The following is a 144,179-nucleotide window of genomic DNA, read 5'->3' on the forward strand; positions in this document are numbered from 1 at the left end:
TGGACCGCGTTGCTAGAAGGACGATATATGCATCTGGGGGGAGAAGTTAGGAGATTTTCTGAATTTAGTTACCCCTACTTTACAACAGTTTCCAACCTATGTGATGAATCCCTATATGGTGGACTTACAAATATTCTATTTGATTTCCTTACTAACGCCAGAGTGGTAGGATGCCGAAAATGATCTTCGCATTTTGGGACACTATGATGATTTTGTAACTTTTATTACCCATCTAAGCGAGGTAGAGGCATACCTAAACCCTGTGGGGGAAACGACAAACTAGAGTTGTGAAGAGGAACCTGAAGAATGAGATCTTATGCCACCTCCAGGATCAGAAAACGAGGAAGAGTAACTTTATCCTAAGGAACAAATTTTATTGTTTGAGGATGTAGACTTGTGGATATGTATGAAAGAAACAAGATAGTGTTTAGGCATGTGCCAATAAAGCGGTACACTAGAAGTGGCTACGTACATATGTAATAGTGAAAGTTTTCTACAAGTTGTATTTGTTACCATATTAGAAGAACTAACCATGGAGGCTCTATGGTGAAAAAACAAAAAGTAAATGATAGCTTGAAGAACATAAAGGATTTGAAGGATGAGTGGGATGAGTAGGTTAGAAAATGGTACAAGTAAATACTTAAAATTAAGGTTCATTAGAATTACTAAATGGTTGCAGGTGGTGAGAGACTATCTTTCTGATTTAATGTTTCACAGAGATTTGGAATTTGGGAATTTTCCCGAGTTAAGTATTGACGTGATGAAGATTTAGTAGGTACCTAGCTCATGAAATCCTTGTGCAGGGTTTTAGATGTGGGTATGTGGGATTTGTTGTATTAGTGGTTAGCTAGATCCGCATGAGTCAGGAAAGTCGAGAATTTATGAACTTTGAGTTTCCATCTTATTAATTGGTTGTGATTATTTCAGGATCATTTTACTACAAAAGTGTGCATGTGGAACTCATAATTTTAGAGTGTGATTACTTGTAGATGATAAGCGCTCGTCGAACCCGGAACTTTGGGCGCAGGAATAACACCCAAGAAGAGGAGATGCCAAACCACCATGACGAAATGATAGAAACATCCCCAGAGAATCCACCACCTGAAAGGAACCAAAGTGGAAGTAACCGTATGGACCAGATGGAACGAGTCCTAGGGAGTATGGTCACACTTATGCAGGGGACACGAATGACAGGTCAGGTTATTCCCCAAAACTCTTATGCTAGTGATGGTTCCAACGGTTAAACCCGCTCATATTTTGAGGAAAGGCATGAGCTGACCCCTGTGAGAGTGAGTATTGGTTGGAACAGATCAAAAAGATATTTGATTTCATTAGGTGCAAGGAAGTGGAGAAGTTTGGTTGTGCTACCTTCATGCTCCGAGATGAGGCTGACCAGTGGTGGAAAACCATGCAAAGGACCCTACAAGATCCTGAAGGGCAAGGTATGCCTAGTATTACATGGGTGCAATTTAATGAACTTTTTAATACTAAGTATTTTCCCCTGTGCAAGAAAATGAAAAAGGGTTAGGAATTTATGAACCTAAAACAGGCTGGGAACATGAATGTTGCCCAGTATGAAGACCATTTTACTCGGTTGATTAAGTATATGCCCATTTACAATTTGGATGAGGAGGCAAAGGCTCAGAAATTTCTTAGTGGATTGAAGTTGGAAATTCAGCTGGCGTTAAGCTCTTTGGGGGCCCGCACATATGCAGAGCTGGTTTCACAAGCCCTAACTATGGAAAGCAACCTCCACCGAATGAACACCCTGAGGACGGAATTTCGGGAGCATAAGGACAAGAAATTGGAGAAAAAACATGATCTTAGGGTTTGAAAAGAAAATTTCAAAAATAGGGAGAATGTCCTAGATGTCAAAAATTTCATTCGAGAAAACCTTGTGATCGAGGGAATAAAAAATGTTATACCTATGGAGGAAATGACCACATGTCTCAAGATTGCCCCAAAGGACCCATGTGTTTTAATTGCCAGCGGACGGGCCATCTCTCTAAGGAATGCCCGCAAAAAAGAGGAGTCAATCAATCTCAGACAAGCCAAGGAGGCCAAGTGTATCATCTGACGGGAGAATATGCCAACAAAAGCCCAACGGTTGTACAAGGTACATCGATTTCCCCTTAATGTGAGAGTTAGTCAACCCCAGGTTTGCCTATTCACATGCAGGTGTCAACCTGAATCTCGGCAGAATAAGGGATGCCAAATAGTAAGTTGGGTAGTTGTGAGTTAAGGAATATTGTTAATTAATGTGTGTTAGTATGGTTTGTTATTTTAAGGAATGTAATTGGGAATTAAAAGAAAGGTGTGGCAAGGTTGCTCTAGATTATGTTACAGATTATTATGAGTATCTAGTAATGACATTTGGGATTAACTCACTATAACCCTTGTGAGTTAATGATTGAGGTGTTCGAATCATACTTAGATTAGTTTGTGGTTGTATTCGTGGACCGATATTTGACTTGTTCTCCTCGAGAGAATTCGAGCATGAGAAAGTGTCAGTACCAGGAGTGTGACTATTGCATCGTGTGCTAAGTGGGCTTGGGAATTTGGAGGTTTGGAAAGGGAGTGATGGAATGGTAAATTGCATACATGGGTCGGGGTAGGTCGTAACCATGGGTGGTATGTTTTCCCCAATGTAGGCATATGATGTGTTGTGAACTTGCTTAGGAAATGTGTTTTCCAATAATAGCAAGCAATGGGATTGCAGTTCCCATACTTAGCCTTTAGGGAAGGGAAATTTTATTCTGGTTACCAACCTGACCTTTGGTTTGGTATGCAAATTGTTGTACACCCCAGAAATTGTGAGCAATTGGCTCTAATTTGATTATCCTGAACTTTGCCCTTGTTGATGTGGATATTGATGCAATAGTGAGCGTGCTATGGCAGCGCTATGTGAAAAGTTTGAATCTTCATGATTGCTTGAGGTGCCTATTCTTTCTAAGGGATTCGAATGCAGGGCAACGACGGTGGATAGAGTTTTTGAAGGACTGTGGTTGTGTGATCCAGTACCATCCCGGGAAGATGAACGTGGTGGCTAACGAGCCTACTCTAATAGCCTGTTCTGGGTGAATGTGGTGGCTAATGTGGGAATGAGCCTGTTCTATTAACCCGAGAGTGGGGACTGGTGGAGGCTTTTTAGCCTGTGACATTGGATGTCATACTTAATGGAACATCTATTTACGTCGCTACCCTGACAATTCACTCTCATCTGATGAACAGACCTGGCAAGCTATTCTAGAAGACTCGAAGGTATGGTCATGAGTTAACAATTGGGAAAGGGTCGAAAACCTTGATACCGATTTTTTGATGAAACATTTCAATTTCTGAGTTAAAAATATGTGCCTTAGGCCAAGAGTTGAGTCAAACCATATTGATCGGGGCATGCCAAGAAAGTGTTTAGGAGACACTATGATTTTGAGGAATTTGCTTGGGAAAGTAGATAGTAAGTGAGTTATGAAGAAAAATTTCGAGGACAAAATTCTTTTAAGAGGGGGAGGATATAATACCCCAGAACTTGATATAAAGCTTGAATGTTGTAATGGAAATTATAGTAGCAAAATGAATGGTATTTTGATTCAGAGCATTAATGTAATAAAGAGAATGATTACAATGATGAGTCCTTATCCTAAAAGACATGACTTGGAGAAATAAGATTGGATTTGGGAACTTTACCCTAAAGTCTTATGAAAGAATGATTGTAATCATGAATTTTACCCCAAAAGTCTTAAGGTGGCTTAGCATAGAAGACTAAGATTGGCCTGGAAAAGAAGAGATAATGGCCATGATGGGTTATAATTCTAGAAGTCATGTGAAGGTGAGATTTGGAGGCTTGGGATTGGAAGGAAATGGAAACTTGAATTGGAAGATAAAATCAAAGGGAAAATTCAAGGATTGTAATGATGGCTTGGGAAGAAAATGGGGTGACTTAAGGGCTAAGGGATATCTTGAGATTTGGGGACTTGAGAGACTATATAAAGGGGAAGGGGAGAGACCCACGTGAAGCTAAAACATAGCAAGAGAACAAGTGCAACATGGAGAAGAGAGAAATCAAAGAAAGCAAAGAAGAGGAAGGGTAAAGATACCTCATCGGAAAGCAGCAAAAATAGTGAGAAAATCCAAGAGGTAAGTTGATTCTCTTTCCATAGGGTCGTAGAGTACGAAAATGGGAGTCCGTAGGTTCAAACGGAGAGCGAATCAGAGCAAAAATGAGCAAAGTTATAACATTTTTAATTTTAGGTTGCAAAATCCATAACAGGGAAGGAGGCGACGCGTGGCCACTCTTCCGGAGGCGCGTGAGGGCGCATCCGGCCTCCATTTAACCTGAAATTTTCACCATAATTATTCTATTTTAATTATCTACAACACAATGTAAAAATATTTAAGGTTTCGTTCACTAAAATACGTGATTTCTGCAGAAACAACCCCTAGTGCTCGAAACCGAGATGTGAACAGTGCTATCGAAGGGAAAACGACCAAGGTGAGTGATTCCTGCATGTTTTGTGAACTTTGAGCATTTCTTGCTTCACTTGTGTGTGGATGTTGGCTTTCATATCATGCCTTTGTGGCTTACATGTCATATTTTCCTTAGCTATGCATATTCCTTCTACTTTGTCATATATCATGTTCGTGATTGGTGACTGTGGCTAGTTGTTGGGCCATCATGGAAGAACTACTGCTCTTACGATGAGCCAAGAGGTGACTATGATGACCACGAGGGTGATTGCAACACCCTGGAATTGCTACCACAGGGGTGGATTTTATAATGGCATTATTGCATTTGCACGCACATATATTTCCTTTTCAGATTCCCTCGCTTAGATGTAATATCTAACTTGGGTTGATGCCCCTGAAACGTTCACATTCCAGGTATATCAAAAGTACCAGGTGTTTCAGGTTCTAGATCAAAGCGTGGGAAAGGAGGTGGAGCTTCGCTAGCTTTTGGATTTTTGTTTCATTATGTACCCTTGTAACCTAAGTAATATATTGTGAATAGCAGCTAGGGTACTCAGGGTTGTAAGAGGTATGTGTATGTGGGTGTCTTCCATCTGTACCTACAATGATGTGTTGAGTCATTTTTTTGGAATGTTTGAATTCATGAGCATTTCTTGTACTTGGAAATGAAATCTAGTGGAAACCCACTTTATTTAGCTTTGGTTAAGCTTGCAGGTTCGATCCAATGCTTCCGTTGGTAAGGGTTTCCATAACGCCCGTAGGTGATATCTTCTTATATTTTACGTTGTTTTGTATTTGGAAAAGTGGGGTGTTACACCCATTATCCTTGGAAGACCATTTTTAGCTACAGGCAGAAATTTGATTGATGTTCAAAAATGAGAACTTACCATAAGAGTTCAAGACCAAGAAGTCACATTTAATGTCTTTAAAGCTATGAAATCTCCTAATGATGTTGATTATTGTTTTAGGTTGGATGCTTTGGATACTTTGATGCTTGCTTCCCCCATTCTTGAAGAAGATGATCCACTCCAAGTTGCCATGACAAATTTGGAGGCTTTTGATGATGAAATTGAGGAGTGCTGCAAGTTCCTTGATGTTACACAAAAAATCCCTGCTAAGAAGACAAAAATTGATCCTTTGCCATGTAAAAATTCAAATTTTTCTACTTTCTCCCATGAGCAATGTATGAATGTAAGTCAAGCTATTCCTACTTTAGATTTGAAATCTTTGCCTTCTCATCTCAGATATGTTTTTTAAGGTGAATCTTCTACATTTTCAGTTATTATATCTACTGATTTGAATGAGGAACAAGTAGAGAAATTGGTTTGAATCCTTAGAGAGCATATAAAGGCTATAGGTTGGGATTTATCTTTTATTAACAGAATTAGCCCTTCAATTTGTATGCATAAGATTAATTTGGAGGAAAATAATAAACAAATGTTGATGCACAAAGACGACTAAACCCTATCAAGAAAGAAGTGGTAAAGAAAGAGATAATTAAATGGTTAGACAAAGACATAATTTACTATATTTCTGATAGTTCATGGACTAGTCATGTTCAATGTGTTCCTAAGAAGGGAGAGATAACTACTGTGCAAAATGAAAACAATTTGCATGGAATATAAGAAACTTAATAGGGCCACAAGGAAATATCATTTTTCTCTGCCTTTCATTGATCAAATGTTGGATATATTAGCCGGTCATGAGTTTTATTGTTTCCTAGATGGTTATTCTAGTTATAATCAGATTTCTATTGCCCATGAGGACTAAGAAAAAACCACTTTTACTTGCCCTTATGCTACTTTCCAACGATACATGACGGCCATATTTTCTGACATGATTGAAAAGTTCATTGAGATGTCTATGGATGATTTTTCATTGTTTGGTGACTCGTTTGATTTATGCTTGGCTAACTTAAAACTTGTTTTGCAGAGATGTGAAAACACTAACCTTGTACTAAATTGGGAAAAATGTCACTTTATGGTTAGAGAGGAAGGGTGTGGTTCTTGGCTATAAAATTTCTCCAATAGGCATTAAAGTTGATCATGCTAAAATTGACACAATTTCCAAGTTACCACCACCTAAATATGTTAAAGAAGTTAGGAGTTTTCTATACTGCACAAGTTTTTATAGGAGATTCATCAAAGATTTTTCTAAGATCTCTAAACCCTTGTGCAACTTGCTTGAAAAAGATACACCATTTGTTTTTGATAATGCATGCATGAATGCATTTCTAGTTCTTAAAGAAAAATTAACTTTTGCACCTATTATTGCTACTCCTAATTGGAACTTACCTTTTGAATTGATGTTTGATGCTAGTGATCAAGCCATAGGTACATTGTTAGGTCATCGGAAAGGTAAATTGTTTCATACCATCTATTATGCTAGTAATGATGTTCTACCCTTGTGTTTAGTTTTGATGATGAAAAACAATATCGTGTTTTATCCCCAAGTCATGAGTCAAGTTTATGGTTTTCAACAAAAATCAATTTCAAATACTTTGTTAAAATGAAAACCAAATTATTTATATTCTTATACATGGAGATGTGAATAAACATGTATTATGATAAAATCTCCTAAAATGTTTTTCGAATTAGCTTTGAAGTCGTTGGTCAATATAGAGCTAAAATTGTTCTAAGTTTTTCATATTTTGAAACATGCATGAAAGGTTTTGGCTTGAAACTTAATCGTATGAAAAATCCTTTAGTTCATGCATCATGTCTTGAAACTCATTTTGATATCGTTTCAATATTTTTCTAAGTCTGGAAGACTAGCACCTTATAAGGAGACATATATGAAAATGTTTCCTTTTTAGAAAACTAACTCCTGGTAATTCAATAGCTAACATTCATTAGTGATAAAATGATTTTTAACGAATTTTTCAAGAAATAGAAAGTGTATATCTTGGAGGTGGTAAAATCGCAAAATCCTAATTTCCTACTAAAATCCAAATTCTACTTTTTTATTCTTATGGATTTTGATTTTTTAGATATTTTTATTGAATCCAAATGGGGGGTACTTTCTTATTTACATTTATGTATTAAAGTAAATGGAAGGTAAAATATAAATTAAACAAAATGTAAATATGTGGTGATGTTTTGTATTAATCAAGTGTGCTTCTACATGTTATCTGTTAAGTTTCCAGATTTTCTAAGAAGATAGTCGACTATGTTGTTTAGTGCTGTCGACTATACATAAGGATAGTCGACTATGCTTGTTCAGTCTGTCGACTATTTTTGCGTCTGTTGACTATTGTGAAAGGATAGTCGACTATGCTATTTCATCTGTCGACTATGTTTGTTCATGAATTTCAAAATTTTCTTTGTAATTTTTGATCTGTCGACTATGTAAAAGGATCTGTCGACTATGAGATTTTTGTGTTATAAGATAATCGACTATGCTTTTCTGTCTGTCGACTATGGCTAGTTTTATTTGATAAAATAGTCGACTAACCTATTTGATCTGTTGACTATGTGTTTCACAAAAAATTACAACGGCTAGTTTTTCAATCTCCAACGGCTAGTTTCTCATTCTCCAACGGTCACAAACGGCTTCATTTCTCTTCAATCTTGTGGGAAGCTTATATATACATATCAAGGAGATCAAGAGAAGGCTAATGGACGGGAATGAATTAATTTGAGCTTACTGTTACTCTCATTTATATTTACAGTGATTGTGCTTCAATTTTTTTCTCTCTTCAAGGCTTTGATTTTAACTTGTATTAATTCATTCAAGCCTTGTTTTTATTGTGAGAGAACTTGTAACTAAGAGTGCCAACTCTTAGCATCTTGTTTACATTTGTATCACTCTTATTTTCCCAGCTTTGTGCTAGAAGACTTACTCGTTAAAGCAAGTGGTTGTAATTCATAGCTAGGTGCTAGAGGGCTTGCTTGTATAAGTAAGAGGTTGTAATTCCTAGTCTTGGACTAGAGGACCTACTTGGTTTAAGTAGGGGGTTTTAGTGGATGGTTTGAAAAATCCTTAGTGAGGAGCTAAGGTAGTGGATTAGGATTGGTTAAGCCGAACCACTATAAATCCTTGTGTTTTCTTATGCTTGTGTTCTTTGATATATTTATCTTTCCAAGCATTTGTTTATTCCTCACTCGGTTCTCATATTTATCTTTGTTCATTTGTCATTTTTATGGTTTACGTTTTAAAACTCGAAAACCTCAATCTGTATCAAAAAGTTTTTATTTTAAGTTCTATCAATTAAATTTTTAAAATAACCAATTCACCCCCCCTCTTGGTGTGTGCCATAGCACCTACCCGTTCTAACAAGTAAAACTCTTAATGATGCTCAATTGAATTATGCTACTACTGAGGATGAGTTACTAGCCATTGTTTTTGGCTTTGAAAAATTTAGATCATACTTGATTTGTGGAATTCCCACCCAGATAGCCCAGCCAAGCCAAAGAACCAGAGTGAGAGCCACGAGGGATAGAGAAAATAGAAAAGAAACTACCATGACCTGCCATGCATGCTCAACTAGGATCACCTGAACTCATACTGAAGAAATAACAGCAAAAGCATAACTCTCATCCTAGGCATGCATATAAAAGATGATAGGTCACAAGGTTACATGGTATATACATATACACATACAAAACCGTGCCAAGTACTTAAAAGCCAAACATCCATGGCACAAAATCAGAAGATATACACCGAACCAGGATCTACTAGGACTGCCCTATACACCACCTATCGAGATAGCTCAAAGACTGCTAGCCTCGGCCCCACACTTAGCCTTGCCCTTACTTGGAATCAAGAGAAGTAAGAGTGAGTCACAAGACTAAACAAGCATATAAGAAATGAAAGGGTAACAAGAGTAAGTAAGCTAGAGATTACTCGCACCCAAGTGTAAAACTCATGTAAAGCATGACAACCAACCATACATCACATGCCCATGAATCACATGACAAATATACAAAAATGCTGCATAATAAAATATGCACATACTGATCCTTGAGGCCCACATAAGACACACTGCACCCAAGTCCCAATCACAAAACCTGTCACTACCCTGAATGGCAGAATAAATAACTCACTGAGCCAAAGCTCTCTCAAGCCGACATGATATGAACCCGGAGTGGCATGCTAACACGTCTGTAATCACATCACAAGATAACTGACAATAAAATTTGGCACGCTAGTTGCATCTGTAAACCCATCACAACACACCCACACAGCGTCGTTAACCATGCAATGCACAAATATAATGTAGTGGCATAATGAGCATAAACATTAATACATAGCCCCCATAAAACCATGCATCAAGCCTTGGTCGCCCATATAGGAAATCACATATAATGCAATGCTTGTGTCTAAATATAATGCAGAGGCATATAAATCATAGACAGTGATACATAACCCCCATAAAACCATGCATCAAGCCCTGCTCGCCCCACTAGGAAGACACATCTAATGCAATATACTCGTGGCCAAGAACACCAATCACATGAAACCCCCAAATGCATATTCCCAAGCCCTTGCATGCATTTGAACTGACAATATACTGAAAATAAAAGAAAACACATGCAAATACTCTCGGCCACAACAACGTCTAACAAGAACCTATCCGCGGCAACCTAGCTTCATTCCAACAACAACAGAAGGGAGAACCGAGCCCTTCAAAGCTCACAAGAAAAGACTCACCATCTGACAAGGATCCAACCAACAGGGAGATAACCAACAAATGATAAGCCTATAATCCTCAAATAACTAGTCTAAAATCCTTGAAATATACCCTTTGGAATCTCAAAGTGAGAGAATCCTCCAATAAGTCCTCGAATAATAAGCTTATCCGAAACTCCAACTACAATAGTGAGTAATTTAACATCACAGTAAGAAAATAACCCAACTCGGTAAAGAAATAAACCAAGCCTATAATCCTCCAATAACCAGCCTATAATCCTCAAATAAAACCCCAACTACAACCATAACGATTCAAGATCAATGTAAGGAAATAATAATAAGGAAATAACCAAATGACAATAAGGAAGATAAACTGTATAACCAAAATAGAGAAAATTGGCAATAGACAAGCTTATAATCCTCAAATAAAAACTAACACTAACTCACAGTGAGTGAATCCTCTAATAAATCCTCAAATAATAAGCTTATCAGACCACTCCAACTACAATCGTCTAGTAAATCAACACAACCGTAAGGAAATATACAGAATAAGAATGTGGCAGTATTTCTCTCGAACTAAACATCGGGCGTTATAGAAATAAGTGGGTAAGAAGCTTGCTAATGGAAAAGAAAGGTAAGAAGAAGGTAGGATGCTTGCCTAAAACGAGAATGAAGCCAACTTTAGAAGCTAAACCCAACCTCTTTTTCTTCTTCTTTCTCTTCTTCTTCTTCCTCACTTCTCTTGGCTAACTCTTTGCCAATTTTCTTCTCTCAACATTCCCTTTGATATATAGGCAAAGGCAAGAGACAAATGGTAATGGGTGCAAATACATGGCATGAAAGGAGAATAAATTCCCGACATGTCTCCTGAAAAAAAGCTTCTGAATCAAAAAATATAGCCTAGGAATTCGGTCTCAGAAAGACCCATCTGGATGCTATAGTAGATAATTCGAATGAGAGGAATTAAATGAAAACGGACATTTTAGATAGATTTGTAATATCTTTGTATTTTGGGAATAACTCCCTCGTCTAAGCTTAGATTGAGGTAAGATGATATGGAGTGAAAAGAGAAAGATTTGCAACATTAATGTTTTAAGGTTTTTGAGATTCAGACTTCATAAAGGTCAAAATTGGGCTGAAAGGTGGTAACCACAATGTTGAAACATGGGCCATCCGAAAAACTATGCTCCTATCCGAATGCACCATACCCTATCTGGATGGATCACTGTAGCATCCAAATGGCACTCACAAAATCTCAAAGAGATAATCCAAATAAGCCTCTAGTCATCTGGATAACCTTCCCAATCTAGCCTATCCAAATGCTACACCATCTATCCAAATGCAAGACTCAAAATTTCAAGGGCAGATTTGAATATGACTCACCTCATTCGAATACAAGACTCAAGACTTCCATTAGGTATCCGAATAACCTCATATGCTATCTGAATAAGGCCCAAAACTCACAGACCCGAATGCCTAAGCCTTAAACACCATCACCAAATACCCAAATCACAAAATATATACATACCTAGGCACCTAGACACCAACATACTTAGAGATTAACCACCAAAACAACAAGCTACCCATTTAGGCTAACCAACTCAATCCTCAAAGTATGATACAACATTAAATAATTAAATTCAGGTCATTACATGATTGGTTCTAAATTTGTTATTTTTACTGATCACTCTACAATCAAATATCTTCTTTCTAAACGGGATGCCAAGCTAAGACTTATTAGGTGGGTGTTGTTGTTGTAGAAATTCGATTTGGAAATCAAAGATAAAAAGGGTGTTGAGAACGGTGTTCTAAAACACGTTAGGCACTAGACTAGAGCCTAGGCAAAGCCTAGAAAAATTACTTAAATAAAATTTATACTATCCCAAATGCACATAGTATTGGAAATAAAATATTTCAAAAGGCATATATTATGTCTAATTATTTACACATGGCCAAAGAAGACTTCAAAGCCTTTTCAAAGCTTATCCAATATCCAAGATTTAATGTTTTCTTGGAGTTCGAATGAGAGAGAGAGAGAGAGAGCTAGAGACATCAAAGGAAGAGCAGTGAGTAAAGCGTGAGAGCCCCTATTTTCTCCTTCTTCTAGTCTTCGTCCGTCCAGCAAAATCGTTCTGTATATATGTATATATATTAATAGAAGGTGTGAAGCGGAGATAAGCCGCTAAGAAGAAGATGAAGGAGAAAGAGGTTGCTTCCATAACACACTCTCATGCCTTATCCACATTTGTTCGGATTAGACCGAGTCCTCCTCTGGCCATTCGAGACTTCGCCACTTTCAATAGCATCATCTACTACTTTTGAGTGAAGAAGCTAGGTTTTCTCCTTTAAAATTAGGCAACCCAAGCAGCTAACCTAGGTGGCTAGGTGCCCCCTAGGTTTCCTAGGCAACAATGTATTCGCGGTAGCTAGAGGTCGCCTAATGCCTCAACTGCGCCTAGTCGGCCTCCTAGGCCACGTTTTAGAACATTGGATGAGAATATTGTAGCTGACCACCTAAGTAGATTAGAAAAGCATGGCAGTAATGCGTAAGCACATGATATGATTAGAAAAGAGTTTCCCAATGAAAATTTACTTAGCTATTGAAACTTCTTCAATTGGTTGGTATGCTAAGTTTGTTAGCTTTATTGTAAGTAAAGTCCTTCCTCCTTCTTTGAATTCTTATCAAAAGAAGAAATTCTTACACAAAGTGAAGTATTACATTTGGGATGAACCTTACTTGTTCAGAATTTGTAATGATCAAATGCTTAAGAGATGTGTGCCTAGTGAAGAATATAATGTATTTATGATGCATTGTCATGCCTCTGATTATGGCAGTCACTTTCAAGGAATAAGATTGCTGCAAAAGTCTTGCAGTTAGGCTTTTCTTGGCCTACTCTTTTCAAGGATGACTTTAACTTTGTTAAAAATTGTGATAGATGTCAGAGAACGGGTAACATATCTAGCAACCATTAGATGCCACTTAACATAATGCTTGAAATTGAACTTTTTGATGTCTGGGCTATAGATTTCATTAGACCATTTGTTTCTTCATTTGGTAATAAATACATCTTGTTTGTTGTGGCCTATGTTTCCAAATGGGTAGAAGTAATGGCATTGCCTAAGAATTATGCTAGAGTGGTGGGTAGATTTTTGAAAAAGCACATCTTTACTAGGTTTGGCACTCCTTGGGCAATTATTAGTGATGGAGGTTGACAATTTTAAAACAAACAATTTGAGGCTTTGCTTTCCAAATATGGGGTTACACATAAAGTTGCTACTACGTACTTATCATCCCTGTAACACCCCACTTTCTAGAGCGTGTTATAATTTGGGACTATTTTGGGATAATAAATTTTTTCTATTCAAAATTACTGCTAAACCATATCATTCCTCATATCCATCCCAAAATTTCCATTCATTTATCTCGAAAGAGAATCATCATAAATATGAAATGCGGAAGCTAGAATCAAATCTTAACTTTAACATTAACCAATAATAAGGTTATACATCATCATTCCTTAAAATGTTCAGAATTCAAAGTAGAAGAACTTAAATACATAGGGTACATAACATACATTCAATACATCATGCACTTTGCTAAGTGCCTCATTCATCCTCGTTTTTACTACAATCTACATATGAAACATTTGAATATTCTAGGGGCGAAGCCTAAGTTAGATGATGAATCATTTAAGTAAGGGTACAATAATCATATTTCATGCATGGATGCAATATGCAAAATATCCTTTTCCTTTTCATTTTGGTTTGAGTTGACCGCAGCTTAATGCTACTCCCCATTTGTTACGGCTTCCTACAACATGCCGAGGTGTATGGGTGCACCATTGGAAGAGCAGCGGTGTCGGCCCGTACTCTCAAACCCTTATGCAATGCATGATCAACAATATCATTGTGAACATATGCACATTTCATCATAACATGTAAATAAAATCTACATGACATATTCACATCAAGACATGACAACATGATAAAACCATTTACAAAAAATTGGGTTTAGGATCGAACCACTTACCTCAAATGTATCTCAAAATATCTTAATTCTTGTGCCAGACTTCTAACATACCCAATTCAGAACTTGAACATACCCTGGCCATCATATTTATTCAAGAATATCAATATTCCATTTTTCCTAATTTCCTCATAATTTTCCTTTATTTCTTCCTATTTTCCTCAATAATTTCATTTTTCCTAATTTCTCTTGTTCTTTCTTCCTTCTCTCAAAACCAACCCTAATTCTCCTCGCCAAGGAGAATCTCCCTCTTTTCAGGACAAGACCCTGACATTAATGCAATATGAAACAACATTTAATGCTCTCATACTGAATTTATGTTACATTCCTTTTAATATACCTTTGATTTCTTGGAGATTACAAGTATTAATATTGTTGTTGCCAAAATACAACAATCTATTTTTTTTTTTAGTGGGAGAGTACAATTGGTGTGCGTGATTGATCATGGGAGTCTCATTTAGACCTAGTGAGCATTTTGAGAGTCTTGTCACCACTGTGCGCTAAGAGTCTTACCACCAACGTGCGTTCAGAGTCTTAGTGATCACGTGGGTCTTGATGATCATGTGGGTCTTAGTGATCACGTGCATCTCAATGATATAGTGGCCCTTGGTGATTTGTTGGCCCTTGGTGATCTGGTTGATCTCGATGATCTGGTGGGTCTCAATGATTTGGTGGCCCTTGGTGACTGAGTGGCCTTGATGACCGAGTGGCCTCTGATGAATGAGTGACCTTGATAACTGAGTGGCCTCTGATGAATGAGTGACCTTGATAACCGAGTGTCCTTGATGACCAAGTGGCCTCTGATGAATGAGTGGCCTTGATGACCGAGTGGGCTATAAGACGAGAACACTATTAGGGGCGCAAGTGGGGGTCCCTGCCCAAACCCTTCGATGCCTAAGTTAGTTCCCGAGAGCAAAAGTGTAAAAATGTACTGAGAATGCCCAAGAGCGCGTACCTTGTATCAGAGGCATGGCCTCTTATTTATAGAGGAGAGAGAAGGGAGACGTGCAGCAATAGCGATGAGAGTCTCGCAGCCCATTCCATAGATTTCGCGGCCCATCTGAGAGTCTCGAAGCCCATCAGCAGAGGCACAAATGATACCCACTAGGTCATGATCGAGTGGGTCGCGAAAAGATGAGAGATTTGGTCTAACCCACTTGATCATGATCATGTGGGGGCCCACTTGGTCATAACCATGTGGGGGCCCACTCGGTCATGACCAAGTGGGTCTTTTCCCACTTGGCTTCGGCACCTTCATTTTTCCTTACTCTTGGTTCAGTCTTGAGTGGTTCCCATGCCTCAAATTCAAGCCACGTTTCCACCTTAATTCAACACGCATCACTCAAAAATCAAAACACGAAAGTTGTATATAATTCTCTTATATTTCCATGTGACTTTGAATCACCTCAATCGGAGCTCGAACGAGGGAGTTACGCCCAAAAAACCAAAGCACTATCACACTCACTCGGTCATCCTCATATTTGAGTTTAAAAATTCGGGGTATTACATCCTCCCCCGCTTAAAAGAATTTCATCCTCAAAATTTCTCTTCACAGCTCACTCAGAATCTTTTTCCCCAAGAAAATTCCTCAAGCAATCATAGAAACCTCGACCTTTTCACATAGAGCTACCAAAGCTCACTACTACATTAGCATTTGCGTTAGCAAGGGCAGAATTCAGGATAATCAAATCAGAGCCAACTGCACACAATTTTAGGGTGTACAATAATCTGCATACCAAATCGAAGGATAAGTCAGTAACCAGAATAAAATTTTCCTTTCCCTTAAGGCCATGTATGGGAACTGCAATCCCATTGCTTGCTATTACGGGAAAACATATTTCCTAAGCAAGCTCACAACATGTCACATGCCCACATCGGGGAAAACATTCCATTCATAGTTACGACCTACCCCGACCCATGTATGCAATTTACCATTCCATCACCCCCTTTCCAAACCTCTGAATTCCCAAGCCCACTTAGCACACGATGCAGTAGTCACGCTCCTGGTACCGACACTTTCTCATGCTCGAATTCTCTCGAGCAGAACAAGTAAGATATCGGTCCACAAATACAACCACAAACTAATCTAAGTATGATTCAAACACCTCAATCATTAACTCACAAGGGTTACGGTGCATTAATCCCAAATGTCTTTACTAGATACTCATAATAATCCATAACATAATCTAGAGCAACCTTGCCACACCTTCATTTTAATTCTCAATTACATTCCTTAAAATCACATACCCAAAGTTACAATTAACACACATTAACTAATAATATTCCTCAACTCACAACTACCCAACTTACCATTTGGCATTCCCTACTTTACCAAAATGCAGGTTGACACGTGCATGTGAATAGGCAGACCTGAGGTTGACTAACTCTCACATTAAGGGGAAATCGATGTACCTTATACAACCGTTGTGCTTGTGTTGGCATCTTCTCCCGTCAGATGATACACCCGGCCTCGTCATGGTTCTTGGCCTCCCTGGTTTGTCAAAGATTGATTGAATCCTCTTCTTTACGGGCATTCCTTAGAGAGATGGCCCGTCTACTAGCAATTAAAGCACACGGGTCCTTTGGGTCAATCTCGAGATATGTGGTCATTTCCTCCACAGGTATAACATTTTTTATTCCCTCGATCACAAGGTTTTTTCGGATGACATTTTTTACATTTGGGACAGTTCTCTTTGCGTTTGAAATTTTCTCCTCGAACCCCAAGATCATATCTTTTCCCAAGTTTCTTATCCTCAGGCTCCCAAAATTCCGTCCTCAGGGCATTCATTCGATGGAGGTTGCTTTCCACCGTCAGGGCTTGTAGGACCACTTTTGCATATATGCGGGCCCCCAAAGAACTTAACGCCAGCTGAATTTTCAACTTCAGTCCACTAAGAAATTTTTGAGCCTTTGCCTCCTAATCCAAATTGTAAATGGGCATGTACTTGATCAGCCAAGTAAAATGGTCTTCATACTGGGCAACAGTCATGTCCCCAGCCTGTTTTAGGTTCATAAATTCCCGCCCCTTTTCCATTTTCTTGCACAAGGGAAAATACTTAGTATTAAAAAGTTCCTTAAATTGCACCCATGTAATATTAGGCGTACCTTGCCCTTCAGGATCTTATAGGGTCCTTTGCATGGTTTTCCACCACTGGTCGCCCTCATCTCGAAGCATGAATGTAACACAACCAACCTTTTCCCCTTCCTCGCACCTAATGAAATCAAATATCTTTTCGATCTGTTCTAACCAATACTCACTCTCACAGGGGTCGGCTCCTGCCTTTCCTCGAAATATGGGCGTGTTTAACCGTTGGAACCTGTCACTAACGTTAGAGTTTTGGGGAATAACCTAACCTGTCATTCGTGTCCCCTGCATAAGTGTGACCATACTCCCTAGGACTCGTTCCATCTGGTCCATGCGGTTACTTCCTCTTTGGTCCCTTTCGGGTGGTGGATTCTTTGGGGATGTTTCCATTCTTTCATCATGGTGGTCTGACATCTCCTCTTCTTGGGTGTTGTTCCTGCACCCAAAGTTCCGAGTTCGACGAGTGTTTACCATCTGCATATAATCATACTCTAAATTATGAGTTTAACATGCACACTTTTGTAGTAAAACGATCCTGAAATAATCATAACCAATGAATAAGATGGAAAATCAAAGTTCATAAATTCTCGACTTTCTTGACTCACGCGGACCTAGCTGACAACAAATCCCACATACCCACATCTAGAACCCTGCACAAGGATTTCATGAACTAGGTACCTACTAGATCTTTATCGTGTTAATACTTAACTCAGAAAATTTTCAAATTCCTGCGAGGCAATTAATCAAAAAGATGACTTTTCGCCACCAGCAACCATTTAGTAATTCTAACAAACCTCAATTTAAATATTTACTTGCACCATTCTCTAACTTACTCATCCCACTCACCCATCAAGTTCTCTATGTTCTTCAAGTTGTCATCTACTTTTTTTTTTGTCACCATAAAGCCTTCATGGTTAGTTCTTCTAATATGGTAGCAAATACAACTCATAGGGAATTTTCACTATTACATATGAACGTAGCCATTCTTGACGCACTACTTTATTTATACTTTCCTAAACACTATCTTGTTTCCTTTGTACACATCCATAAATTTACATCCTCAAACAACAAAATTTGTTCCTTAGGACAAAGTTACTCTTCCTCGGTTTCTGATCTTGGAGGTGGCATAAGATCTCGTAACTTGGGTTCCTCTTCACAACTCTGGTTTATCGCTTCCCCCACAGGGTCTAGGTATGCCTCTACATCGCGTAGGTGGGTAATAAAAGTTATAAAATCATCATAGGGTCCCAAAATGCGAAGATCATTTTCGGCATCCTACCACTCTGGAGTTACTAAGGAAATCAAATAGAATATTTGTAAGTCCACCATATAAGGATTCATCACATAGGTTGGAAACTATTGTAAAGTAGGGGTAACTAAATTCAGAAATTCTCCTAACTTCTCCCCTGGATGCATATATCATCCTTCTAGCAACGCAGTCCATCCTCCCATGATGGCACGCTGAAATTGGTTTTCTTCTATCCAAGGATCCATTCCTGTCACAGGCCAAAATATCTTCCAAGATTAGTCAAAACTCAAAATAACTCATATCACTATTGCATCTTCAAAGTTAATTAACTCAAACCCAAACCAAACTATTTATTCTAGCTTTGATACCAACTGTAACGCCCCACTTTTCCAAATACGCAATAACTTAAAATATAATTAAGATATCACCTACGGGCGTTATGGAAACCCTTACCAACGAAAGCATTAGATCGAACCTGCAAGCATAACCAAAGCTAAATAAGGGGGTTTCCACTAGATTTCATTTTCAAGTACAAGAAATACTCTTGACTTCCAATATTCTAAAAATGACTCAACACATCATTCTAGGAACAGATGTAGGACACCCACATACACACACCTCCTATAATCCTGAGTACCCTAGCTTCTATTCACAATACATTACTTAGGTTAAAAGGGTACATAATGAAACCAAAATCCCAAAGCTAGCGAAGCTCCACCTCCTTGCCCACGTTTTCATCTGGAACCTGAAACACTTGATACTTCTGATAAAGCTAGGACGCTGAATGTCCCAGGGGTATGAAACACCCAAGTTAGATAGTTACATCTAAGTGAGTGAATCAGGAAAGGAAATATATGTGCATGCAAATGCAATAATGCTATTATGAAATCCACCCCTGTGGTAGCAATGCCAGGGTGTTGCAATCACCCCCGCAGTCATCATAGTCACCCTTGGCTCACCGTAAGAGCACGAGTTCTTCCATGATGGCCCAATAACTAGCCACAGTCACCGCAACAAACATGATATATGACAAAGCAGAAGGAATATGCATAGCCAAGGGAAAATAAGACGTGTAAGCCACAAAGGCATGTTATGCAAGCCAACATCCACACACAAGTGAAGCAACAAATGCTCAAAGTGTCACAAAACATGCAGGAATCACTCACCTTGTTGGTTTGGGCTTGTCGGTGCACTGTTCCCAGTGTTCAAGAATGGTTTTCTGCAAATATCATAAGTTTCGTAAACCAACTCAACATATTTTTATATAGGGTTGTAGGTAACTAAAAAAGGGTTCACTTTGCAAACTCGTAGGCAAAGAGGGGGGTCTCATGCGCCCTCACGCACTGCCGGAAGGTGGCTAATGTGCTCACATGCGCAGCCCCTTGCCAGCGCGTGAGCTGCACGCGCCTTCCTTAAAAATCGCACAGCTTCCCCTCTTCTTGATATTTCGGCCATAACTTTCTCGTTTTAACTCCAATTTGACCCCCGTTTTTTCCTACCTGCTCCTCTTTCATCTCTCTACTAGATTATGGAAAGAAATCAAACTTACCTTGTAGTTTTACAGACGTTTGGAACACTTTACGGTAGAGACTCAAACTTTCTGATAAGCCTCATTTCTTCTCTATTTTTCTCCCCCTATTTTTGGCAAAACCTTCCCTTTATTTTTGTAGCATTTCCCCTCTCCAAAATCCCTTTCTTTCCCATCTTAAAGAATGTCTAAAATAAATAACCCCAAAGCCCTTATTTATAGGAAACTCCGGCGAATCAAATCGCGCCACATGTCGCGAAGTGATAAGGTTCATCATTTCTCCCATGTGCATCCAACCAAAATGTTCCATGTGTCCCACTTAGAGGCTAAGCAACTTGGAGGCTAAGCAAAAAGCTTTGGATTTGGACTTTATCCAAAACTATATTTAATTTGAGTTTGAAATCCAAGATATTTTTAAAGTTTCAAGAAACGACGCTTTGGCCCGAACTTTTCACCAAATTGCGCTTAGACCCTTGCAACTTGGTCCCCAGGCTATTTTTAAATTACACTTTTTGGTCCCTGAAAAATGGATAAATTACACTTAACACCCCAAGATTTTTGATAAATTACACTTTTACCCGACTTCAATATTTACAATTTTGCCACTGGTTCAGAAATTGAACCTTTGTCTCAAGGCTTCTATAATCCTTTGAAATGACCTATTTCCTCAAGTATTAGAACCTAATAACCTTAGGTATCACCTCATATTTGAGTTTAAAAATTCAGGGTATTACAATTAGCTTAGCTTTTCTTCACGCCGTGTGAAGAATAGAGAGGCCAAGAGATAGCAGAGGCTTGCTAGAGTCTTCAGGATCACTCTAGAGTTCGATCAGAGAGTTCTATCATGCAAGTATTCTTCCTGTAATTCCTTCCATTATAGGTTCTTTTGAGTTATTTCCAGATTATCCAGTATCATTGTTCAGTTTTCAGTTTATATCAACCAGTAGATATGTATGTGTATATATATATGCGTTACAGTGAGTTTCTTAGCAGTTCTTGCATGATTAAATAGCGATTCAATCAAGTATAATCCTTGAATCATCCCTAAAGTTGTTTCATATCAGTTGGGACTTGTTTTCCCAAGATTTAATTCAGAATGGTGTAGTTTTGTTAAGATTGTTCAAAAACAGAGTCTTTGTGAGCATTCGTTTTTGGGTTTAAGAGTTGTAGATATCCGAATGTGAGCCTTCATATCCGGATGAGTTTTTCAAGTATGTGAGTGATCTTCGAATGGGCCAGAGGCTATCCGGATATATCAAAAAGATTTATGTGAGTGACATCCGGATGGGTTGCTGAGATATCTGAATGTCTCAGTTGTTCTTTGTGAGTGGTATCCGGATAGCTCTTGTTCAAATCTGGATGGCCAGTGATATTCGGATGCTTTGTTTTCATATCCGGATGTGTCCAGCAGTGCTTGTGAGTAGTATCCAGATGCCTTGAGTTGTATCCAGATGTGCCTAGTTGTTGTAAGTGATATCCAGATGTTTCGTGTTGTATCCGAATGAGTCTAAGACTTTCTATGAGTAATATCCAAATACCTTGTATCGTATCCAGATGTATCTAAAGTTCTTCGAGTATGATATCCGGATGGTTTGTTTATACATCCGGATAGGTCAAGATAATATCCGGATGTCTAGCTTGATATCTGGATGCCTCCCTCAAAATTTGAAATTCGTATTCAAATAGTCTCTTGTGGCATCCGAATGCCTCAATGAGATATCCGGATGGCCAGAATCATATCCGGATGTCCTAGTCCTTATCCGAATAGCTCGTTCTTTGTGCTTCCAGTGTACTTGATGACTAGTATCATATCTGGATGTCCTAGTTTCTATCTGAATATATTCCATCATATCCGAATAGCTCGTTCTTTGTGCTTCCAGTGTATCCGGATGACTAGTATCATATCTAGATGTCCTAGTTTCTATCCGAATATATTCCATCATATTCAAGTAACTTCTTATTTGAGCATCAATGTATCTGGATGAGCCTCCTTCATATCCAGATGTCTTTCATCATATCCGGATATCCTTCCTGATACCCGGATGGCTTTTTCATAAATCTAATTGAACTTCCATAATAGTTTAATTCAAGTTTTAATTAAGTTTAATTATTCAATAACTTCCAGTAATGAGTTTATATGTCTTAATATAAAAAGTTAATCATGCCCATACCATAAATCATACTTCATAGAATCTTTGTATTCCAATATATAGATGAAGATCATATCATGTTCAGCATTATTTTATTATGACATGATCAGCATTATTTTGTGAGATTATGTGCATACATTTTGGTATGAGCATTGAGCACAACTTTATATTGAGCATTACATATCGTGTGCTAGCATTTATGTGAGCATTGCATTGCATTATGTGCGCCAGGCGGCTTGTCCGCGAGGATCCCATCAGTTTCAGTTTCAGCTCAGTTTATGAGTTGCTCGTCTGGTGGCCACTAGGGGGCTAAGGGCATATTGCCCACAGTATGTGTTTACAGTTTTTATGTATGCAGGATTCAGATCAGACAGGTATGTATTATCAGATTACGTAGGCCTATGAGCCAAAGTTGCATACCTGCATTTAGTTTACAGTTTATATGCATTACATTTTATGAATGCAAACAGATAGTGATTATACAGTACAAGTTCAGTGAGTTATTTATCAATATCGATAAGCTTCAATTCAGCTTTAGTTATTCTTTCCAGCTTATTACTTGCTGAGCTTTGTAGCTCACCTTGTACTCTTCACCCCTCCAGGTTCTAACGGGAGAGTACCAGATATGGGGCCTAACAGCGGTGGTCTATAGTGTGTGTACGTGGAGTCGCAAAAGATAAAAGATGTCTGAGAGTCTATTGAGTTTTATAGTGTTTTCTCAGTTTAGATCTATTTTATATTTCAGTTGAGGGTTTGTCCCTTAGATAGAGTTTATGGTTTTCAATCTGTATTGACTCAGAGTTTTATTCCAGTTGACTGAGATGTTCAGCTATGGTATCATATTCCAGTTTTTTCCCGTAGCACCTCTTCTCGGGCAGTTCTAAGAGAGGGGGTGCTACAATAATATTATGCACTTCAATAAAATTTAGTTTTTAATTAAAAGATTTACAATATCAAAATATTTTCCAAGCATAAACACTATTTTAACACCAAGGAAAAATATTTTAGAAAAATAGTTGAAAAAGAGTCAACAATTTTTTAATAGTGTTGACAATTTTAAGCCATAGTTGAAAAAGAGCCGACCATTTTTAAGGGTCAATCATCTCAAGGCTTAAGTGAAAATTAGTTGAAAATGAGTCAACCATTTTTAGGCTTAGGTGAATGAGTTATGCAAAAATTGTCGACCGTTCTTTGAACTGTCGACTAGTAATTTTCCACTTTTTGTACTTTTCGTTTAAGTTCAAAAAGAGTTTATTGTTCTTATATAATGTGTAACGCCCTACTTTTCCAAATACAAAACAACGTGAAATATAAGAAGATATCGCCTATGAGCGTTATGGAAACCCTTACCAACGGAAGCATTGGATCGAACCTGCAAGCTTAAACAAAGCTAAATAAAGCGGGTCTCCACTAGATTTCATTTCCAAGTACAAAAAATGCTCATGACTTCCAACATTCCAGAAAAATACCTCAACACATCATAGTGGATACAATTGTAGAACACCCCCACACACCCTTTTACAACCCTAAGTACCCTAGCTGCTATTCACAATATATTACTTAGGTTATAAGGGTACATAATGAAACAAAAATCCAAAAGCTAGTGAAGCTCCACCTCCTTGCCCATGCTTTGATCTTGCAACCTAAAACGCTTGATACTTTTGACAAAATTGGGACGATGAATGTCCCAGGGGTATGAAACACCCGAGTTAGATAATTACATCTAAGTGAGTGGTAAGAAAGAAACTATGCATGCAAGAGCAATATGCAGTTATGCCAGGAAACAAGCAGAAATAAGTATAAACCTTCCAAGACCATATCAAAATAAAACCTCCCCGAGTCACCATCATCCCTTCCAGCACTTGTGTCAAACCTCACAGCCTCACCTCCAGGCTAAGCCCCAACTCTAGGCATGTGGTCGTGGTCCAATCCCTCAGTCCCACCTCTAGGCACGGCCTCACCTCTAGGCATGGGATTACAAGCCACTACTATGCCCGCCAGCACTTGTGTGAAACATCTCAGCCCCACCTGTAGGCACGGGATCGTGGTCTAACCCCTCAGCCTCACCTCTAGGCACGGCCCCACCTCTGGGCACGGGATTACCACCCCGATCCTCGTGATGTTCCCAACAAGCAGCCAACAAGTTCCCGATCCACCAATAGCAACTATCACCAAACAATATGTTGAAGACAAAGTAGAAGGAATATGTACAAACTAAGGAATATCAAGTAGGCACGGCCTCACCTGTAGGCACGGTGCACAAACCAAGGAAAATATGATATGCAATCCACAAGCTACGAACAAGAGTAGTCATGTTTAATTCCATCGACGTACCACAACAACAAACTCCGTGATGCAACCAAAATAGGAAAGAAATGCTCAAAAGTAAAGAAACATGAGATGTAAGCAACAACCATCCACAAGTGGAAACCAAGAGTGATTAATAGGAATAAGAATCACTCACAAATTAAACTAAGAATGATCTAGAGGAAGCATGCATGAGAACCACTCACCTTGATCGTTTTCCCTTTGATAGCACAGTTTACAGCCCAGTTTCGTGCACTAGGGGTTGTTTCTGCAGAAATTATGGATTTAAGTAAACCAAACCTTGAATATTTTTATACAGGGTTGTAGGTAATTAAAATAGGAGAACAACAGTGAAAATTTCAGGCCAATCGGAGGCCGGATGAGCCCTCACGGGCCCCCGGAAGGGTGGCCACGCGCTGCCCCTTCTCTATTTTGCAACCCAAAATTAAAACGGCCATATCTTGCTCATTTTAACTCCGATTTGCTCTCTGTTTGAACCTACGAACTCCCCTTTCAATGTAATACGATCCTAAAGAAGGAAAAGTGGCTTACCTTTTAGGATTCTTCCCCGTTTTTGGTGTTTTCCAATCTGGTCTCCCTACTTAGCTTCTTTACTTTCTTCCTTTGGATTCCTCTTGCTTTTCTCTTCTATTTCCTTCTACGTGATCCACTTCTCTACCCCATTTATAGCCTTTTTAACTCCAAGCACTTGGTGGCACTTATCTCTTTTGGTTGGCCATTTTCTTCCTAGCCATGATTACTATCTTTGAAAAAACTCACCTTTGATTTCATTCTTCTCTTGGAAGCCTTTTCTCTCCCAATCCACTCCTTCCATTTGTCCCTTATGTACCTACCCATTCAACCCATCTTATCCTTACTTTTAGAAGGCCAATAGCATGCTTCCAACTCCATTTACTTTTGAATTAAGAGATCATGTTATCTTATCTTAAGACTTTTGTGTACAACCCTCCAATACCATTTTTCCACCTTAAGGCTTCTTCAATAAGCCTTCATTATGTCAATAAGTCTTCCAACGAAAGTTTACCAACTCAAGCTTTTCAAATAAGCTTTCATTTTGCACTTAAGTCCTCAAAGCCATTTCCATTTGCATACAAATCCAAAACTTTCATTAAAACACTTTATTGCATCATCCAACTTTTACATAAAATTTTGGGGTATTACATAATGTCGACGTTCTCTCAAAACTGTAAACTTGTTAAAATAGTCAATTGCTCTTATATAACTATCAACCAATGCTTTAAAATAGCCAACCGTTTGCCCAAGCTGAAAAAGGGTTTTAGTTTTCTCAATGAAACTGTCAACCGTTTCTTCACTTACATGTTTAACGGCTAGTTTTTCCAAGCTTTAAATGTCTCAAATGGCTCCAAATAACAACTAGTTAATTCAAGCTCAGGAGAAGCCTATAAATACCAGCCTAAGTATGCACTAGAGAGTCTAATAAATGGAAATGAAGTGATTGGAGCTTACAAGAATTATTCATCTTCTCACTAGTGTTTGTACTTTCATTTTTTCTCAACCAAGGCTAGATATCTTTTGTAATTTCTTATTAAAGCCTTGTTGATCATCTTAGAGAGATTGTTATAACTGAGAGTGTTAACTCTCAGATTAATCTTGTTGTAATCCTAAAGATTGTGCTAGAAGGCCTACTTTGGTATAAGTAGGAGGTTATATATGCCTAACAATTATGCTAGATGGCCTATTTGATAAAGTAGGAGGTTATAGTGGATTTTGAAATCTCTAGTGGGGAGTTAAAGTAGTGGAGTAGGTTGAGTTGAGCTGAACCACTCTAAATCTTTGTCTCTTGCATTCTTTGCTATTTTTTTTCCCACTTTCTAGCTTACAATTCATTGTTTTGTTATTTATCTTTGAAAACCTCCAAAAAAATTTAAAATTTATAAACATCCAATTCAACCCCCCCTCCCCCTAGGGTGTGAGATGCCATTGATTACATAAAGCTAACAAAAATGTTTTATCTAATCATCTACATGGAAAAAAACTGTTATTGCAAAGTTGTCTCTATAACGTGAAGTGCTAAAGGGTTATATATATATATGCACATCAAAGCATGAAAAGAAACGATGAGAAGAAAAACAAGAAAAGACCTAAAAAGAACAATAGCCTAATTGATCCTCATCCTTCCTATTCACATAGAGAGTTCTTCATTTTTTATTCATTTGTGTATTTGTGAGAAAATCTAAAGTGTCCTCCTATTTATGTTAAGCCTATTTTTTTAGGACCCCTACTGCTGAGAGTTTTTCTCTCCATTTGTATTTCATTTCCTATCTCATAAGGTTATTACTTCACATTAAAAAATCATTGTATGTGGGTTATTGCGTCAGCACTTTAAAAAGTATTGTAAGAGTTCATGCTTGAATCTGTGAAAAACACAAAGAAAATTAGTGCTTGAGCCTATCGAAAAAGCAAAAGATCACTAAAAAGTGACTGTGTAGAAGATAGTGCTTACCTCTTCAAAAATAACTCTGGTAGTAGATTTGAAAATTCTTGGTGGGGAGTTAAGGTAGTGAACGTAGACAAGTTGTTGAACAACTATAAATATGGTATCTTCTTTATTTGTTGTTTTCATTTTTATTCATCTTTACTACATACTTTAATCTCGTAATATTTTGTGAAGCTCATTTCACCACTTTCTCAAACTTGAATTCTCGATTGTTTATAATCGAGATTTTCACTTACATATTTTACTCACTACATACATAACTTACACTACCATTGAAAGGAAAAGAAAATATTTTCAAAAACCCAATTCACCCCCCCCCCCCCCGCGCACGGGTTGTCTTATTACTTGGGCCAACAAGTAGATCACTTTTAAGCATGTTATGTAGATTGCAAACAAGGTAAGAGAAAACCTTGCCTTCAAAGAAATTTTCCTTATTTTTACCTGCGTCTAAGTCATTTTGGTCCATCGTTGTTTTATTTTATGCACAAGATACTTAGGCTAATACATCTATCAATAGATAAAATAACACATTAATCAATTGAATATGTTGAAGTTTTGCATTGAGTACATTCTAGAATATCAAAAAGAATCAGAAGAAACCAGCAATTTGTAATAACCCCAGAGATCCAATACAACGAATAGTAATAATTCCACCGTTGTTTTTTTTCTTCTTCTTTATACATACCAAAATAGTTATTGTCATGTACATATCATTAGGTTATCCCAAAAGGGAATACAACCAATGACATAGTACAACCCAACCAGCCAACAAATTCCCCAAAACCTTTTATTCGAGTGAGCTCTGTACACATCTAACCCAATAGATCATCCCTTGCTAGGACCCCTCTCATTCTTCGCTTTACCTGTAACTAGAATGATGTGAAGAGAAAGAATGAGCTGTAAGGCCCAGTAAGTATAATACAATGAAATAGAGCATAAGATATTAAGCAATAACAAGAAATATATGGTAGGATCATGGCATAGAGTAATACAAGTAGAATTGTAACATGGAATATCATGGTCGCAACCATAACCGAGATCTGTACAATCTACACAAGTAATAAACTCCTACCATAGCATGAACAAGGCGCACTCTGGTAACCTCACTATTATATAGTTTCTAGAACCCATCTAATGCTCTAAGCACAGTACCCATTATCTTGCGGTATCGTACATTCATGTCGCAAGGCAGCCCACCCTGATCCTATAAATCCAATTTACTCTGCAACACTAGCACTCGCCTATGATGCCACAATCTTACGCATCATAAGATAAGGTTGTTGTGGGACTCAAACCCACAATACTCCATTACCAATTGTGGAATAATATCCACCTACACCCTAGTCCATACTAAGCGATATTACGAGTCGTAGCTCCCATGGCCAGGTACTAGCCGTCGGGATAACAACAACAGTCGAGCATAAGCCCACTAGCATGATAGCCATGGTCGAGCATAAACCCGCTGGCATGATAACCACAATCGGGCATAAGCCCACAGGCATGATAGCCACAGTCGAGCATAAACCCACTGACATGATAACCACAGTCGGGCATAAGCCCACTAGCATGATACCCACGGTTGGGCATAAACCCTCCAGCATGATAACCACAGTCAGACATAAGCCCACTGGCTTGTTAACCACGGTCAGGCATAAGCCCACCGGCATGATAACCATGTTATAGTTCATATGGATAACTCCCATACACAAATATATTCTCACATGCCTAAGTTATGTTCTCATCACATTACAATCTCTATGGCCACCTGCCATATCGCAACCTTCATAAATGAACGCATATATTTATGTTCATACCCTTTCCTTCCTAATCATAAGCTCACACACATCAATCTCAATGGTTGCACTAAGAATTAGATAGCAATGTTGATTGGTCAGAGAATATAAGCAAGATAACACTAAAGTCTTGCATAAGCTACACCTTAACTAAGAAAGCATCATTCCTTAAGAAAGATAGGGTGAATCAAACCCTATTTAAGCTTTCAACAAGATTCAACATGAATCTAATAATACCAAAAGGTTTACAATACAAGGAAATGGGATGAATCATGATTTCATCCCTAAAAAGGATGGACAAAACAAAGGACATTATATAGACACAATTTCCAATTTCTCAATTTCATATAAGCATTTCAAAGGAACCTCATGGTTTCAATACTTTTATAAATGACCCAAATATTATACCAAATCAAATCCCTTTGATTCTATTTTATAACGCTTCAAACAATTCCTAAATCGGATATCTAGACAAAAAGTTATGGCCAAAACCGTACGACTACGCAAAGTAGTCTGAACCCTTTAGTCCACTATTAAAAAATTTAGTCGACCAATGAGAAGATTAGTCGACTGTTGAAAGGATTAGTCGATTGGGTCGAGACCTGATCTTCTGGGGGTCAGCTAACCCACTTATTAGTCGACTATTGACCAAAATAGTTGACTAATGAAAGCAGAAACGCACATAAATGATCAAGAACACCCCAAAAGCATCCCAAATCATCCCATACTCCATCAACACTCAAATCACATCATTTTCCTCATCTCGTAGGGTGCAAAGACCTCTATTTCAAAACCCAAAGGAAACTAATGGGATTAATTTGAGAAAATGAGGATTTTTACAAAACTTTTGACATAGGAGGCTATACAACAATCCTTTGAGAAAACCATGAGATTTTCATAACTAAATCCTCTATACATCAAGTCTAATGAGTTAAATGAAGAAAAGAAGAGAGGAACTTTCCTTATTAATCTTTTCCCCCATGGTCTTGCTTGAAGTATCCACCACAAGAGCTATACTTTGCTCTACACCCCAAAATAGAGAAAATAAGCAAAAATGAGGAAGATGAAGCCACCCACAACTTGAATCTTACCTTTTGATGCACCAAGAATCAAGTCTGATGAAGAAAAGTTGAAGAAGCCAAAGCCCTAGCTCCTCTTCCTTCCTCTCTTGTGGCTCCCTTCTTTCCTTTTCTTAATTTTTCCCTTCTCACACATATGCATATATACATATATATTTCACATTTCCTAAATTGCCCCTCTTCATTACCCAGAATGACATGCATCTCCCCCACATTTATAAATTCTCATTTCTAATATTATATAATAAAATTCAAACCAAATACAATTTAATCCATAATAAGATTTCCTTAAATTATTTACACACGTACCTTTTATACTTGTGAATCCCATTACCTCTCAAATCACCTCTTTAACCTTTTAGTATTTCCACTACCTTTGACAACCACCTATAATATCACATTTAATTCTTTAAGATTATCATTCAAATAAAATAATTATTCCATGACCACACATTGCACCAGTACCCGAAAATGGGTTGTTACACAATTAGTTAGATTGGTGATATAACTGAAAATGAGTTAGCTAGGTTAGTTCTAAATAAAGTCGATTATGTAAGGGTAGAATAGACTTTGTGTTGGTTTTGAAATGCCCTTGTAATTTCTGCCCCAACTCTCTATAAATAGATGGATAGGCCGGCTATTATGATCATCATGATCATTCATTTTACTTTTTGAATACGAGAGGATTGTTGTGAGAGGAAAGGCTTGATTAGAAAAAGTTCTTTGTAATCTTAGTGAAGGAGTGTACTCGTGTGATAGAGAGTGGAGAGGGTTTCTTATGTACTGATTCTTGATTGGATTTCTAGTGGACTTGCTCTCGGACCATGGCTGGATGTAGGGTTGTTTCTACAGCCTGAACTAAGATAAATCTTGTCTCTTTCCCTTATTCTCTTACTATTTTATATACTATTTTTCATTTATATTGTTTGCGTTTGATATTGAGAGGGAGTGATTGCGATATTGGCATTGAATTGAGAAGATCCTAGTGCTCCTAATCATAATAGATTGGTATCAGAGCTTGGAACTCATTCAAGATTTGCCGAGAAGCCTAGAAATTGATAGGATTCTTCCCTACCATGGCTTCCGCGGCCTCTCCTACCCAATACGACATTGAAAATTTCAATGGAACTAATGACTTTGGGCTTTGGAGAATTAAAATGAAAGCTTTGTTGGGTGATCTAGGGTTAGATGAAGCCTTAGAAACTGAAAAGAAATTACCTAAAAACATCACTGATGAACAGAAAAAGGAGATCAGTGATCAAAGGAAAGTATTGGATGAGATAAGAAGGTTAGAAAAGAGAGGTGATAGATGGAAAGAAGAGTCATGATTGTGTGCAAGATATACAGCTGTGCAATAACTGTTAATATGGAAAAAAGAGGCGTGATTGTGTGCAGATTTACAACTATATATGCAATAGCTATTAAAAACTGCCTAATTTGGAACATGATCTTTCCTATTCCAGACTTATGAAACTTTATATAGTTTGTAAATAAATATTTTTCCATATGTTGTAAATTTTGTGTAGATGGTAGGTTTCCTTAAAGTATTTTTCCTTTTATGTACTCTTTCTCCTCTATAAGGGGTTCTTCTCGTGTACATCCAATTAGTGTGAATGAATTAAAGTCATTCAGTTCTTTTCATGGTATCAAAGCAAGGTTTTGATCACTAACAGCATTATCCTATTAGCTATTTGTATGATCATAGTCAAAGCTCAACAAACCCCAACTCCAACTAAGGCATAAGCCATAAGCCCTCCAAGTACCTTTCATCTTTTTCCTTCACCCCCAAACCTTTCAACAAACTCTACTAATAATCATCCTCTACAAATTACTAACCACAATTTAAATGGGAGTAATTTTAGAGAGTGGTTTCAGTGATGTTGGTTATCAAAGGAAGAGGCAAAGCAGGATACCTAACCGATGCTATACCTACTCCACCTGCCAATGCAACCACTTATAGCACCTAGGAGGTGGAGAACTCAATTATCATGGCATGTCTGATACACTCTATGGAGCTAAGGATTGGCAGAACGTATTTATTCTACAACACAACAAATGAGATATGGGATTTCGTCCAAGAGATGTATCCAGACTTGGAAAATTCCTCTCAATGCTTTGAGATAAGGTCAACCATTAGAACAACCAAACAATTTAATCTTAGTGTCATAGATTATTTCAATATTTTGGTTGAACTATGGCATGAAATGGACTTATTTTACACTATCAATTGGGAATGTTGAACTGATAGTCCCAAATATAATAAAAGGTTGAAAAGGATTATATATTTGATTTTCTACATGGTCTAAATCATGACTTGGATGAAGTAGGTGGAAGGATTTTAGGTACAAAACCTTTGCCATCACTAAGGGAAGTATTTGCAGAGGTGAGGACAGAAGAAAGTAGACGAAACATGATGCTACATCAACTCAATGACCCTATCCTAAACCACCAAAATTTAGCCCTTACTATTGTCAAACAAGGAGAAATCTTATCAAGGAACTTTAGAAAGCAGAAATAGTGGTGTGATCACTATAGGAGGCCCTATCACACAAAGGAAGATCCATGGCAAACCAGTCAATTAGAAGCCACGCAGCAAAAGAGAAACTACAAGATCAGCCTATATAGCTGAGGCATCCACTGAAACTGGAAACAAGATAGATCTTAACCTCTCAGAAAAGAAGACCCAAGCCCTTTTACATATTGCTAAACCAAGGTATAAACCCTTTAAGTTCGCCTAACCCTTTGCCTACAGCATCCATAGCCTTGCAAGGTAATTCTTACTACTCCCAAATTTTAAGACAGCTTCCTAAGAATGTGTGGGTAGTAGATACGAGTGCATCAGATCATATGTCAAGTGTTGTTGATTTAATGACTGATTATACCCCTTATAGTAACTCTATTGATATTTCTATGGCTGATGGTACAACATCCCCTACCTTGGGAATAGGGACAGTGTGTATTTCCAACCTAAAGCTTAAATTTGTCCTACAAGTGCCAGGATTGAAAGTAAAGCAAGATCGCTACGGGGCAAGCAGCGTAGTTCAAAAATTTTGAACCTTACCCTGATCCCGGCGATTGGATCAACGTCGAAATCAAATCATTCACAAACAAATCAATAAATCTAACCTTTAGATTATCGAGTCGTTCGCGGATTCGAGCCGTCCAAGCGTCCGGCCTCTAACTCGTGATACGCGGCACGCGTCCGTTGGCAAGGAGAGCGGAATAGGAGTGCTAGCTCCTTCTCCTTTGCGCGGCTTGTGTATGGACGGTAAAAGAACACCCACGTTTCAAATCGATGCCAAAAGAAACGGGGAAGAGTGAACGGCAATGCGTTTTTCAACTCTTGAAAAACGACACCAAAAATCACCTCAGTAATGGGCAACCTATAAAAGGATATTTATAATGAAATATCCTAAGGTTTCTAAAACCCTAATGGATTGGGCTAGCCCATTAATTCTAATTTAATTAGAATCATAAGTGGGCTTATTCTAGTCCAACTAGAAATATAATTAAATGGCCCAATCCTTTTATAGGTTAAATAAAATATTATGGCCCAAATCTAATTCAAGCCCAAATATATTTTATTTAATATTTGGCCCAAATCTAATTTGGTCCAAATATAATATTTAATATTTGGCCCAAATCTAATTTAGTCCAAATATAATATTTATTTTAATATTTGGCCCAAATCCAATTTAGTCCAAATATAATATTTAATTTAATATTTGGCCCAAATCTAATTTAGTCCAAATATAATATTTAATTTAATATTTGGCCCAAATCTAATTTAGTCCAAATATTAACTTAAGCCCAAAAATATTTTATTTCCTATTTGCCACTCCAACAAATAGAAAATCATTAAATTAGAAACTCCTTCCTAATTTAATCAAATGCCATTTTTAGGAAACTCTTTCCATTATGACGACTCTTCGTCATATCGACGTCATTACGTCTATTTTTTTCTTTTTCCGTGAGAACCTACGACGGCACAACTTCTTGCCGAAGTGTCCCACTTAACCATACGTCCACTCTCCTAGTTTAAGCCAGGGACCGTGCCTATTGCGTATGACTCATTAGGCTTCCGAATATGTTGGCAATGTGTCGGTACGAACACATAAGACAAGATTGGCCTCTAGCAAGGCGTCATGCCTACCCAATTATTCAGAAGGATTCATAATCCGCAAATAACCTTTCACGAGCATGGTTACCGTGTAATTCGATCCTCTCGTCAATGTATCTTATGTGATCTCAAGTATGGCGATGTGTTGCTTGATAACGATCACATGAGTTTTCTTCGGTCTTTCGAATATCTTCACTTAATAGAAAGTGAATCAATAACTCCTTATTGATCTCTTTCACCATGGCCATGGATTTAAAGTGAATATCCACCAAATGCGCCTTAGATACATCATCCTCTATCAAGGGATAGACGAGTCCCATCTTGGCTATGCACCCATCTCCATAAGCCTCATGATATACCCAACGATCGCCCACGTGCAGCCTTTGTCTAGGCCCATCGAAACGATGTCAAAGCATACCGGTCTTCTTATGAGATGACCGTGACAACCTCAGGTCCAAGGATTAGTTACACCCATCTCGTATGAGAATTCCATCAACATATAACCAAAATGGATTCTCGTGGCGAGTCATGTCCAGTGACACGTACTCCAACATTGGTCACCTATGTACTTGTCTAGGCATCCCCATGCCTATGGGTGTGAGACCCCCATTGCTATCACATAGCAAAAACATAGCACATACAAGTCTTACCGCAATTGTCAATGTCCATTCTTGACATTGCTACGACTTGGGACGTTTAATGATGTCTATAAACTGTGATGCATCATCTCACATCTTTATAGATTATTCACAGTATACATCATATGGACTTCTATCTAGTTTCATTCGGTTATTACAATAATAACAAGAAACTAATAGAATGACTTCTTGTGAATTTGAATAACTCCTTATTCAAATAATAACATGATTACAATTGTCAGTGTACAACATGCCCAATCTGATTGGGTCTAGAGCACCTACACTAACAAGGATTACAATGCAATTTGTTATCTGTAAGTAGAATTACTCAAGATATGAACTGTAGTGTCATATTTTTTCCATCCTACTTTTTATTTCAGGACTAAGCATCAGGGATGATGATTGGCATTGCTAAAAGAAGGAATGATCTTTACTATCTAACTACAGAGTCCTTTGGTTCCTCTCCCAATAAGGTTGTTCTAAATGTCACATCTATAGCCAACATTTTGTTATGGCATAGGCATTTAGGACACCCTAGTTTTTCTTACCTAAAATTCTTGTATCCTCAAATTTTCAGCAATAAAGACCAAGTTTTTTCATGTGAGAATTATACTCTTGCAAAATAGTCTCAATCCCATCATTCTATTCAATCGTATAAGCCTTCTGTGTTAGTGTAGGTGCTCTAAACCCAATCAAATTGGGCATGTTGTACACTGACAATTGTAATCATGTTTATTATTTGAATAAGGAGTTGTTCAAATTCACAAGAAGTCATTCTATTAGTTTCTTCTTATTATTGTAATAACCGAATGAAACTAGATAGAAGTCCATATGATGTATACTGTGATTAATCTGTAAAGATGTGAGATGATGCATCACAGTTTCTAAACATCATTAAATGTCCCAAGTCATAACAATGTCAGGAATGGACATTGACAATTGCGGTAAGACTTCTATGTGCTATGTTTTTGCTATGTGATAGCAACGGGAGTCTCACACCCATAGGCATGGGGATGCCTAGACAAGTACATAGGTGACCAATGTTGGAGAACGTGTCACTGGACATGACTCGCCATGAGAATCCATTTTGGTTATATGTTGATGGAATTCTCATACGAGATGGGTATAACTAATTCTTGGACCTGAGGTTGTCACGGTCATCTCATAAGAAGACCGATATGCTTTGACATCGTTTCAATTGGCCTAGATAAAGGCTGCACATGGGCGATCATTGGGCATATCGTAAGGCTTATGGAGATAGGTGCATAACCAAGATGGGACTCGTCTATCCCTTGATAGAGGATGATGTATCAAGGCGCCTTCGGTGGATATTCACTTTAAATCCATGGCCATGGTGAAAGAGATCAATAAGGAGTTATTGATTTACTTTCTAATTAAGTGAAGATATCCGGAAGACCGAAGAAAAACTCATGTGATCGTTATCAAGCAACACATCGCCATACTTGAGATCACATAAGATACATTGACGAGAGGATCGAATTACACAGTAACCATGCTCGTGAAATGTTATTTGCGGATTATGAATCCTTTTGAATAATTGGGTAGGCATGATGCCTTGCTAGAGGCCAATCTTGTCTTATGTGTTCGTACCAACACATTGCCAACATATTCGGAAGCCTAATGAGTCATACGCAATAGGCACGGTCCTTGGCTTAAACCAGGAGAGTGGAAGTATGGTTAAGTGGGACACTTCGGCAAGAAGTTATGCCGTCGTAGATTCTCACGAAAAAAGAACAAATAGATGTAATGACGTCGATATGACGAGGAGTCGTCATAATGGAAAGAGTTTCCTAAAATGGAAATTAATTAAATTAGAAAGGAGTTTCTAATTTAATAATTTTCTATTTGTTGGAGTGGCAAATAGAAAATAAAATATATTTGGGCTTAAGTTAATATTTGGACTAAATTGGATTTGGGCCAAATATTAAATTAAAAATTATATTTGGACTAAATTGGATTTGGGCCAAATATTAAAATAAATATTATATTTAGAGTAAATTAGATTTGGGCTAAATATTAAATATTAGATTTGGGCTTGAATTAGATTTGGGCCAAAATATTTTATTTAAACCTATAAAATGATTTGGGCCATTTAATTATATTTCTAGTTGGACTAGAATAAGCCCACTTAATATTCTAATTAAATTAGAATTAATGGGCTAGCCCAATCCATTAGGGTTTTAGAAACCCTAGGATATTTCACTATAAATATCCCTTTATGGGTTGCCTAAAATTAAGGGAGTTTTTGGTGTCATTTTTTAAGAGTTGAAAAATGTATTGCCGTTCACTCTTCCTCATTTATTTTGGAATCAATACGAAACAAGGGCGTTCTTTTACCGTCCATACACAAGCCACGCAAAGGAGAAGGAGCTAGCACTCTTATTCCACTCTCCTTGCCAACGGACACGTGCCGCGTATCACGAGTTAGAGTCCGGACGCTTGAACGGCTCAAATCTACGAATGACTCGATAATCTAAAGGTTAGATTTATTTATTTATTTATTTGTGAATGATTTAATTTCGACGTTGATCCAATTGCCGGGATCGGGGTAAGTTGAAAAATTTTGAACTACGCTGTTTACCCCATAGCAATCTTGCTTTACTTTCATTCTGAACCATTTCATTTGATTCATAGTGATATTTGAGGTCCTTCCAAAACCCCAATATCTCACATTCTAGATGGTTTATAACATTCATTGGTGATCATTCTAGAGTTTGTTGGGTATATCTTATGAAGGAAAAATCAAAATCTAGCAACATCTTTAGAAGATTTCATAAATTCATTTTGAATATGTTTCAAACTTCCATTCAAATTCTTTGGACTGATAATGGTAGAGAATATTTCTCTTATGACTTTACTAATGGTAAAGATTACTACCAATGTTCCTCATTTCTATTGGGGGAAAGCTATTCTTACAGTTGCATATCTGATTAATCGTCTCCCTTTCTAAAACTTTGACATTTAAAACTCCTCTTGATACTTTATGTGATCTCTATCCCAATACCCTTTTTCTATCCTCCATTGATCCAAAGTTTTTTGGGTGTATTGTTTATGTTCATAACAATAGTCTCTCTTAAACCAAATTAGATCCCAAAGCCCTCAAGTGCATCTTTGTTGGGTATTCTCCTTCCCAAAAAGGATACAAATGTTATTGTCCTACCAACAGAAAATTCTTTTTATCCATTGATGTCACATTCTATGAGGATGTTCCCCTTTATCCATCTACTAACTTTCTCAAAGAATCTACTGTTCCAAAGTGGAATCTTCGTTTCCTTGATCCTATACTACCCATATGTTCTCAAGGAGGAGCATCCTTAGCATCAACTCTTGATAACATACTGGCATCACCCATGTCCTTAATTCTTTTTCTCCATCTCTTGTTACCTCTAAGCCTGAGAATACTATGTCTATTCTCATTCTCCTAACATTTCAGCACCTAGTAGTCCTCTACGTCTTTATTCCAAAAATCCTAAAGGCCATCCAAAACCTCAACATAGTCAGCTATCATTTCTAGAGGCTAATCCATCAAATGAATGTACTAGTTCATTAAAGGATACCATAGTTGTGTTGATCCAACTTACTCGTATTAATTAAGTTTTGATAATTAACAAAAAGATAATTTTTAATATACAAATTATAGTATTTTGGTGATTAACAAAAAGAGTATTTTTATTAAATATATTAATTATAGCACTGAATTATTTTTGATTAATTTATAAAATATTTTTTTATAGCATATGTATTATCAAAAATATTTTTTAAATATATTTTAGATTAATTTATAAAATATTTTTTCATAGTGTATGTATTTTCAAAAATGTTATTTTCCATTAAAATTATTTTTCAAAGTATTTTTAAAATGTATAAAAAATAATTTTTTGAAATTCGAACAAAAAATCATTTTTTCACTATTGCTATAGTGCCCCTCAACGGTAAAGTGGTTGGTATAGGTACGGTTGGCCAGCCACATTCCACTACTATTAGAAATGTTCTATTAATAGAAGGTTTAAAACATAATATTCTTAGCATTAGTCAATTTTGTGATGATGACTATGAAGTTATTTTTAGACAAAGGCACTGTCTACACTAATGCATGATGGACAAGTGAACGCCTACGCCTTGAGGCAGTTGAAGAAGCATGAAATGAACTACCCCACCCATGACTTGGAATTAGCGGCGGTGGTGTTTTCACTTAAGATTTGGAGGCATTACCTCTATGGAGAGAATGTGGAGATTTATACAGACCATAAAAGCTTAAAGTACCTTTTCTCCCAGAAGGATTTGAACATGAGGTAGCGTAGATGGATGGAGCTTCTGAAGGATTATAATTGTGAAATCTTGTATCATCAGGGGAAGGCCAACATTGTGGCTAATGCTTTGAGTCGCCGAGGAGCCTAGATGGTAGCTATGATGGTTTCAGAGTGGATGCTTCTGAGACAGATGGGTGAGATGTATATCTTTGTACCCGATTAGAGTCCTACAGTGTATTGTTCATACCTGAGGGTACAACCTGACTTGATGGAACATATTAGGGTGCAGCAGTCCCATGATGTGAAGTTGACCCAGATTCTAGCAGATGTGGGAAAGTTTTCCCCAATGGGGTTCAGTCAGAGAGGTGATAAGATGTTGTTATTTCAAGATTGGGTTTGTGTACCTGATGATGCAGGGATTAGGAAACAAATTCTGTCGGAAGCTCACAAGTCCTATTATACGATTCACCCCAGCATGTCAAAGATGTATCAGAATCTACAACAACAATTTTGGTGGGATGGCCTAAAGAGAGATGTGGCAAAGTATGTGTCCCAGTATGCAGTGTGTCAGTAGGTTAAAGCCAAAACTCAAAAATTGATAGGTCTTCTACAACTGTTGCCTATTCTAGAGTAGAAGTGGGACAACATATCTATGGATTTTGTTCCAAGACTGCTGAGGACGGCGAAAGGGCATGATGCTATATGGGTGATAGTGGACCGCTTAACTAAATCAACCCATTTCCTGCCAATTAAGAAGACCTACCCTTTGAGTCCTCTTGCAAAGTTCTACGTGGAGGAAGTAGTGAGATTGCAGGGAGTCCCTGCTAGTATCATATTGGAGCGGGATCCTCAGTTCACTTCACATTTTTGGGGAGCATTATAAAAGGCCTTGGGGATAAAGCTGAGATTTAGTACTACCTTTTACCCCCAGACGGAAGGGCAGACAAAGAGGACCATTCAGACATTAGAGGACATGTTAAGGGCGTGTGTATTGGATTTTCATGGCAGTTGGGATGATCACCTACCACTGGTAGAATTCACCTACAATAATAATCACCACTCTAGTATTGGTATGCCACCCTATGAGGCCCTTTATGGCAGGCCGTGTAGATCGCCCATTTGCTAGGAGGAGAACGGAGATAGAGCCTTATTGGGGCCAGAGATTGTTGAGTAGACATCATAAAAGATTCGGGTTATCAGGGCTAGAATGAAGCCGCTCAAGACAAAAAAAAAAGAGCTATGCAGACAAAAGACGATGAGACTTGGAGTTTTTAGTTGAGGACCACGCATGGCTGAGAGTGATGCCCATGAAGGGCGTGCGCAGATTTAGGGTGTCTAGGAAACTTAGTCCCCACTATATTGGGTCATTTGAAATTTTGGAGCGAGTTGGATCTTTGGCCTACAGGTTGGCCTTGCCACCACAGTTGGTTAGCATTCATAAAGTCTTCAATGTATCCATGTTGAGAAAGTACACGCCAGATCCCCAACATATCATCAACTACCAGGCTATAAAAGTCAGGGAGGATGTTACATACGAGGAGAGGCATATTAGTATTTTGGAAAGGAAAGAGAAGGTGTTGTGAAGTCGATTAATCCCATTTGTTAAGATTTAGTAGTAGCGTCATACGCCTGATGAAATGAGGCATCTTTTCTCCTAGTTATTTGAATGATTGGGTACGAATTTGGGGACCAAATTCTTTTAAGGGGGGAGAAACTGTAACGACCTATTAAAGGGTCTAGGGTATGTGATATTTTCAGTTATAATTCTATTTGAATCTTGGATATGATAAAATCTTAATAGCATAAATTTTAAAAGTGATAATGAGTTCATGGGCTTGTATTATGAATGGCCTAGATGCAATTGATGTTTTTAGACCAATGTGTTGGGCTATGGAATGGGCCACAGCAAGGGCTGAGCCCAATTTAAGAATGAGATTTGAATTTTTAAGAAAAATCATAATAAATTAAAATAATCAGCAAATGTCAATGCTTCCTTTGGTCTTCTTTGATCGTCGTTAGAGAAGAGGCACAGTCAGGTCATTTTGACTAACTCACAGGCTCACTCCCGTATCCCTATTCCATTTCCCTCTTCGTGCTTCATCTGCCAACAACGACTTATGTTCCCTCTTCTTGTCCTTCTCCTTCACGTAATTGTTTTCGCCTTCTTCAACTTCCTTTTCCTATTTCTTCTTGTAATGGTCGTACCTAGTGCGAAATGCAGTCTTTTGTACATCTTCTTCTCTAACCCTCACTTAATGGTACCCTGACTTTAAGTCAATTTTTGAAAAGACTGAGGCTCCACATAACTGGTTCAACAAGTCATCAACACGAGGGAAGGGGTACTTATTCTTCAACATCACCTAATTCAATTGCTGGTAGTCAGTGCATAGCTTCATAGATCCATCCTTCTTCCTCACAAATAAAATCGGAGCACCCCAAGATGAAGCGCCCGAGTTGATGAATCCCTTCTCAATTAACTCTTCTAATTGCAACTTCAGTTCTTTTAATTCATTTGGAGCCATTCTATAGGGAGCCTTAGAAACTAGTTGTGTACCTGGCACTAACTCAACGGAGAACTCAATCTCTCTCGAAGGTGGCAATCCTGGTAACTCTTCAAGAAACACATCAAGAAATTCACGAACCACCGAGATATCTAATAGCTCTACCTCGTTCTCCTTACCAATTGTCATAAAAGCCAAGTACGCCTCGCAACCCTACCGCACCAACTTCTCTGCCTTCATCACTAAAATCAAGGGTGTGGAGCTCATTGGCTTAATGCCTCTATATACCATGATTAGCTGGTGGGGCAACTCAAAGTGAATCACCCTATGTCAATAATCAACCTTGGCATAGTGTTGGGATAGCCAATCCATGCCTAAAATAAGGTCAAAGACTTTTATGTCTAACACCACCAAATTTCCTAGAAATTCCTCATCGTGCACCAAAATTTTGCAATCCCTATACACCTCACTACCCACCAATTTCGCATATCCTGGAGTAGACACAATCAAATAATACGGCAACAGTGTACTAGGAACTAGAATATAACATACCACTAAAGGAGCAACAAAAGAATGTGTGGATCCTGTATCAAATAAAACACAAACATCAATATCATATAGGATAAAATACCTTTCACTGTGTCTTTTCCTTGCTCTACCTCAGTGACAGTCAAGGCAAACACCCATCAAGGGCGCCTCTGTACACCACTACCCTTTGAATGCAGTCCCACTAGACTTGCCCCCAATAATTGCTTTGCCCCTACCTAGAATGGCATAAGAAGATCAAGTGAGCCATAAGGCTCAGCAAGTTCAAGTACAAGGAACAATTTACAGAATTTCAAAATCATGGTGACAACGAAATAGAGTGATAACAAATCAAATATTAATACAAATATACATATATATATATATATGGAGATCACATATCATGAATTTTCCAATAAAAATTGTCATTCATGTCACCATGTATAATTATGCAAGTGTGCATATCCATCTCATGTGCATACATCGTAAGTGAAGATCTCACAAATCCCATAGGCTCGTAAGTCACCATGCAAGGTATGCAAAATGCATCATGTTAAAAATTCAACATGTATAATAGTGAGCACTACCTGCCAGGCTATGACCACCTCGACTCATGCCAAGCACTCCTAGGTGTTGGTCCCTTGATACACAATGGTAACTCAAGAGGGGCATGAATTGAGGATTAAAAACTTATCCAACTGAATTATTTCCTTTTAAAAACTCTTGATTTTTTCTTATAGAAAGAAAATACTTGTTATAAATATATATGTTGTTTGGGAGTGATAGTAATATAAATAAACAAACAACCACAATATTAACACAAGATATATAGTGGTTCGGTGTCTCTAACACCTACATCCATTCTCTCAAGGTCAACCCTACTCTTGACGTTCCACTAAAACCACACCTAGGTTTTCCAAGAAGTTCACCAAGGAAACTTTTACACAACACCGAGGTTTTTCCCTTAACTCACCCCGAAAACTAATACAACAATATACCTAGATTACTTGGGCTCTAGGAGGCCACTCACAATCCACAATTAATACAAATAAACAATCCTATATCCAACAAACTTGGACTAATATGGATAAGAATATAAGAATAAATATTACAAGGAAAATATGCAAATGATACAAGAATTACCAACAAGAAGAAAACTTCTTCTTCTTTGCATTGGTCTCCAAATGATGTATCTTTAATGCTTAGGCCTTGGATTATTTTTCTTGAGTGCTTGAGATCTTGAGAGTGCTTTAGAAGAAAAGGACCCCCGCGTTAGGTTTCCATAACAATAGGAAAATAGAAGTTTGGTTTTAGTACAAATTCGAGATTTAGCAATTTTACCACCTCCAAATTACATACCTTCTATTTCTTGAAAAATTCATTAAAAATCATTTTAACAACAATAAATATTAGCTATCAAAATACCGGGAGATAATTTTTCAAAATAAAAACACTTTCTTATATGTCCCTTATAATGCGCTAATCTTTCAGACTAGAAAAATAACATTTCTTGGTTCATTTTGATACACAAAATACCATAATACTTAAAATATGTTATCCACCATAAGACATATCAAAAATCCATTAGGGGATTTAAATATACCAAAAATAGTTTTACTAAAATTATGTTTTGTTAAATATCAAAATACTCAATAAGTTGATTGGAGAAATTGGGCTCAACACTAGGGTACCCTCTCTACTCGTGTAAAATAGTAGGTGTGCTAGATTCATAATAATATGATGCATCAAAACACAATCATGTGACTTGTGCACAAAATGAAAAGTTCCCAAAAATTTAATACCAAGAACACACTGCACATATATATAGATTCACATGCTGAAAGAAACCCTTACCAACAAGCACAATTTTTATAATCGAGTCTCCGTTTACTTGAATGATCATATTACTCATGTTAGCTCATTGGCAGAATTGTAATAATTTGATCATAGAGGATCTGTAATGACTCGAATTAATTGTTTTTTTTTTTTTTTTTAGTGTTTTATCATGCCTGGAGGTTGAGTTGGTTGGTCTTGAGGTGTAGTATGTTGCTTTCAGAGGTTATTAACTAAGTGTAGTATGTATTCGGATGAATAGGCTTGTTTTTTGTTGAGATATTCGAATATAAGGCTTGGCATTCGAATGTGTTGGAATCCTTGTGTCTTGTATTCAAATAGGAGGTGGAGCTATCCGAATATGGTTGTATCTATCCAAATAGAGGGCTAGGATATTTGGATTAGGCTATTTTGGGCAGTTTTGACATCGTTTGGTAATCCGAGCATAACTCTCTCGTTTGAGCTCCGATTGAGATGATTCAAGATGCTATTGAACGACAAGAAAAATATCTATAACTTTAATGTTTTGAGTTTTGAGAGATTATGGCTGCATCAAGGTAAAAATTGGCTTGAAGTTGCTATAATTGTAATATATCTGGATATGGTGCCTTAGGCATCCGAATAGATGGGCTTTTTGGGTGTGATATCTGTATGTGGCATGAAAGTATTTGGATATGGGGCTACTGGTTACTGTGAGTGGAATTCAGGTGGTCTCAATGACATTTGGATGCTATAGTTGCGCCTATTTGGATGTGCCAAACAAATATTAAAAGTGACATTCGAATGCTACAGTACCTATTCAGATGTGTCATATAGATTTTTGTGAGTGGTATTCGGATGGCTCGTGGCCTATTCAGATGTGTCATATAGATTTATGTGAGATGCATTCGGATGGTACAATGCCTATACGAATGTGTCAAACAACTAATAAGAAATAATGAGAGTGACATTCGGATGGTTCATGGCCTATTTGGATGTGTCATTTAGGCTTCTATGAGATGCATTTGGCCATGTATACACGATTAAGATAAAGAAGATACAGAAGTGAAATGGGCTTCATATCTATATCTAGACCAATAAAATGCCATTCACTGAAGGAAACTTAGGGTGGAAACAAACCCCAATTGAGACTGCAATGAGACCCCAAATAGATACCGAACATTTCACTAAACAACTCAACTAAAGAAAGTCATAGATAACACTATTAAAAGTTAAACACAGCAAGCCGAAATGACAAGAACAACAATGGACTCGTATCAATAGAAAGAAAATATAGGATAGCTTGCACAAAGATAAAAGATGGTGCAAGGGAACTTGACTGATGCCTCCACTATGTAGAAGAATCCTCTCTTTCAGAAGCTCCTATCGGCCAAGACAAACATGAGATGCCACGAGGAAGGAGAAGAAATAGGAAGAGGAAGTTGAAGAAGGTGAAGACAATTACATAAAGGAGGAGGATGAGAAGAGGGAACAGAAGTCATTGTCAGCAGACGAAGCACGAAGAGGGAAATGGAACAAGGATGCAGGTGTGAGCCTGCGAGTTAGTTGAAATGACATGATTGTCCCTCTTCTCTAACGACTGTCAAAGAAGACCAAGGGTAGCATTGACATTTGCTGGCCATTTTAATTTATTATGATTCTTCTTAAAAATTCAAATCTCATTCTTAAATTAGGCTCAGCCCATGCCGTGACCCATTCCATGGCCCAACACAGTGACCTAATAACCTCAATTGCATCTAGGCCCATTGATAATACAAGTCCATGAACTCATTATCACTTTTAAAATTTATGCTATTAAGATTTTATCATGTCCAAGATTCAAATAGAATTATAACTGAAAATATCATATACCCTAGACCATTTAACGGGTCGTTACAACGGCCTTGCCGAACCAAGCCTTAAATCGGTCAGATCCAGTAACCCCGAGTCACCTAGTGTTTACACCAACCAGGATATTCGAACAAACGCTATAAAGCAAAGAAAGAATATAAGCTATAAGGTACTCGAAAACTTCTTCATTTCATTATTTTATTTCATTACAAGATATAACAAATATACAAAATTCTTCACTTCATTACATTCCTGATAATCAACTTACAACAATATAAAGATACAACCAAGCTAGCCATCTACCTTGTGATAATCAAGTTATACCTTATAATAATCAAGCTATAGCATAACAAGGCCAACGCAACTGTTGAACACCACCATCCATGCATCGGTAGAGCCCTCACAGCATATCAGGGCAAACGGGTCCCTCGACCTCAATTGTGCCTTATGGGTAGAACCAACATGATCGAAAGAAGGAGGTCGCCAGTCCCATGCCCCAGGAAGAAACCTTGGTGATCAAAGATCTGCCAGCAGACCAAGCCTCCCACAGTACCCCACATTGTGTCTCTGTCTGGTATGCCAAAGGGGCTCAAAACAACCAAAAACCTTCCCAGCTACATCATAATGATGTAGATCCATGGGAAGAAAGGCAAGCAAGAACTCCAGAGTGAGCCCCATGAAATGAAATGACCCTAGCATGGTGATCGCAGACCAACAGGGAGCCTGGAATTCTAGGGAAGGAAGGAAAGAAAAAGCGATAAAGGGTGAACTTTTCAAGGCTGAGGACTAGCCAACCCTTGTACTGCTCTGGCCCAAAACCACCAACCCTACTACCGCTCTCACCCAAAATCACCAATTCTAACACTACCTTCACCCAAACACGCCTAACTTTGGCCATGGATACACCAACCATACTCGTAACATCACCATCGGGGGCACTACCATGGACTGGCAAGACCCCCACTCGAACTAACGTTCTCATCCCTCAAACCCCAGGGTTCCCCAAAAGGTAGTAAGTAGCCAAATACGACTACAAGATATAGGAAAACAAGGGTGAAATCCTCTAATTTATAAGCATGGTAGGGAACATCTAACGACCTAGCATCATCCACCTTCACCTACGATCCTCCCACATGCCCCAACATTAATGCCCTACATCTGGAAATCGAAGAACCGTCATTACGGTAGGGCCACGTACCTAGATGGTTAGAATCCTAAACTAGGGAAACTGCACACCCCGTGATAAGAAATGCCCCATCACCTTCGTAAACACGCCTCCTAGGGAAAACGTCTATTCGTCTTCACAATCACATACTTTAGACTCTATGTTATGCGTGCAATCCAAACACCATACTGAAATGTCCACTCTCGCTTGCTAGCCCGTTGGCTTCGGTCTACCCCCAGATACCCAAGTTTGCCCTGACAGATGGACCTCGGGGCCTTGTGTCATCCAAATGATGCCTTATATCAAACAGGCACCGACAGACCTCAAGTCTTCTTGGTCTACCCCAATCTTGAAAAACCAATCGCAATGGAAACAAGGAGAAAAGGAAAACATACAAGAGCCAAACCATGCCCAAACATGTCTCCTCTATTCGAATTCGATTTCAAGGTTTGTACAATGCGGCAAAAGAAGAAACCAAACAAAAAGAGTAAAGAGACTATTCTAGGAGTTGGTAGCAGGTTGATCCGGCAAAGCGTCGTCAGGCTACTCTACGGCCTCCCCCGGCTGACCTCTCGCCTCTTGCACCCCCTCCAAAGCCTCATCTTGGTCGCTCAAACTCACGTCTAGGTTTACAAGCTGACCATCCACGATCTCCTTGAAGAGGCCACAGCTGGAAAGATCCACCTCAGGTAGAGCAGCTGAACTCATGCCAAATCCGTGTTGAAGCCCTCAAGATATTACCCAAGGGCCTCTCTCCTCAAGCCCCCCAACACGGCTTCCAAACGAGTAGCCTCATGAAGGGCAGTTTTTGGTTTGGTCTCCAGTGCCCCAACCCTCTCTTTTAACTCATTTATTTTTTGTTGGGTAGCATTCCTCTGACCAGTCGCCCGCATAGTCACCCCTTCAGCCATCGCAACCTAGGCATGCAGCTCCATTGTCTCGGTTGCCAGCCTATCCTCAACATGATCCTACATGGTCTCCCAAGCTTTCTTAGCCTGTTGCCTCGCCGCCTCAAGCTTCATTTTGACTTTCGCGATGCTGGCTCCCCGTTGTTTTGCCTCAGTTACTAGTACCTGAGTAGCACCAGCAGTATGGAGGAGTTGCATCTAAGTCCACTAGAATAGCCCGAGGTACCCCGAGGAAGCATACCTCTCTCAATCTGACTTTAGGAGAAGATGATTTGGAATGAACCCACTTCCAGAGGCTTTTAAGATCAACCTCAGCATCATTGCAGCCCCACAAACTAGGCCTCGAGCAACACTTTAACTGCAAAGGCTTTGGCTTGCCCCCAACTTTACCCAAACCCTAAGGGCGCGGAGCGTCGACAATCTGGTTCAGGCCCAGGGAGTTAGGAAAGTCGGTAGTTGGGCCCGAGCTTGAAGAGCCCGACGCTTAAACATGAAAGCCCCAGTTCGTTAACTACCTGGCGCCTCTTCTATTGTAGAAGAGCCTCGTCAACATCCGATGCCATGTCGAGCGAAATGGAAGTAACAGTGGAAACCACAAAAATTGGTTGGAAAGAGATAGGGCTTTTTAACCTCGCAGTAACAAATTTCCCTTGCTAACAATCGCCTCGGAGGGCGGTTGGGGGCTTTTCTCTGCCAGACACCTCGTAACTACCTCTACCATCAAATTGGACACCGCCTAACCTAAAGCGAAAAACACCAAAATAAGTCGCAGTCAACAAGAACCAAACAAAAGAAAGACAACAACAGCTTACTCATGTACTAGGCAGGGCCTCAGGATTCGCCCCGAATTCAACGAGCCTTGCGAACTCAAGATGGGGAGAGAGCATAAACACATCCACCAAGGCTTGGTCCTCCAAACCCATGCCCTTGTATTCCACGTCTATAGAGGGGCTCGGCTCTAACAACCAACATAAGGGATACTTCTCCTTGCCAAGTTTATCCAGGAAAAAGCTAAGCTCATTCTCTCTCAAGGCCACCTTAAAGAAGCCGTCTTTGAAATGCTTAAAGGAAGAGCTGAAGGCTTTCAGCAACGTCTTCCCCGGACGTTCGGTCAGGGAAATCCAAATGCCCTTACCAGTCCCCTTCCTGTGATAGTAGAAGAAAAGGACCCTCGCGTTAGGTTTGCGATCGAGAAACTCAACCAGCACCTTCAAGGCATGAATGAAGCCCTAACTGTTTAGGTGCAGTTGCGTCAAGGCAACATTCATCACTTGTAAAATCGAGCCCTAGAACTCGGTCAAGGGGAGCCGCAGGCGTAGCTTCGAGAAGAATGCCTCATACATATAAACAAATTCGGCGTTCAGAGCCAGGCTATGGACACGCTTTTCGTTTCAACACGGTTGACAAACAAATATTCCTTCCCTATCCTCAGAATAGAGAGAGAGCATCATCACGGGTTTATCCCGGGTACCCCATAACGGGTCTACATATAAAGGATAAGAGTCCTCACCAGGTAAGCCCAAGTTCTACACCTCTTACATTTATTACGACTTGCATTTACTCTACTGATTTGAGCGTCGGAGTCCACCCCGGGGGACCCTAGCCCCGCCACTCCGTTGTCTTTCAGGTTCTACTACCGAGGTCCGACATCGTCAAGTCCGAGGTTCAAATCTCAAGGCCTATTCGCAGAGGTGGCACGTGGTGGTCGGTCCCAAAAACCATCATCATTTGGCGCCCACCGTGGGGCCGACGTCCAGACTCGCCAGCCTCTTCTTTCCCTACCTCGCGCTTCGGACTTCATCTCCTCACCTCGAACCTCGGTCTTTCCACAAGTATCACACGACTTTCGCTCCTGGCCATAGTTAACTACATGGCTCCCCGCAGGGATGTGACTCGTAGCCAAGCTGGTGCTAATCTAGAGGCCCCACCGCAAGGGGATAACCCACTACCTCCGGCCAATCCGATACCAGAGGACCGACTCGCCAGGCTAGAGAATCAGGTCCAACATTTAACTGAGTTGTTGATTGGTTATTTACACCAGAATGAACAACCTCGTCCACATGTGCCCTCTCAACGGGCGGAGAACCAGTCACCTCCTCCTACTCGAGAGCCTCATCAATCCCATCAGTCGGGCCAAGAAATCCACCCCTCTGAGGCGGCGGGATCTACTTCTTCCACCTCACGAGGAGGAGGAACTTCGTAGGAGAGGCGATTGCGTTTCCTGGAGAGGCAGGTCCAGGAGCTCAGAGGTTCCTCGGGCGTGACCTCCCAAAGTAGCCAAAAATGCCCGGCACCACATCACGTCAGATCCCGATTGCACCAACATGTGAGAGGAGAAAAGTTCTACATGATCATAGGGGTCGGTGCTTCCGTCATAGAGCTTGATGGATGGGATACGAAATCTTTCTGGTGGAACCTCTGAGCTCCATCAAGCTCTATGACGGAAGCACCGACCCCCATGATCATGTAGAACTTTTCTCCTCTCACATGTTGGTGCAATCGGGATCTGACGTGATGTGGTGCCGGGCATTTTCGGCTACTTTGGGAGGTCACGCCCGAACTTTGTACTCTTGCCTTCCCTATCGTTCCATCAACAGCTGGGAAGAGCTGAAGACCTGTTTCCTAGCCCATTACGCTCCCTTGAAGCGCCACTGAAAGTCTTCCATGGCTCTGGTGAACATCAAGCAGAACTAGGGTGAATCCCTAAGGGATTTTGTGGCTATATTTAATGAGGAGGCATTGAGCATTGATGAGTTCGATCAGTGGATCGCAATGGTGGCTCTCTAGAATGGCTTGAGAGCGGGACCATTCGCTCAGTTCTTGGCCAAGACTCCACCTCGTACTTTCACAAAAGCCCTTACACGGGCTAATAAGTACATCAACGTGGAAGAGGTGATGAAGGTGAAGAGGGCTGAACAGCCTGACAAGAAAGAAAGAGAGAAGGAGAAGAAAAAGGCGATGGTGGAACAGAAGACGGACTACCACCCCTCCCGAGCTCTAGATCGCCCGGGTTTAGGGGGTGCACAGGGAAGCCCGGTGAGTTACACTCCCCTCAATGCTAGTCGAGCAGAGATACTCTTGGCACTGGAGGACAAGAATTATTTGCGACGTCCTCCCCCACTGAAGTCTCCACCCAACACTAGAAGCAAAAAGAAGTATTTTCGTTTCCACCACGACCACGGCCATGAGACAGAGGATTGCATCCAATTGAAAGAAAAGATACAGAAGCTTATCAACAAGGGTTACCTCCGGGATTTCGTTAGTCGAGGAGGTGTGAACTCGGGCAGGGTAGAATCCCAATCGGAGCACAGAAGGAGGTCCCCTACTCGTGATTTCCTTCGAGAACAAAGTCGAACACCGCCCCGGAGAGAAGGAAAACAGCCCGCCGAGGAGGGAGGACAGAAGTTTATCTTATACACATTAGCAGCGGGAACAGTTCTAGGGCCTCACTCAACTGCTCCCAAGAGCGTGGTAAAGGAGAAAGTGGTCATCACATTCTCCGAAAAGGATCTTCCGAGCTACCCCAACTATTCAGATCCGTTGGTGATCACTGCTCAAGTAGGAGAGTGGGAGATGAGGCGAATCCTCGTGGACCCGGGTAGCTCTTCGGAGATTCTTTACAAAAGGGCATTCCTAGGGATGGGGTTCACTCTCGAACAGTTGAGGCCAGTTCGTGTCCCCTTGGTTGGTTTTGATGGAATGGTGATTCACTCTGAGGGGTTGATCCGGCTACCCCTAACAGTTGGTAGTGGCTCTCATAAATCCCAGGTGACATTGGATTTTTTGGTCACTGATGTGCCCTTGGCATACAATATGATCCTTGGTAGGTCTGGGCTTAGTGCCCTGAGGGCGGTACCAAGCACATATCACATGGTGTTGAAATTCCCTACTCCGGGAGGGATTGGCAAGGTAAAAGGGGACCAACGGCAGGCTAGGGAATGCTACGTAGCCTCTTGAGTGCCACTATAGCCAAGGGGTCAGGGATTGGTAAGGGGGGGAGATTGGTAAGGGGGGAGGGACAGAGTTCTACCACTCCTCCCATGGTGGTTACTAGTTTCATCTTGGAAGGTCCGGAGGAGCCCAAGACCTCGGAGTTGATGGACGAGCTCGAGGAAGTCTTGCTAGGGGAAGAGCCCGATCGAACAGTGCGGATCAGTTCCAAGTTACAAGAGCCCTTGCAGTCTGAGGTCCTTTCACTCTTGCGCCGGTATCAAGACGTGTTTGCTTGGTCTACACTGGATATGCCGGGGATAGACCCGGCTGTCATGACCCATCGCTTGGGACTCTACCCTGATTACATGCCGGTGAGGCAAATGAAGAGGAAGTTTGCCCCGGAGCGAGCTAAAGCTATAGAGGCTAAGGTGGAAAAGCTTATGGAGGCTAATCATATTCGGGAGGTCGACTATCCATAGTGGTTAGCCAACGTGGTCCTTGTTTCTAAGGGGTCGGGAAAATGGAGGCTTTGTATTGATTTTAAAGATCTTAATAAGGCCTGCCCCAAGGACAGTAATCCTCTGCCCAGGATTGATGCGTTGATTGATGGAACAGCGGGATGTCAGCTGATGAGTTTCTTGGATGCATTCCAAGGGTACCACCAAATCCCATTACACCCTGAGGATCAGGAAAAGACTGTCTTCATCACAGATAAGGCCACCTATTGTTATCGAGTCATGCCCTTTGGGTTGAAGAACGTCGGAGCTACATATCAGAGGTTAGTCAACAAGCTGTTCAAGGCTCAGCTCGATCGAAACATGGAGGCTTACGTTAATGATATGTTGGTCAAGAGTCTCTTGGCTAAGCAGCATCCAAACGACTTGGAGGAGTGCCTCCAGACCTTGTGCTAGTATTAGATGAAGCTCAACCCGGCTAAATGAGCATTCGGGGTGACAGCTCGTAAATTCTTGGGGTTCATGGTGCATTACCAGGGTATTGAGGCTAACCCCTCGAAGATAAAAGCCATTCTCGAGATGCCTTCTCCTCGTAGTATCAAGGAGGTGCAGAGACTAACCGGGAGGATAGCGGCATTAGGAAGGTTCTTGGCAACATCTGCGGAGAGGCAATTGCCATTTTTTAAGGCCTTGACTCGGGTCCAGAATTTTGCATGGATAGAGGAGTGCCAGGAGGCGTTTGAGCAGCTGAAACAGTGTCTAGTCTCCCCCCCAGTCCTAGCTAAGCCACAGCCAGGAAAGTCACTATACATTTATCTGGCTGCCTCGGATGAGGCCGTCAGTTCGGTTTTGGTTAGGGAGGAGGACCAAGTTCAAAAGCCAGTCTACTATGTGAGCAAGAGATTAGCTGGAGCCGAGATTCGTTACACTCCAACAGAAAAGTTGGCCTATGCCCTAGTCATCTCTGCTCTAAAGTTGAGGCCCTACTTCGAGGCACACCATGTTATCGTCCTGTCAAGTCAGCCATTAAGGCATGTGTTGGGAAAGCCGGACTTGTCAGGGAGGATGCTCAAGTGGGCGGTGGAGCTGAGTGCCTTCGACATCAACTATCGACCTCGGCCGGCCATCAAGGCACAGGCTCTTGCTGACTTTATTGTGGAGGGCACCCTACCAGTAGAAGCGGACGAAGGGGTTTCCCAGACTTGGACTCTCTCTGTGGATGGCAGCTCCAGCATCGGAGGTAGTGGTGCTAGATTATTGCTCCAGGGCCCCGATGGCCAGGCTTGGCCATATGCCCTCCACTTCGAGTTCAATGCCTCTAACAATGAGGCTGAGTACGAGGCGCTCATTGCCGGGCTCAGACTAGCAGAACAGATGGGAGTCAGGGATTTGGAGGTATATTCTGACTTGAACTTGATTGTGCAACAAGTCACATGGGAGTTTGAGTCCCGAGAGGATGCCATGGCTCAATACTTGGCAATAGCCAAGGATCTTATGGCACGGTTTCAAGCAGTGAAAATCAATCATGTCCCACGTGCGCAGAATGCAGTGGCGGATGCTCTCTCGAGGATAGCTGCTTCTTCCTTCCCTAGGAATTCTCGAGCTGTCTACATGGAGTCGTTGCCTCAGAAGAGCATAGAGACTGAAGCAAAGCAGCTTTGCGTAGATGGGGTAGGAAATTGGATGGATCCAATTATAGCACATCTAACCAATGGATGGCTACCAGAGGAGGAACAAGAGAGTCGAAAACTCAAGCGTCAAGCTGCCAAGTTTCTTCTGATCAGATCAGACCTTTACAAGAAATCCTTCACTCAGCCGCTGCTGAAATGCGTTGGGCTCGTCGAGGCCGACTACATCTTAAGGGAAATCCACCAGGGGATTTGCGGCAGTCACATCGGAGCTCGGTCTCTTTCCTAGAAGGCACTTCGATAGGGGTATTATTGGCCAACAATGATGAGCGACGCTGTGCAGTTGGTCCGGACTTGTGAGAGATGCCAACGAACTTCCAACTTAGTTCATACCCCGGCAGCTGAACTCACCCACCTGGCCTCGCCTTGTCCATTTTCCAGGTGGGGAGTAGATATCCTCGGGCCCTTCCCGCTAGCGGCTGGATAGAATAAGTACCTGATAACGGCCATCAACTACTTTACTAAGTGGGTGGAGGCTGAGCCTTTGGCAACTATTACAGGCCGGAGGGTAAAGCAATTCCTCTAAAAATCCATCATTTGTCGGTTCGGTATTCCAAGGGTGATAATAACGGATAATGGCACCCAATTCGAGGACCGGTCGGTGCAAGAATGATGTCGCGAATTGGGGATCAAGCAGGATTTTACCTGATGGCCCATCCCCAAGCTAATGGGCAGGTGGAGCTGACGAACAGAACCATTCTACAAGGACTCCGAGCTCGGGTTGATAAGGCGGACGACCGGTGGGTAGATGAGCTCCCCAACATACTATGGTCCTACCGAACTACACCACGAACGGCTAGGAAAGAATGTCCTTTCACGTTGTGCTATGGCTCGGAGGCTCTTATCCCTGTCGAGATTGGGGTGATGAGCTACCAAGTGGAGCATTTTGATCCGGAGGTTAACGAGCAAAGGCTAAGGTGCAACTTGGATATGATGGATTAGCTCCGAGACCTGGCACGAATTCGACAAGCCGCGTATAACCAGCGCATTGCTAGGTACTACAATCGATGAGTCCACGCTAGGAGTTTCATGCCAGGAGATCTTGTGTTGCGACGGTTCGACGTGAGTCATCCTCGGGATATGAATAAACTAACTCTGAATTGGGAAAGACCGTACCGAGTGGTGGAATCCTTAAGTCCGGGGGCATATCGACTAGAAGACATGGAAGGCAAGCCCTTGAAGCATACTTGGAATGTGCAAAACTTAAGAAAGTTTTATCAATGAGCAAGGGAATTCCCCGAACCCCTGTACTCTTTTATATGACTAATGCAAGACTTTGAAACCTTTCCACCTAATAGCAATTTCAAAAAAGACAACACTTCGCCAAAGAGAAATCCAAGGGTCACGAGCCCTAGGTCGTCCTCAAAAGTGGACTAATGACTATGGAAAAACTCTAGCCCAACACCCTCCTCTGCGAGGGAGTGGCTAAAATCCACGAGCCCTAGGCCGTCCTCAAAGTGGACTAATGGCCCCGAAAAATCTCTAGCCCAACACCCTCTTCCGAGGGAGTGGCTAAAATCCAAGGGTCACAAGCCCTAGGCTGTCCTCAAAGGTGGACTAATGGCCACGAAAAATCTCTTGCCCAACACCCTCATCCGCGAGGGAGTGGCTAAAAACCAAGGGTCACGAGCCCTAGGCCATCCGAAAAGGTGGACTAATGGCCTCGAAAAAACTCTAGCCCAATGCCCTCCTCCGCGAGGAAGTGGCTAAAATCTAGGGGTCACGAGCCTTAGGCTGTTCCCAAAGGCGGACTAATGGCCAAGAAAAAGTTACAGCATAACACCCACCTGTTTGTCGACATCGAGAGAACTGGGGGTCGGAGAAGCCCACCTCAACTATGCAATGGATCGGGGTTCAACTAGTGTCTTAACCCAAATGTCCACAATCAAGAAATGAGGAGTCAAAATGGAATGGCATTGTATAAAAGTACGATGGTCCAATACATGATGATAAATGAAGTACAAAAAACCCTAGTTAGAAAAAAGAAGAAAAAAACTCAAGCATGAGGCGGAGCATCGTCACCGTTAGCCATCTCTGAGTCCTCCATCTCGGCCACGATTTCTTCAACAGACCGGACATTAGACATATCCAAGTCCGGATGTATGCGGAGCACCTCAATCGCATGGGTCTGAAATCCCTTAGTCCAAGCTTCCTGCAAATTCTACTGGATGAACTCCTCCACCTCAGGAAGTTTGATGGGTTCAGCATACTTGCGCTCATACCTACAAATGACTGAGTTCACCTAGGACAACTTTGAGCTCGCCCGGGATAGCTCCGCCTCAAGCTCCTGAATGCGTTTGTCCAAGGATTGCCGCTCGGAGGACAACTCGTCCAAGTTCTTCCTCTGGCTCTCTAATAAGTCATCCCTCTCCTGCAACTGGGTGTCCAGCTCCAAGGTCTTCCAGGAAGTTTGGGAAAAACGTCCAGAAAAGTCTGAGACTAGCGTGACCACCTGTAATGAATAAGACAAGTAAGGGCAACACAGCTAGGGCGGAAAAGTGTCGATAAAGTAGAGGGAATTACCTGAGCCAAATGCTTGCACAAGGCGGCCTCCACTGCCTCCGAGGACTGTCCACCTAGCATTTGACGGTCGGCGGGGGTGGCGAAGTGGTGAATCATGCATCTCGCCACCTGACTATGCCGACTGAGGTCATTTTCCTTCACATCCCAGTCAGGAATATAGTCTGGATAGTGTGGGGGGGACTCGGGGGCTAGCATGGGCTGTCTTGAAGGCTTGGAGGTCCTCTTCCTCCTAGTACGGCTAGGCTCCCCTTTCTCAGCTAGGGGGGGATCCAAGGCGGCCTTTTCCCTCGTAGGAGCAGGGGCGCCCTCATCCTCGACGGGTCTTCTTTTGTTCTTCCCCCAAATAAAAGCGGTACTCACCATTTCAGCTGCAAAGGCAAAGACAAGACATTAGTGGCAAGAAAAATAACAAGTCAAAACGTATGAAAATAAGGGAAAATAACTACCCAAAGTGATATCTGGTTCGAAGCAAGTGTAAGTGGATAAACCCCCCAAGTACAAGGTACGGTCACATATCAAGGCCCGAGGGCTGATGGGGTTCAACTCCCTCAAGATCTGAATATTATGAAGCTCACCCTGCGTGATCCCTCGACTACGGACTTTTGAGGGCTGGAAAGCCCACTCAACTGGCACCCCAAAGCTGACCCCCCTGTCTTTCAAGCCAGCAAAGAAAAATCTATTCTTCCATCGTTTTACTGAGGTGGGGTTATCAGCTATGAACTGACGCTGATTGAGGGGACAGAAGGCGAACAAAGGTTCGACTTTACTAATAGGGATTACCTTGAACATCTAAAAGAAGAGTTGGGCGGTAGGCTCAATGTCTCGAGCTCAACAACAGAGAACGAAGGTTACTAGGCACCTCCAGCCATTGGGAGTCAGTTGAGAGGCATATAACCCCACAACAGAGAATACCTCAACTAAGGGGGCCACCAGGGGAAACCTGAGGCCAGCAACGAGGGCTTACTCGTACACGATAATACAACCATAGGGGGCCTGGTAAGCCCTTAGACCTCGGGGTTCACTGTACCAATACTCATCATGAATAAGGTGATATTTTCTAAGGAGGGGAAACAGCTCTCTCTCAGTTATGGTAGAATGGTCCATGGTCAAATCCTCAGGTAAGTTTTCTAGGTTGGGATCACTACCCACATGGGACTCCGAAGAGGGATGAGGTGAAACTCTTTCGGGTCTCCTAAGTTTTTCAGGCCTACGAAATGGGCTATGAGAGGGACTGGATAACTCGATATTCGATTCCTCGCTACTAAAGCTAGTCTTGGAGGCTTCAGACTCAGAGGAATAAGAGGAGGAAGAGATGCTAAAATTACGAACAAAAATAGCCAAGAAGAGACCACTGACCAGGAGAATGAAGGCAGAGATCAGGGAAGGAAAACCACAACTGGGCTCGAGTCTAAGGGAGCTCAGCAAAGTTTAGCCTGGGAAATCTCGAACTACGCCTGCAACAAAGAAAGACCAAAGAAACAGGTCAGTCGAATTAAGCCTTATTTTAAAGCCTATTTTGTTATTATTAGCAAAATATAATAATAATAATAGTAATAATAATAATACTAATAATAATAATAATAAACAATCATAATGGGAGTGGGGAAAGCCCAAGGGTCGGCCATGGCCGACCCAATGCTCACCCATGTATATATATATTATTTATAAAAAAAAAAAAAAAGCCCAAAGGAAGGGGAGGTCGGCCATGGCCGACCTCCTGGCGCATATATACATATATATATGTATCATATATATATATATATATTATTTATATATATATTAAAAAAAAAAAGGGCCCAAGAGGCTCCCCAGGGGAGCTCGGCCATGGCCGAGCCGCGGCCGAGGCCAAGCTCTGGCCAGGCCGAGGCTGCCTGGCCAAGCCAGTGGAGAAGAAGCTTTTAAAAATATATATATATATATGTACGCAAAGGAAAAAACTAACAAACAGTAAAAGTGATGAAAAAATAAAAGAGTAGGGGAAAGACTAACCTCAAGAAGTTTGATACTTGTCTTAAAGTGATACTTGTGGGGTGGGGCCTTAGAGCTTATATAAAGGGGACCCAAGGGGGGTGAAAATTCAAAATGATGAATGTTTCCCTCCAAACGAATTTTTTCCTCCAACCAAGAACCCCCTATAATTTCAAGGTAGTAAATGAGGTTGTTAGGCATTAATCTCAAGTTTAAAGACGTTCTTATGCATCTTGAGGAAAATCAACAGTCAAGTAACCTTAAAAATTAAGCTACTCCTTGACCTAGCAAGATTCTCAGCTCGGCTCAAGGAGTGGGGGGCAAGTGATGTGGCACCACCTAAAATTACCAAAATACCCCTACGCGCCAACGGTCTTACCCGCCACTTGAATCGCTTGAGAGACTGGCACGTGGCAAGTCAACAATCCGGAGCGGAGCCCGAGAAATCCTGCCTGGGTCGCAAGACCCGTTCCAACTTGATCGAGATCCTCGAGAGTTATGCCCTCGCTCATCACGGGTTTATCCTAGGTACCCCATAACGAGTCTGCATATAAAGGACAAGAGTCCTCACCAGGTAAGCCCAAGTTCTACACCTCTTACATTTATTACGACTTGCATTTACTCTACTGATTTGAGCGTCAGAGTCCACCCCGAGGGACCCTAGCCCCGCCACTCCGTTGTCTTGCAAGTTCTACTACCAAGGTCCGACATCGTCAAGTTCGAGGTTCAAATCTCGAGACCTATTCGCAGAGGTGGCACGCGATGGTCGGTCCCAAAAATCATCATCAATTTTCTATCAAATTTTGTCAACAAAAATTGACAAGACATATACTAAGATAAATCCAAAAACTGCTTAATTATGGAGTTTAGGTTAATTTTAATATCAAGTGCTTTTAGAATTTATATCAATATATGTCACGCTAGTTTTAATTAACAAAAATTAAAAGAATAAATGAATTTTATCAAAATTAAAGTTTAATAACTAATGTAATAAAAATTAAAATATAATAATTAATTTATTACAAAATATAAAATTCAAAGACTAATCAGAATGATATACTAATTACTAGTGACTAACCCTAATTTTTTTAATTTTGATAAGTGCTTTCAAATGTTAGAATAAAAACAAGTTTTCTATTTAGAAATTTAAAAAAATGTGTTTAAAAATGAAATATAAATAAAGAAGTTTTTTTTTTCATGCAATTGTAACTTGTGCTACAAAAAGAAATAGAGATGGTTCGTTAAGATATCGTATTTTTCAAATCTCGAAACTAATAAGAAAATTTGAAAAATTAATTTTATTCTTAATTTTAATTTTGGAGAACTGTATTTTCAAATCTTGATTTTTTATTTACCAAATTCTTGCATTCGAATATTTTTAATTTTTAATTTTTGTAAAATATTTTTTCAAAAAAATTAAAACTTTTTTTCCATAACTAAATAGCCCCATCGTTTCTTTAAAAATAAAAAATAAACTTCAACAAGCTTAGAGGGAATACATCAGACCTAGCAGTCTTAAGAAAAATCAAACGGGGCGAGCTCCCTCACCCTGACCACATGTAAAGGATAAACTGCAATTAAAACTAGTTTTCATGACAATATCACCCGTTTGATTTGACCTCTGTAAACACTTTTTTAAGGTAACAATTTTAACTCTTTTAAAGGGGGGTAGTAAATTAATAATAGTATTTATGTATTAGATCCACGTAAATTTAGATTCATCATGATTACATCTGAAATCATAAACCAAGAAAAGAACCCAATTATAACACAACCAAATTAACCAGACCCAACAAAAATTCAAAATGAGCCTCAATTCTAAAATCTATAAATTATGTCAAAATTCCATAATCTAGTGGGAGGTAAGGGCCGTCGTCCCTTTCACTTAGGGTCAAGATCTTGTGTTGTGGATAGAATGGTATCTGGGTTTTTTATTTATCCAAACTCAACTAAGAATTAGTGGGTATGTGCAATGGAATGGAATGGGCTTTTTAACAGCACGGCCACCACACATTCCAATCGCCCTCACCAAGCAGCCAAATCCAGTCTGGCCTTCCCTTTCTCACCAGACCAGAACCAGAAAAAGAGGCAACAAAAATAAAAAATCAAAGGAATGAAAAACTCCATTCCATTAATCCTTCCATGGCCAAAGAAGAATCTGACTGAATAATACCATATTCTCTTCTCTTCTCCTCTCTCCATTTTCCCTTCTTCCTTGTACTAGTGAGTCATGACTACCTCTTATTTCTGCCTATCTTCCACCAGAAACACCGCCACAGCCAAGGCTTTCTTCTTCCACAGATACAGCTCTCCTTCTTCCCTCATTTTCAGGCCACACCCAACTCTCCCAAAGCCACCTCTTTCCCTTCCAAGGCTCAAGAGTTGCAGATTCACACCCCCTCTTGCTGCCCTGTCATCTTTTGCAGAGGCTGAAGGGGAAGAAGGCCAGCAAATCAAGGCCGAAAACCATCGATCCGATGAGAAACCGGACGACGAATCCCAAGGCATGGCACAGGCCTTCCACATATCTTCCAGAACAGCTTCTGCCATATCAATTTGCATAGCATTGGCTGCCTTAACTTTTCCCTTGTTTATGAAGTCTTTGGGGCAGGGATTGGTGCTGAAGACTAAGTTGTTGACCTATGCCACTCTGCTGTTTGGCTTCTACATGGCGTGGAATATTGGGGCCAATGATGTCGCCAATGCCATGGGGACTTCAGTGGGCTCAGGGGCTTTGACACTGAGGCAGGCTGTGATTACTGCAGCTGTGTTGGAGTTCTCTGGGGCTCTGTTATTGGGTACCCATGTCACCAGTACAATGCAGAATGGAATTCTTGTGGCTAATGTCTTTCAAGGCAAGGATACTTTGCTCTTTGCTGGCTTGCTCTCTTCTTTGGCTGCTGCTGGCTCTTGGCTGCAGGTTCATTTCTCTTCTTCCCCCTTCTGAAACTCCCAATGCTTTTCTTGTGTTGCATAACTATCATAGCCCAGTTTCACATTGCTAGTTTATTGAGGAAGTCTTCGGGATATCACTTGATCTCATGAACCCAAGAATTGTTTTCAATTAATAGTTTTGAATGATGACTCATAGTTTTACTAATGCTATTATTAGAGATAACTAAGATCACTACTAAGCGGGTGTACAAGTATTAAAAAAGCGAGATTTTTGTATAATAACCAGGTATAAAGTTAAAGAGTCGGTCATGATTCAATCCTACACCTATGTAGTTTACTCCCTTTGGAGTGAGGATTCATCATGGTACAATTACAAACGATTTTGGTCTCAAAATGGGGAAAGATATGTTGTATCAATGACATTGTTGTAGAAGGCATCCATCAGCATCCAATAGCCTAAAGTAAGAACTCAAATCAGGAGGTTTTAGCAAGCGTAGCAGGACATTTAAGATTAACGAAAATTGAAATTAAAGTCTTTGTTTGATTCATTTCCTAGATTCACTAAATATTATTTGTTCTTGATATCAAGTATATGTGTAGCAAATGTGCATTGACTTGCTGAAAATTAAAAGCTAATGTTGTAATCCCACTATTATGATTTGATCCTCTCTGTCAATTTTGTAACTAGATTCATATGGTTCAGAGAGAATCATGAATCCTTTCTTGTGAAAATTTACACCAAATGTTGTTCGAGAAATTAATTATTGTTTAAAAGTCATGAGTCAAGATTTATAGAAAAGAAAAAAAAAAGAAAATTAAGAAATTAATTATTATTTAAAATTCATAAATTCAAATCTTGTATTTATAGAAAAGAAAAAAAAAATAAAGCAAAGAACTTAGCAAAGAGATTTACACAAAAGGAAGACAACCCAACCATCTTCTGTCTGAAGCTCGCTCTAGTTAGAGCATTGTGCTAGAGGGCGCGGGCGTGGGCATTGTGAAACGAGAGGCTCCCAGCTTTGAGGGTTAGGAGAAGGTCATTTTTATATGTAATTTTTGTTATTGCTCTACAAAAAGAATTTTTTTTACAATTCAAACCCATGACCATATCGAAATTATGTGAAGTGTTAGCACTTCAAACATCTCCATCTGGTTTTGATGTGCTCTGCATTATTTATTAGGGTCTATTTAGTTATAAGAAACATTTTTTTAATTTTTCAACTCCAATTTTACAGCTAAACATAACTTAAACATTTTATTTTTATATTTAAAAAAATGGCATTCATTTATAAAAACAAATTAGAAAACGCATCTAAAAGATGTTTTCTAATTCATAGTACAAAGTTGAAAAAATTAGAAATTTGAATTTTTTTAATTTTTCAATTGTTGATTCACTCGTTCAATAAAAAATTGAAATTAAAAAAAAAGTAAAAAATGTTTTCTAGAAATGAACAGACCCTTCATCTCTCAAAAGAGCAATGGCAGTGGTGGGCCAGGTTAAGAGGAAATCATAAATTTCTTGCTCTTCAGGCTACAATTGCGTAAGAGTGGTGGAAGGCTGAAGAAAGCAATGAAACATTGAGGTTCCTCAGCCTTCAAAGGAAAATCTAGCAGAAATGAGGGGAAAAGTTGAATGGAAAAACCTGGAAAATGCCATGAATAATGAAGTTGTCATTCCCATTGTGATTTCTTCAAATGATGTCTTCAATACTGAAAAAGAGATAGCATAGCACCAGGTGCATCACTTCCATCAAATCTATTTGAAGCAAAGAGATCAAAATGTGTGCTTGGCCTCTTCACAATTTAATTGATCAACCATCAGAAGCTGATTGAAAATTGCCAAAGACAATAAATTAGTCATCCTACAAGTATCCGAACTGACTTTTTTCCTCACGAAAGGCTGAATCAGTGATTGCTTGTGTTGTACATATGATTGCTCATTCTTCAGGTTGCATCGTATTACGGATGGCCAGTCTCTACGACACACTGTATCATCGGATCCATGGTCGGATTTGGTCTTGCCTATGGAGGAGCTGGCGCCGTCTTCTGGAGTTCACTAGCAAGGGTCATTTCCTCATGGGTGATCTCACCCTTTATTGGAGCAATTGTTTCATTTCTTGTCTACAAATGCATCCGCAGGGTATGTGAACTTGTAACCCACAAGCTTATAAATTAGAAGAACTTGCCTGCTTATGGATTGTCGATGGAATCTGGAAGCGTTCTACCTATGAACTTGTTTGCGGTTGGGTTAAGAAAAGCCCGCAATGCTGCATCAGCAAATAATAGGCCATGAGCATGGTGGGGGTGATATATTAACAAAAGAACAATTACATACAACTAAATGAAAATTTAACATTCTCCAGAACCTAAAAACTGGAGAATCTTGGGCTGTTCTCGGTAAATTCTAAACTCCTTCACTTGTTCTTAGTTTGTTTACAGTGCTACAAACCCTGGACAAGCAGCCGCTGCTGCAGCACCAGTTGCAGTTTTTTTGGGAGTTACGGGGATCACATTTGCAGCCTTCCCTCTTAGCAAGAGCTTCCCAGTGGCTCTGGCTCAGGCCTTGGCCTGCGGCACTGCTGGTGCAATCCTCGTTTACAGAATCATCCAGGGACAGCTTGGTCACCTCCTTGTCAAAGACGACTCAGCACAATCAGAGCCTAAGGATGACACCGTCCACAGCAAAAGCATCAGCTTCCTTACTGATTTTGCAGGTCCCAAAGGTACCCAACTGGAGATAGTTTATGGGGTCTTCGGCTATATGCAAGTCTTGTCAGCTTGCTTCATGTCATTTGCCCATGGTGGAAATGACGTATCCAATGCTATTGGCCCTCTGGCTGCTGCATTATCGATCCTTCAGGGCAACACAGGTGGAGCTGAAATTGTCATTCCAACTGATGTTCTGGCATGGGGAGGTTTTGGAATTGTTGCAGGTCTTACAATGTGGGGGTACAGAGTGATGGCAACAATCGGGAAGAAGATTACAGAACTAACACCAACTAGAGGATTTGCAGCCGAGTTTGCAGCCGCTTCAGTGGTTCTTTTTGCATCAAAGCTGGGGCTACCCATCTCAGCTACCCATACTCTGGTAGGTGCAGTCATGGGAGTAGGTTTCGCCAGGGGATTTAATAATGTTAGAGCTGAAACAGTCAAGGAGATTGTGGCTTCTTGGGTTGTGACAATACCAGTCGGTGGTATCCTTGCCGTTCTCTACACATGGATCTTGACCAAGTTATTGTCGTACATACTGTAAGTGTATATTCCAAAAATTGGATGGCAGACCCTTCAATGCATGTGATTAATTATAAAGTACCCAACGTTTTTGAATTACGTCAAAGCTTATGCTTCTAACATTTATGGTGACTTCTATATAGAAATCACTAATCTTGAATAAGAAAAGGAAATTGGTTTCTGTGATTGGTTTCATCAACCATCTCCCTCAAAGTAATCACTTCCAGAATAAGAGAGGTCACAATTCAAACATGCACCAGAATCAAGTATGAAGAGATAATCCAAAGAGATATACATACATGGAAATCCAACTACTTGGTGAAAAACCACAGATGATCTGTAAATTACAAGAAAGACTTGACCACCATTTCTCTGTTGTTAGACCCAACAACCTAATGGTGTAGCTGTCTTCGTTGTTGGAATACGCAATGCTTATTGACCTCTCCATCGCTTGCCAGAACACAAATGACAGATCTTTTAACGACTTCACACCCTGACAAAAAAGAAACACTCTTTTGAAGCTTAGAACCCGCTTAAGAAGATGAGTCTTCTCTTTTAACCTCTATATCTTCCTGTATCATCCTAGCAGCTCCAAATCTATATATTTATTGACTTTTTGCTTCTTAAATGTTAAGGGTGCATAAAAAGCAAAGCTTCAAAATTTGGAAAAATCTCATATAGAGCAAATCTCCTGACTGTCATTATATGGGAATGTAGCCATTCCTACTCGCCAAAAAGGAACAATTCAAAAGCCCTCAGGACCTCAAGTCTCAAATCCTTGAGAACACCTTCCAAATGTCGATCATCCAAACATCCCATGGTGCTCTTTGAACTAACTGCATCTGGTCCCAAAAACAACTCCATTTTTCAATTTGCAAGTTGCCTCTTCTAATCCCAAGTGTCCACATAATTTGTAACTACAACAAATTTTCTTAAGTTAAATATAACTGGTGCGCGTGGTTAGTGGGATGGGCTAGGGCTATTGCGCATGCCCAACAAGTTCATCGGATGCATACCACGAGGGTAGTAACCGTGGGCTCTCTCATTCACTGCAAATATAGACATACACCTAAAACCCTAACTTTGGTTACAAAATTTCCAGCAATCAAAATCTGAACCATCAGATATGTTTATGTTATGCAAACTACCAGAAAATATATTATTGGCGACAAGTTTTCCTCCCAATATTACTGTATCGAACAAAATTCTTATAGTGACCATATACTCGAGGAAGCAGAGAAATTTATGGCTGCTTAGTCAACTCTAGCACAATCACATACAAAGCATGGTAAAAATGATTCTAATGAGACATTGGCATCAGTACAGACAATTATGTTCTGTCAATATAAAGGAAGAAAAAGCCAAGTGGTCCTCACAAAGAACGGGCAAAAAGATGAAATGAAACTGTGGGAAGATCAGCCGGTGCTCAAATCTTGGCCAAACTATATATGGAGTCTTTAGCAGTGAAGGCAGGTTGAGGTATTTTGTGACCAGAACTAATAAAAGAAAGAAAAAGGAAAATTTTATTAAAGAAATTTAAGTTTTCAGACTAAACGGTGATAGTTTTCTCTTGATATCAGAAGTAATCCAGTGTTAGCCACATGTTGCAAAATGTAATAAAATCTTTTGAAACGAAACATGTCAAGACATCACTTCCCAGTTTGATGAAGCTTACAAAGTTACAGCTGAAATCATTTCTTACAACTTGAAGGAAAAGGAAGTTGATATTCAAACAGCATCATTAGTCCCAAGCCTGCATACGTGGAACAACATTTTCTTGAAGAAAGGGGAGAATTGCTCCTGCATGCACAGAGAGACAGACCAGCCAAGGATCTTCAGAGCAATGTGGGCCTTATTGCAGCCAAACCTCGACCACAAGCAATCAAACTGCATAGAAGGACCTAAATGCAGGATTACGTGATAAGAAATTGAGTCGTGGAGAGATCTCCGATGCAGGATGCACGGTAAAATCCCAATCTGAAATTGTTGAGTTTGCACTGAAGTGAAATTATTGACCTTAATCCAATTTTGAAAAGAATTAAGGAATCTATATAACGACCATAATTATTGAACTTGAAGTCAACTCTTATATTCAATAATCAATATTATATCAATAATCCTTACACTTGCGAGGTACTAATATACCCAAATTCTAACCAAATAGAAAACAAAAACAAAGAATCCTTACTCTTACTAAGTTAGGAAGACCAAATAACAATATATATATATATATATATAATTTCTAATTGTAAGTTCCTAAATAACTAAAATCCTAACATAAAAGAACTATAAAATCCTAAACTAATGAGAACTTTCTATCTTCATCAGGAGTATGAAAGCTTTCTTCCTCTTCAGCTTTTTTGCAAGACACTATAAAAGCTTTATCTAGAGACATACAAAGTCCTTTCCAGAACAAACAGATTCGTCTGGTAAATTTCCAGCTGCATTTTGTCTTTCCATCCAACCCTACTTCTTTTACACTCGTCATATTCTTTAACTTTGACGTTTCAATTACTGTACAGTTGTAAACGGGATAACAAGACCCGGAAACAGCTTCTGTTCTGCCAATAAAAGAGAGTTCTGTGGTACTAAGACTTATGGTCTGGCTGCACACATCCCAGTACTAAGAGTTCTGTTTTTCCAGTATGTTTTTCCTACTTGCACGAATTATTCTCACAGCAACGTCCTTTAAGTCCATCTGATATGGAAACATCCGACTCTTCCTTTCTATGTTTCTCTGTCGCAGTAATGTACCACAACTAAACAAACAAGCACATCTTTCAGCATAACTAGCAACCAGAAGCCCACACTCTATAATTGTCAGCCCTCTCTGATGCCATTTATAGTGGCGACTGGCGAGTCAACCAAACCAAGCAATTCAATATGCTTAGGCATTTGCCCATACAGAATGCCCCATCCCTTGTAGATATGTATGGTAAATATACGTACATATGTATATGAGTATGCTATTTTTTTCATGGCCTGCTCTCTTGACTTTTGACATTTTCCAGATAACGCAAACAATAAATCCAAAGCTCAGCAGAATGTTTTCTTCATATTTTTCCTCGATGTGAAAACCCAAGCTAGCTGTGCACAAAAACTGAGGCATCTCCCAGTGATCAAAAATAAGTAATCAACTTGGACTTCTGCCACCTCTGCAGGCACATCCTCGAGCTGACATCATAATCCCACAGGCCCGACAAGACTTGTCGTTCCAACTTCTTCCTCCTCCCACTGATCCAGTTGTTGTGGAGAATGAAACACCCCTTCTTTTCACAAGTCTCTCCCACTTTTTTTGACTCCCAGATACCTTGGTAAGCACCATTTGGGAAGAGGTTTGTGTCCAAAAAATGAACAGTCAGATTCGTTTCAGGTTCCAAACATTCGTTATGCCCCACACGATTGGATCCACCTTCCCCACATAGCGTGTCATAGAAACTTGGCTGCTCTGAAAGATTGGATGTAGCCGCATGCTTCACTACCTTCTCCAATGCAGCAACTGTTGGACCATCACTGCGAGCAAAATAGAAGCCAGAATTCAAGCGCCTTGGTAAGTTTATGGGCCCTGCATGCAAGACAAGAATATCAGTTTTGCTAGAACCTTTTCCAGAATTTCATACCTATAATTTATGCAGGAACCATCAAAAAATATAAAATACTAATAATACAATAGTTCTAAAAAAATTAAGAATTCATGTACCACACCAGTTCTGTTGTATTCATCAGATTGTGCCACAAGAACTGCAGGCCCAAAAGAGTAAAGAAATGGCAACGGGTTTTTGAACCAATAGACATCAACATCACTAAGAAGTACATTATAACCCAGCTTCAGAATCTGCAGAACCACTCTGGACTTCACTTTAGTCACCCTCTGAAAGCACTGTGATCCAAAGTGGCAGTCATTAAAGCTAATGTTGCTTGGAGCAAGTGAATCCTTGAAAACGGGTAGGCCCTGGCACACGTTCGGGGGGAGAGAGAGAGAATGTAATTGATATACAAAATGAAAATCAGAAATAAGATGTTGAAAGGTATTCCACAAAAAAAACCTAGGTACTATCTATATTTGAATTAAAGACCAATGGCAATGCCATCTGCGTATCAATTGGCAACACGATGAAGGTGAAATAGAAAGCATTAAAAAGCAGATTACCTGCAAGACAGAGAAATGATATATATCATGGTCAAGAGCACAGACCACAAAATTAGAGATTAGCAGGTGCCGTAGATTGCAGACCCAGCTCATAAGCATGTCCTTGTAACTATATCCCGCAATTGCTAATACAATTGTTTTATTTTGGTCTGCAAGCATTGAAAGGAACATCTCTAGAGAGAATGGTAGAGATAGTGATATAGAAGGCTTCAATTTGTCCTTCATAGAGCAGTCTCTAGTTCCATCTAGTGTTTTAATACCATGGACACAATCCACAATTTTCCTCCTCTGGGATCTCAAGACTTCCTCCTTCCTTAAGCTCAACAATCTCTGGTACCCAAATGGGTAAGCAATACTTTCCGCTGAATTGACAAAAACATATTGTCTGCCACACTTGAGAAATTTAACCAAGTTTGAGTAATTCTCTTCATGGAAAAACAATGATCCATACAGAGCTGCAAGATGGGAATTTCCCATATACTCCCAACTCCGAAGTTCAAAATTTGGAACACTGGAATCTCTGAACTGATAAGACATATTGTCAAGAGCACTTAGATAAAAATTTGAGATGCTCCAGCTTGCATCAAATACAAATCTTAAGCGAGATGATAAGGCCTCATTAATGATCCAATGATTGTGGAGGCCCTTTCCAAACAAGAAAGGAGGAAGGACTCCAGTATGTAAAGGAAGATCTCCATTGTTCCAAGCCAGAAGCATCCTATCTTCACAATGTTTCCACTGCCACGACTGAGCAAGAGATCCCTGCAGCTGATCAAAGAGAGAACAATTATAATGGAAGTTGCTCCAAAGGCCATCTGGATCCAATCTGTATAACTTTCCCCCATACCTTTTTTGTTCTAATTCGTTTACCATTCTCATCCAGCCAATGCTTTCCATCTTCATCCAGGTGAAACGGGAAATAGGACAGATTCCGTGAGGAAGCTATAAGTAGCCAGTCATTATCAAGTTTGTGAGCGTAATTTAAAACCGAAATGAAGTCAGGCAAGAGAATGGTTTCTGGATCGATAAGAACAGAAATACTTGACTTGGATGCCTGTGATCTTGCAATCATCGAGTGGAAAAAAGGGGTACTTAGAAACCTACATAATAATGGACATGCATCAGGAGGCTCAAGGAATTTCAGTTTGCCCGCAAAGCTTAGCCAGAATGACTGTACAATTTTGCAAGGAGAGTGATCAAATGAAGAACTCTACTACTACACTCAAATATATCATCCAATAGACAAACCAAGCTTTGAAACTCAGCTTAAACTCTATCAAAGGGATATGTCATATACATAAAAAGAAATAGACAAAGAAAAAGATGAAGAAAGCAGCGAGATTCAATCAAACAAATCCTCAATAGAGTTCTCCAGTTTATAATCTATGCATCCATGCCTGAGTTTGACCACTTGTAAAACTCGGGTTAACCCTAATTTTTGAGGCAGCTTAACCCTAGTCCCACGTCTGGAAAACCCACTTCAATGATCCAAAATGATTTTTATGAGTTACATGTCAAGATACTCCATGGGGGGAAGGGTTTAAAATGGTTTTTACTTTACATTAAAACAGTGATTCCATAAACACCAATGACCCAACAAACTAGAAAACTAGTGCAACTACGTATTCTCTACCTACCAACTGCAAGTAATGGTTGCCAGCTTCCGTGATGAAACGAGTAAGCCATATATAATATTCCAATTCAGTAGTTCTATCCGTCTAACAGTGATGACTACATAAAAAAACGGAGAATACGAATTGGAATATCAAGGCTCACCCTAGAAAAGGGTAGGTTGCACCAGCCTTCAACTAAAATGAGCCAAAATTAGAGAACGACTTAATTTTATTGCAGATTATACGAATTAACATTCAGGGCAGGCTTAGCAAAGAATTCAAGAACAAAATTGAAAGGCCTTACGTGAAATCAATATCGGATTCAACTGAAACCCGTGCACCAAACCCTGCTGCAAAAGAAACAACAGAAGGGTCTTGGCTGAAGAGAACAACAGTGATATCTGGCGACAACCCTAGCCATGATCGAACAGCAAGAGCCTGCCTCGCCCCCACTGAGCCACTGAAAGAGGGAGGAGCTGTAAATATGGTGATCGTGGGAGTTTCAGAGGAGATGAAACCATTGAGAAAAACCTTGGATTTTGTGATCTGATCTTTGATGGGAAAAGGCAGGAGCTGGGTGACATAGAAGGAGAAAGCAATCAAGGAAATCCCAGACAGCCAAATCGACCACAAACCCAGTTGCAATCCCTGTAAATCAGAATAGTTTCCTTCACAATATTGCAAAAATACAAATATCTTCCTGGAAAGCCGAAATGGAACCCTGGCCTAGCCTAGTAGAAAGGGTTTCAGCATCCTTCTCTAGGACTCAGCACTCACGCAGATTTTTGTGTACTTTTATTTAGTGCACACGATTTTTCCTGGTAAAGGTGAAATGGAACCCTCAAGAAATCTCTCTCGAGGTGACTACATACACAGATTATTGTGGGTTTATCTAGTACATATAATTTGTGAGTTATAGTGCATTTTGAATAAATTCGCCCAAAATATACTGATAGCTGAAATGGGTTTAGTGAAGAATACCTTAATTTTGTAGGGAGAGAAGGAGGACGACGCTTTCATAGCTGCTGCTTCAGTTGATGGTTTTGAGAAATGAGAATGAAGCGAGAATTGCTTCTGATTGTTTGATTTTGGGAGCGTGAATGGTTTGAATGAGAGAGAGTTGGGGGGGGGGGGGGGGGAACTTTAACGGAAAGGTAAAGCAGCAGCCCCACCGAGAGAGAGGAAGGAGGAGGGGAATGAGGAACTTTAACTGAAAGGTTAGGCAGCAGCCCCACCGGGCACATGAACATGCACATGCACGAGATGTTTGAAAACTAAGGCAAGGGAATTGGATGGGCCTAAATGCAAGCGAAAGTCAAAATCTTATTCCACGAGCCTAAGCAATAATTAATGCTCTAAGATGGTGTGAAAGCGGCATTCAAAAAGAAAGCTTTATTATATATGTGCAAATGAAAAAATAATATACGCCCACATTTTATAATTATTGTTATTTTTGTTGTGCTTTCGGCGTCTTTCTTGGTTTAATTCCATCAAAAAATTTTGATGATTTAGACAAAAATTTATGAATTTTGCTTTTATACTTCTTACCCAAATTAAATAGCCACTGAAATAATTAAGTGACAAAGCATTAAATGTATAAGCATACCTCTACAGATTTATATTTATGAATTCGCCTATATTAATTTCATTTCTCCAATCTTCCAACATAACACAACAATTGAACTAAAATCTGTCTTGTGACCTTTTTTTTTTTTTCTCTTGATAAAAAATTGCAAACACTTGCTAAATTAAATTAAATTCACCATACACCCACAATGCTCACAAACCACGTACACTATGGAAATATATAAAAAAAATTACGTGTAAACTTCCTAATAAATTTAAACCCACCCTAATCATAAAAAATATTCCCCAACTTTGAGATCCATTTGCTCCTAAGATTACTAATTAGGAATTGTTATTCATGCAAATATGTCCTCACATAAGTTTAACGGAGTTAAATGGCCATGTAACTAATGTTCACAATATTGTTTTTTCTTGACCCTATTTTCTTTCATATACATGTGTATATATAAAAATTCACAATTACTGCAACACGGGCAATAATCCACAAATTAAGCTCTACTCCAATGAGAAACGAGGTCGGTCGGGCCGCAAACCCTTGGGTATATGGCTCAAATTTCTGCAGTGCCAACATCTTGCCTACCCTCCAAGTCCCAGTTGTTTTGACGGCCACGGGAATATAGGAAGAGAAGACAACCGAAAGCAGAGAAGGAAACAAAGTCATTGACAACACTGAGGTAGGCACACTTGGGATCAGATCCTCAAGACAACAACATTTAATATGGACAGATCTTGAAATAACAACATTGGACCCAAACCTAACACCTTCTCAAGACATCTAGCATCCAGAAGTAAGCAACCAATTCAAACCCATTGAAATGCCAGTCATATGTAAGAAGTTCAATACAAATCCAACACGAGATGATGATATAGTCTTGATTCTCGCCCAAAAATTCCGAGCTCCCACCAAACACGTGAAAAATTAACAGGCTCAAAGTGATATTAGGTAATTCTTTTTTCAAATAACTAACAAGAATACCTATTCAAGATCCATCCAGACTAGCTATAACAGTTGAACCATATGAGACTCGCAACTTTGATTCCACAACCAGAAGACAAAATTCATCAAAAATGCGCGGGAACATGTACATGACACAACATTATCCTATGCATCATCTATCTTAAAGTTCCATTAAGTGCCAACAACACCACCAGCTTGGAATAGCATAACCTTCGTTGGCAACAAACTCGCATTCCTACATTCTAGTTGTACAAAATATCTCCATTTTGATGCAAATCACATCTTGAAAACTGGAATATCTCACTCTTAGTTCAAATCATCCATTCCATCATTCTTTTCACTCACTTTTTTTTACGAGCTGGTGACCTGGACCTTGACCTCCTTGCCCTGCAATAGATTGCAATAGTCAATAAACTTGAAACATTTTCTAGACAAGTAGTCCAAGATCTGATGCTATCACCTGAATTGGTTTTATTAAGATGACTGATGGTCACTCAAATACATTAACAGAATCTTAATCTAGAGACTGTGAAGTAACATACCTGGTGGTCTCATAAGAAGAATATGGGGAATGCCTGCGCTGAGAGTGCTTGCTATGTGGAGACCGCGAATCTTGTCTAGAAATGAAAACATTGCATACTAAGCCAGTGAGTCGAAAGGTATAGTTAGGGAGACGAAAGCTCAGTCTTGCACACAGCCAAACTAAATGCTGATTGGTCTGTGCCATAATCTACTCCTTCCCTTTTGATGAGTTGAAATGTTATCTCATATAACTAAATACTACTATATTATGAAAAAATATTAAATAAAATAATTACAACCATAAAACACAATAACTATGCTAAACCTTAAGAAAAACAGCAAATCTATCTGCTGAAAGGTTATTCCTACATACTCATCTAAATGACAGATGAATTAATGCAACATGCTTCAGAATTCATAAAATGTAGCCCATCTATCTACATCTTCTGTCAAAAGAAAATTGCTGAGTAAACTAGAATATTTGGGGCACCTTATATTGGAATTCCAAGGGTAGTACTATCACAAAGGGAAACTGAAAGTAACAATAGCTTCAGCAACATTATAACACACACAAGCTTGCATGCACTCCAAAAGACTAAAAAGACATATGGAGGAGCAATCCATCCCCTCTAAGCAACTTAAGAGTGGCAATTGAGTTGAGTACATACTACCATGAAAAAGCTTCTCACAAACACGTCAAGAAAAAAGTCAAGAGAATGTTTGTTATGCATGGTCCAAATTATGAAGCCAGCAAGATTAATATTTTACAGAGAACTTAAAAATTTAAATAATACACACTATGAGTAATGAAAAAAAAAAAAATCCTCAAGTATGCATCTAAAATAGCAAAAACAATAAGAAAAATTATAACAACAATGCAGAATCTTTTGTTTTCTTTGTTTTCCCCCTTTCCAAGTGAATTTCTCTACCAATCCCAAGAGGGTTTCATTAGCTTGATACTAGAATCATAAGGAAGCAACAATTAGAATCCTATAAATTCAAAACTAGACAAAACCAGAGAAGATTAGTGACTTTCCACACCAAAAATCAGCAATTGGAATAAACTCAAGGGCAGAATATAACTTTGTTCAACAGTATGCATGTATTGGAACAAGATAAGTTTTGACACTTTCACATATGAGACAACAGCATAATCCAAGATTACTAACAGAAAATTTCTCCGACTCTTCTTAATGTCTACTTAGTGCCAGTGGTGATTTGGGAGGGAAATTAAATCCTTAGGCGATTCCCACAGGTTCTAGCCATCAACAAAACATCCTGCTTTAGAAGAGTTACTAAAGAAGGATCTTTCTACCACATGCTGATGGCAATTTAGGACAAGATATTGATAAATGGATTCTTGTTTTGTCCTGCCCTTGTACCAAACACTAAGCAACCAAGGCAGAATCATTTACAAACATCAAATATATATTCCAGCAAATGCTTCACAGCACTCAGGAGGCTAATAAAGGATGCACTACTCACCAAAAGCATTCAAACAGATGAACTACTAACAATGTGGAGCCTTTCAGAATTGGCCCATACAACGGATAGCCTTTATTTTACAATATCAAGAGAACATACATCTTTTCCAGAACAATCAATATGCAATGGCTGGCTAGCATGGCACATTTCCTCCCTCAGTTAAAGATTTAAGAGTCATCTAGAATGCTGATTATATCAAATTATAAGACAAGAAAAATGAGACTCAAAATGAAGCTTCCAGTGTTACAAGATACTAAAGTACGCATTGATAGAAAAAAAGGTCAAACAAAAAGAATTGCAGCTCGAACAATATTCCTGAAGCAATTGTTTCACTTCTGCTTTAAGTTTGTACCAAGTGTTGGTTTCACAAACAGTTAAAGGTAAATGCTGCAAAAGCAGAAGCAAGACATTGGTAGCATAACATCAACTCTCCCAGAACATGAGATAGAAGCTACAGAACATAAAGTAACTATCTACTGGCATTTATGCTCTACAGGTCTGAAGTTCTAAAATTATTAGAAAGTTCCAGCACATCGAACATAGATCAACTATTCAAATGCACTATAATTATATGTCCCTTGGTCTTTAGGCACAAAGATTCTACTCTAGACTCCTTATTTCTTTTCCTCAATTTCTCCTCTTACAGTGTGGTTTGGGAAAGGGGAGGAAAAGAAATGGATGGAAAGGGTTTCTTCATGTTTGATGGTGAGACTTATAGTAGATGGAATGGAAGTTGATGGAAGCACTTTCCATCCATTCTCCCTCCAAAGCCCTATTTTTTGCCTTCCTGAATTGGGAGAGATTGGATGAAATAGAAATGGATGAAAATTTTATTTTTGTGTGGGTTGATAACATTAACCTTAATAATTTTATAAAAGTTCAAATTCATCCTTGAGTTAACAAAATATTACCTATCAATTAAGAAGGTATAATTGTAATTTGTTATTTAGTATTTTTTTTATTCCATCCATGTTCAGAAAGTATTTTAATTTCTTTCCATCATTTACTCTATCAAACAAAGAGAATATATTTTACATTCCATTCCATTCTTTTCTATTCCATTTCACTCCAACTCTCTCCCAAACAGAGTCAATGAATCTGGTAAGCATCAACCCAAACAGAAAGCAGAAAGAATTATATTTGCATCAGAAACTCTCTTCCAACTCCATCATAACCCATGGACTTCCTAACCAGAAACTGATCAGAAATTAGATTTAAGGATAAATAAAAAAAAAATACATTTGAAATAGGAATATAAAAAAAAAACCTAACTCCATCCTCTCCCCGCCTAACTTCACATATCAAATCAATATGAATCGAAGAATTAAATGGAAGAAATTATTTATTGACACCTAAAAGATTTAAACATAAAGTTTGTGGATGTAATGTTTTTCCTTTTATTTTTCTTAAAAGAACTAAAGTACATATACAGCATATGGAAGTACACATAAGCTTGGATGAAATCCAGCTGCTCAAGCTTGCCTTTTGGAGCTGAGTTAGGCTTAATCTGGCTTGTTTTTTTATACAAATTTTGCAGGTAGCTTCAGCATAGAGAAAAGAACTCAAATCAATTGCACCAGCAACCTTCATGCAGCTTCAGCTGAAGTGATACTGACCTGTTTAGAACTCCTAGTAGCAACAATGTTTATTCGAATGTTTTAATCATAAAATATTTTTATTAGTGAGTTTAAATAGATAAGTAAACAGGTCTATGTTTTCTACCATAGACCTGTTTAGGACTCTGGTTTAGGCTAAACCTGGAGAGTTTTTGTACAAATTTTGCAGGTAGCTTCAGCATAGAGGAAAGAACTCAATTGCACCAGCAACCTTCATGCAGCTTCAGCTGAAGTGATACAAACCTGTTTAGAACTCCTAGTAGCAACTATGTTTATATAAATGTTCTTAACCATATAATATTTTTATTAGTGTGTTCAAATAAGTAAAAATGAGGACGAGATCATTGACTGGTCAAAAAGCACATCCATTTCCAAGAGAAGAATAGTAATACTTTTTACATATTCAAGAAACAAGCTCAAGCTTGGAAGTTATTATCCTAAACAGACAAGAAAAGAATAGAGAAGTAACTTGGCTTATTTTTAACCCTATCTGACACCATGAAACTTGGACAATCCAGTGTTCATTTTACGTCCAAAAAGATCCCACTCCATTCCTTATGGTAATTAAGTCGACTTATTTCATTTCTTTTAATCCTAGTCAAAAAGAAAATATTACAGCTTTAAAATGACTTTGCTCATGTTTTTTGTTGGTATTACATTATGGCCTTCATCTATATGTTAGACCATCGACTTGATATTCAACTGCCTACCTATAATGGACATTTGGCCAATTCAATTTTTCAGGGCCCATAGAATATGACATCATGCCAATATCTATAATGTCATATGCATATAAATAATATGGTGCCCAAAAAAAATGAAGACGAGGAAAAGTGCTCAGACAGAGTACCTTTTCCTAGACCTCTCAGGTGATGGAGAAAAGTTGCGCCTTTTTGATTGCAGCTTCCTGCAGCATGCACCACCATATGAGAAACTACAACATTGGCCGGTAATATAGTGGGCAAATATGACAAATCTAGTAATTTACCTTTTGGAGTCATCAGAGGATTCATCACTTGAATTATTGGCATGACTAACCACTGTGTTGTCCTTGTTGCTTCTACTTCTACTGCCAACAGAAGAAGAACGACGTCTTTTATGTCTACTTGATTCACTTGTGACCTTATGCCTTGATCTCTCCCCTTTCTCATCTTTTTTTCGTTCTCTTCTTCTATCAGTGTCTTCTTTAGCATTAGCTCTTCTACCTCTCTCCTTTTCCTTGCTATCTTCCTTAACATCATGTTGAACAGACCTTTTTTGTGAATCAGAGTCCTTTGCTTTTTCCCCAACCTTTCCCCCTTGCTCTCTTTCTTTCTCTTTTGAGTTGTTCCTATCATCTATCCCTTCTTTTCTTACATGCCTCCCATCCTGCCTTTTACGAGACTCATGTTCCCTCTCATCTGTTCTATCTTTAACGCTATCTGCCTCCTTCATGATGTCCTTCCCAGCAGAATTCCTTCTGCTTTCATGCCTATCATTCTTATCTTGCTTATATCTGGTTTCTCTACTTAAAGAATCATCTGTAACTGACTTTTTGGCGCTAAAATTCTCCAGTGGCAGTTCAGATTTCACAACCTTTTCTTGTACACTATGATTTGGCCTGGAGGAACCAGTTTTGTCCAGCCTTTTCCCATCAGAGTTATCCTCATTTTCCACAGCTCCAGAAACTCGCTTAGGAGAATATCTCGTACCCAAACGGCCATCAGATGACTCTCTACCTATTCTATTGTCACCCATTTCATTGAAAACGGCACCATGATGAATTTTGGCTCCATTAGGGCCCATTCTGCTAGTTTCACCCTCTACATTTCTGGGTTGCCCTTCACTTTTTGGTTGAGAACTTCCATTCTGAACTGCAAGCTTATCTTCTGAAAGCAGTCTTGTACTCTGTTGATGAACACTGTTTTCATCATTATCATCATTATCAGAGGCATAACTAGCAAGACCTAAGACGTCTCCAGGAGAGCTAGAAGTAGACTTTCCACTATCATCTTCATTTTCAGATCCCTTGGCTTTGGCTGGAATTATAACCTTTGCAGAAGCCTTAGGTGTTGGAACTTCTGGAGCAGATGGTATTAGTTTGTGATTTGGGGCAATAATATTTTCATCAACTGTAATAAACCCAAGTGAGAACACACATACTATTTCACAAAGAAAAATATTAAATAGAACTTTATTAGTTGGGCAACATAAACATAAAATAAGTAGAAGGTCTCTAAGTTGTACAACAATACCTCCAATAGTGAGATCATCTTCACTTAGAACTTTAGTTGCAATTTCATCAAAGAGTTCATCAGTAACCTGTTTAAAAAAATGATATGTCAACACATAAATGAAGAAGCATAACACAAGAAGCTCGTTGAAAAGTAGCAACCTTCAATAAAACTTCAGTCAGGATACGCTTTATTTCCTGATTTACAGCTATTGTTCTAGCCGCTTCCATATCGTCCTACATAGTAAAACAAAACAAACAAACAAACAAATAAAACAAAAGTTTATTTCACAATATATGAAGTTCAGTTAGATTGGTTAGATTTCCATTGGATAATCCAAGAACGTCAGAAATTCAATGACAATGTCAATGGATAGAACTTGTCTGGGAAACAATATTCCCAAAAAGAAGTGAATATGAATCTCACAAAGATGAGGATACCTCATCCTCATCTTCTTCTTCAGTAGATTTAGAAGAATCTATGCTTTTTCTATCTGCCTGATCAGCTTTAGCAAGAGATTTGTCAACAGCTTCATCTTCAAGGTATTCTGTTTCCTCTTTCGGTTGCTCGGGAGCAGAAGTTGCAATAACAGCTTTGTTCTTAATTATTTCCTCTCTTAGCCAGTTAGGAACAGAAGCCTGAAACTTTCCAAAACAGAGGTATAAGTAAAATTAGCAACACAGATTGCAGTAACAACCATATAACTGTAGTTAGTAGCATGTTAATAAAACTAAAGGCACCTTTTTAGGGCGTTCAGAAACACTAGAAACCCCAAAAACATCACCAGGAAAGGCTGTTGTTGGGTGTAGCCCACTTCCTGCACCTATGCTAAATGGTGTTGCAACAGATGGAATTGTTGGCTGGAAGTTCGGTCCAGGGATCCCAAACAGAGGTGCAGAATATCCAGGCATTGGAGCAGGTACAGCTATAGAAGGATCATGCTATGACAAATATAAAAAGTATTAGCAATTTAGCACGATCATATTGGGAGTCTAGGATAACAGGAATAATTCAAGTCAGAAGAAAAACCTCTTGTCCTGATTTAAGTACTGGAGGGATTGAAGGATAAACAGAGCCAGGAACAGCAGCAGGTGTCCAAGTATGCTTAGAAGGGGCAGGAACAGTAGGTTCTACACTTCTTACAGAACCCCCTGAATCATTATGAATATAATTTGGATGCGCAAGTGGATCATGATCATGATTAAACCTAGGGGTAAACTGTAAAGGCTGATCACTAAGATCAATTGGGGCCTCAGTTGACAGGTTGCTGACTGCATAATGGGTCTGATCTATTGAAACTGATCTACCAACAGTAGGCAGTGGGTGTGGTCCTTGACTTGACTCAAAGGGAGAAGGGAAAGACTTGAAAAGCTTTTCATTCTGATCTCCAGCCACTTCTTTACCTGCAATTTGAGCGAGTTGTTAACCAACTAAAGGATTTTATAAGTTAAATTCAGACATCAAGAATTTGAATGATTGGGTTGTGTGGAGACAATTGAGTTTCTTGGCAAGTTTCTCAACCACAAGAAATGAAAACTTAAATTATTAATAATGCTAAAAATAAATTATCGAAAAAAAATCAAACAAACTGATTATAATGCTCTGATTGGCATGTAGAACCTAAAACACAACAACAATAACAACAATCCCAAGCCTCAATCCTGCTAGGTGGGGATTCAGAACCTAGAATGCCAATCCAAAATTATCTAGAAAGAGGACTGCAAGTGGGGAAGTGCTTTTATACAAAATCATGATATTGGAACTCATCTGCCAACCTTAACCACACAGCATGTGGCAAGTATTTTCCTCTCCAGCAGTAGCTAAGGGCATTGTTTAACTGAAAGGACACTTTCCTCCAAACAATTGTTTAAGCCATTACACAACCATGTCTTTCATATGTAAATAAGTTGTAAGCAGAACAATTTTTATCATCAGCACATTAAGCAGAAAGCAATTCAAAGCTCTCTGTTGGAACAGTAAAGGATGCATACCCCACCTTAATAGAACACAATAATTAAACCAAATACAAAGCCAAACAAAACAGAAAATCATCTCTGACAGACATGTAGATGAAGTACATTTTATAAAAATGAAGCCGCCACTCTTTCTCCTATGCTATGTATAAAAATAAAATCAACAACAAAAGCTCCCAATTACATAGGTCTGCAAGTCATAAACAACTCATTGTCACCATTTTTTGGCCATTCCATTACCCATCCAAATTCTCCATTACATGAAAGAGATTGTTAGCTTATTCATACTTTATTTGGTTGCCTCACTTGGCTTCTTGATAGTATTTGAGGAATCATGATTAAATGCTCATATGGCAGGCTGTTCACAATGATTACAGTTTGGCATTATTCAAAGATCATCTGGACCTGTTTGCACAAACCAGTATTTACAAGCCTATTTATCATCAGAGACTGAAGTCCAGAATCAATTGTAATTAGCATTCCCTCAGGATTAATAAGCTTTCACAAATATGTGGCTTATTTCTTGATCCAACTGAATTAGCCACGCTTTAGCCACTAAAAGCCCAACATTAGTTTGTTTAGCAAATCTGAGAAACTTGATTATGTATTTGACCAAATCACCAGCAAATTACTTTTAATTCAGTTGGTTATTGGACCACCTTCACCTGCAAAATTACAGCCAAATACAATATCCACTGTAAATGCAGTTAAAGAGGAAATGACCTATGGGGATGGGGATCTCTTGCAAATAAATGACTGTTTGATGGTGTTGAAAAATAGAACCTGTCACAAGTGGATATGTGAACAAGATGACTATATAAAGTGTTACTGGTGGGACATTTAAGCATTTCAACAGTAAGAAAGGAATCATATGAAATCAGTTACATGGAGAAAATTACTTTCCTTCCAACAACAGCATATAACCAAGTGGAAGAAATGGATCAATGTAACCAAACTCCAGGCAATTCAAACAAGGGCTTCTTACATAGAATTGGGTTGAGAACAATAGTCATGTGAACATCAAAGAGGTTATTTAATATTATCATAGAGATTATATAATATTATTGCTTAATTTAGCTCATTATTCTTCTGAAAGTATTGACATTTCGTCAGCTTTTCTGACCACGAAAAACGATATCATTTCACTTGAAATCATCCAACCTCCACATGGGGAGAGGGAAGAGTGCACGAATAGGTCCAATACATGAAGCTTACCAGCATCATCAGAAATTGAACGTCTAGTACAGTGTGTTTTCACATAACAAAGAACTTCAATTACAAGCAAACCTAAATGGGGAAACACTTAAAAAGAGTGGATTCACAAATCAACTAAAAATACAGACTCAGACAGAATATATTTATTAGCATCAATGTGCAGCATCCAAAGATCATAACGTCATACACTTGAACCTCAACAGTGGCGTTATTAGTAACTTACACAAGGTGACAGGATCTACAAATGACCTGTTGATGACTTGAAACTTAATTTGAAAATTATGTACTTAAGAAATTCACATTCTACAGAAGCAGTTCCTGAGCACATGCTTCATATCCAAAATCAATGTACCAAATAAATCATTACCTGTAACAGAAGAATAACTAGAAGGTACCTCCTGCAGATGAACCGATGAATTTGTAGATGAATTTTCATGATAAGGAAACACAGCAGTTGAATCTCCTGCAAAATTCCCATCTCTAGCACTGTAAGCCAAATGCTCATCTGGAACAAAAGAAGATTGCCCAGAACTGGTGGATGCAGACTCCTGCAGATGAACAGGTGGCCTGTGCGGAGGTGCAGCTGTAGGTGGATAGTGTTGATAACCGGATGCAGGAAGGGACGGTTGAAAAACATCAGGATGATGAGGATCAGAACTTGGCAGATACTGATCATGATAATGACTCTGTTCTTCCAGTCTGCCACTTGTTGTGAACTGTGACTGTGAATGCTGATTGTCTGTTGCAACTTTGGCGGCTGCCCACGCTCTAGCCTTAGCAGCCCAATCTTCTTCATTGTGGTGAGCTGACATTGTAGTAACCACGGAAATTTACATCAAAGTCAATTAGCAATAGAACCAAAAGGATGGTTATGAAGGGAAACTTCTAGCAGTATTTATAGCAGTCGAGAGAACTTTTTTTGAGTACCAATAGAGAAAAGCAGCAGAATGATATGAAGCTCCATTTTACATAAGCCTTAATCCCAGTAGATGGGTTTGGCTACATATAACGGAAGCACAGAAGACAAAAAAATTAAGTTCCACAAGAACTACCAAGATCTAATTTTTAATATCAACTAACCTGGGTACTCCCAACCTTGATGATGACCCCAGTGACCATTGCCCCAATCCTACAAACAAGGGAATATTTGTTAGATCATATGGGAAATCATTGACGTTCATTCAGATTTACCAGGTATCACTTAGTCCTTTTAAGGAGAAAAGGAAAATAAATGTAACATAAAATCTAAACCACATCCATCCATTGGTAGTGGCAAGTTTCCCCAGAACAGAAATATGCACAGCTCAAAGTTTCATGTACAGATTCAAAAATATCAAAGCCTAAATCTTCATTGATTTGAATAAATTTGGGTCAAATTAAAGAAAATTTAAGAATCAATCATGTTTCTTTCTGTGTTCACAATGAGTAATAATAAGAAGAGAAGCCAAGATATTAAGAAGAATAGAGAAGCTGGGAAGCCCGTTGTTAAGCTAGTCACAGTGGATGTCTTAAGTCGAAGGGGCAATTAAGCTCCACTAAGTGGGAGAACTCAACCACATGGAATAAAAACTAATTCAGTAATTAGACTTTAGCAAGTGTTGACATGCAAGCTAGTGTTGGCGCATTCCTTAGACAAAACATTTTCTTTTTTCTAATCTACTTGTATTTTTAAGTCTTATGTAGTCAGGAAGTCAATAGGTTATTTCAGTGGCCTTTAAGTCTTAGTAATTTTTAAGTTATATTGGCTAAGCTTGCTTAGGTGAAACTTTATTTTGAGTACATGAGATTTCCTAAATTTGGTAGTTGTCACCAGGAGAAGAGTGTAATATAGAAACTATTGTGGCAACTAAGAGCAGATGCACCAGACACTGGAGCCACATGAAGGCAAGAAAGGTACTATAATGTTGCCGTGCAAGCCAGAAAATCCGGTAGACACTGTAATAAGTAAAGTGCGAGACAATCGCTCAGCTGCCTTTCAAGAACCATTGCAAGATAAAAGCTCTATACACTAAGAGTATCACAGAATGGGCACACTCAAGACATGTGAGGCGATTCCAATAAGATTGGAAACATTTAGAGTTGGAATAAATCATCTCTTGAAGAACTGAATTATGATGGATATCCATGACAGTGTTTGTGTGGTATAGACTCAGTACATGTGTTAGTTTCATAGGCTCGACAAGGTGGAAAAGTTGCGCATTCTGGTGGGGTGAGGTGGAGCTCAATCCTCGACCATTCATTGAATAAGAGTGAACTAGAGACTGAACCAAGTGCCAAGCAAGAATTCAGTTTAGCATCTAAATTTGACAATTTTGGTCAGACTGGGATGTAGGTGGATATATGTATTTCAGTTCTAGTGACCATAGAGAATTGGTTCCAGTGGTTACTAATAAAATATCAAGTGCCTCATTTACTTTTCACAAATCAATTCTATTTGCATGGATAATGATTTCTCTATGACAACTATGCGTTGCTTGACTGAGACCAATCTCAGACAGGCAGCACACAGGGAAACACCCAGGCACTCAAAAAGAATAACTTTAATATTTTCAGCAAGATTTCAAAGAAATAATGAAATATAAAAAAAGAATATTTCCACCTCAAAGGTCTGTCCATCTGATCTGAGTGGATGAAGCCATGTAATAAGATCCAGTTGATTCTGATACACTCTTAAGAGTCTTAACTATTATCAATGCAGCTCAAGATTATTATGCCTTTGTTCTTACATAGCAAAAGTCCTCTTTCCATTGCAATGAATCCGAACTAAATGATAATATGCCAACAAATGGAATCCGGAGATTTAACTAACCCTAGCTCCAGAACCTATCTAAACAAACTATTGCGTTTAATAACAAAAAATCACGCTAGATTATTTTCCATCCCATTAAACTAAGCATTAATGAGAAGAAAAACAATGACAAATTTCAACAAAATGGCATCCAAGACTAGCTCTAAAAACCGCACAATCCATGTGTTTCATGTAGGAATCGAATAGCATAAAAAATATGCAAATAAACAGCGATAATAAGGGGTACTGTAAATTGAAACCCTAGGGAAGTAGAGAAGAAACCAATAACCTGATGATAAGACTGGGGAATCTGAGAGTGAGGATGATAAGGGGGAGGGATGGAAGGCCGATGAGGAGGGGGAGGAGGTGGCGGAGGCGGGTACTGGCTGTGGAGGGGGTGCGCAGGATAAGGAGGATTGGGAGGGGGAGGCGCAGGATAAGGAGGAGGGAGGTGATCGGTCTGAGAAGGAGTCCACTGGTGGTGAGGCGGCGGGGGCGGCGGCGACGGAGATTGGTACTGGAATTGGGCGGAGGGGTACCAGGGGCCGGGGGGCGGGAGTGGATGCCGGAGTTGAGGCTGGTGGTTGGGATCCGGAGCATACGGAGGAGGCGGGGGAGGCCTCATGTAGCGGTGCGGCTGTTGGTAATCCATCTTCTAGGATTCTGAAGCGGCTGTCTGGGCCAGGCGAATGCAGTGAGAAGCGAGACTTGAAGAGGGTAGGGACCTCGGAGACGAAGAAGACATCATCTTTCCTTCCTTCATAAACACCAGCATTCCATTTCTACAACTAATAAATATATATATATATATATATATTTACATACTCCATTATTTTCTAATTTTCAAGCATTTACTATGTTAGATTTTTTAGGTCACAAGCTACTAAATTCTAGTTTATATGCTCCAAATATTCTCCACTCTCATACTTCAAGTCTCAATTTACTACTACTTTTTTTTTTTCACTTTTTCCTTTAATTCATCTTATTTAATTTAATTATTATATGAGTAACATTTTTAAAAGTCTCTCATTTTTTTAGATGATGTATCCAAGATATCTGGATTTTTTTTTCTTTTGCATCATTTGAATTTTTAGTTTTATTATAAAATTATTTCACATTTATATTTTTACTAGGTGCCCATCCTATATACAATCAGTTTTTACACGATTTAAAAAATATAAATTATAAAATATTCTTTCATATCACAATCATTGTAATTATTTAGCTCAAGAGTTAAGTGAGCCCATAAGATTTAAATGTGCTTAAAAAGTTAAAATCCGCCACCTTAAACATACTGTTTCAAAAAATAGAATAAATTACTTAAACTCCCTCAAACTAATGTATTGTATCACTTTAAACCTTTCGCCCCCACCTTTGTTCATATTTGTTATTTTACCTTCGGATTAACTTTTACAAATTACACTAATCGCCCTGACGTAAGGCTTAATTGCAGGAACTGCCTCTCCATTTTGGGAAATTAAACAGGCGCCCGGGGGAGGGGGGTAGTGTGCAGGAAAAGGGAGCAAGAAAGGAACCAACAAGCAGAGAGACAAGGGGGGGGTTGAAATTAGTGCCACCTTCGAATCTTCTTATCATATTTGTTGTTTTTGTAGTTCCGCAGTACAATAACAGGGTGTAAAGAATCGATGTTCTATTGAGGCTGTGCCTGCAACATAGAGGTAAAAAATTACACAATCAATGTGCAGTACCCAGTTTAGGGTCCTGCTTTCTCCCAACAGTTATAACAGAATGGGAAGTATATGTTAGAGCTTGAATGGCATGGAAACAATGCCGCTGCTTCTTTGTGTCCTCTACTACTGAAAAGCTTCGGATGTAGTTGCCGTACTGGCGCTAATGTACGTGTCGCAGGTGGAAAGGTGCTGTTTCGCCACCATAATGCCATCCGTTTCCATGCCTCTGAAGGCGAATATGGATAATATAGGAACATCCATGCATCGAGACATTCCATCATGCCACAGCATCGGCTTGTCTCTTGGTTAGTCGCGCATACAGTCCGTCCTTGGAGAGAAGCTCTGTGTGGTTGCCCATCTGCATGGAGGATACAACATTAAATCAGTATTATGCCGGTAAGTTCCTAGCCAGGAATTTGCGTGGTGCCCCGTCTGCTTATTTGTCTACTAAATATCAGAATAGCCAATGCTGCAAGAGGACATACAGCAAAGAGTATCATGACATGCTAACGGTATAAGAACAACTACAAGCCTTAATCCTACCAGATGGGGTCGGCTCTTCTAGATCATGCTACTAGCCATTTAACAACAGTATGAAGACTTTCTAAACCTACTAGGCTCTGATTTCCATGGCAAAGGGCGAAATGTGACCATTTTTCTGAGATTGTCTGCTTTTAAACTTTAGAATAGATAATACATAAAAAAAAAACATTATAATATCAGAGTCGATTATATGGTAATTATCCAGGGTCTACTATGTAAAGGCGACTCGGATGCGCCCCCCATTTGTTGTCATCAGAATATATAGGTATTATCTATGGTTCAATGTAGAAATCAAAAAATCAGAGGGCACACCTCAACAATTTGACCACCATCCATTACCACTATCCGGTCAGCAGCTTGTATTGTGGACAGCCTGCGGAAAAAGGAATCATGTTGTACAACTTTTTTGTGAATATTCTCAAATGCAGAGTACAGAAGCACGCACCTGTGTGCAATTACTATGACGGTTCTCTTACTCTCCTGGTCATTCCTGACAGCGCGAAGGACCCCCTACATATAGTGGGAAATAACAAAAGTCAGTGATTTGAGTTCCCATGTTTGACGGTTTCGGTTTATGATGGGTGTAGCTACCTTAACATAATGTTCACTCTCTGCATCTAGAGCACTAGTCGCTTCATCAAAGATCAAAATGGTTGGGTCCCTAAGAATAGCACGGGCAATTGCAATTCGTTGCTTTTGTCCTCCACTGAGTAAATCATCATCAACAATTGTTTCATAACCATCAGGCAGGGATAAGATGAAGCCGTGAGCATATGCCTGCTTGGCAGCCCATTCAACGTCCTCCTGCTTAATATCTCGGTTACATCCATATCTGATGTTTGAACTGATGTCCATCCGGAAAAGTCGAGGTTCCTATTGCAGACTTTCAAAATTAAGGAAAAAGACTTAACACAAGCTTGGATGAAGGAGCTAGAAGTTAACAAGCAGAACCTGTCCCACATATCCAATTCTTTCCCTGAGCCACTTGACATCCATTTCTTTGAGAGGGAATCCATCAATTAAAATCTATAAATTTAAAATATGATGCAGTTGCAAAAGATGTTAGTAATGAACATTTCTGCAATATATAACTGAATAAAAACAAGAAAAGAATAGCATGCCAGGCTAGTCATGAAGGAACAAGGAATTTTTTTAAGAATGATAATGAAGTGACATAAATTGAAAGAGATGCAGACTGCAGTGCCAGTCATAAAGAAAGAAATTATTGACAATGTAGTGTCAACTGTTAAAAAGAATTTTTGAAGAAAATGATGATGCCAACATAAAGAAACAAGGCCCCAGCTAGTCTCTCTTTCCCGCCCCCTCCAATTTAAAATTTTGTATCAATGGGTCATGCTTCTGAGAACAAGACTCATATTGATTTTTTTCATAACAAAAAGCTAGTCTGCTGGATTTCCTGACTAAATGGATTGAGTTCTGCATGGAATCCTCCAACGTCTATTAAATAACTATAGACCAGAAACTGAGATGGTTAAACCTAAATCTGCTATTTCTAGTGCTTTTTAAGCATGGCCTCTAATCATGTCAACAATGTTTACTCAGTAGGAACTGCTTATTAAAAAAGAATTCCATTATTCATTTTCATTTATTCTATAACAAGATGTCTATTGTCCAGCAAATGGTAAAAGTCTTACCTGACCACTTGTTGGCTCATAAAGACGAAGCAGAAGGTTTACGATAGTGCTTTTACCACTACCACTAAGGCCAACCTAAAAAAAATTGAAATAAATTAGTTTGGTACTCATGGTTGTTATGTAAGAAACAGCAACAAAAGGAAATCTACTTTCTTACAATTGCAATCACTTCATTAGGATGCACTGAGATATTTACTTGTTTTAATACAGGTACCTGTTCAAATGATGAAAATATCAATTATTTTAGTATCACCCAAAGAGTTATTAAGTGAACATAAAATGTAATTTTACAAGACAGTTTAATGGTATTGGAGAAAAGCAAACACCAATAGAAGATGGATTTAACAATGTTAAGTGTCAATGTCACAAGACTGCACAATATCATTATTGATATGCAAGGAAATAGTGAAGTCTTGTTTCCCTCAGAAAATTGGACACTATACACGTTAGCATTGGCAAACCTTGTGGGATCAAACCAAAATTGCTTGATGGGGAAAAGTTCAGACTAGTCAGCTTGACATAAAAGTTCATCTAGACACACATAATAATATGTGCTTAAAAATGTGCAGTATGGCTGCCTAGGTGCATGGAATGGCATTCCCAGACATTTGCTCAAGTATCAGTTTCATTAAGAAACATGAGTACATAATCTGGAGCATATTTAACCAGTGCCACCTTCCAAATGGATAAGTGTGGACTATGAAGTGGGAATGGGAAACCATTTTTCCACTAATCCAGAAGTATAGGACAATGGATAACCTCGTATTGTTTTGCTAGATTACCCCAGTTCACTGCTGACCTCGGAAGTGGGAAAATACACTGAGTGATATATGGTTGTACTAGGACCCAATATAGAGGTTATAATTCACAAAGGTGGTTTCAACTTTCAATGGAAAATTCAGTCTTTTCAATAGCAGAAATTATGAAGTAACTAACTTCTCTAGAAACAGAATTTGTTTCTTCTCTTTCAGAGGCAAGTCTAACTGTGGACCAAGTTTGGTACCATCTTGCCAAGATAGGTGTGTAATAGTGGGTATATATCAGGCATCTGCAAAAATGGGCTAACAGCCTGATACATACACTAGAAGAGCCAAGTAGCATTAAGTTAAATATGTCATGAATGTAGCACCTTTCTCCAACAGGAAACTTGCAAATGACAAGAAACATGGAGTAGAAAAACACACATTTCTTAGAGTTTCAAACTCAAAACATAAAACATTGAAGACTAGAAGTGTACCATTGCTCTTGAAGGATAATAAAAAGATACATTCACAAATTCAATATGTCCCATCAGCCTTTGCAACTTTAATCCTGCAATATTTTGACATCCAATACCCAATTTACGAAACAGAATAGATTGGAAATCATAGCATGCAAGGAAAAGAATGGCAAAAAGGGACCGTAAAAACAAAGCAATGTCCTCGCTGAGTGAACACACCAACTAATAAGAAAAATCTACAGTCACATTACAGAAAAATGAGGTGTAAATAACAATGCAAAAGGATGAGGGTCCATCAGCTGTATCTTGATGGATGCACCTTTAGGTCTATATTCAGTTTGGTGGTCTTCAACCTTAAAAGGAATGTTTCCCCCATTTTCTCATTTTATTCCTGGTTCTCCTCAAAATATCAAGAACCTACATACCTATATTTTGCTATTTATTGTGTCCAATAAAAAGACATCCTAAGTGGGGTTGATTTAGTGACTTTAGAGAAAATTCCTTGCTGTCTAGCCCACTAGAAGGCTTTCTGTAACAACATCGTTCAAGAATAGATTTGAAAAGTTGAAAATGAACCACAATGACATTCAGCAAAATTTGAGTGGATCCTTTTTTCAGGCTCATTTAAATAATCATTTTAGCAGATACAAGCAATATACACACACAGTCATCACACGGAAAAAGATTGTACACCAGAAAAAAAAATATGGAAAGCTCTTTTAGTGAATAATCTTAAATAGCAGATAGTATCTTCTAATTGTGGTGCACAAGTTTAAATGGTCAGAAATCGACAAAAAATGAAGCTAAAGCATTATAAACCAAGAAGGATTTCAGTTGTTAAAAGTATCTAACAGAATATAGAAGTAATTAAAAATTAGTTCTATGCCATCAAGAAGTTCAAGACTTCTCTGCATTAAGAAGGTCCAACGGTGCTTGCCTCGAGCTAGGAACTGATCACTGGGAAAGAGATCCATTAACTGGAAGACTTTTTCACTTGCCCCAACAGACTGCATCAATGATGACAAACTGTCCCCCACCCACCAAGTTGAAAAGATAAGCCATTCACTGTACAATATGAACTTTGTCAATTGCTCTGCTGTTATTTGACCATGCAGAATAGATACTCCTCCTATCAGCACAGCAATTACCTATAAAATCAGGTATAAAAAATAAAGCAGGAAGTTAACTCTAAAAATCACAATGCAGAAGGCAGTTTTGATGGTATGAATTATATCCACTGAAGCATTTATGGATGGCATATAATCTGCAACAGACTTCAAAATTTTCCATTTGACACTAAAGCAAGAATCAATTCAAAAAAGAAATTAAAAAATTAAAAACCTCAAGATCAAAAGGATGTCAGGTGAGTGGAGGGACAACACTTTAGAGCCTATTCGAGATCAAGTGTTAAGCTAAGTGTTGTTGTCAAACACAAGCTCCAACATGGTGGCATCTTTGTAGAAGTGCCTGTACTTCTTAGAGAATGCAAATCCTTTTAAGTTAGTAATTCTAAATTGGAAACATAATATGCTCGATGAGCCAACTTTGGTTATTCTTCTTTTAGTTACGGCAACTTTAATTATTCTTCTGGATTGCATTTTGAATCTTATAAATAGAAGTGTCATGCATGTGCTGCATAGGAAGGAGAAAGTTTCGAGGACAAACACTATTTTACATGCATAGACAGCTTTTCCCAGGGCCGCAAAAGGCTTACAATGGGAGCCCACCTCACATCCAAGTGTTTCGATGGTCATCCACAAACCAAAACCTAACTATTCCTAGGCTAAAAATGCTAAAATCGGTGTCAAGATATATCAAACCAAGCAGGCTATCAAATTACCCAGAATAACTCCACGTTACTAACTAGCTCCCTCCATAAATAGAATAAGATAATAATTGATTAAAATGTTATAATCATTAGTAGGAAATTATATCAACTTGACATTCAGAAAGGACTCAGACCTGTGTTGAGTGATAAAGTGTGTTAAAACTAAGATTCCAAAGTCCGTATGCTGCACTTTGCCGCAAGCTTACATCAGCCAACTTTCCCAGCCACTGCTGGTACCTATCCACAACAGCAGCAACTTAATTTATGTCACAGCAGTTACACGTACAACAACAATAATACATAAGCCTCAATCCCATTAGGTGGGGTCAGCCACATGGTTTCTGTTTAGCCAGTCTTATCTATCAATAACAAGACTTCTTCTGTTCTGTTGAACAGATTACGATAAGAAGGATTCTGAACATGCTTTTAACAAACAAAAAAAAGTTCATCATATGCATGTTCTACCTGCCAAGTTCTTGTTTCTCAGTTCCATACACTCGAACAGTTCTCATCAAAGAGAATGTCTCCTGAGCAACCTATATCATTTGAAGAACAATTTTGATTTTGAGACACTCCACGTATTCATGTGTCATTCATCTCACTATATATAATAAAAATTAGTATTTCAATCATACATCATTGGCAGAAGCAGTGAATTCTTGAATCAACTTTGCTGCTTTCTTCTGGTACCTATAAAGGAACATAGAATAAGTGCAGGACCCGAGCACAGCAATGGACCTCAACAGTCTAAAGGCAAAGTAACAATCTTGGACACCATTCACTAGTTCAAAACAAGGGCTTTGAGCTAAGTGTTAATCCAACCATTAATCAAGAAGTAAATTGATTTAAGCCATTGACTCTCAAGGTTGTTCATGCTACCTGCATAAGAATGGGCTTCATGATGAGCACCCCAATTTTGTTCCCTCTAAACCTTGTTTTTGTGAGTTCCTCATATTTAAGGGAGTTTAATACAAGCACTTTCTCTTATCTTTTTTCGGACTTTTTATTTTTGGGTAGGGGAGAGGAGGGAGTTGGGAGGCTATCCTAGTATATTGTTCGCCATGAAAAGTAGCTCTTTAGTTTTGGTTTCTTATGTTACCTCAAATGGCTTAGCTCTTTACTTTTCCCTTACCAAACACCTAGTTTATTTTTAATATGCCTTAATTGGGATGTAGCTTATCCCATTCAATTCCAAGGCATCATCCACAAGTTTTATTTTTTTCATTCTTTTAAAAACAAAGAAAATAGCATAAACATACACAGCAGAATTATAGAAGATCTTACTGGCCGTATAACAGCATAATGGCTGAGAGAGCAGAGCATATTGCCAATGTACATAATCCAAGTGGCCATGATAAAATCAACAAGTAAACCAGTGCACCTATCCCCTGAAAAGGCAAATTAAAATGAGATACTCTATTTTCTGAAAAATAAATGGGAGAAATATGAATGTTCTTCCTCACTTTTCATTGATCCATAGGGTGAACTATATATACAAAAAATATCCTAAAACTCTCCTAAATTACAGAAATAGATTACAACAAATTTAAATAACAAAACATTACAAATTAGAATGAATTTGAACTTGGATTGCCTCATCTGTTTTGAAAATTGCTTCATCCTTTCTTTCCTTTATCCTCTTAGGTAGCGTTTGTTAAAATGAGTAAGATAAGGTTGGAATACTTTTCGGACCAAAATATGGAATGGACAAGATAAGGCTGAGAAGCATTCCAAGATTTTTATCAAATTATTTGTTAAATTTTTTGGAATGCACTAGAGGACATATGCGTTATTTTTTCTTATTTATAAGGTCCAATATATGCTTATCTAGAGGGGGGGAGAGAAGCATATCTAGAAAATGCCAGATAAGAAGCCACGCGACTTCTTTTTCAAGGGTTGCCAGATAAATTTAACAAACACATTGGAAAATACAAAAGTCTTGAATACTTTCCATATCTTACCTTTTTCGATCTATATCTTCGTTAACAAACACTACCTTAATTTGAACTTTTCCAATCATTTCTCATAACAACCTCATCTCCTTATCTACTCATTCACAACTTTGAATGAATTTTTCTTTTCGTTTATCTTCTCCAACACTCCCCCTCAAGCTAGTGAATAAATATCCATCATTATCAATTTGCCTAATTGATTCAAAACCTTATTTCTACATGGCTTTAGATAGGATGTCTGCCTCTTGAAACTCAGTAGGAACATAAGAAAGGCTTATATCTCCACTCTCAATCTTTTATTTGACAAAATGTCGGTCAATTTTTACATGTTTCATCCAGTCATGTTGCACCGAATTATTTGCAATACTTATTGTCAACTTACTATCACTATAGAGCTGTTTTGGAGAGGATATAGGTATGTTAAGATCCTTCATCAACTTTTCTAACCAAATAACCTCGCATATGCCTTGAGCAATGGCTCTATACTCTACTTCTGCATTGCTACAAGCCACTATGGATTGCATCTTGCTTTTCCACGTAACCGAGTTCCCCCATAGTTTAGTACGATATCCTGATATAGATTTGCTATCCTCAATGGATCCAACCCAATCTGCATCTACATATCCACTAATGTCCTTGTCTTGGCTCTTTCTAAATAACAATCCTCAAGATGTCTTTTTGAATGTGAGTGCATGAATTAAGTAATGATACTTACAGCATATGCAATGTCAAGACAAGTAAGAGATAAGTAGATTAGTTTTCTTACTAGGCATTGGTATCTTCCCTTATCCACTTGGTATTCACCTCTGTTGTCTTCTTTACCAATTGGGTTCTAAAGGAGTACTAGTAGGTTTACACCCAAGTTTGCATGTTTCCTTTAACAAATCTAATGCGTGCTTCCTTTGGGATATGAAAATACCTTCTTTTCTTCTAGCCACTTCCATTCCAAGGAAATATCTCAATTCACCTAAGTCTTTTACTTCAAATACATTCCTTAGTTGCTTCTTGAGATTCTCAACTTCTTGGTTGTTATCCCCTATGGTGATAATATCATCCACATACACAATAAGGATTGTTTTTCTTCCATCTGCTTCAAGTTTTATTAATAAGGTATGGTTTGCATGCCCTAGCTTGTATCCAAGCTTGTTTAGAGTATCACTAAATCTTTTGAACCATGCCCTAAGGGACTGTTTAAGGCCATATAGTAACTTCTTTAGTTTACATATTGTCCCCCTTGTATCCTCCGTCTCAAAGCCAGGTGATATCCTCATATAAATATCTTCTTCTAGTTCACCATTCAAGAAAACATTCTTGATATCCAGCTAGTGTAATTTCCAATCTAGATTGACAACCAATGAACGGATAGAATTCAGCTTGGCTACTGGGGCAAAAGTTTCCCCATAGTCAAGTCCTTGAGCTTGTGTGTCAATACTCCTATTTGACTTGTACTTCACAGTAAATACCCACTTGTTGCCCACAATTTTTTGCCATCGGGTACTCTCACGATATCCCAAGTGCCATTGGGTTTCTAAAGCCTGCATCTCTTCCATAAATGTTGCCTTCCATTTTTCATCCTGTAATGCATAATATATATCTCTAGGGATCACAATATCACCAATGCTAATAGTAAAAGCCCTGAACTGAGGAGATAGGCGTGAATACCCCAAATAATTGGAAATAGGGTGTTTGGTACATGATCTCACCCCTTTCCTTAGTGCTATTGAGATATCTAGGTCATCAAATCCTTTATATTCCAACCTTTCCACAGCACCAGCATCTAAACTTATCTCTGGATTAGACAATGGGCCTGGTTGAGGATCACGAGGCCTTCTAGAATAAACCAATGGTGGTTTGTCAGAAGCCTAATCATCCTGGATCTAGTTGTCCTAATCTCCCCCTTGATAAGGCACCAAGCTTTGGGTAGAAATAGGGATTGGTTCAAGAACAGGTTCAGTAGCAAAAACCGTAGAAGGTAGGGAAGTAGAATGAAAGGCAGGAGGTGAAGAAGTAGGAAGAGATATGGTGGAGTCCCAATATTGCTCTGTGCTAGGTGTGCCCCCCTGTAAAGGAATATGGGAAAAAACTGGTTGATGCTAAAAAAAAAAAAGGCATCACGAGACACAATAAAGCATCGGGTACAAGGGCTATAGCACTTATATCCTTGTTGAGTAGGAGAATAGCCACAAATATGCATTTGAGGGCTTTAGGTTCAAGTTCGGATTGAGAAGGTTGGTACTTGTATACAAAGACGATGCATCCAAAAACTTTCGAGGAAAGGGAATTCAAGACTCGAGTATGATGAGGATAGAAGTCAAGAAAAACGCTTAAGGGAGTCCTGAATGCAAGAACCTTGGAGGGAAGCCGATTAATGAGATATGAGGTTGTGAGAATTGCTTCTCCCTGGTAGGAATTAGACACTGAATTAGTGAACATGATAGCCCTAGCAGTCTCAAGAAGATGGTGGTTTTTTCTTTCTACCACCCCATTTTGCTAAGGATTGTAAGGGCATGAGTTTTGGTGAATGATACCATACTTAGTTAGATAATGGTTGAAGCCATTGAAAAAATATTCCCAGCTATAGTCTGAACGTAACACGTGAATGGAGGATTGGAAAACATTTTATACCATTTGATGAAACCTTTTGAAGTTATAAGCTTCGTATTTGTCTTCCATGAAGAACACCCAGCTAACTCTTGTATGATCATCTATGAATGTGATGAACCAACGAGTGTTAGTTAAATTGGGAGTCCTTGCTAGTCCCCAAATGTAACTATGGACCAGATAAAATGGCTTTAAAGGCTTATAGATATGAGTTGGATGTGAACTTTTGGTTTGTTTAGTAAGGATATATTGTTCACAATGAAAAGAATGGCTCCTTTTATTATTGAAAAGAGAAGGATACAAAACTCTAAGATAATTAAAGCTAAGATGCCCTAAACCTTGGTGCCATAACATGACTTCAAAATCTAAAATAGTCAACAAGGAGGATCGAATGTGTGACCTAGATCCAAGAGAATGACCAAGCCCTGAGATATGATAGAGACCTCCTTTCTCCTCAATGCTGTCAATCATCTTTCCCGAAGATAGATCCTGAAATTCACAATAAGATGGAAAAAATATTACCAAACAACTCCTATCTCTAGTTAGTTTGCTTATTGATAACAAGTTACATTTTAAATCAAGCATATATAGCACCGATTTTAGAATTAAGCCTACCACAGAAGTTGGTCCTTTTCCTTGAGCCATAGATGTTGTACCATTAGCCATGAAAATAGTTATACCCTGATCACAGGGTTCATAGTCTGACAACACCTTAAGTGAACCGATCATGTGATCCGAATTACCTGTATCTATTATCCAACAGTCTATAGTGAATTTATGAGAGATTAAGGAGTATCTAGATATACCTTGTTTGGCCAGAGATACTACCGGATTAGGATTATCTGTGGCCTCAAATTTAATCACCTTGGTCTGACTCAACAACTGTCATAATACTTCCAACTGATCTGCCGATAAAGTTAGATTAGTTGGTTTTCCAGCTTTAGCCTCTACCACATAGGCAGATTGATTCCCCTTCCCCTAGTTCTTTGGTTTCTAGTTCGTTAGTTTTCCATGGATTTTCCAACACGTCTCCCTTGTATGGTATGACTTATTGCAGTTGTCACACCACTGTTTATCCTTCTAAGACTCTCCTCCAGATGTGTTAGGTGTTTTCATCCATAAAGTAACCAGGGTTGATGTTTGTGTGTATACATCATTATTAGAAGACCCTGATGCAGTTTGCATCACCTTCTTCCTGCTTTCTTCTCGTCTAACTTTTGCAAAAGCTTCCTTTATAGATGGGAAAGGCTTTGTTCCAAGTAATCTGCCTCTAACTTCATCTAGATCAGAATTGAGGCCGAGAAGGAAATCAAACACTCTCTCATTTTCTATCATCTTGTCATACTTTCTTCCATCTTCAGAATACTCCCAAGTGATTTCATAGAATAAGTCCATCTCCTGCCACAATTCTGTTAGAGTGTTGTAATATTTAGTAACAGAATTAGTACCTTGCCTTGTCATTCGAACAGTAGATCAAATCTGGAAACATTGAGCAGGGTTCTCCATATCTGAGTATATATCTGAGTATATTTCTCGTATAACTTCCCAAATTTCCTAAGATGTCTTGTAGGACATGTAAGTTCTCCCAATTTTTAACTCCATAGAATTGACCAACCAGGCCATGACAATGAAATTCACCGCCTCCCAAACGCCATAGGTTGTTGATTTTGTGTTAGGCTTAGGAACTGCTCCTGTTAAATAACCGACCTTCCCTTTTCCCTGAACTACTAGCAGAAATGATTGGGACCATTCTCTAAAGTTGGTTTCATTCAGTTTATGCTAAATAATCTGGAGAGAGTGGCTGTCAATAGCAATTGGAGCAGCTGGAACTTGTGTATTTCTTGTTGGAAGAGAGACAGTAGTAGACGTCTCACTAGCTGATTGAGTTTCAGCAATGGACTTAAGGGATTCTACACTTCATAGGTAAAAAGGAAACGTCTGCAATGTGGCTCTGATACCATGAAAAATAAATGTGAGAAATATGAATGTTCTTCACTTTTCATTGATCCGTAGGGTGAACTATATATATAAAATATATCCTAAAAACTCTCCTAAATTACAAGAATAGATTACAACAAATTTAAATAACAATACATTACAGATTAGAATGAATTTGAACTTGGATTCCCTCATTTGTTTTGAAAACTGTTTCATCCTTTCTTTCCTCTATCCTCCTAGTTTGAATTTTTCCAATCTTTTCTAATAACAACCTCGTCTCCTTATCTACTCATTCACGGCTTTGAATCAATTTTTCTTTTCTTTTATCTTCTCCAACATTTTCAATCAATGAGACTTTATGTTTAGGATAGAAAAGCAACCTGAAGAAGATTCCTTAATATCAAATTAAGATCATTTCCAATAACACGTGACACTTGCTGACAATCTGCTCCAAGTCTGCTAGTCAAATCACCAACTGTTTCGGCGTCAAAATATGATATATCCTACAAATAATGTGACACAAAAGCAAATTATTCAATGTACCAAGAAATCCAGGCAGAAGACTGTGTTTGTCTTGTAGTATGCACATGGAAATTAGGAATTGAACTATATAACATGCATGTGTGTGTACACTTAACCTGGTAAAGAAGAGTGGAGTATAAAGTTTCCCTCATTCGCTTTACCTGCAAAATGTAAAGATAGGATAAGAAAATCAAGAATCCACTTAAACGTTTGAAATAAAAAAAACAACCCAGTGCACAAGGACCACACCATGGAGTTGGGAGGTCAATCCCAAGTAGTTTGGGAAACATTCAATTGACAATTTGACATAAGTTCACTGGTTCTACATTCTTCAAAGAAACTAAAACTTTTTGCAATTTGATAACACCATCCACATGGACAATGTCAGAATCATAACAATACATATCTTGGCCATTTTTTGAATTAGAAATTAGCCAAATAACTAAGTAACACAATCACATAGGCCCTCTATATCCCTATTCCATCCAGACCACTCACCTGAGAAATTTATAACATATATATCTGATGCCCTTGGTCATAAAAGAAAGATTTTTAAGAATTTAAACTGTGAACATAAACTTACAAGAATCATATTTGCGATGCCAAAACAGCAACCTCGTATGCCACTGTATTTCAAATGCAAAAGAGCATGCAATCAGTGCTTTCATATTGTTAAATCAGATGGCTGAAGAACAAGTGGAAACTTCATAAAAACAAACATAAAACAGAGAAAGTTTGTTTAGATAAATACATTTATGCATGTAGCAAGCCATACGATTGCAAATTTAAATTGAAAGGGAGGAAATGTTTCTCTATCCTGGTCCTCATTCTATAAATTCCATGAGTCTAACACAGCCCACCAAATTATGGGATCATGCCAAATTTATTGCAGCGAGCTTGTAAACGATTCATGTTTTGATCATTCCCTGTATGTTATTTAATATGCAGGCTAGCTAATTAATATGGCGGTTAATTGACCCTACATTTTTATATTCCAAACACTATCATAAATTTCCCAGTACAAAAGGGCCAGCAACCAAAAATCCATTCTAAAGAAGTCCAATATTAGGAACCTATTCTCATGTATCATTTTACCAAATGAATAGTTACACAGTTAATCAAGTAAATGATCAGTTTTTTATTTCTAATCAAGCTAACAACATTAATTTTCAGTAGCTACAGAAATTATACAATCAAGTTCACAAACCATAAGAACAATTTTGATCAGCAAAACCGTTTGTGCCACTGAGAGAAATGGCCAAGGATAGCTAGAAAATTTTCCACATAAAGTAGCACCAAATCTCCCCAACTAGTGGGATTAAGGCTTGTAATTGTTCGCCTTATTGTTGCAAAGAAGCATCAAATCTCTAGACACACTCACACGTATATGAAGAGAGAGAAAATAAAAGTTAATCTGATGTCCCTACTAAATGACTACCAATATCGCAGTACCACTTCAATAAAAGGAAACAATAGTTCCACACCTGGAAACATTAAGAAAGCATGCAGCTAATATTTCCAAGGAATTGGCAATCACCTACCTCTCAGACCAGTTCATGTAGTCATAGGCTCACTCGTCTAGACATAAACCTAATGACATTAGGCTTTTCCCATCAGTATCTTAGCCGGAAGATAGGAATTATGTAAAAGGCAATCTGTATAAGCTCAAACAGTTTTTAGTATGCAAAACCAAAACTTCTCACATTTCACTTTTTTCTTAGTTTTCCAATTAGGAGTTGTTCACAGCTAAAGCACAGATTAGGATCCACAGCCAAGTTGGCGTGCATCCAGGGCAGTGCAGCAACAACTGAATATCTGTTGTAATCTTAAATCAAACCTATCAATTATAAAGAACACTGATATAAAAGAGATGCACTCATTGTCAAACACTTTTGAGTAGGGATCTTTGATCATACTATATGTTAACCTGCAAATTCCTGCAATGAGACAGAGTAGAATCAAAAGATGCACATTCCGGTGGAAGACTGCTATCTCCCCACTTTGCGCAGAAAAGATTGATGCTGTCAGGTAATGTGGTATCGAGATCTCTGAAAACTGTATCACAAAATGATTCAGTTGCATTGACAACTAAAATGGAACATGGAAAGTGAACAACTATTTCATGAAAAAGAAGTAAAAAGAAAAGGAAAAGAAAATGATACTTTTTTTATGTATTAATGTTGCTGCATTGAAATCAAAAATGTCAAGCATCATCAACAGACACCAACACCAAGATTATATAATAACGTTGCTGCAGGGCCAGGGGCCAATTTCTTGCTCAACATTTAAGTTCAATTAAAATGAATCATGTAGCATGATGAGGCCATCCCTTAATTCTTATTAGGTTGCATTAGGATAGGGTCATTGACCCAGTCATATGTCATTTAGAATTTGAAATTCCAAATCCACTGTCCAGTTATATAATTGTTGAAAACATTTAGATTTGGACCCAAGAAATATAATTTGAAATCCCTCAATCCAAGCACAACCTTAATGTTTTTCCTCCATAACTAACGAAAAATTACTAAATTGATGAACTCCTTGGAAGCTTATACCAACGTCCGGGTGTCCGGCTTTCTTGGAAACTTCCCAAACAGCCTTTATCTAACGTTTTGAACTCATTCTCAATCCAGAAAAAAATGGATTTGTGGGTAATCAATAATAAGGCCCTTTACAGTGGCAATAAATACCAAGTTGACATTTCAACAAACAAGTTATGTCCTTGCAAATTCAGCGACAGAGAGACAAAGAAAAGGACTCACAGCTGTAATAATAAGGGAAGTAAAAGCCGCAAAGATGACCCATCGATCCTTAGAAATCAACTCCCACATCCGAGAAAGAGCCCGCAACAGAGTCACAGGCTTGGCCGTAAGTGCAACTTCGACGTGCTCGGGGAAGCTCCACCACCTCCCTCCGGGCAAAATTGATCTGACAAAAACCACCCACCTCAGGAGCCTATTGGATAACTCCTCGTTGCTTTTCCGCCGGAGTTCTTCCGACGACTCTTCTGGGTTATTACTTTGCCCCAGAAACCCATTCAGGGAAGCTGATTTTGGCGCAGAGATGCGGGCGAATCTGTTGTTATAGCGGCGTAGCGATGAGAAATTGAAGGACGAGTTAGTTTCGGCGGCGAAACGGAGGGCTTTGGGACGAATGTTGAGATGGGTTTGTCTTGGGCGAAAGGAGGAAGAAGGAAGAGCTTGAAGGTCGCAAAGCGACAGAGCCATTTTGCATGAGCTGTGTGTTTAGAAACCAGTTGAAGGGTTGAGGAAAAAGCTGCGATTTCAGGCTGACCAATCGGCAGTTGGGTCCGGATATGTAGTTAGCACGAGGTGAAATTATCGGGTAAATCACACCAGACGTCACCAAATTCCGGTCTCTTTCGCAGATCACTAAATTTTAATTTTTTATAAAATAATTATAAAAATTTAAAATATTTTATAATCTGATTGCATTTAAGATTTTGGGAAATTTGTAAAAATAGGACTGCCAGTGAAAAATATTTTGGGAAATTTGCAAAAATAGGACTGTCAGTGAAGAATTTTTTAAAAATAGGACTCTTAATTTTCTTTTGCAAAATTAGGACTTTTGAGAGTTGAATATACTAAAATACCCCCGATTTAAATCAGCTTACGATCCCCTTCGTCTTCTTCATCTCGCATGCACATCCTCAATCGCCCCGCAGACCAAAACATCTCTCTCATTCGTCCTTTGTTCTAAGCATCTAAGGTTGCTGTTTCTTCGTCGGTCTTCGCCTTCAAAGCCATTGAAGATAATTTAAGAATATCTGATATTTTTTAAAGATATCTGTTAAGAATATCGATTAACAGATACCGATATCTGTTAACCGATATTGGTTAAGGATATCGATTACCAATATCGGTTAAGGATCGATATCTGTCAAAGACCGATATCCTTAACATATATCTTTAACAAATATCAGATATTCTTAACAGATATCTTTAACACTTATCTGTTAAAGATATCTGTCATGACCACGATAAGAAACTAAAACAGTTGCAGTAAATATATCAGTCACGACCGCAATCAACGATGCCATGGCCCTACTGCAATCATTTTTCTCATTTTCTTGTACATGGCCGCCATTTGTCTCTTTTCCTTTCCCATCAACGCAAATACATACAGTACATGTATAATATATAATACATAATGGAGAGATACCCATATCTCTTGAATCATAAACAATATATACACATATATTTAGATTACAGATAATGGTAAAAAAATAAAAAAAATGATAGATGGATATATATATATATGTACCTTATATATATAGAGTAATAGAGAGAAAAGGAAAAAGATCTATTGAAAAAGAAAAAGACGAAGAGGATCGTAGGCTGATTTAAATCGGGGGCATTTTAGTCTATTTAACTCTCAAAAGTCTTAGTTTTGCAAAAAAAAATTAAGAATCCTATTTTTGCAAAGTTCTTTGCCGGCCGTCCTATTTTTGCAAATTTCCCTAAGATTTTTCAACATGCATTGTAGCTTCTACCAGAACATAATGTGGTGTTGGGTGGTAATAACACGACAAACAATCAAAATCAAATACTGATGTATAAAATTACTAATGAAAATATACCATGTGGCATAACCCCCCATCAAACCTATTCTCCTTCTTCCCCCCCTCTCTCTCTCTCTCTCTTTCCCTTTCTCTTTCTTATTATCCTCATTTACTACCCTCTCATTCTAGTCATAAATCACTCTCGTTCGTCTCCAACGTTGTTGCAGCCTTCATCGTAGTTCATCACCACCATCAACACTTTTACTTCGCCAGCCACTGCTTCACTCTCTGGTCCCACCGGTCACTGCTGCTTTGTTGTCGTCTCCACCTCTAGTCACTTGCTACTTCACCACCGCCTCCAACTGCTTCAGTCACGCATGGAGAAGAAAGAGATAGAGGATTTGATGGGGATGGGGGATTGTGTCATGTGGCGCATTTTCATTGGCAATTTTGTACACTCAACGTTTGACTTTGATTATTTACCACATCATCGCTACACTACCACCATGTCATCGCCACGATAAAGAGCTCTGGTGAATGCACGTAGGAAAATCTTAAATGTAAGCAAATTACAAAACATTTCAAACATTTGTGGTCACTTTGCAATAAATTGAAATTTAGTAATCACATTACTAAATTTAGCGATCTTTAGTGTGATTTATGTTGAAATTACCTCTTTGCATTTAAGACAATGTGGATTTTGAACAATCCTATTTGCTACTATAAAATAGTTTAAATTATTGGCTTTTATAATATGAAATAAAATAATTACTATATTATTGTATTAATTTGAATAATTAAAATTATTAATTTGACCTAAATATCATTATTGTTGGGTTTTTTGTATTGGAAACTGTTATTGAATTTTAATCTTATATGTTGGTCATCTTATCATTACACTAATTACCTTTCAAAAGTTTCTATTTAGAAACAAAAAAAAAAAAATCATCCTTTATCTTATATTTAGAAATTATAAAAGATAACTCAACAATTGTTAAAGTTTGGGTAAGAGAAAAAATAGTGGAGGGAAGAGATAGAAAGTGTAGAAAAATGGAGTCGTCATCACCATCAAATATAAACATAAGTTAACAAATGAGATTGGCCATAATTTCGATGGTTTGCAAAATTGGGGAAAGGGAAATGATAGTTTTGAAATTACTAATGTAATTTTATGTGGTCTTTATTTCATTAATCCAGTTTATGACACACCAAATTGCATCATTTGTATTTAGAGCTTGTTAGGTGAATTTTTCTTTCATCGTTTTCTTGTCTAAACCTAAATTTAGGATAATTAACTAATAGCTATATTATTTATTGAAAGATAAAAAGAATTTATAGGGGAGTAGAAAATATAAATCAAGTTTAGACAATATTTATCGTGGTTGAGAAATATAAAAATAAAAGCGTGACACTCATCCTGATCCTTGAAAGATATGATCAAATAAAAAAATTAAAAAGAAAAAAAATAATATATAATAAAAATGAGTCATGTTATTAGTACATCATTTATGTACACCTTGAGTTACATAATGTATTCAAATAATAAAAATATCCCACGTGCCTCACTACATCTTTGCGTCTCATCACCTTTAATGAGGGATATTTTAAATATTTTAATATCATTGTATAGTTTAAGGTGTATATAATGATGTATCAATAACATTTTTCAATAAAAAGTCTCAATCTAATTTAAGATTATGAAAGGAGTTATTGGTAAACCAACTATGAAGCTGAAAAATAGGAGAAAGAACTGAAAAAATAAAAGAAGAAGAATAATTTGGGACGATTACTTTTGATATATTATTTTTTAAAAAATATATTACAATTGGTTATCTTAAAATTTTGCCTAATTACACATTACATTTTTTAAGTAGTAACTGTTGCTTAAAACATGTGCTAAAAAGTAAGGTAAAATTTTAATTTTGGTCTATTATTTTTAAAATAAAAAAAGTACGTGTATTTGTCGATATTTTGGTTTCATATATCAAATAAGAAACAAGTGGGGAGTGAGAGAGTTGAGAGTATTTTAGGAAAATTTAAAATTTTAACAGTGGTACAATACTGGCAGAGACAAAGTGACATGAGATTTGCCCGTACTTACTGTAATTTTTGAGATGTCATGGGGATCATCTCTAATTCAGTTAATTTTTGTGGTGTCAACTGTAATTTACAAAAATAAGTCAAAAAATCACAACTTTTCTTAAAAAATTAGGAATTGACAGATTGGCCCAGTGATGACTCGTCGTCATTTCGGCCGCCGTTAGAAAACTCGACCCAATACCATGCCACTGACTCACTGGAATCTACAGTGCCACGTTCACATCCTTATGGACATATTTACCCCTAACCAAATGCCCTTATTCCACCCCCTCCACGCATATTATCGAAAATAATCTGGCCTTTCTGGTCTTTCAACTTCTCAGTCAGCAAAATATCTTCCCTGCTTCTGGCTTCTACGTCTCACTCTCTCTCTCTCTTCTCTCTCTGTATCTGTTGCTCTGTCTATCTATCAACGTAGACGCCGGCGAGATGGCAGTCGTGCTGGGCAACATAGCGCTGTTACTAGACGTGAACTCGCCCCGGAGTCCAGTCCCTGATCGCAAGATCCGGCCGGTACCGGCCGACATCGTATTGAGCCTGTTCAAGAAAGAGCCGCAGCCGCATCGCCACATGTCGGTGGTGGCGGCCAACGGCTTCGAATCGGAGAAGGAGATCCGGAACCAGAGAGTCGGCGAGCGAGGGAAGGCTAATTCGAAGGTGAATTCGATGGATTTCGCGGGGCTGAGCGACGATGACAGCAACGGCAACGGCAATGGATACGAGGACGAAGAGGAGGAGTTTGATTGGGAGAAGGAAATGAGGAGGAGAGTGAAGGAGATTGAAGAGATGAGGGAGTTGGAGCGGAAGGCCGAGGAGTTGCAGAGTCGAGTTGAGGACGATGAAGGCCAGGCACCGGAAGAGACGGAAGAAGAGAAGAGGACGAGAGTTCGAAAGGAGCTCGAAAAGGTTCGTTTGTTTTTTCAAGTTTTCGTTATTTTAATGGCTGTATTTGTAATCGAAAACTGTGAAAGGGAAATGCTGCGTGGAAATATTGCAGAACAGGGAAAGGGTGTTCCTTTTTATGCCATGTTTAGTTGCTAGGAAATGGAGCAAGACGGGAAAAAGACAATTTGAAGCTTGCGTGACTTTGTTTATTCTCTTGTTGTTTTTCCCAGCGGCCAAACAGAGGAATGGAATCAATGGATAGCTTCTTAGTTGTTTTCTTTGTTCTATCCTAGGACAACGGAAGCTAGTTTTGCTGTGAATAAGATTGTCATGAATGTAGTTGTAGCAGGAGAACTATACGTGTTGCCTAATTCTCCTCAACTTCAGAAATGAATTGCTGTTAGAAACTCTGAAGGATTGGTGGCTAAATTGGTGACAGGGTTGTTATTTGTGTTGAAAAGTTTGGTAATTCTTAATTTGCTATTGCCTTAGAATGCCACTAGTAGTGAAGCTGAAGATTTTATTGTTTTGGTATGGTAAAACAGGTGGCGAAGGAACAAGCAGAGCGGAGAAAGATGGCTCAGTTGATGTTTGAATTGGGTCAGAAGGCTTACGGGAAGGGTATGTATGGACGTGCTATTGAGTTCCTGGAAGGTGCTCTAACAATCATTCCCAGGTCAACTCTGTTTGGGGGTGAGGTGGGTTTTACTGGGTTTGATATTGAGTCATTCTGTTGATATGGTTGTCATGTTTGCATTTGTTTGATCGAAGACTAATCTGAAGCAATGGGCTTGGCTATTCAGATACAAATATGGCTTGCTATGGCTTACGAGGCTAACAACCGCCATGCAGATTGCATTGCATTATATCAGCAATTAGAGAAGAAGCATCCCAGCGTCAGCATCCGGCGCCAAGCTGCGGAGCTTCGCTATATATTGCAAGCACCTAAGCTTAAGATATCCCAAGAAGAGATGGTAACCATACCACTGATTGGTTCTAGTTATGATAGGTGAGTTGGGATTTTACTTAATTTCCCTTTTCATTTATTATTGAAATCTCTTTGCTGCCATAGTTAATTTGTGGATATTTCACATTTTTAAAGAACAGCGATTTAGACATCCAAGCTTTGCCTTTTTCAGTATTTCCTCATAACAAACTGGGATTATTATCAGCTAGTTTGACAAAATCTGCCCATTGGTGATAAATGTATATATCCAAAATGAGCTAGTTTAGCATTGTGATGAAGAAAATGCAAGTTCTTGTTTGTCCTTGATAACGTGATTATAGTTTGGTCCCTTAATAGAGCTGTGTCCCCACTTGAGACCACGAGGCATCAGAAGATACCAAAATTGAATCTAATATTCAAGGCAGAATATATATGCCATAAGTTGAAACTGCTGGATCCCGACCTAACTCTGGAATCGATGTCCAATCTGATTGCTCAGTAGGCGGGGTCCATCTTCAGATCCATGTAAGACTGGAGTTCCAATCTAATTATTAGGAACCGATTAACTATTATATATATATAATTTATTTTTAATGCATAATATATTCATAAAATCTATTGTATATTATATAATATAAAATTTATTGTACGAAGGACTGAATTGGATTGGGAAATAATTATCTCAAAAGACCTTAAAAGTGCCTTGGTATATGATTGGGAATGTGAAGCAATGACTGCAACCGTTAGGGGGGGCAGGGGAGACGTAGCTTGGCCGCTAACCCGATGCATTGAATTAGTTTACATGGAGATCAGTTCTTCTGTTCCGTGAAGAGGCATGGTCCCTCCTCCGGGTGTTATTGTCCGGAGTTCCATCTGCAGCCGCATGATGGTCCCCTTGCTGTAAAACCAGAAGATTTCTCAAATTGCTGCTGGTACATTGTCCTTTAAGAGGGACCTTCAATTGTTTTTTAACATCATTTTGTGATACGTCCACTAGAAATTGGTGTCTGCTATTTTCATACTGTCTAGAACTTATTGCCCCATTCCTTCATCTCAATTGCATCTGAGAATTAGTTATAAATACTCTTGCTAGCATTGTGTTTTGTAATGAACATTAAGCATAGGTTTTTATACTCTTGTTTTGTAATGAACAATAGTTATAAATACTCTTGGTTTCTTATTTTTTATTTCTCACATTGTGTTTTGTGAATTTTAGATGTTTTAGGAATCCGCCAGAATAATATGAATTGATTTGTGTTGCAGCTATGCAGCAACCTGGAGTGACAAATACAAGGACAAAGATGAAAGGAGATTCAGGTCGACAACAAGTCAACTTCCATCAAGAAGAGATTATTTAGCTGACTTATTCGTATGGCGACCTCCGACTGGTTTGGAGAAGAACCGAGCTTTCTGGGTGGCTTTAACGGTATGGCTGGGTTTGGTGGGAGCTGCACTCTTTCTTCAAAGATGAAGCATATGGATATGTAAAAACGTTGATCTGTTAGCTTGCTCCTTAATTGCAAGGTGCAGTTATTCTTCAGCCCAGGTTCTCATGTATTATAAATGTCATTTTATGCTCATGTTCCTGTGAAATATATTGCATTAGAAACGAAAGAAATTATGTGATTATTTCTTGAAAGTGCTGTTGTTTTTTATGTTTAAGAAATCTATACACCTTAAGCTTCTTGTGGTTGCTTGTGCTCTACAATAGTTAGGCTATGCACATCCATTGGCCATGTTTGCAACTTTTCTTTAGATCATTTTTGGATTTCATTGTTTGATGAGCATGGAACGAACTACGTACAATGAAAGGTATTAAAAAGAAATTAGGAATGCAATTCAAGGTTTACCTTGTTATGATTCATTTTACTGAGTGCTTTTATTATTATCTCCAACCTCAGTTTTTCTTTCTTTTCTAGTCCATGTCCAAGAAACATACGAAGTTGATAAAAACTGATGGATGGTAAAGTTTGATCTCAGTTACCCCACACGGCATGCATTACAGCCCAATACAGTAAGGAAGCCCATTCATTGAACTCACTATCTTATTTCCCTCTTCATCCATGGGAATGCCATTATACCAATCCTAAGCGAACTTGGAGACAAATCGGCATATATACAAATCTTTCTGAATTTCTCAGGATTGGCAATAAATAGATGGAGTTTACATTTACACTAAGCCCAGCCCATCTTTCATTTCATCTCTGTTGTCATTGGGTAATATTTTTAATTTCCTGTCTCATCTCTTATTAGGTAATCGGTATTCATCGAATACTTGTTACTTGTTACTTAATTATATAAAAAATTAAAAATGATGCTTAATTTTAGAAATAGAATGGGGTCAGTTCTTATGATTTATAAAGAATTGTACCTGACGTTATGAGCTATAACCAAGATGAAGCTTATACTATTAAGTATTAGACAATTGTTGTACGATTAAAAATATAAAAATGTTGTGTAACATTTAACAAAATTACTCAGTGTACATTTAGTCTTTGAAACTTATTGGTAATTATTTTATTTGTATCGTCCAGTACAAGAAAATGTTGAATGCAACAATTGTGTATTGCTTTTGTGCTTTTTAAGTGTTTTATTTATTGTTAGTTGAGGTATGTTTTCCAATAAAATGATTAAATTCTAATTCAGTAATACATTTTATTATGTTTATGGAATTAGTTAATGGAAATAGTAAAAATATGTTTATTTTTATATTTCTAAAAATATATTTTCAAAAAAAAATTATAATAATAAAAATTTATTTTAACTGTTTTCATCAAAAACAAATTCAAAATTTTTAAAACTAAAAAAATGCTATAAATAAAAAGAATGCATTTTGAATAATTTTAAAATAGATATTTAAAATAAATTAAAAATCTATATTATTATTATATATATATTATAACAAAACAACCGTCAAATTTTTTTTCCGCTTATTTCCATTTTCTATTTCGATATTTTATTATATTTTATTTATTTTTTTGCTTACCCAAAATAAAATTTTTATAAGTTATTAATTAAGCTTAAGTTTGTGGAAAACGTGTAGTTTTTAGAATCTATAAATAATTTTTTTCTTAATTAAATAGTGTTTGGAGAATGTGTAAGTATGTTGGTATATGAAGAGACAAGATCTAATTTATATTATTAATTTTTAAATATTAACATAAAATTTTTATTAAAATAAATTATAAAAAAATAGATTTTTTTTTTTAAATTGGGAGAAATCTTGAGATATAAGGTAATATCGCCAAATACTGACTACCAAGTAAATTTTTAAAAAAAATAAATTTAATTTTTTATTTTATTTTCCATAATTTATCTCTCATCCTTTCTCAATAAAGCCACCACTCAAAACTCTAAAACCCTTAATTAGTTTTAGAACCATGCAAAAAAAGTACAAATCTTATATATGATTATGTTATTACTTAATTTTGAAAAATAATTAATTTATAGGTTATGTTAAATTAGTTATTTAGGAAAAAATGAATTATTTTAAATAAGTCATTTAAGTTATTTTGACAACATTAATATTTTGTATACGCTATTTATATTTATCATATGTTGTCATATTTTTTTTGAAAATTTTATTATATTTTATATTTTTATTATTTATGTTACTAATTTATTATGTCATATTATTTACTATTTTGAATAAGCTATTTATATTTATTATATGTTAAATTAGTTATTAGTTTGTAAAAAATGTGTAGTTCTTGAAATTTGTAGATAAAATTTATAGTTGTTAGGTTGCCAATTTTAAACAAATTCAAATGGAATAATTTCTAAAAACATTGGGCCAAATCAGTTCACTTGGTTGGCTTGTGGGCGAGCATGAGCACGACCCATTTAAGTAGGCCGCCTTGCACAATTTGCGCCCCGTTGGCTAAGCCCAAGTTTTTGAGTTTCTTAGGCTGCGTTCTTTTTGCTTTTTAATTTTCAGTTTTGAATTCATTTTCAGTTTTCTATTTTAATAGTCTGTTTTTAGAAAATTGAAAATGCGTTCTCTTTATCATTTTGAAAAACTATTCCTCAAAACAGAAAATTAGATAACGTGTTTTTTTTGAAATTTTGAAAGTAAGTTTTTAATTATATTTTATTCAATAAATTTGATTATTTAATAAATTAAAAATATTTAATATTAATATATTATTAAAAAAATATATACATTTTAAAGTTAATGAATTTTATAATATTTTTTTCTATTACAATAATAAAATATGAATAAATAAATAAATAAATATGTTTTGAGTTTTAAGTTTGTTTTGGTTGAAAACACTCAAAATAATTTTTTGTTGTTTTGAGTTTTCTTTACAATTTTTTTTTTATTTTCAAAAATACATTTTTAAAAACAATAAAGAGAACGCGTTTTCATTATTTTAGAAAATTGAAAATTAAAAATGACTTAAAAATAGTCTAGAGAACGCAGCCTTAATTTTTTAATATTTTATTACATATATGTAGATATGATTATTTAATATTTTATAAGTATATATGTATTGGTTACACTTATGGATCGATTACATCTGTAGCTTTAGATTTCGGTTACAAAACTTTTTATAATAACGATAACTCTTTTCTTTAAAATAATAATAAAAAATATTTATTTTACATCTTTATTTACGAGTTTCCTTACGAGTTGAATCAAATTAAATTTTATCTTGTACAAACTTAATTTATTTACGAGTTCAAGTTTAAATATGATCTAAAATTCTTAAGTCGCCCATGACGGTGGATTCAACCCCAAATTTAAATAAATTGAAATGTTATTTGGAATATTTATAATATTTTTAATGATATTAAAGTATTAATATATTATATTAATATTATTATTACTTAAACACAATAATAAAATTTATTTTTAAAAGAACTTTGCAAACACGAAACTGATAGAGAACACAAAACATTTTTTGCATATACACGTTGATGTTTAAGTTAATTTCTTAAAATTACAAAAGAAAGTGTAAAACTCTTGAAATAATAATAAAATGACTTACAAATGAGATTTGACCTACTAAGTGAAAGAGTTTGTAATAATTTTTTTTAATATTAATTAGAATTTAAATTATTATAGATAATTTTTATTTTTTTATGTAATTCAGAAAAGAAATTTTAGAGATACCCTACAGATTGGATATCCCGAAAACTCTTTTTTTTTTTTGATAGGGTCTCTTGAGACTTTTTCCTTTGCTTGTATCTATTATCTTCTAATTTTTGAATTTATTTTTGATGGGCTTTAATGGGTTACACATCAAATATAAATAATATATTAATATATAAATACTATGACAAATATCATAATTATTAAATCATCAAATAACATTTTCATAAAATAAAACCTACTAATTACAGATGTCGTGACTTCTAGTTTGGTTGAAAGTTTCGTTTCCAACACAGTTTTGATCCCAAGCGCAGCCACGCGAAGCGCCTGATGCCTGGCTAAACACTTGTTAGTACGTGCTCCACGTGTCGAAATCATTCTGCCGGAGTACCTGAACGGATCTTCCGTGCTTCTCGTATTGCAATAATCAAATCGCAAAACCAAGAACAACCCGACAGGCGAAACATGTGAGTGCAATTTTGTGCCCCCCCAGGGGCAAAACAGTCATTTTAGGGGGTGCATAAAATTGCAGTCGAAACATGTCCAGCTAGTGTTGTGTTGTTTCCAGCGGATTTCGTGGGTTCACGTGTGTACCACGTGATCCCACAAAGTCGACGTCTGGTTCAGCGGTATCACCTAATGCGTTTTTGTTAAAATTAAAATGATTAATATAAAATTATATTAAAATGAGATTGAAATATATTTTAAATTAAAATATAAAATAATTAAAATAAGATTAAAAAGTATTTATTTTTTTATTAAATTATTTGTTAAAATTTTTAATATATACTAGAGAATATATGTATTATTTTTTTATTTGTAAAGTCTAAGATATATTTATTTAGAAAAAATAGAAATTTTATGCATATCGAGAAAATACCATATAAGAAGTTACATGACTTTTTTTTTTTTTAAAGATGGTTAGATAAATTTAATAAACATATTAGAAATGACAAAAATCTAAAATACTTTTTATATCTTATTTTTTCGATATATATCTTAATTAATAAACGTTATTTCAAGAAATAATTTACTTGATATCTTAATTGTTATGTTTTATAATAAAATAATTTTTATAGAAGTGTTATTTAAATGTTCTATTTTAATATTTATTTACAAGTGACATTAATTATTAATGTAATTAATGTATTATATTGTATGTCAAATAGACCGTATCGGCTCAAATCGAGCCTTTGGCCCAATCTAGTTCTATCTTGGCCCATGGACCAATCAGGCTCTGTCCTGGCCCAATCTCGGCCTTGGCTCAACTCTGACCCTGCGCTAGTCTACAACAAGCATCATTACAACCATACATTGAGTACTCTCACGCTCCCTTAAAATCTCATCCTCATTAATAGCAGATCTCATCCTCATTAATGATGGATCCCATCCACATTAATGAGGGTTTCGTTGGCACCATGTCACTGTTAGAGAGTCCTCCGGACGTCGGATATCCAGTTCCATCACCCTACAAACGCATGACACATGCATGTAGGAGGACCTCTCCTCATTTTATATAAGCCAGCTCTCCTTAGAGCCAATGTATATTCTTCTCTAGCCTACTAATACTTTTCTATTTTACTCTCTTACTTACTTGAGCGTCGGAGTGCTTGCAGGTGCCAGCCATCCTCTAGGATCCATTCCCTACCATTGCGAGCCCTCGCCCGACCATTCCTTTGGGTAAGAAAGAACATCTGGAGCCCACTATGGGGCCCGATCAAACTTACTTACCCCATAATCTCACCAGAGCCTTTCAAAACGATCCTATCACCTTCCCATGGTGCGAACCAGAAGCGCCCCTAACCAACAGCCAGACACAACCAACCACATCCTAAAAAACCCAATCGTCATGGAAGTCCTCATCCAGACCGTCCAACAGCTTCAAAACCAAGTTGCTGAGTTAACCCAAAATCAACAACGTGACTAATGCAGTGAACGGGTTGCCGATCCTCAAGAGCACCTCACCATGTTCAACGCCGCGATGCTATTAAGTGGAGGTACGAATCTAATCATGTGTCAATCCTTTCCCAACACAATGAAGAAGTCGACTATATTGTGGTTCTTCTCCCTGGAGCTAAACTCCATCCACAATTTCTCTGAGTTAGCCACCTGCTTCCTTGCCCATTTCTCTACAAGCAGAGCTCACCGCAAGATGTCGGTTAGCCTCATTAACTTGAAGTAGTGTGAGCATGAGCCACTTCGGACATTCTTAAATAGATTTAATCAAGAGATCATCCAAATCAGGGATCTTAACCCGGCGGTTTCCTTGCACGCTATCATGAATGGGCTAAAAGCATGACCCTTCGCGAACTCGTTGGCCTGAAAGCCTCCCATCGATCTAGACGACCTCAGAGTACGAGTGACAGGCTACATAAACATGGAGGAAGCATCAGCTGTCAGGCACGAAAACACCCAGTAGCAAGCTCAGCCACAGCCAACCCACCAACCGAGGCCCTCTACTGAACACCAGTGCAATCCCACAAAAGACTCCAACCTAAGACATGACAACAAAGATTACGACAAGGGACAAAGGGAGCCAGCCCAACACCCCGTACCACCTCGACTGCGCTATGATACCTATACTCCCATCACGACTAGGCAAGATCGAATTCTCTAGGAGGTTTACAACTTGAGGGTAATCCCACTCCCAAACACCTTGGACCAATAACCTCCCTGTGACAACACCGATACCAACAAGCAGTGAGATTATCACCATATGTTCGGGCATACAACCGAAGAATGTGCCACCTTAAAAGACCAGATCGAGCGCCTGGTTAGAGAAGGCCACATCTGCCAATATACTTATAGAAAAGACCAAACAGGCGTTGATAGAGCGCTTCTAGGGGTTGTGGCTCCCCGCAGGCCAATACACAAACAGGCGAAGGAGTCGCAACCCCTAGAGGCGACTGTAAGTGGATGAAAGGAGGAATGTTGGACCGCTCCTGAACAATCAGATAGTTAGTGTCATTGACACAATTTCTAGAGGGTTTGTGGGTGGAGAAGATTTGAGCTCAGCAAGAAAGTGACACCTCCGAGCAGTAATGACAGTAAACAATGTCGAGAGGAAGCTAAAAAGGATGGCCCAACACCCCATGATCTCCTTCACTGATAGGGACTTTGAAAGGATTGATCAGAACCTTAACGACCCCATGGTAGTCTCAGTCGTCGTCGCTAATTTCCTGGTAAAGAAAGTCCTCATCGACCAAGGAAGCTTGACCGACTTGCAATATCTGTCGACTCTAAGAAGGATGGGCATCCCGGAAGAAGAGTTAAAGCCATTTCACGGGAATCTAATAAGCTTTTTTAGGGAACAAGTAGGCGTCAAGGGGTATGTCGATCTGCTAACTTCATTTGGAACGGCCCCTCTTGTCATGACGATCGGTATTCGGTACCTAATTGTTGACTATCACCTGGCTATGAAGTTCCCAGTGTCAACCACTAAGGTCAGAGTTGTTCACGCCAATTAGAAAGAAGCCCGGCAGTGTCACCATGACAGCCTCAAGGATCGAAGCCTCGGACTCGACAAGGATGATAAGGGAAGCCTAGCTTCCGATAGCGATAGTCAAGCCGTAGGCACTACCAACCAAGTTTCACACTCTCATACCAGAGTGTGTACTCGACAAAGTTAGACCCATGAGGCGAGCTCTTAGACTGTCGCCCCTAGCCCACAGAAGAGTTCTATCTCGTAAGCATGTGTCCCCGCCCAGAGCAGGTAACCCACATCAGCTCTACATTGCCAAGGGAGCTAAAAGAAAGACTAGTCAGCCTACTCTAACATAACGCCGACCTCTTCACCTAGACAATTGCTGGCACGCCTAGAATCGATCCATCCTTCATCTTCCATAGGTTGACGTTGGATCCAAATGCAAAATCGGTTGCCCAGAGAAAAAGGAAGATGAGAGAGGAAAGATAACGCGCAGTGGTCGAGGAAACAGTAAAACTCCTCAAAGTCATATTCATCAGAGAAATACCGTACACCACATGGCTGGCCAACGTGGTCATGGTAAAGAAATCCTCAGGTAAGTGGAGAATGTGCATTGACTTCATCAACCTAAACAAAGCGTGCTTGAAGGATTCATATCCATTGCCCAATATCGACCGGCTCGTGGATGTGGCCTCAGGCTACAGATACTTAAGCTTTGTGGACGTCTATTCCAGGTACAACCAGATCTAGCTACACCCCGATGATAAGGAAAAAATGGTGTTCATCACATAAAATGCCAACTTCTGTTACCGGGTTAAGCCATTTGGATTGAAGAACCTGGGCACAACATATCAGCGATTGATGAACAAGGTGTTTTCTAAGAAAATCGGCTGTAACATCGAAGTCTATGTAGACGATATGGTGGCCAAGACATCAGAAAGCCAGGACCACTACTCAGACTTATCCGAGATTTTCAGCCAGCTTCGACGGCACAACATGAGGCTCAATCCTAATAAATGCGAGTTCGAAGTACAAGCCGATAAATTCCTCGGCTTCATGTTGACTAGTCGGGGAATCGAGGCCAACCCTGATAAATGCAAAGCCATCCTCGAGATGTACAACCCTGCCAACGTGAAGAAGGTCTAGCGGCTAACAAGCCGGATAATAGCTCTATCTCTCTTTCTCTCAAGATTGACAGATCGGGGTACACCATTCTTCCAATATCTAAAGAAGCCAACGAAATTCCAATTGACAGAGTAGTGTGAAGCCACGTTCCAGCTTCCAGGACCTTAAGGGCCTCTTAGTTGCGTCCCCCATTCTTTCAAAATTAGAGCCCGGGGAAGAACTCTCACTCTATCTCTCTATCACGAATAGTGCCCTCAGCGTAGTACTAGTTAGGGAGGAAGGCAAGTAACAACGGCTGGCATATTTTGTCAGCAGAACCTTATAGGGACTCGAGCTGCGTTACTAGAAGATCAAAAAGCTAGCACTAGCATTGGTGACTGAAGCTCAAAAACTTAGGCCATACTTCCAAAGCCACCATATCATAGTCCAAACTGATCAACCAATCCGACAGGTGCTTCAGAAGCTAAAATTCTTAGGAACGATGATTGCATGGTCAATTAAGCTCTCTTAATTCGGTATATAGTATCAGCCCTGCAAGCACATCAAATCTCAGGTATTGTTTGATTTCTGCGCTGAATTTTCTTCTTTTGATCTTAGCCCGGAGTCTAATCCATGGACACTGTTTGTCAACGGAGCTTCCAACATTAAGTGAGTGGAGCCAACATAATCTTGGAGGGACCTAGTGGGTTAACACTCGAATAGTCCCTCCGCTTCAACTTCAAGGCAACCAACAACCAGGCAAAATATGAGGCTCTCATAGCCGAGCTAAATCTGGCAAGAGAAATGAGAGCAGCCCTGGTGGTTGCAAAGAGTGATTCCTAGTTGCTAACTAATCAGGTCAAAGGTGAATTCCAAACAAAAGACCTACAACTCGGCCAATACCTCAACAAGCATTTGGTGTTTATCAAGTATTCGCTTATACAATTATGGGACTACCCATCAACAAAAAAGATTATTTAGTCGGGACATCTCTTATGTTAAAGACCATGTTGTTTCTTGAAACATTATTTATCCATGAAGACTATCTTTTCTCTTAAAGATTATCTTACGATTGGGAATTCATCATCTTTCGGACCTCGAGTCGTCTCGGTCCATGCCATGCTATGTGTATCAAACTGACGTTATCAATCCGCCCCTGAGCGCCCAGGTTATCCCAGTGGGCAAACCGCGAGGCCTTACCTTGCCTTCTCTCTTTTGCCGTGCTGACTACAGTCCTTGGGATCAGACAGGAGTGGGGGTCAGTTTGGCACGGCTAGACCTCGAGTTATCTAAGTCCAAGTCGTGCTGCGTGTATCAACTGACACGGTCAGTCCGCCCTCAAGCACTCGAGTCTATCTTGACGGGTGAACCTCGAAGCCATGCCTTGCCTTTTCTCTTTAACCGTGCCAACTACCGTCCTTGGGATCAGACAGGGGTGGGGGCAGTTTGGCACTGTCGGACCTTGAGCCATCTCGGTCTAAGACATGCTGCGTGTATCAAACCAACACGGTTAATCCATCCCCAAGCACTTGGGTCTATCCCAACTGACGGACTGTAAGGCCTTACTTTGCCTTCTTTCTTTCGCCGTGCCAACTACGGTCTCTTGGATCAGACAGAAGCCAGGGTCAGTTTGGCACGGCCGGACCTCGAGTCATCTCGGTGCAAGCTGTGTTGTGTGCATCAAATTAATGCAGTCAGCCCGCCCCCAAGTGCCCAAGTTTATCCTGACAAGCAAACCACAAGGCCTCACCTTGCCTTGCCTTTTTTCTTTTGCCTTCCTGACTACCGTCATTGGGATCAAACAGGGGCGAGGGTTAGTTCGGCACGACTGGACCTCAAGTCATCTCGATTCAAACAGTGTTCTGTGTATCAAACCAATGCGATTAGTTTGCCCCTAAGCGCCCAGGTATATCCCAACAAGCGATGCTTTGTATCAAATAGGCTTTTATAGACCTCGAGTCATCTTGGTCTCGCCCTAAACCATGCCTTATATCAAGTAGGCACCAACAAACCTCAAGTAACCTCGGTCTCATTTAAACTCATGGCTTGTATCAAATAGGCACCAACAGACCCCAAGTAACCTCGGTCTCATTCAAACTCATGCCTTGTATCAAATAAGCCTTAGCAGACCTCGAGCTATCTTGGTCTTCCTCAAAATCGTGTCTTGTATCAAAACAAGCATCGACACTGGCAGACCTCGAGTTACCTCGACCTCCCTCAAAATAATGCCTTGTATCAAACAAGTATCGACACTAACAGACCTTGAGCTACCTCGCCCTCCCTCAAAATCATGCCTTGTATCAAATAGGTTTTGATAGACCTTGAGTTATCTCGGTCTTTCCCCAGATTGTGCCTTGTTTGATACAAACATTAGAAGACCTCGTGTCACCTCGATCTCACTTGAGCCATGCCTCGAATCAGGCTGGTCCAGCGACCTCGACTCATCCAACACCCTATACCAATCACAACATTTGAACAAATACTACAACAAAGCAATGGAAGAATAGAAGCTACGAGGTAATAGAAAAATTTCTCATTTCATTACCTTATTGCAAGGTTTACATTTTTGATAATCAACCTACAACACTATGAAGATATAACCAAGTAAAACAACCATTACCACTACGAAACTAGCCCTATACCTTATGATAATCAACCTACAACACAACAAGGTTGACGCAATTGTTGAGCATGCTCCATCCATGCCATCGGTTGAACCTCTCTTAGCAAGTCTCGGTCAGTCAACACCCCAGCGGGAAACCTTGTCATGCATAAATATTAGGACGACTGAACATGGTAATCAGAGATCTGCCAACAGGCTGAGCCCCTTACAACACCCCATGTTTTTTGTCTCAGTTGGGAATGCCAAAGGGGTTCAAAATAATTGGAAGTCTTTTTGGCTGCACCTCGGCTGAGGGAACTACTTGAAGATAGCACAATGATGGAGACCCAAAGGAAGGAAGAAAGACAAGAATGGTAGGGTGTGTTCCAAGAAATGCAACCACCCGCCCCAATATCACTCTTTCCTAGAATTGCTGATCACCACTGGAAGTCAAGGGAGTAGTAGAGGTGAACTAGAAGAGAGCCTAGGCCATCCATTCTAGTATCACTCTCACTCAAAACCACCCATTCTAGTATCACCATCGCCTAAGCACGCTTAACTCCGGCCATGGGTACATTAACTAACCCCATAGTACTACCACCGGAGGCATCATTGTTGGTCGACAGGGCCTCAACTCGAATTAACATCCTTACCCCTCAAACCCTAAGGATTCCCAGAAAACATAAAGTAGCTAAAGACAACTAGAAGATGCATGGAACAAAGGTGGGATCATCTCCTTTTTATAGGCATTGTGGGGAGCATCTAACGGCCGAACATCGTCCACCTTCACATAGGATCCTACCACGTGCCCCGACATTAATGCTGCCCTGTATCTGGTAGCTGAAGAATCGTCATTACAATAGGGCCACATACCTAAGCAATTAATATCTTAGCCTAGGGAAGCGGCGTACCCCGCGTGGGAAAATACCCCCTCACCTAAGTGAACACGCCACCTAGGAAAGAGACACACCCCGTGTAATACCCAAGAACTTTGGGTTAATTGGAAAATAAGTATTTTATTAGAAAAATGGGATTTGAGGAAAATAAGTATCAAAATAGCTCGAGAAATTGACCAAATCAACTGTAGGGAGTGCCCTAGAGCCGAGATACCTAAAGAGAATGATATGGCATTGTCGAGTATTTTGAGGTATGATTTATGGCATCGAAAGAAATTGGATCATAAAAAGTTTTCGATAAAGCTAAAGTATAGCTATGATTTAGGCTAAAAAATCGAATAGTTGTAGGGGACTTTTAGGAAGTCAACGGAACACCGAGTAGGTTCATATTTAGTATGTAGAGCAACCCTTCAATGGATTCAGTTCGAAACAAAAGGGTTTGCAGGCAAAACGAAGATTCGGGCCTAAGTGTAATTTCTCAAATTTGCCAGAGGGAGGTCGAAAGGACTATTTTTCAAAATCTTTAGAGAGGAAATGGAAGTTTTAGGACTTGAGGGTCTCAATGGAAATTATAGAAAATTCAAGGGCTTTGTGAAAGAGGGCCAAAGCATAAGAGACAAAACATGTGGGGTGAAAGTGTAATTTTTCAAACTTGAGGAGAGAGCGTATTGCCATGGACGACCAGCCTCTTCCAGTCATCGACCAGCGCCTACCAACCATTAGGATTTTGAGGAAATGGGTCGGGGATGCTCCAAGGTCGGGTTTGGGCCGACACTAACCGCGAGAATGGTCGGATTTTGAAGATATCTAACCGAAAGTTTGGTCGAATTTTGGAAGCTCTGTAAGTCATGATTTTGCTAGATTTTAGATGCAATTGAGTTGATCCAGGGGAGGTAGAAGCCTCAGAGGCGTTGGTTTGGTAAGCCTTGAGTGTTTGGAAGCTCGGGGTTGCTTATAAATAAAAGTAACCGAAAGCTTTAAGGAATTAAATTCTTAGATTTGTGAGTTTGGGGAGAAATTGAGAGAATCGGATAAGGGGTTTTTTTTCCCCATGTCTAGAGCATCAATTCTGAAAATTTTGAGCCATTTTGGTTGAGGATTGAGGGAGATTTGAAGCCTTGTTGGGAAACGAGCTTCGTCGAAAAATGAGCTTTGCTAAAAAATGAGCTTCACTGAAAAATGAGATTGAGTAGTAAAAACAAATAGCTCTAATCGAGGGTTTTTAGGCTATTATCCTGTAGAAGGCGAAAAAAGGAAGTCGTAGGTTCAAACGGGGGGCAAAACGGAGTTCAGACGAGAGAGAAATGGCCTAAAAACTAGAACGTGACGCAGCTGCCGATGAGCTGAAGGAGGAAGAAGACTGACGCGTGTGATACATACGCCAGCAGTAGGTGCGCGTGGGCAGACCTTTAGGTGGCGCGTGAGGACGCGTCCAACATTGAAAAATTTTGGAATTTTTTTTAAAATCCTAGAAAATCAAGATTTAGGTGTTTGTGCAAAAAGTTTTGGAGTTGGCCTTTCCAATTTCTCGATTTTCGCATCGACCAGCCTCGTTTAGCTTGAAAACGAAGCATCAGGGTAAGTTTTAGAATTTTCTTTTGAAGTTCTTACCATATTATGAATTGTTGTGGAGAAAGATTTGAGAAATTAGTTAAGGAAGTATTTATTCAGAATATTGGAGAGGAATATTGGAGAAAAATAGAGAAAAAGGTAAGAAAATTAAGAAAAAATAGGTTTTGATGCTTATTTAAATGAATATGATGATTAGGGTACTTTGAGGCTTAAGGTGAAGTGACTTGTGCAAATTTTTAGATTGGAACGAAAATCAAGGTTAGGTACGCAAATAAAGGTCGTTCGCATTTTTTGAGGTACCCTGCATTTTGTCAAAGGTGAGAGTTTCTAATCGAAGTTTTGTTTTACTATGAGAGTTCTTATTCTGAAAACTTAATTTTGATTTTACTCAAACTCGTTTACTTCCATGAAAATGGTTTTGTTGCATGTGAGCGGTTTTAACGTATGAATGTTGGTTTCATATGGGTTTGTCCCGAAATGTTTTATGCATGTGCATTGAATTTTGTGCGATAAATTTTGTACATGAAATGTTGTTTTATATAATGTATCGAATCATGGTTTGTGACATTGGCTTATTTTTATGGGATGTCAACCTGGCATGTTGCCCTGATAGTGTAGCCGTAATTCTCCAAGTGTATTTGTAGGAATAAAGTGTAGGGGTATCTCGTGCTGTGTGCTGGGATGACTACCTGGGGTTCCATGCCAAGCTAGGTGGCTAGGGAAGTTACACTAGGGTGACGGGTTGTACATATGGGATGGGATGTCAACTTATGATATGGCACTTGAGTGATAGCACTAAGGAAGCGTGCTAAGAGAAAATGCACATTTGTGATGGGGGTTGAGAGTGGACACTACCTTTGCGAGTTGACAAGTGGCGGGGCTGAGAGTGTACACCACCCCAGAACGGCTCAAGTGGCGGGGCTGCTAGTGGACACCACCCTAGGAGCCTTTGAGCGGTAGTATTGTTTCCGAGGTGAACGTGGATTCCCAAGATGGTGTTAATCATCATGTGGTCATAATTTGTGTTGAAGTGATCCAGAATGCTTCTGGGTGAGAACGTAATAATGATGGGATGATTCTTGGGTTTATTCATTGATGTTGCCCTTCTTAAGCTAGGACTGTGTTGTGCCAATGTGTTGATGTGGATGTATTGCCTTTAGATAGATTGCATTTTCCCCGATTAGGGTTAAGTGCTGTGTGGGATTCTATTGGGCTGGAATTTGTCGTGATATTTTAGTTATTTCATGTCTTGCATACATTTATGAAAATATTTTGAATTTTCACTTAAATGATTCAGCATCTTATTTTGGACTTAGTCCCTGGAATATTCTAACTTTCCAGATGAAAGTAGCGGTGTCAAAGGGAAATGAATTGTTAAGGATTAACGGCAACTTGTAGGTGGATTGTAGCATGTCTTTTGGATTATGATGTATTTTATTTTGATGATATGATGTTAAACGATGGTACGGTTTTGGTGTTATGAATGAAATGATTTCGGTTATGTACCATATCAGGTTTTGATCTAGCTTCCGCATTTATGATGATATTACCTATCTTAGCTTGATGATTCTAAGTTTGATGTGCTGAGAATGTGATACGGGATTGTCGGGAAACAATTTATATTATATATTTGTGGAAAAAAATATATCCCCGAAATCCCTAAGTTATTTATTCATATAACGCCCCTCGGAAGGAGCGGGGTGTTACACCCCATTTCTGAAAACGTCGTTTCATCTTCATAACCACACACTTCGGACTCCGTGTCACATTTGCACTCCAAACACAACACTCAGACGACCACCCTTTGACTTTCGGGAAGGATTGAGCCTAGAACACGACCACCTCATACCTTGCTTGCTAGCTCGTCAGTTTCGGTTCACCCTCAGGTGCCTGAGTCTACTCGAGCGGGTGAACCTCAGGTTTATCCTAATCTTGAAGAGCCAACCACAAAGAAAGGAAGAGGAAACGAAAAAAGGTACAGGAGCCGGAGCATGCCAAAAAATATCTCTTTTATTTGATACAAAGTAAAGAGCCTACATCATTTATGCAATGCGACAAGGGAAGAAGCCAAGTAAAAAGAAACAAAAGGCTACCCTAGGGATCAATAACAGACTGATCCGGCTGGGTAGTGACCGGGGCTTTGTCAGGCTGCTCGTTGACCTCCCTTGGTTGACCTCCCACCTCTTACACCCCCTCCAAGGTCTTGCCCTAGACGGTTGGGCCCTCTAAATCCGAGTCCACAATCCAGTCGTCCACGATCTCCTTGAAGGGGCCACAATCGGAAAGATCCGCCTCAGGGTAGAGGAGCCGAACTTGTGCCATAGTCATGGTTTTCTCACTAGCTCACATTGGAAACTAGATACATACCTAGATTATAACGGGTTCTAGGCAACCACTATACCAAGGTTTTCACCCAATCTTATTTTGGAAACTAGATATACCTAAATTTTAATGTTCTAGAAAATCTATATAATCCTCAATAATAATTTAAATGTTTATAAATAATTATCCACACTTGAATACAAATATATAAGCAATTAAGCACGAGTTTATAGGACAATGAAATATAAATAAATAAATAAATAAATTTATAACCTCAAATTTGATGGAGAAATTCGAAATAGACTTGAAAATCTTTTTCTCCTTTTTGCCTTGTGGCTCCTCAATAGATTTGCAATAACGCTTTGAGAGCCTTGAATTGCTTGAAAATTCGCTTGGGAGCTTTTTGGAGCTTTTGAGTGCTTTGGATAAGCAATATGAGTAATAAATGATCTTCAAAATAAGTTTGGACTTATTTATAAGCATTCTGAAAATTACTATTCACTATTACTGTAGCGCACTCTTCACCAACGAGTAGATTACTATTCCAACAGTCTGAATACAACAATGCACTATAGCGTACTATAGCAACAGTGAAAATTTTGATTTTTGATCCAAATTTTGGAAAAAAAATATTTGCATGAGTTTTGACTTACTTGAAAAATAACTTAATACAAAATACTAATTTTGATAATACATATATTGTGCCAAAATATTTTATAAATGAATATTAACAAATATTTTTAATAGAAAATAATATTTTTGGTAATACATATACTATGAAAAATATTTTATAAATTAATCCAAAAATAATTCGATACTACAATTAATATTTTCAAAGAAAATACTATAATTTGTATATTGAAAATTCTCTTTTTGTTAATCATTAAAACTTAATTAATATGAGCAAGTTGACTCAACAAATCCTACGCCAAAATTGCTCAACAAACAGCTCGATAAAGCACTTACAAGCACGGACACACCTCTACAAGCACCCAATCTACGGGGGGCCAAGGGCCATACCCGTACTAACCTACCCCTACTTAATAGACATTTGGCCCTCAAATGTAGTGATTTCACAAAGGAAACCAAAATCATCAAGAGCTACGACAGAAATAGAGTGTTACAAATAGCATAAAAAGAAGTCGTTTATTCCCAACTTAAGGTGGCAAAATTACAAGGTTTACATGCCACAGCAATAGCAGACCTACGTTATCATACAAACTATCACAAGGAAAAAGGAAAAAGCAAAGAATCACAGATCAAAGAGGGTCTCAGAAAAGGACGTCAGAGTAAGATCAATAACCCCGATATCTTCGAGCAATTCATCCCTGGTCTGGCGCAGCTTAGCTGCCCCCGAAATGTCGACCCCTTTGGTTTGGTCATTTTCCACTAGGACCATAAGATGGTTGTCCTTGATTTATTTGAAAGGTTTAAAGGTTGAGAGATCTAGCTCGGGAAAAATAGCTCAAATGTGGGACAGAGACATTTCATACCCCTTTTCTTTGATCTTGGCCGCCTTGGCCTTCGCCTTTGCCACCTCGGATCGAGCAACCGCAATATCAGCTTTCACCTTCATCTCCTTCTTGATCACATCGGCTTTGGCTACCGCAACCTCCGTTTTCAGCCTTATCAACTCTGCACTATCAATGTCTAGTTGGCTTTGAAAAATGTCAACTGTGAGTTCGGCCTCATTGGCCCACTTCTTTGCCTCAGTAGTGGCCTTCTCCACAACCATCTTCACTTCTCTTTTCACCGATTCCCGAGCTCGAGCTAGCTTCTCCTCGTAATCTCCTTTCATCTTAGTGAGCCAGCTCACTGTATTTGTCTCAAGCATTTGACAATTCGCAACAAGTTGGAGTACTTGGAGCTCGACTTGGTGGAATGCAGTAGGCTGCCCAAGATCCAACAACCTTTTCTACCCCGACAACGAATGCAAGTGCACATCAATGAAGAGGTCGCTTTGGAATTCGAGATCCTGGAATGGGATCGAGTAAATCTTAAACCCAACACGATCGAACCACCAGACAGTCTGGCCTCCCCTTCGGAGCCTTTCTGCCGTTTCTTATGCAGATCCAGCTCTTAAAAAATGGTAGGCTCCTTAGGACAAGGAATCAAGATCTCGGTAGCACCAACCATGGGTAGGGGTCGTACGATAGAGGGAGCCAACTTGGGCGGGGCTAAGGCCTTCCTAGCCGTATTGTCAACTGACGCAGAGCTCGACGCAATTTCATTCTCCCCCTTGTGGAGTACCTTCAACTCTTTCTTGGGAAACTACGATGTCATTTTACCTACAAAAGGAATACACAAGCATGAGAACGAGCGAAGCGATAAATTACTCATGCGCTTGGAAAAATCCCCACAACGCCCTGACACCGACCCATAGTAGCGGAAATAACATCTCCAAATTTGAGGATTTACCTGGTCAAAGTTGTGGGAAGAGGGAAAGTATGAACATGAAGCACAATCTTGACCGTAGGCCCCGAAAACAAAATGTAAGAACCAAGAACTTGTTAGATTACAGGAATTCGAAAACTGAAGAAAGCAAGGAGTAGAAACCTTGGGTAAAACGGGACCATTATAAGGGTCATTGAGCGGTGCATCCAACAATCGGAAACCATCTGTCACTGATCTACCGCTACAAAAGGGGCTATCAATTGCTTGTCTACAATGTCCCACCTCTCGAACGTAACACCTCGAATCTTGAAACCACACACGCCACGTACCAATGCATAAAGAGAACCACTTCATCGTAGGAACCGAGCTAACTTCAAGTACCCATAAGACCTACATCTGTTTAGGCATAGCCGCATGTCGATTCGACCATCTACCCCGACCGGGCTCTAACGCTAGTTCAGCCATCGAACTCAGTTAAACTAACAAATCCGCCCAATCTCTCATTCTCTAGCCCGAATACTCATTTCTCGAGCATTCGACCTAGGGGATTATGGACCGTATCGACCCAAATCAAGCCTCTAGCCCAATCTAACCCTATCTTGGTCCACAGACCAATCAGGCTCTGTCATGGCCCAATCTCGGCCTTGACTCGACTCTGGCCTTGTGCCAGCCTGCAATAAACATCATTACAACCACATGTTGGGTACTCCCGCGCCCGCTCAAGATCACATCCTCATTAATGGGGGTGGATCCTATCCACATTAATAAGGGTTTTGTCGGCAACATCCCACAGTTAAGGAGTTCTCCCGGCGCCAGATATCCAGTCCTATCGCCCTGCAAACGCACGACATATGCATGCAGGAGGACCTCTCCTCATATATAAGTCAGCTCTTTCCAGAGACAAGGTATATATGTTCTTCTCTAGCCTATTAATACTCTGTCATTTTATTATTTTACTTATTTGAGCGTCAGAGTGATTGCAGGTGCTAACCACCCCCTGAGGTCCATTCCCTGTCGTTGTGAGCCCTCGCTCAACCATCCATTTGGTCTGGAAGGAACATCAAACAAATTAATATAGAATGTCATAAAAAGTGTCAAAATTGAGTATCTAACTAGTATTTTTGTAATTTTTATATTTTCATTTATTTTATAAATTATTAATCTTGTTATAATTTAGCCTATTTTCAAAAATTACATAATTTCACATACATACATATGCATAATTTTATATAATATGAAATTTGTAGTAAAATTTTGGTAGGTAAATAGAAAAATCTCTTTGATTTTAACAAGAATTTTTGAAAAGTTAAAAAACGAACGACTTAAGAAGAAAATTAGCAATATCTGAACAAGAAAAAATAACCCAAAATGAGTTCTTCCATCATTGGATTTGTAACAACAGTTACTAATGACAGGCGATAATAGTAAAAGTAGTTATAATAATAGCTACTTTCATATTTTATATATATATTTGCCATATGGTAGTTTTTTTTATAATTTTTTTTAAAAAACTAAATTATAACAAAATTAGAAATTAAAAAATTACTAAAATATATAAACTAATTTATTACAAAATATAAAATTCAATTTACCTGTTACTGTACCCCCTCATACTTAAAGAGGGTGTACAAAATCTAGGACAAATATACAAATAAGGTCAAGACAAATGGCCCAAGAGAAAAGAATTCCAATAGACTAAAATTTGAGGATATAAAGTATAAATAACTCCCTATACATAAGTTTTAATCTTAAAAATATGCTCAAAATGAGAAATAAAACCTGTCAAAACAATCTTCTTTAACTTTACCTAGCCAAGAGATTCCTGGCTTTCTTCTTAATCCATTTTACTGCACTAGTGATAGTGGACAATAGCACGTGAGATACCCAATCAGCCCCTGATATTGGACCATACAACACTAATTGGGCAGTGAAAAAATAGGTGATTGGTCAACTCCTCTACTGCCCCGCAAAGGCTGCACGATCAGTCAATGCCAAAGAAGAGAAGATTGTCCTTTTGTGCGGAACTTGCCTTTAATGCCAGGCCTCTAGAGAAAAACTATTTACCATTTGAAAGTCTTTTGTTGGTATGACGACTTAACTTTGGGTAGGATTTAAATAAATAAATAAATAGAATGAGGATTGAATCAGGAGATGAGAGAGCTATATATGAAAGAATAACAACTTCAATTGCAAAATGAATCCAACGCAACGCTCCCAGCCAGAAATACAAAACCTCCAACAAGCCTATGTATTTTTCTGCTTTATTTTGCTGGAAGCAGTGCATTCTATCTAGGAGAAGCATATATATAATTGACCGACCCGACCCGATCCAACAACGACCCTTCTTCATTTCTTCAATTGCCAAAACTGTTTCCTTGGCTGACCTCCTCCTCCTCTACTACTTCACCACCCTTGCTTCATCAGTCAGCATTCTTCTGGCTCTTTCGTGGATGCGTTTCTCCTCCCCATTGCTTGATCCTGTCCCCGGCGATCGAAGCCTGCATTCCCACCAAATTCAAATTCAGTTGTCAAAACCCATTTTTGTGAGTGAGAGAGAGAGTCGGGAGAGATGATCGTATTTATTTAGATGAAAGAGGCCTACTCAGAAATTGACAACTTACCTCTTTCTTCCAGTTGGTTCGATAAACCATCCAAAATAATATGCACGTTTGTAGGATCGTTCCCGACAGCATCCCGTACCAAATACCCTGATTCAGAACAACCGGTTACGCTTAGCTTGAGGAGCTTGAGGTTTCCTAACGTGTAGAAACTTCAGATTATTGAGAAACCTAATATATAGTAGTTCCAGGCAGTTTTGTTCGAATTTTTAAGAAAAAAAACAAAATAATTGTTGAAAGGGCCGCCATAGTTACCCTGACACCCATGTCCAAGACGTAGCCGGCTATGATACCAAAGGGAATTCCGAACAAATAGTAGCTGCCTATGTTCACATAGGCAACATATGCTTGCCACCCTGCTCCAATGGCCACTCCTGCAAAAACGCATCCTCGTTCATTAGCATATTGTCTCTGTTAGGATCAGATCATACATGTCAAGAGAAAAAGAACAACAGACATTTAAAGTGGTCTCCATCCAACAAAGACGAAGCTTAAGAACCAGAAGAGGCAACTCCCATCAAATATATACCTGATAGAGTGGGCTGAACGCTGTTGATTACGATGCTCACCGCTAGCAATGGTGTGAGCTCGTACACAAGGTCCTGAACTTCCAGGCTGCTTGAAAACAAGGCTGGGTACTTGTATCGAAAGATAACAAGAATCATCGCCAGAAAGAGGCCGACAAGGAAGGACATTATGGTCGCCACCACAACCGAGAACCTTGCAGTTCTTGGATGTGCAGCACCGAGCTCATTGGACACCCTTACGCTGCAATTTTTGGTAAAAATTATCTTGTAAGGACAATGCTAAATGTTCTTAGCATCTTACCAAATTTTTCTGGGTAAGAAAAGGGGAAACTCATGGAGGATTTCTCTACCTTATGGCTGCATTGAATCCCAGAGCAATCATCACTGCCCAACCCAATATGTTCATGCTGCAAGACCAATGTCAAGAATGTTAAGAGATAAATCAAAATGGAATAAGTTCTGTAAAACATCAACACAAGATCAAAATTAAAATGGTGAGGAGCGACATGGAAGACGATTTAACTCACCAGATGGACAAGGCATCCACAGCAAGCTCTGCATTCTTTAAGTACCCGGCAAAGAGAATCAACGCCATGAAATACCAGAACTCCAAGCTGCATCAATGCCCAGACAAATGTACACATTAAAACCAATTATTTTCTTAAAGGCATAAGCTTAGCTGCATATATCATTATCTATCTATTCAAAATAAAAAAAAATAAAAAAGAATATTTTAAAATTCATTATCCATCTAGAATTGATACTCTTCGCTGCCAATAAATGTGGCATTTATGGTGTTCAAATCCACGGCAGGTTATAGTATTTAAAGAACTGCTAAGGTATTATCCATAGAAGATCGACCAACTACTCTTCTTGAACATTTCGATTTTCGTGGGTATAAATGGAACAGCCACTTTCATGTTGCAAGCATTTCAATTCTCGTGGGTATAATAAATGGGACAGCCTCTTTCATGTCACTAGCCTTTCTCCGTATTCTTTGGGGTCCATCGATTCAACACAACACATCTGCTTCCATCACGCAATCAAATATTGAATACAGATAATGACAAGGGTCCCAATCCACAACATTTCCCGTTTGCACGGCTTGGGAGAGTAGTTTTCGCATAATGCTGCACTTATTTCGTAGAAAAACTGCAACATTGACTTGCAAGTCACAAACCTTTGCACGAGCACGACCTTACTGTACCTATTAGGACTCATCCTCAACCCAAATAGATTATGCGTCCTTAGTGGATGAGACTTCTCTTCTTTGCAAAATACGAGCTGAACCCAACCCATTTAACTGAAACACGAGCCCACTAATTTTATGGCAGTTTTGAGTTGGGTAAGGGATCGTGTACATATATTTTGCATCCCTAAGACCATCTTCAACCCAAAACTTCAAAATGGTGTAATTTTTACACTAAAAGGATGTAACTTTCACACTATCCTATCAAGTCATCTCCAACCCATTACACTAAAATTTACACCAAATGAATAGTGTTATTTCTATTTCCTTATTTCTTTAATTCATAATAATTAATTTATTTCAATTTACACCAAATAAATAGTGTTATTGTTGATGTTATTCTCAACTTTTGAAGTTTTATGACATAATTTATTTTATGTTGTTAAATAATTATAATTTTTTTATTTAATTTTAATTTATTATGTTATTAAAAATATTAGTCAAATTAAATACACAAATTAAAATCAAAATCAATAATTATGCATATTAAAACAAAATTAAGAGAGTATATAATAGGGATAATATTTTTTTACATGGAAATGAGAGGGGCAATTTGGCCATAATTTCATCACACCAATTTTGGTGTGATGTTTTGCCGTCCCATTGGAGATGGTAAAAAGGCAAAATCGGTGGTAAATGGAGAAATATGGAGAAATGAAGACGGTAAATGGAGAAATATGTTTATAGAGCAAATTAGTGAGAAGGGAGACTAACCAGAGCATAATGGCTGAAGCGAGGGAAAGCCTGACAAATCCCCAGAGATCATGAAAGGCCATCCATGAAAATCCAGTCCAAGCCTGCCCACAGGTCCCGCTCAGAATATACAGCAGCTGAGCCACCACTATGAACCACCACGAGGTGTCGAGCACCGCCGCCGCTCCGGCCAGCCCCCACCCCAACTTCATCATGAAAAACCAGCTGAAAAACGTGTGCAAGACCAGCGCCACCGCCGCGATCACCGCCATGGCCAGCATCTTGCTCTGCGCCTGCAGGAATTTGGCCAGCGGGAAGACCATCGCGTAGGCGAACAGCTGCGGAATCATCGACACCGAGAACATTCCGGCTGCCCTTGAAATCTCTGGCTCCTGGCCGATCAACAGCAGTATCGGCGTCGAGAAAATGTACAGAAACATCAACAACAAGCAGGTTGTGATCAGGATAACCCATGATCTCTGCATATATATTCCCAGCATGTCCACCTGCCCTGCTCCGAAAGCTTGGCCGCAGAGCGTTTCTAAAGCGCTCCCCATTCCCATCTATTTCAATAAATCAAAATCATATCAGACACAGATTCACAGAACATCACCGGGGAATCCGTAGTTCAGTAGTGTGGACCTTTTAGATGAGGAACTGTAGTGTTACAGAGAGGAAGATGGGTGAAACGGCAACTTACCAGGAGGCCGAAGGCGAACCCGGAAATGACCGAGGTTCCAACGGAGACAGCAGCGAGAGCAATGGTGCCGAGGTGGCCGGCGAAGACCTGGGTGACGGCGCCGAGTGAGTACTGGCAGAGGGAGGTGAAGATGGCGGGGGTGGCGAGGTACCAAAGCTTCTTGGACTCGGTGAAGAACTCCCTGAAGAAGTCCTTGGTGCCGTTGATGGGCTTGATGTCGTGCTCGTCGGCGATGAAGGAGGCGTAGAAGGAACTGGTGGAGTACTGCGCCAGAAGGGTCGGCGGCGGAAGCCCCTTCTGGTCTACGTCTTCTTGTTCTTCTTCTTCGTGCCTCGGCCGGAGAAGCGGCTCCTTGTTGCTTCCGTCCATTGCAGAGAGAGAAAGAGAGAGAGAGTTGAGGTTTTCCAAAATTTGTTTCGACGGCGGAAACGTATCCTCTGCCTCTGATTTATTCAGGAGTCAGATAGTAGTAAAAAAGGGGTATTTATTAAAATATTGGTCATAGTGCCAGGCTGCTAGTGGTAGCCAGTGGCCCGGCCTCACTTGCTGGCAATCAAATCCGCCGAGGCCGAGCTAAAGCACAATTATATATATAAAGCACGGTGCACGTGGTTATAATAATAATAATAATGTACATGAAGCCAAATTACATTTATTAAACTTGTTTTAAACAAGTTATTACTACAACCCTCCTCCCTAAATGTATTTCCCCATACCTTTTCCGAAGGAGACGGAGAGAGATTGATGAAAAAGTTGTCACTATTTTAAATCACGTGATACCATGGCTTGTACGGCATATATAGTTTTCAAATATTGGTGTGGAAGTGGAAGTGGATGGACGGCAGGCAGCATGGCAATTGGCAATCGGCAATTGGCACGGACTTTGATTTTCCTTCCCTAGCTCGTTTATTAATTAGGTGACTCAATCACGTGGTCCATTGCATTGCTGCTCTCATTGCTGAATGATTATTATATATTTTATGTTCACAACTTCAATCATTCATCACAACTTCTCAGATGCGTGTATATAAGAAATGGGAAGAAACTCACGCCATTAGTTGTTGTCTGTCAATAGTAATAATATATAGCTATATATATATATATATTAACCAAGTGGTAGACCACCCTTGGCTAGGCTGTAACCAGGAACACGTGATTCGCAGCTATTTGCCGATATTATTATTGTCCACTGTTTCCAAACAAACCCAGTTCACTGTTCTCTTCCACTTTCCCGCTGGGCCTGGGAGCAGTGGCTTCAGACTTTTTATCTAAACTGAGACATGCACCGTAGAACCCAATATTCTAAGATATTTGGTTAACTCGGCGTTAAGTACAGGTGGATTTTTTAATTTTATTCCATCGTTAACTATTTTTTGGATTTTGTTAATTAATTTTTTTGTCTAGTCAAATTTAAAAAATATTGAATGATTTGATTAAATAACTTTTTATGGATTCATTTATATATTAAGTGTAAGTAAGTATTTCTTTTAATATTTTTAACAAAAAATAACGATGGAATAATTACTTGAATGACTGGTATATATAATCATCATTGAATGAAAGGTGTAATCATACATAATGAGTTAGTATAGGATAGCACTAATATGTCCCCCCCACCCCCACCCCCCATTATCCCACATAAATACGCATATGAAAATAATTTTATATTTTTTTAAATGTTGTTATAAATTATTATTTAAATGAATGATTAGTTCTCATCTTCCAATTATAATTATAGTTATTTTAATAATTATAATAACTATAACTATAATTAATAATTTATTTTATTTTTTTAATCATAATAAAATTTATATTTACTTTATATTTTTTTAATCGTGTTTATCAGATAAGAGTGTAAATGAATCGATTAAATTATTTAGAGGAGTCCAGAATAATTTAATTAGGGAGATGGGCGAAATGAGGGGTTTAGTTGGAAGGAACTTTTAACTCTGTTATTGTTTGGATTACGTTAGTTTCGGATAACATAAACAATTGGACGTAACAGAATTAATTAAATTATTCAAATTGAATAGACTAATTTCTTTTTTAAAACCAAACCAACTCGATCAAGTAGATACTAAAATCAAGCAGATTGAAAAATAAAAAAAATCGAACCACTTTTCCTATTTGACACTGACGTAATCTAGACAATAACATAATTAAAACTCCCATCCAATTAGACCTCCCATTTCGCCCTCTTTCTCCCCAATTAAATTAACCCTTATGAATAATTTGATCGATTTAGTTACGCCTAACAGACAGGATTAAAAAAAATATAAAATGAGTATAAATTCTATTATGATTAAAAAATAAATAAATTATAATTATTAAAAAACTATAATAATAAGTGTAATTTTAATTAAAAGATCATAATTAATAATTTATTTAAATAATAATTTATAGTAATATTTAAAAAAATATAAAATTATTTTCATGTATATGTATGTGGGATAATGAGAGGGCTCGCGTCGAAAACATAAGACTGCACGACATAGACAACATATCAATGCTAGAGCATGTAAAAGAAATTACTTATTGTGAATGATCTAACCCATATTTTTGGTCAAAGTTGTTATGTTACCCTGACCAAAGAAATTAGTGTTACTCAACTCGAGTTTGTAGAAGGGTTGGTGTGTGAGACTTATGCCCATCTCTAAATTTTATGTAAATAATTTTATTTATGTTATTTGACATAAGTAATAATTTTTTTATATATTTTTGATTTGCTTATCATTGCTTTTTGTTTTTTTAACTTCTTTTAACGCCTTACTCTTTCAAACTCTTTTCTTTTTTAAAAAATTATTAAATTGTTGTTAAAACAAAATATCTTTAAATAATATTATTTTAAATTATATAATTTGAAATGACCTTTAACATTAATGGGCAACGGTCCAAATCTGATTTTGATGCCAATAATAATAATAATAATAAGCGGGAGAGTTGAATGAAAGTCAAAAATCATGATCCCAGATGCAGTCACTGGCTCCCAGTCCCATCATGCAATCTCAGCCTCATCCCGCGCGTAAAGCAGAATCCAAGAGATAAAAGATCACAAACACGTCACCTTCTTGGCATCTATTTCCGGTGATTGTTTTTTTAAATAAAAAGTAAACAAAAACAAAGGAAGAAAGACTCACCCCTTTTACTCCTCCTTCCATCCCCCATCATGACCCACACAAATGACATAATAATTGAATTAATATAAAGCTTTTACAGTTATTTAATAAGAAATTTAGAGTGGTGGATTACAATGATATGTAATGTACCATACATTACAAGAAGAAATCATTGGGAATGGTATTTGGGGGGTGGGCGCATAAAGTAAGGATTAAAGACATTAACAAAAGTGAGAAAAGAAAAAAGAATAAAGAATGGCTTTACAAAGAATCTGCCTTTCTAAGTCTGAAATGGACCACATCACCTAATAATGGCCGCCTCTTACAGCACCTTCCCGCCGTTTCCATTGTAATAATGAGCGCTGCCTTTATTGCAACGACAGTGTAATATTGTTCTTATATTACGGGGAATTCATACCGTAAAAGCAATTTCTTAATAAAAAAATAAATACTAAAGCTGTGTTGAATACAGGGGCAACTGAGTAATTTCCTTGTAGAATTTTACAAAACAGAATAATTCTTAATTAATTTTTGTAGTTAAAAAGGAGAGTTAATTACACCAATAATCAATTAATTTTTTACATTCCGTTAGTTTTTTATCACTGAATTTTGAAATGTTACTTGTTAGTTATTAATATTTCAAAACTGTTACTGTTTAATCACTGAACTTTAAAATGTTACTTGTTAGTTATTAATATTTCAAAATTGTTTCTTATTCGTCACTCATTAGTCGTCGAATTTTAAATTCATAAGTGACGGATGAGAAATATTTTTGAAATATTAGTGACTAATAGGTAACATTTTAAAATTCAATGACTAAACAGTAATAATTTTAAAATATTAGTAACTAACAAGTAAAATTTTAAAATTCAGCGATCAAACAGTAACATAATTCAAAATTAAGTGATTATTAGTGTAATTAACTCTTAGAAAGGATGAAGCGTGTTAACATTCAATTATCTAGATAGTTATGGAATAATACTACAATTAAATTAAATTAATTAGGCTTATATTAAATAAAATGAAATTAATAGAAAATAATGAAAACAACTAATATTTAAAAAAAAATTGGCAAGAGGGGAGGAAGTTAGGTCTTGCTATGTTGAGGGATGTCAAATAAAATAAGCTAGTCAAATTCTTGGACAAAATTAAACATCTGAACATTCATATCTTTTTCTAGCTTTCAAATATTTATCTTATTTGAAGTGTTTAAATATTTATATCTATTTACTTTTTAACTCTCTAAATATCTAAAATTTCAATTTGAAACTTAAGTGAAAATTATGAAATCTTAAATTCAAAGCTTCAATTTTTCAAATTTAGTGACGTTTTAATTCATTTAAATAAAATTTAATTTACCATTTGAACTCTTTTTGAAAATTTAGGTCAACAAAATTTTGAAACATAAATAAATTTATAAAATTTAATTAAACATGCTCGTCCGGGTATTTATAGGAATTGATGTACGTAAAAAGTGTGATGTATATATAATATGAAGAATGTTGATGGCATAGGGATTTGATAATAATTGGATTTATACAAATAAGGCAAGATTTTAACCATGCGTATTGTTGATTTGAATTATGGGACAAAAGACAAGAATGATTATACCTTGGGGCTTGGTCAGAATAAGACTACCCCAATATTAAAGTCGGTAAAGAATTCAACATACAACAAAAATTTGTATTAAATTTTTATACTTTTGCCTCCCGTGTTGACGGTCTTTTATATCTTTTGGAGTGAGGATGACAATAAGGATAAATCGACCTTGCTCATGTTGCAAACGATTAATTAATTCTCTCTTGTATCATGGGTTGGAGATTGAGCTGAATTGGAATTGATGACTCACTGTGAGTAATCTTCACTTAGGTTTACGGAGATTAGGATATGTAATACTTGAAAATTTTCAAATGATTTAAGTGTAATTTATCTTGGGTCGTAAACGAGATTTTAAAAGATTTGGTATTATAATATAATTTCTTACAGTTATGAGTGACCGAATCAGCTACACGGAGTACTGTGAAGTCTAAATATCTAAGGGAAATGATATATAATTGACGACTATCTCGAGATAGGATTTATGGCATCGAAAGAAATTGAATCAGAAATAATTTTTGATACACCTATAATTTGGGCTGAAAAATTGAATGATCGTAAGACTATCCCAATATTTAAGTCGGTAAAGAATTCAACATATAAAAAAGAATTGTATTAAATTTTTATACCTTTGACACACTTGTTGAGGTTTTTTTATATCTTTTGAAGTGAGGATGATAATAAGAATAAACTAACCTTGCTTATGTTACAAAAGATTAATTAATTCTCCCTGTTTTGTGAATTCCAGATTGAGTTGAATTAGAATTGATAACTTAGTGTGAGTTATATTGATTTAGTTTATAGAGGTTAAGACATGTGGCACAAAAAAGACTTGGAATACTTATTTCCCAATTCCTTGTACTACTTTTGAATTTATCCATCTCCTAAACCTTTGAGGTTGCCTCCAGTTGAGGGCTTGGTGGATACGTGTTTAGCATTTTCTTCTACTCGAATTGTGCTTATAATAATAGATGGATATAATGTTATCCTTATCTTGATTGGAGAGCATTCCGATGTCTATCTTTTACATAAATTAGATTTCCTTATTCTCCTCTGCCTTGGATATTTTGAGGATATGTTTCATCTGAAATCCTGGTCCCTATTGAGTGTTTAAAGGCTTAGCTGGTTATCTAGTCTAGGTTAAACTAAAAGCCGATTAGGTATGGCATGCCTTGGTGATGTGACCTTTCTACTAACGTGGATTTACTTATTTTTCTTAGTACCATCAGGACTTATTCGATTGGCACACTAATGTCACCACATACCCAAGGTGCGCGTGAATTTTGTGTTATAAAAATAAGTTAATTTTTACAAACTTTTTTGAGTGAAAATAAGTTTGTAGTGTAACGTAACAATAAGTATAAATCAAAATTTGCAAAGTTAAAAAATTAAAAGTAAGCAAAGAGATGGACACACGAATTTATAGTGGTTTAGTAAAATTAACTTACGCCGACTACTTCAACTATCTATTGTAGATTTTTTAAGTTCACTAAAAGTTTTTTACTTAAATCAAGTAAGTCTTCTAGCACATCGTTAGGAATTTATAATCTTTTACTTATAATTAAGTAAGCCCTTTAGCAAACCGTTAGGAATTACAAAAAAGATATACAAATGAGATGATTTAAAAGCTAAAACTCTCAGTTATAAGATCTCTAAGTATGTAACAAGACTTTAACAAAATAATACAAATGATATACAGTCTTGGTGGAGAGAAAATTGAAAGAATAAGCAATTATGAGAAAGATGAACACAATTGTAAACTTGTATAAGTGAGTAACATCTCTTAGTGCATCTTTGGGTTAGTATTTGTAGATTTCGTTCGAGTTTTGAATTTAATAGCCGCCTAATGAACCATTGAGAGTATTTGATGTCTGTAAAAACTAACCATTTAAACATATCAGTGAAAAATGATTGGCAATTTTTCAAATTTGAAATCTTCTTACGGCTTTGGGCATGCAGTCAACCTTTTTTAAGTAACTAGATGATTGTTTTGGCAAAGAGGTTGACTATTTTTGAGAAACTTTCGACATGTTACGGTCACAATCAACTTTTTTTTTACTTTCATAAAAGTATAGAAGAGAGTGTGATTTTGGCTTATCGACAGTGCATGAGAATGTTTTTGCTCAAAATAATTGGATGATTGTTTCTTAAAACAATTTACGGTTTTGACAAAGAGGTTGACTATTTTGAGAAACTTTCGATATATTATAGTCACAATTAACTCTTTTTAACTTTTCATAAAAAATATAGAGTATGATTTTAGCTTGTCGACACTACATGAGAATGATTGACTATTTTTGCTCAAAGATCAAAATTGATAGACTAGTTTTCCGATCGATTGACTATTTTGCCTTGTTTCCTCATCCTATCACCTAAGGCTTAAACTGGTCAATTGTTTTTCAAGTAAGCTCAATAGCTTTGCCTTGGTGTTAAAATAGTGTTTATCCTTTTGAAAATATTTTAACACTCTACTTTTTATAAATCACTTGCCTTTAGAGTAAATTCTCTTTAAGAACATAATATTATCTTTCAATTAAAAATTCATGCCATAAAAGATTTTATTTCCATTTAAAGCATATTTCAAATAATTTTATTCTTCAGCATGATTTTGATTCTTCATTTTCAATTTTTAAAAATATAAAATTTTTCATCATCAAACCATTAACAAAAGAAAATAAACAATCTTTCCATTTTTTATGATGACAAAACTTTTATGAAAAATCCACAATTCTCCCCCTTTTTGTCATTATCCAAATAGAGCATTTTGCAAAAGTTTGAAGGATTTAAAAGAATTTTCCATTTACAAAAGTGGTTGTGAGAATTGGGGCAAAACAACAGTTTTATTTGCAAAAATTTTTAACACTCCCCCTTACTTTAACCACTCCCTCTTAATCTAAGCACTCCCACTTAAACATGGAAGGAATTAAACATTCATTATAATCATGGGGCAAATAAGAAATATGGCAATGTGTCCAACAAGAATATAAATGATAATCATAGATCCACCAAGAACACAAGATAATGAGACATCAATCATATATAACTCATTCATAATTTTCACAACATCACATATTCATCAAAACAAGTCCATCAAAAGCAAATATCAAAAACAATCTTGAAAACCATATAAAAAACAACATATGTGAACAAAAAAGGATCATGTGGTGGCGAGGATGGAGTAGATGAAGGAAACCTAGCTAGGATAGCAGTCACAAGTGTAGCAAGCTGAGCAAATATCTCATCTTGTTGACTGCGTAGGAAACATCTTCTCGCTCTTGAGCACAGTAATCCCATGTAAGACTATCTGATGATCATCTCCAAGCAGTCTCTCATCTCTAGACGGTTGAGAAGATGATGGTGCTGGTGCGTCACAAGCTGGCTCTTGCTCATGGTCTTCCTCATTAGAAACCACTGCCTTCCTTTTTCTACACCTCACCCATTCCCCCTAATTGTTTTCCTTACATCCTATTCTTATCATTGTGGCAACATTCAAATGTTGTGCGAGACTAATGTATACCTTTCTTACATTCCCTAAATTAACAATGTTCCTTTCCAAAATGGAACTTACAGCCATCCCATATGGTAATTATTTTTCTTAGAAAAGGCCCTTATCGCTTGATTTACAATTAAGAGACACAACTTTGGCCTGTTTCTAGTTATGATAAAGTGCATCAACCATAAATTTTCTTTTGTGACTTGCGCAAAATTACCTTTCCTAGGCACCAGCACTTGAGAACAAATTAGGTTTAGTAAACAGTTATGCAGGGACATTATTGTGGTGTCATTAACAAATTCAGTGATAGTGTTATCTTCAAAAACTATTTTAGATGCTTTAATGTGACAAAATGTCCACGAGGAATAACCTTCTCCACCTTTCGGAATTCCAAACATGTTATGAATTAAATTTTAATTCACTTCAAAAGTCATGGTTCCTATGTTGGTTTTGAATTTCTTATCTGATTTTTGGTTGTTATAGGTATTATTCCCATTTGAAAAAAATACCTTAACAACGTCACCAGAACATCTCTATGTAGGGATATAAAATCCCACCAACCAAATTCCTTGAAAATTTATAGATATGGAAATTGAATGAATGTAAGAAAATCTTCATCTACATACCGACCTAGTAGTACCTCACGGCTGTCGAAGACATGGTTGAATCGACTTTGTTGTTGCTCATTTTCGAAGTAATCTTGAGGTTAACTTATGGATTGTTGTAGTGGATTCCTATTCTCACTTGCCCGACCCTTACCTGGATTCTTAGTTTGAGCTATCTTCGATTTATCTCAATGAATCAAAAGATTTCTTAGATGAAAGCTTAATTTCACACGAAATAGGCAATCGAGTACACTGTCGACTATTAGGTGATGGAATAAAATGAGGAAGATGAAGTACACCGATCAACTTATATATTGGAGGAATTGACAAAACAATCGGCAATTTTTACTAGATGGTCAACTCTTTTGTTAAAACAGTCGATAGTGCTTTAAAGCTATTCTTCTTTTCTTTTAACGAAAGGTGAAAAACTGTTGACAGTTACAATGAAAACAATTGATAATTGTTGTTGAGTGCCCTAAAAATCCCTAAGTACTAAGCAATTTCCTATTGAATGCCCAGAGAGTCTCTGGGACAGTAGTCACCTAGGCCCTCTAGAAAGTCCCCTGTGATGGTTTGACCTCATTTGCATAAGTCCAAAGACTCATTTAGAGTCTCTTGGACGAAGGATTTTTGGTGGCCTTGAAGACCTCTTCGGACCACCGGGAGATACTCATTGGGGCGCTCTGACCCTAAAGACATGTCCAGGCCTTCTAGCCTCTCCCAATGCATTCCCCAAAAGAGTCTAAGGACTCGAACGTGGGTCCCACCTAGTGTCTATAAATATATGCTTCTTACAAGGAAAAATGACCTTTTTATCAAACATTCAGGGACCATTTGGACTTTACCCTTTCTCTCTCTAAGACTCATCCGAAAGACCTCTGTCTTACTCTTCGGGACATTAGAACACATCTTAAGACATACGTTTAACATACATGTGGATACTTTTACACATACATCTCAGACTTTAGTTTGACTTAGGCATCGGAGGGCTCGCGGGGGGAGTCTCTCACGTGCCTTTCTGTTGTCCTTTGTGGTTGTAGATTCAACCAAGTCTTTGATTATCGAAGACTCATTCCACCCCTTCCCCGAAGACTTTTCAGGACACACTTAATCTTTCATCCCTAAAGACCCTTTTGGACTAGAGACCCCGAAAGCCCCGAGGACCTCATCCGGGCTCCTGAAGCCTCTGCCTTCTCGAACTATGGATCTGATCCAGACCTAGTTGACCTCGCCTATGACACCTTAGACCCTCAACTGCTGTGAATGACTTTGCTTTGCCTAATTCCAAGACAAATAAATTTAATTGTTGTAGTTCGACAACAATAATAGTTTTTCTATGTCATTTTGAAAATTTGTTAAAAATGCTTCCCAAAAAATAATTAAAATCATAACCACCCGGAAAACATATAAATCACATATTTCATAAAATTCAAAACTCCATATAGGAACAATCATCAAGCAAATTTAAGTTTAAGAGCTAATCATACCTTGTTCACTCATGTGGAATTCAAATTTGTTTCTATTCCATGGCTTTGTGAAGATATTAGTAATTTGATGATTTGTGTCAACAAATTTCAGCTTTATATCTCCCTTTTGGACATGGTCTATAATAAAATGATGTTTAATTTCTATATTTTTTGTTCTTGTATAAAAAATTGGATTCTTTGTTAATGCTATGACACTAGTATTGTCACACTTAATTGAAATGTTATGAACACTACAAAAAAATACGTTTTTGGAGATGATTTTTTTAAAATTTAGCGGCAGTTTTTAAACCGCTGCAAAATTCATTAAAACATTTAATTTTGCGACGGTTTTTGAAACAAAAAATTGCCTCTAAATTTAGAAAATAATTAAATAATTAAAAAATAAAATTAAATTTAGCGACAATTTTTGAGAAACAACCACTAAATTAAAAAATAATTAAATAATTTAAAATAAAAATTAAATTAACATTTACGGCGATTTTTGAGAAACAGCCGCTAAATTCAAAAATAATTAAATAATTTAAAATTAAAATTAAATTAACATTTGCGACGATTTTGAAAAACTGTCGCAGAATTCATTAAAAATTTGAATTTAGTAGCGATTTTTGAGAAATCGTCTCTAAATTAAAAAATAATTAAATAATTCAAAATTAAAATTAAAAATTTAATTATTTTTAATAAAAGGAAAAATAATTAAAAATTAAATTTTAATTCATTATCCATAGGATTTGTGATGTTTTATCCATAGGATTTGTGCACAAGAACTTTCAGCTGCTATATATTCAATTTTGGTGGAAGAGAGTGCAACTATATTTTGTTTTCTACTTGACCAAGAGACAAGTGAACTACCCAAATATTGACATGAACCACTAGTGCTTTTTCTATCTATCCTACATTCATCATAGTCGGCATCAATATATGTCACTAAATCAAAATTGTTTGATTTAGGATAAAATAGCTGAAGACTAGAGGATGTTTTAAGATATTTAAATATTCTTTTTACAGCTTTTAAATGTGATTCCTTAGGATTGGATTGAAATCTAGCATACAAACAAATATTAAACATAATGTTTAGTTTACTTGTGGTCAAATAGAGTAGTGGCCCAATCATACTTCTATAAAGTTTGATGTCAACGGGTTTACCAATTTCATCCTTACCTTGGTTTGATGAACTATCCATGGGAGTAGCTATGGGTTTGCAATCATGCATATTGAATCTTTTAAGAAAGTCTTGAAAGTATTTGTGTTGACTTATGTAGATTCCTTCTTCTTTGTGATAATTATGACTCAAAATCCTAATTCATTTGTGATTGAGTTTCCTAATTAAACTGGAATTAGGACTTCAAATTTGATTGTGATTAGAATGTTGTCAAATTCAATTTTGAGTGGGATTTATCTCATTTGGAGAAATATTCTCTTACTTATCTCATCTGGAGGAATATCCTCGTGAATCATCTTTTTGATCAGGAAAGAATTTTCTGTGTACATTTATAGATGATTTTAGGTCTATAAATAGGTGCCCAAGTCACTAAATTTAAGGTGACAAAATCTCTTTTATTGTAACAATATTTGCTTAGTGATATTTTGTTCTTTTTATCAGTGATTTTTTTTCAATTTGGGTTTTCCATATAAAATTTTGTGTTCGTGTGTGATTGATGGTTTGATTGTGGTTTATTTTCGATCCAATTTTGTAACAAACTAGTATCAGAGTTGTTGGATCAAGCCATCAATGTTTGGTAGATTTCAGTAGTTGAATCTGCACATCATCATCATCCTTCAGCTAGGTTTCAAGTTACCCAACCATAGCCGCTACCACCATCGGTCATCGTCACTCGGCTACCATCGTCATCGACTAGCTGTCTTCGTCGACTGTCAGCCACCCTAGGTC

General features: G+C 38.3%; 7 protein-coding genes across 10 annotated transcripts; 4 read left to right on the forward strand and 3 right to left on the reverse strand.

The window, feature by feature from the left end:
- Window positions 1–50,478: 50,478 nt before the first annotated feature.
- On the forward strand, window positions 50,479–51,540 carry LOC127809272 (uncharacterized). Its single transcript, XM_052348036.1, has one exon. It carries the CDS (start codon window positions 50,479–50,481, stop codon window positions 51,538–51,540), a length of 1,062 nt encoding a protein of 353 aa, XP_052203996.1.
- A 953-nt stretch (window positions 51,541–52,493) lies between these two features.
- On the forward strand, window positions 52,494–53,888 carry LOC127809273 (uncharacterized). The gene has a single exon (XM_052348037.1). The coding sequence runs from the start codon at window positions 52,494–52,496 to the stop codon at window positions 53,886–53,888; it is 1,395 nt and encodes a 464-aa protein (XP_052203997.1).
- Window positions 53,889–60,137: 6,249 nt separating this feature from the next.
- Window positions 60,138–64,375, forward strand: LOC127810713 (inorganic phosphate transporter 2-1, chloroplastic). Its single transcript, XM_052350332.1, has 3 exons — window positions 60,138–61,070; window positions 62,994–63,185; window positions 63,474–64,375. The coding sequence occupies exons 1-3, from the start codon at window positions 60,381–60,383 to the stop codon at window positions 64,296–64,298; spliced, it is 1,707 nt and encodes a 568-aa protein (XP_052206292.1). The 5' UTR covers window positions 60,138–60,380; the 3' UTR covers window positions 64,299–64,375.
- A 1,955-nt stretch (window positions 64,376–66,330) lies between these two features.
- On the reverse strand, window positions 66,331–85,170 carry LOC127809274 (uncharacterized). The gene is made up of 18 exons (XM_052348038.1): window positions 84,686–85,170; window positions 82,689–82,737; window positions 81,976–82,413; window positions 79,450–79,823; window positions 79,161–79,361; window positions 78,861–79,058; window positions 78,582–78,656; window positions 78,442–78,508; window positions 77,196–78,318; window positions 77,058–77,114; window positions 73,127–73,201; window positions 72,930–72,971; window positions 71,021–71,180; window positions 70,344–70,687; window positions 69,274–69,526; window positions 68,427–69,194; window positions 67,982–68,228; window positions 66,331–67,841 (listed from the first exon to the last, which is right to left on the reverse strand). Exons 1-18 carry the CDS (start codon window positions 85,046–85,048, stop codon window positions 67,396–67,398), a joined length of 5,280 nt encoding a protein of 1,759 aa, XP_052203998.1. The 5' UTR covers window positions 85,049–85,170; the 3' UTR covers window positions 66,331–67,395.
- A 784-nt stretch (window positions 85,171–85,954) lies between these two features.
- On the reverse strand, window positions 85,955–101,652 carry LOC127809861 (ABC transporter B family member 26, chloroplastic). Of its 4 annotated transcripts, none has more exons than XM_052349002.1 (18): window positions 101,108–101,652; window positions 100,273–100,400; window positions 98,929–98,971; window positions 98,462–98,506; window positions 98,204–98,326; window positions 92,617–92,720; window positions 91,968–92,022; window positions 91,798–91,868; window positions 91,467–91,569; window positions 90,442–90,652; window positions 89,523–89,596; window positions 88,443–88,499; window positions 88,286–88,360; window positions 87,582–87,656; window positions 87,222–87,503; window positions 87,076–87,140; window positions 86,943–87,003; window positions 85,955–86,445 (listed from the first exon to the last, which is right to left on the reverse strand). In XM_052349002.1, exons 1-18 carry the CDS (start codon window positions 101,570–101,572, stop codon window positions 86,365–86,367), a joined length of 2,118 nt encoding a protein of 705 aa, XP_052204962.1. In that variant the 5' UTR covers window positions 101,573–101,652; the 3' UTR covers window positions 85,955–86,364. The 4 variants fall into 4 exon arrangements, with proteins under 4 accessions (XP_052204962.1, XP_052204963.1, XP_052204964.1 ...); XM_052349003.1 differs by having other exon boundaries at window positions 100,262–100,400; window positions 101,108–101,292; XM_052349004.1 differs by lacking the exon at window positions 101,108–101,652 and adding an exon at window positions 99,887–99,935 and having other exon boundaries at window positions 100,273–100,397.
- A 3,653-nt stretch (window positions 101,653–105,305) lies between these two features.
- LOC127809863 (uncharacterized) lies at window positions 105,306–108,484 on the forward strand. Its single transcript, XM_052349006.1, has 4 exons — window positions 105,306–105,873; window positions 106,398–106,550; window positions 106,656–106,861; window positions 108,062–108,484. The coding sequence occupies exons 1-4, from the start codon at window positions 105,397–105,399 to the stop codon at window positions 108,267–108,269; spliced, it is 1,044 nt and encodes a 347-aa protein (XP_052204966.1). The 5' UTR covers window positions 105,306–105,396; the 3' UTR covers window positions 108,270–108,484.
- Window positions 108,485–128,312: 19,828 nt separating this feature from the next.
- Window positions 128,313–132,530, reverse strand: LOC127809873 (protein DETOXIFICATION 29-like). Its single transcript, XM_052349026.1, has 8 exons — window positions 131,995–132,530; window positions 131,316–131,857; window positions 129,880–129,966; window positions 129,703–129,759; window positions 129,355–129,593; window positions 129,081–129,199; window positions 128,829–128,915; window positions 128,313–128,705 (listed from the first exon to the last, which is right to left on the reverse strand). The coding sequence occupies exons 1-8, from the start codon at window positions 132,361–132,363 to the stop codon at window positions 128,628–128,630; spliced, it is 1,578 nt and encodes a 525-aa protein (XP_052204986.1). The 5' UTR covers window positions 132,364–132,530; the 3' UTR covers window positions 128,313–128,627.
- Between the last annotated feature and the right edge of the window lie 11,649 nt (window positions 132,531–144,179).

Source organism: Diospyros lotus, chromosome 9 (assembly GCF_014633365.1).
Source record: "Diospyros lotus cultivar Yz01 chromosome 9, ASM1463336v1, whole genome shotgun sequence".
NCBI lineage: Eukaryota > Viridiplantae > Streptophyta > Magnoliopsida > Ericales > Ebenaceae > Diospyros > Diospyros lotus.

What these genes read in the sequence shown, in the direction of transcription:
- LOC127809272 (XM_052348036.1), top strand. Translation starts at nt 50,479, where the DNA reads ATGAAGGTGAAGAGGGCTGAACAGCCTGACAAGAAAGAAAGAGAGAAG.
- LOC127809273 (XM_052348037.1), top strand. Translation starts at nt 52,494, where the DNA reads ATGGTGCATTACCAGGGTATTGAGGCTAACCCCTCGAAGATAAAAGCC.
- LOC127810713 (XM_052350332.1), top strand. Translation starts at nt 60,381, where the DNA reads ATGACTACCTCTTATTTCTGCCTATCTTCCACCAGAAACACCGCCACA. An exon ending in CTGCTGGCTCTTGGCTGCAG is followed by an intron (nt 61,071 to 62,993) that starts GTTCATTTCTCT and finishes CTCATTCTTCAG; the next exon opens with GTTGCATCGTATTACGGATG. An exon ending in TCTACAAATGCATCCGCAGG is followed by an intron (nt 63,186 to 63,473) that starts GTATGTGAACTT and finishes ACTTGTTCTTAG; the next exon opens with TTTGTTTACAGTGCTACAAA.
- LOC127809274 (XM_052348038.1), bottom strand. Translation starts at nt 85,048, where the DNA reads ATGGATTACCAACAGCCGCACCGCTACATGAGGCCTCCCCCGCCTCCT. An exon ending in TAGTTATTCTTCTGTTACAG is followed by an intron (nt 79,824 to 81,975) that starts GTAATGATTTAT and finishes CTCAAATTGCAG; the next exon opens with GTAAAGAAGTGGCTGGAGAT. An exon ending in TCTCTCCCTACAAAATTAAG is followed by an intron (nt 70,688 to 71,020) that starts GTATTCTTCACT and finishes TCTGATTTACAG; the next exon opens with GGATTGCAACTGGGTTTGTG.
- LOC127809861 (XM_052349002.1), bottom strand. Translation starts at nt 101,572, where the DNA reads ATGGCTCTGTCGCTTTGCGACCTTCAAGCTCTTCCTTCTTCCTCCTTT. An exon ending in CTTCCCTTATTATTACAGCT is followed by an intron (nt 100,401 to 101,107) that starts GTGAGTCCTTTT and finishes TTTGTGATACAG; the next exon opens with TTTTCAGAGATCTCGATACC. An exon ending in TATTAAGGAATCTTCTTCAG is followed by an intron (nt 92,721 to 98,203) that starts GTTGCTTTTCTA and finishes TTGCCTTTTCAG; the next exon opens with GGGATAGGTGCACTGGTTTA.
- LOC127809863 (XM_052349006.1), top strand. Translation starts at nt 105,397, where the DNA reads ATGGCAGTCGTGCTGGGCAACATAGCGCTGTTACTAGACGTGAACTCG. An exon ending in TTCGAAAGGAGCTCGAAAAG is followed by an intron (nt 105,874 to 106,397) that starts GTTCGTTTGTTT and finishes ATGGTAAAACAG; the next exon opens with GTGGCGAAGGAACAAGCAGA. An exon ending in CAACTCTGTTTGGGGGTGAG is followed by an intron (nt 106,551 to 106,655) that starts GTGGGTTTTACT and finishes TTGGCTATTCAG; the next exon opens with ATACAAATATGGCTTGCTAT.
- LOC127809873 (XM_052349026.1), bottom strand. Translation starts at nt 132,363, where the DNA reads ATGGACGGAAGCAACAAGGAGCCGCTTCTCCGGCCGAGGCACGAAGAA. An exon ending in GTGGATGCCTTGTCCATCTG is followed by an intron (nt 129,760 to 129,879) that starts GTGAGTTAAATC and finishes TTGGTCTTGCAG; the next exon opens with CATGAACATATTGGGTTGGG. An exon ending in CGTTCAGCCCACTCTATCAG is followed by an intron (nt 129,200 to 129,354) that starts GTATATATTTGA and finishes GCGTTTTTGCAG; the next exon opens with GAGTGGCCATTGGAGCAGGG.